General features: G+C 45.5%; 1 protein-coding gene across 1 annotated transcript; it reads left to right on the forward strand.

Moving 5' to 3' along the window:
- Window positions 1–5,013: 5,013 nt before the first annotated feature.
- Window positions 5,014–90,245, forward strand: PELI2 (pellino E3 ubiquitin protein ligase family member 2). Its single transcript, XM_065839743.2, has 6 exons — window positions 5,014–5,228; window positions 32,168–32,297; window positions 73,816–73,917; window positions 79,910–80,107; window positions 80,753–80,941; window positions 85,201–90,245. Exons 1-6 carry the CDS (start codon window positions 5,152–5,154, stop codon window positions 85,765–85,767), a joined length of 1,263 nt encoding a protein of 420 aa, XP_065695815.1. The 5' UTR covers window positions 5,014–5,151; the 3' UTR covers window positions 85,768–90,245.
- The last annotated feature ends 53,934 nt before the right edge of the window (window positions 90,246–144,179 follow it).

A 144,179-nucleotide genomic window follows, 5' to 3' on the forward strand; every position in this document is an offset into this window, starting at 1 on the left:
TAAGTCTAAGGTGTTACTGTGAATCCAGACCATTACATGGCATGGTGAAAAATTAAGACAACAGCAGGTCCAAAGCACATAGTTTCCCAAATGTGAGGAAAAGCAAATATATTTTAGCCTAATATGTTAGGCACTGAACCCCTTTGACACACAGGACTGAAAGGAGCCCCGAAATATCCTAAGCTGAGTATTGCATCAGTGTGAACTATCGCATAATATTTCTCCTGTAGTATATTTATCAAATCTAATTTTAAAACATCTGCAGCTCTTCCTTCTGCTGCTTCCCCTGGGTGGCTGCTCAAGAGCCTCTGTCACCCGTGAGCTGGAGATTTTCCAGCCTGAGACATCTGCACCCACCCATTCCATGCCTGGTTGATCTCAACCTTGGAGCTGAGGCAACTTTTCTCCTTTCTTGGGGTTTATTCCGCACTCTGAAGCACCAAAGCCGGGCTGCTCTGACCCCAGAGATCAACTTCCCCAGTTCTAAGAATCTGCACCAGTGGCTGAACATAAACCTGATCCCCCTCCTGGAAACATTTCTATGAACAGCAACAATATAGAGCTGGGAATGGAAAACTCTATCCCTATTGGGGAATGACCCATTAGAGAGCAGTGTAGGGGAAAGGGACCTGGGGGTCCTGGGGACAGCAGGGTGACCATGAGCCAGCACTGGGCCCTTGTGGCCAGGAAGGCCAATGGTACCTGGGGTGGGTTAGAAGGGGGTGGTCAGTAGGTCAGAGAGGTTCTCCTGCCCTTCTGCTCTGCCTTGGGGAGACCACACCTGGAATATTGTGTCCAGTTGTGGCCCCTCAGTTCCAGAAGGACAGGGAACTGCTGGAGAGAGTCCAGCGCAGGCACCAAGATGCTGGAGGGAGTGGAGCATCTCCCGTGTGAGGAAAGGCTGAGGGAGCTGGGGCTCTGGAGCTGGAGAAGAGGAGACTGAGGGGGCACTCATTCCTGGGGATCAATATGGAAAGGGGGAGTGTCAGGAGGATGGAGCCAGGCTCTTCTCGGTGACAACCAATGACAGGACAAGGGGTAATGGGTTCAAACTGGATCACGAGAGGTTCCACTTAAATTTGGGAAGAAACTTGTTCCTGGTGAGGGTGTCAGAGCCTGGCCCAGGCTGCCCAGGGAGGTTGTGGAGTCTCCTTCTGTGCAGCCATTCAAACCCGCCTGGACACCTTCCTGTGGAACCTCAGCTGGGTGTTCCTGCTCCATGGGGGGATTGCACTGGATGAGCTTTCCAGGTCCCTTCCAATCCCTGACATTCTGTGATTCTGCGATTCTATTTATGTGTTGATCCCACGTACTGCGATCTTCATGCGCAGCATAAGCCACAGGTATGACGTTAAGGTTATTTGCATCTTTCAATAGTTTCTTTATATTTGAAGCCCGGTCGCTAGACCTTGATTCATAAAAGTGCCAAAGTACTTACTTAGAGTGGAGCACATCTGTAAGTACTTTGCTGAATTAGAGGCTTATTAATCTTCCTGCATTTAAAATAACTTTTCATTACATTTTAAAAATAAATGGGCACGTACTATTTCTTTGTGTTTGGGATTTGTTTTTTTTTTTTTAACATTGATTTTAATGCTCTTCTGGCTTGGCTGGATATCTTTCCTTTCCTTTCCAGCCAAGCAGCTGCTTGTGCTAAACCTGGGAGTAAACTCCGATGTTGGGAAGGAACTCTGACATGTTATCTGCAATTCCCACTTCCAAGGGGAAAACAAGCAAACCTCTCTTCATCCCCCTGAAAAGCCATGCTGAGCCACCCCCGACACGAGACCGCAAGGCATTTTGAGCTGAAAAATAGCAGAATGCAGCTGTGGGTACTTTTCTCAATTATTTCAATGGATTTAGGGAAAAATGCCAGCAAAGTGTTGCTTGCACCAGTTGCAAAAGGAATTTTCGGAGCTGGAGGAAATAGCGGTGCTGGGATTCGGGGCTGCGATCTCTGCGGGATGGGGAGCCACGTGATGCACGGCAAAGCTGCTCCATGCTCTGCTTCATTAGTCAAAAATTAGGGATTTAAAAATGAAAAGCAGGTTTCCAGTGCTAGGAGCAACAGGTCCTTGGGAACTGCAACAAGAAAACCTCTGATTTGGGAAGAAAAGACCCAGCAGCCCTTAAAACACCCCGTGGGGCTGGGGTTGAGCCTCCTTCTTCACTTGTCAGCCTGAAATACCCCGCGGGGAGATGCAGGACGAAGAGACCGCACATGTACAGATGAAATACATCTCCAAGGAAAAACAATAATGCACGAACCCAAGTGGCAAGTGTTATCTGACCATCTCCCCCAAAGGTATGTAGTGGGGGTTCCTCCTCAACCCATTGCAGCTCATCCATGTGCTACTAATGCATCAGGTGCAAATATCCCCCTGTCAATCCCATTGAGCTCTTTTTTCCTGGCCTGCACTTTTATTTTTCACCAATGCAAACTGGTGCATTTTCTGCAGTTAATAATTTTTTTTCAGCCATGCAAACCAGTGCATTTTCTGCAGTTAACAATTCCTGCACTTCTGTATTTAAATACAGCAAACGAGCTGGTTCGCATGCTGAACAACAAAATGCGCCGGCCCGGCAAAAGGGTGCGGAACCTTGTGGTTCTGAGCCTCGTGCACAAGACTCTACACAACTTTTCCATGTTCTCCAAAAAACGTAGTGTTAGAAAATGAGAAATTGGGTAAATGGGGAAAAATCAGATCTTCAAGGTCTTTCCTTGTCCCCCGTGGGGGGCTGGGGGAGCAGCAGAAGATGCTGTAAATCCAGCTTCTTATGGGAAGCCTGGCTGAGCTGAGCTTTTTGGGAGCATTTTTGGAAGAGTATTACGATTTGTTTCTGCCGTGTGAAAGCCAAGCTGCCGCAAAGGTCTTGATTTCGGGGGGAGAAATGGGAGAAGTTGAAGAGGATGAAGCCAGGAGGTTTGTTTTTCACGCTGTTTTCGGGGGCCTATTTGTTTTCTTTGACAGTGACTTACAGCCCGGCTTTCTTTTCTATTTTGTTAAGGCAATAAAGAAGATAAATCTGTAATAATTCAGCTCTCTGTCTTTAATAAAATCTTGTCTTCTTCACACCGCCTCTGGGAAGATCTCCATTTTGCAGCCCTATGAGATTGACTGGGTTTTTCCATTTCACCTCTTTACCAGAAACGACAGAAAAATAACATTATTGGGAAAATTAATAGCTAAATACAATTTCAGACAGAGCGAAAGCTTTCGGTATAAGGAACAGGACTCAATCCTGAGTCTGGTTGTACCGGCCCAGGGGAGGCTTTTTGGTGAAGACCAGGAGCAGCGTGGCCGCTGCAATTTCCTTTCTCTTCGTTAACGGGCTCCCAGGTTGGAGACCTCAAATAGCAGCTAATGAGAATTTCCATCCCCAACGCGGATCGATGTCGAGCTAATCTTGTTGGTTTTGTGCTTGCGTTGGGTATCGAGAAGAATGGAAATGAATCTCCGAGTGCTGGGGGAGATGCTGAGGCAGCGATGGGCTGGGTGGGAAAGTCTTTGGGAGTCACTGTCAAAAGTTCAGGACTTTTTATGCACCCTGATGCCTTTTTAGCCCAGTTTTGCATAGCACAAGATCTTGGTCTGCCCACTGATATTTTGATTTAATGACTTATTTCGCGTAAATCTGTCAGCAATGGTGTGAAAATGCGTTTGCGCTCGAGCATCGCCGGCTGTGGGTTTTCAGGGAGGTGACACGGGCTTGGGAATAGTGTGGTCACCTGCTTTCATTCATGACTTTTTCCTTCTTTTTTATTGGAGAGTAAGTTTTTAGAAGGAATAAAGCAGCCCCAGCTCAGCTTTGGAGCAGACCTGTAATGCTCGAGGCAGCAGTTGTGCCTGGAGAGATGAGTCAGAGCATTGAAAAGCGTTGGCTTTGTAAAGCTCTTCCTGAAGACCAAATGTGGCGGGGTGGGGGGAAGACGGGACATTTTTGCAGCCTCAGAGGAAGACAATGGAGAGAAGAGTCCAGAAGATGGGCTCCACAGCTCCTTCCTCATCTAGGGATGAGAGATTGGAGAGAAGTCATTCGTCGGCCACAAGTGCAGAACCGTAGAATAGTTTGGGCTGAAGGGACCTTCCCAGCTCCCCCAGTGCCACCCCTGCCATGAGCAGGGACATCTTCACCAGCTCAGGTTGCTCAGAGCCCCGTCCAGCCTGGCCTGGGATGTCTCCAGGGATGGTTCATCCACCACCTCTCTGGCCAACCTGGGCCAGGCTCTCAACACCTTCATCATAAAAAATTTCTTCCTTATATCTAGTCTGAATCTACTTTTTTTCTAATTTAAAGTGATGGTGGCTACTCAAGACCACCACACTGGAAACCGCAGGGAAGGTGTAGGAGGCAGGTGGTGGCCTGGACCACCCCCCCTCTTCTGAGGCAGAAGGTGACACAGGAGCTCTCTGGAGGGAATGCAGAGCACTGCACTGATCTAGAACCACATGGAGGTGATCTAGAGCCCCACCCCATCCACAGGTAGCCCAGAACCACCCACCCAAACAGGAGGTGACCAAATCCTTGGAGATGATCCAGAACCCTGAGGTGATCTAGAACCCTGAGCTGATCCAGCACCTGCAGTCCAGACAGAAGGTAGCCCAGCCCCAGGTGATCTAGAACCAGGCCTCCAGGCAGGTGTGGGTCTAAAGACCCCCGCCCGGCATCCAGACACCCGCCAGGGGCAGGAGGTGATCTAGAACCCCACACTGTGAGCCAGTCCCCCCCACCCCACTCCTCCCGCTGGAGTGCGTCCCCTTTAAGAGCGGCCCCGTCCCCTTTACTCTATGTTTACATAACACAGCGAGGCCGTACCACTCGCGGGTGCTGAGAGGGGGGGGCAGGGTGCGAAGAAAGGGGCGGGGCGCCGCGGCGCGCCCCCTCCGCAGGCGGTGAATGGGAGCGGGGAGACGGGGGTGAGGGGCGGGGCCAATTTGCTCCTCCCACCCCCTGCCGCGGCGACTTGGTACGTCCCCCTCGGCGCTCCGCCCCTCGTCCCCCCCCCCGGGTGTAGTGGCCGTTGTCGGGCGGCCGGCGGCTCAGTGCGGGGTTCGGTGCGGGGCGCAGCGTGGAGCCCGCTCGGGACCGGCTCCCCGGCGGCGGATGGGACTGTAGCGGCGGCCCCGGGTGTACTTCGCGGCGGCCCCCATGTTTTCCCCCAGCCAGGAGGAGCACTGCGCGCCTAACAAGGAGCCCGTCAAGTACGGGGAGCTGGTGGTGCTGGGGTGAGCGCTGCGGACGGGCGCCGGGGCGGGTGGCGGGGACCGGCCGTGGGGCGGCGGGGAAGCGAGAAGCGAGACCCGCGGTGAGGGGAAGGTGGGTTGGGGGGGACGCGGCGCTTCCCGCCTTTCCCCGCCGGGAGATGGGGTGGGGGGGCGGCCGCGTGTCCCGTCCCCGCCGGCGGAGCTGCGGCTCCGGTGGTTCGGAGCGGGGAGGGAGGGATGTCGGGGCACCGGGGCCTGCGGCGGCGGGTTGGAGAGAAACTTTGCGCGGGGTTGAGACCCCGGTCCCGTCCTTCCCCCGGCCCCGTCCCTCCCCTTGGTGCGGAGCGGCCGCGCTCATCCCCGCACCCGGTTGCTGGGTTCCCCCTCTCGGCTTCTCCCCCGCTCCCAGAGACGGGCTGCAGGGGAGATGACTTTGGAATTGGGAGGAAAGCCGGGGAAGGGGGGGGTTGGGAGGGTGAAGCGCGTATATTCAGATTCGTAGCGCGAATGTTTATTTTCTCAGCTTGGTGCGGATCTTCAAGTAATCCTCTTGGTATTATGTTCTTGCCCTGCTGTTAAAGCTGGAAGCCTTTCTGCTGAACGCAGTAGAAGCAGATGAGGGAGATGCGTCTAAGCCGCGCTTGCTGAGAGCCCTTGTGAACCTTCTAAGAGATGCTTAATTTTGATAGTTTAATATGGAGAAACGTATGGTTAATTGAATAATTTTTAGTAATAAGTAGAATAGCGAGGTTTCAAGCCAACCGTGAAGCAGAACAGTTACAGCCTTGCTGTGTTCTTCAGCCTCCCCCAGAATCTGTTACATATTTGCTGCAAGGTCGTAGAAAACCTTATTCTCCTTTGTTAGGGTTTTTATTTGTTTTGTTTTGGTCGAGTCGTTTCATAAAGAGCCGTGTTCAACTCTTTGAATGGCTGGGAGCAGGTAAAAACAACAGTCAAACTGGGTACTCCTGTGTCCAATGGTGAACCTTTTTCCTTAGCGGATGCTAAATGTTTCATATCACGAGACTAGGTCAAGATACAGTTACCATGGAATAAAATGCAGCTATTACCATGAGCGTGGCACTTGAAAGACATGGGTTTGAGTCGAGTAACTTGATTCGGGAGAAATATCCATATCAAACTAAATTGAATAAAGGAACATTCGTGCTTTTTCAGTTGTGGAAATGGAGGGTAACCTCAGCTGTGCAGCACTGTCCATGACAATAAAGTCACAGTATAATGTTGAATCTTTAATAAAATTAGAGTGCATAAATTGATGTTTCGCTGCAGAGGCTTTTTGTGCACAGCTGGAAGCATTTTCCTTTCTGTTGTTTTACTATTTTTAGCAGCAGTTGAAAGTACAGAAGTATGAGATGTTTTGGCTCTGATCTTAACCTAGCAAAGTCTGGTGTGCTTTTCCTTTAATATGGAAATGCATTGATCGCAGCTTAGTGGTCCTGCCAAAGGCCTTGGTCTTCGCTGCTGTGTATTGAAACATGCCAATAAAATGTAAATAAACTTTGTAAGGCTGAGTTTAGTTTTATTTGAGTATCAGCTGCTCTCTAAAACTACTGAGGTTCTATCTTCTGAGTGTTACACGTACTAAAAAAGCAAACAAATCCTCTTGTCCTCGTAGTACAATTAGGAGCGAGAATTCTGCAAACTGGCAGCTGAATTGGACGTGTCTATAGGCTGCACTCAGACAATAGGGCAGTGGCTGACACAGCGTATTGACACCCTGTGGTGGATGGGATGTAGAAATAGGTAGACGTGACAGAAGCAGCCCAGGAAATACCATGACTTCAGTAACTACATTTTCCATTTTTGGACATTAGATTGGGGGTTTACGATGCATTTGACGCTTTAGGAGTTGATTACTGCATTTCCAATCAGAGATGTCTTCATGTAGTGCCATAAATAATACAAACATATCTCTCTTTTTCTTCGGTGACTCAACATTTGTGACTAGGAGCTCTTGGAACAGCTTAAGCATCTGTTCAGTATTCTAAAAACAAATATTCTTAATACCTGTTTTGTATTAGCGTCTTGTAATCTGGAGTTCCACTTAAACAAGACAATGTAAATCTGCTCTCCTCCCATAGCGACACTGAGACCTGTGGACCAGCAGAAGCGTCGCAGCTCTGGTTACAACTGCTTGATTCAAATGGATAGAGTGCCATCGCAGCCAGATATTGTTGTAAAGCTCTTTTCAGACATGTGTGGTTTTAGGGGGGAAAAAAAAAGCCTTGATTGTGATGTTGATGAATAACTCCTGTCTTGAGCTGTGAGACTTTTGAATTAGGTGGTGAAAAGGATGATGAACAAAGGAATTGGCGCACCTGGCAAAGTGCTGAGAGTCCTGCTTTTGAGATGACAAAACTTGCCCGTTCTTTTTTGCTCTTATTCTGTTTTAGCAGGATTAAAGTAGGGTCATTGTATACTTGGCCTTTAAATCAAGGGGAAGGCGTTCTTTTGGCAGTAGGAAGTTCTCCCACCAGAACGTGTTCCTGTATTGTCTCGCAATAGTTGTGATGGCTTGTCTGCGCGTTAATGTGATCAAAGGGTAAAGCCTGAGGCATCCTAAGTCAGTCATTGCAGCAAATACATTTCTAATAACGTCCCCCCTGTAGTCTGTTACATATTTTCTGTCAGCGATGTGGAAGCGCATGTCTGGTTAAGATTTTTGTCGAGGTTTACATAATCAGTGTTGTAGTGAATCAAAACAGTTTATGTAGATCAAGCCAGACAGGTCAAGATGGCTGGTAAAGAAGAGATCATCTGCTTGGTTGTGAATCTGCTCGTGCGCATCTGCTCGGAGCATCATCTGTTCACAGAACGCTGTGGATTTCTTGGTGAAGCAGAAACGTTCATATTCTAATATTTTTTTTCTGGAAAAAGGAAAAACAAACAAAAAAACCCTCCTGTATTTGAAGTCCCATCAAAGTAATGCCCCATTATATTTTTATTCGACACGAGGCTGGAAGGAGTTTAAGGTGATACTGCATAGAATGTCATGGTGTTAATGGGTTTTGCCAGTAACCTCCGTTGGACTTGTACCTGGTTAGTGTCTTGAGCCATATGTTCCATCCTCATCCTCCTACTACCCCCTTTTCCCCCCAACTTGAATCACATTTTGAAGAATTCGTTCTGTTTTTCACTGAAAGCTGTGGGCTATTCAGTCTCTTCCTTTGGGACTGCACGGTGCAGCTTTAACTTCTCAGAAACTTGATGAGAATTTTGTCAGTGGAAGGGCGAATACCAAAGCAACATGAGTTTTAGTCAATGGCTGAGATCTCTAGCGATGAAAAGATTTTATACCTGACATTACATACTTTCAAAGTGGTGCATTACAAACAATTCTAAGGAGTTTGGGAGGGGGTTTCTAATAGGTGTGTTGCATGTAAGTGTAGTATTTCTTACTAAGATTTGTTTTTTTTCTCATGATGCTGCTCTGGTGATAAATTAAGATAATTTTCCCAAGTCAAGCCTGCTTTGCCTGTGATGGTAATTGCTGGGTGATCTCGACCCATGAGCCTTTTGTTATATTTTCTCCACCGTGTTGAGCTGAGGAGGGGAGTGATTGAGCAGCTTTGGTGGGCAGAGTCAACCCACTGCATGTGTTTATAGTGGGAAATTCTCCAGTAACCTCTGAGAAGTTGTTCTGATTGATAGGCCACTTTATACTTGGAGCAAATTTAGATTTCAGACATGTCTTTTTCTGTTCCTCTGAAGTGACCTGCATTTTTAGACACCTGTGTCTAAAACAGTGTGCCCAGGTGGCCAAGAAGGCCAATGGTATCCTGTCCTGTATCAAAAACAGCGTGGTCAGCAGGAGAAGGGCAGTGATCCTTCCCCTGTGCTCTGCATTGGGGAGGCCACACCTGGAGTATTGTGTTCAGTTCTGGGCCCCTCAGGTCAGGAAAGAGATTGAAGTGCTGGAGCGGGTCCAGAGAAGAGCAACAAGAGTGGGGAAGGGACTTGAGCACAAGCCCTATGGGGAGAGGCTGAGGGAGCTGGGCTTGTTCAGTCTGGAGCAGAGGAGGCTTAGAGGTGAGCTCAGCACTCTCTAGAACGACCTGAAGGGCAGTTCTAGCCAGGGGAGATTGGGCTCTTCTCCCAGGCACTCAGCAATAGGACAAGGGGGCAACTCTGCCAGGGGAAATTGAGGCTGGAGATGAGAAAGCAATTCTGTGCAGAGAGAGTGGTCAGCATTGGAATGGCTGCCCAGGGAGGTGCTGGACTCACCGGCCCTGGAGGTTTTTAAACTGAGATTGGCCATGGCACTCAGTGCCGTGATCTGGTCAATGGACTGGAGTTGGACCAAGGGTTGGACTGGATGATCTCTGAGGTCTTTTCCAACCCAGTCCATTCTGTGATTCTGTTTCTTATTTTTGTGATGAATCAACATTGCTTCTTAATTCCTGCCTCCTTGATGGGCTAAATAAAGTTCCTGAAGTGTTTCCCCGTTTTAAGCACATTTCCAGTGTTTAACTTACCTGCCTGGCTCTTCATGGAACTCATTTGTTAATGTCTTGCTGTGCAGTTCAGGAAGAAGCCGATGCAGTTTCAGTAGTGTTGGCAAATGCAGATGCGATATGGTCTCTCTGCTTATCCTTGATAACTCTTTATGGACCAAATGCAGCAGGAGGGTCATCCTGATTAATGCATTAAACTGTCAACTTATGTTGCACTTAAATTGTTTGATATCAAGTTGAAGCTTTGTTTAATGATTCTGCGGTTTTTCTGCGCTATGTGGTGTAGATATATTGGTGAAACTGCTCAGATGACTTGAGCTCTGCTTTTGAGCCTTATTTAAAAATGGACTTCAGGCTTTATTTAAAGGAGTGTCTATAGCAAATAGTGGTACCACCCATTAAATACATTCAAGGTCATGATTCTCTCTGAGAATCATTTGCTTCAACAGCCATAGCTCGAAGGAGAAACTGATTTATTTTTTGATTTGATATTGACAGTGGCTTCTTGGAGACCTTTATGTCTTGTGCTTAGTTTATGATGGATCTCATACGCTGAGTGTTGAGAATATGTGATCAGTGCCAGTTCAGAGCTTGCAAGTATATTAATCAAACACCAAAAGTATTGTGGCTGAATAGAACATTAACTGCAGTGTAAGGAAAAAAATAGTAGAAAGGGTTATATTTGAGGAAAGATTTTTTTCAGTGAATGGCAGCACAGAGAAATGGTTTTGCTTCATTTAAGCCAAGAAAGAAAACATATCCGAGTTGGTTTTCTGCGCCTATGCTATTCCTTGGAGTACTTTTGACTGTCTCAGAGTACAGATTTGTATCCAGCTGTGGGCTTTATTCACACATCTCGATACCCATGTAAAATCAGAAAGCAGAAACTTCAAACTCTAGAAGCAAAAATCCGTATTTGTCGAAGCAAATCGGAGCGTCAAAGATCTGCGTGTTTAATGCTTGTTGTAGAAAGGAAACTGAGTGCATTCTGGAAGTTAAGCTGTAATCCCTTTGGCATGTGCAGGCAGTGAGTTGCACATGTCCAAGTGGAAGATGAATTTTTTGTCTTAAAATATGGGAAACGAACTGTATACTCTGAGTAAACAAGTCTGAGAAATGTAAGACGCCGTTGCCTTTGACTGATGCACTTCCCTTGTAGAACCAAATAGCTGCTCCTTTCCAATCTTGGCATAATTAGGGATGCATAGTTTTCCATTTTCAGTTGAAATTTATAAATGAGTAGATGCTGTGAGAGTCCACTTGACTCTCCTTAAAACTATGCATATAAAACTAGAAATTGCTTTCTAGGCTATTAAGATTGTGGTTGTTGTTGCTGCTGAAAGCAGCGTCTTGCTTAAGCCATTTGATGCTCTATCATAACAGCAGGCTGTTTTTGAACTGTGATTACAAGGTTGCTTGAGAACAGAGCTTTTCCTAACAGGTCAGGAACTTTTTATTATCCAGTTCAAACTAAATTATGTCTGGTTTTTACTCATTTTTTATGGAGTTAATACTGCTCTCTAACTTGCTCTGCTGTTATTCCTCAATAGCACGTATCGATGTGATACTTTAAGATGCAACCTTCTTTTCCTTTAAGCTAATGAGGAGGTGGCACTGTGCCCGAACCAACACACCTTGCTGAAGGTAGTTTATTAGTTCAGAGGACCAGCAGAGAAGTTTTACAACTGTTTGCAAACCACTACAGACATGCCTGTAGGCAACAGCTGTTTAGGTAGCCTGAACCTGCAGTTGCCTTGTGTTGTTTGGCTTCTTGCTGTTGTCTGCGCATGGTTTGGTTCTGAATTTGTCTTGGGTATCCGTGATGGATATGAGCATGAAACCTTCACAAGGAGACTCCTCTAGTGTGTTGTACAGTCTTTGTGTTTAGTAGAAGGGCTTCTCATGGTGTCACTAGAGTTGTTTGGTTGTTCTGCACCGTTTTACTTGTGGCTTGTTTTCCTCTAGTTGGCAAAGCAAGCAAAATAGAGGAGGATTCTGTCTGAGCTCCCAGCTTGAAGCAGAAACTCTAGTTGGTTTCCAGGTGTACTCTCTGCTTGTACTGATACTCTACATCTCATTTGTACCGAGGATGCTTTTCCTTTTAACAAGAAATATGTTTATTTGTACTCTGTCCCAAGATCACCACTGGAAAGCTTGCATGTGACTTGTCACAAGCTTAAACCTTGAGGGACAGGAATGGGGATGCTGGCATACAGAGCATGCCTGCTTCCAGAGACTTATAAGGCAAAGCTGCTCAGTTTGTTTCATAAATAGGTCACTAAATGTGTCCTTGCATGTTTCGCTTTTATCACCTGCACATGCTAATACTATGTTGGAGGGGTCCAGCTTTTCTTTTAGATGACTTGTTTCCCTCTTGGCAGGATGCACTTCAGAACGTTATGCCTTCCTTACCTTTGCCTCTTATTTTTTAGGCATCTGCTGGTTAGCACTGGGTCTTGAGGTTATAGCATCACTCACATACTTTGGGGGACTGATTTGTAACTTCTCAGGCAAACTGTAAGTAACATCTGGGATTAGACTGTTTTAATCCTATTACTCAGTGGTTTAGAATAGGTCTCGGTCCTCATATTAAGGGAATAGTACAGGCAAGAGCAGAAGGGGCTTCCACAGCAGCAGATGAATGTGCTGTGGGTGTGTGTGGGGAATAGCTTAGCAGGGCTGGCTTTGGGTTTGACTGACTCTTCAAAATAAACAGCTTTCTGCTGCCCTTCCCACAAACAGCACTAGAGTTATAGAGGTGAAGGTACAAGAGAATGATCTTTGCACGGCAAAGCTTCAACAGTTGCGATATAAACATTCAGTCTTGTTACTGAGGGACGCGGCATTTCAATACGCTTGGGTTACGCGTGATACGTGAAACCGGTGACGCTGGGCTTGCGTTGTCTAGATGTCGCTTTTACTCGTTCTGATTAGTAGAACTTGTGTTCCTAAATACAGGGAGCTTCTGAGCCGTAAAAGCTGAACTTTTCAGTTCTTCCAAGGCTAGACGATGAAGTCCTGTGAGGTCGGTCGGAATGGTCCATGCAGCTTCATAGAAGCAGCTCCTGCTGAAGAAAGTATGATTCAGCTAAAAGCTTTTCTCTGTTTCACAACAGAAATGTGTAGACAAAAGCGATTATAAACAGCAGTTGTGAAAATGGATACAGACAACATCTACAGCGCTGAAGAGTTTGTTGTATTAAAAGCAAAGTGGTTTTGAGCTGAGCTGAGCTGAATTTGCTTATGAAGGTGCTGACTGCTGAAGGACCTGTTTGCTGTGCTTCTATCAATAGCAATTTCTTTCTGCCATAGGGAGGGAAAGCAAACCAGCCCTGGTTGGTGCTTCTGGAAGTGATTTGCTTTAAGTGGTTTCGTTTGTTTGTTTTTTCCCATCTTTAATGTTGGACTTAGGCACACTGCGTATTATGGCCTCACTCTAGATAAAACTAGCAATGAGTCAAGGAGGATGAACTAGATGTGGGACTGTTCCGAATTTAATGTAGCAGGCGGCTTCCTGTGCTAGGGAGCGGTATGAAGACCACATGGGCCCTTATGAAGTATTTGGCAATAAAGACCTAATGTTCATCTGTCATATTTATTGCTTACGTTAACTATGATATAGCTACATTACTCTGTAGCGACTAATTTTATCAAACAGAACCAGAAGCACCCAGTTGCACAGCAAGACAAGTGCGAACTTAACTTAAACTCTCAGTTTGCTGTGCTGCCTCCCCAAAGGAATGGGGACAGGCAAAAAGAAGCACTTGACACATAGTATGTTAAAAAGAAGGCCAAGAAACATGATCCCCTTCTTGAGTATTGTAATGTTAAGTGATCCCCGTTGTTGCAAAATTCTCCTGTTTCCTCTTTACATTCAAGGAATTGAGGACTAGGGAGAAATCTTGGCGTGGTCTTTATAAACACTTTTGGAAGGCAACCTTTATTTTCTACTATAGAGATGCGTTTAGTAGGCTTTCATATTACTCTTTGCCCTCAAATATGGATGCTGTCTGAATTTTAGAATCCGGTAAGTTCATAAACTGTCATGAAATAATGTTATTCTCCAAACTTTAGGCTTTAATAACGCCTAAACAGGTAGGCTTCAAACTTAGGAGGTGCATCTTCTTAAGGCACGTGAATGTCATGGATAAAGACAAAGTGGTTCCGACTGTGAAGACGATTGGTCACTGTATGAAAGCAAACTAAACAAATTGGAGCATATAAAAGCTTAAATCTCCTCTTGTGTATTACAAATAAACCGGAGACCAAATGTGCAAACTCTGTAGCACGTGCCTTTAGGGAGAGTGAACGAACTGTTTAGTCTGGACACAGTGGTTAATGGGCTGAAACTCCGATATAAGCACAGCTGTATTTCTTCACGTGCAACAGCATGACTTTATTTTGATTGTGGATGTCTGATTTAGTAATGGTGGAGTCATGGCCTTTGAAACAGGAGGAACGTCCATATGTCATCCTTTTGTGGGAGAGACCAAGCTGTTGAAAGGTACTAAGAGCTGTACGATTCTGCTTCCCTGCATGTCCTGTGTTCAGCATCTCAAAGATAACTGTGTTTTTTTTGTGGAACGTTGAGTAATAAAGCAGAATGTTGCTGTACTTTCAGCTTGCCTTCCTCCTAGGCCATGCTTGCCCTCTGAGAGCTGTTTGCTCTCATTGAATTCAACTTAATCGTTGAATTCAAAAATCATTTTGGCATTGGAGAGAAAGATTTCAAACTAGATAGGATTCGTGACCTTGTAGCTGTCCTCACCTTTCTGCTAGCAGATGTCTAAGGCCCACTTTGAATCTTAACATTTGCTGGAATGTTTTCCCAGTGTATCAAGGAGTGAGTTTTGAGTTCAGGAGTTTAGTGTGTGGCCTTTAATCAGAACCTGTGGGCAGAAGTCCTGTTCCAGAACCATGTGTGTGGTGGGAGAGGTTCACAGAACCCCAGAATGTCAGGGGTTGGAAGGGACCTGGAAAGCTCATCCAGTGCAATCCCCCCATGGAGCAGGAACACCCAGCTGAGGTTCCACAGGAAGGTGTCCAGGCGGGTTTGAATGGCTGCACAGAAGGAGACTCCACAACCTCCCTGGGCAGCCTGGGCCAGGCTCTGACACCCTCACCAGGAAGAAGTTTCTTCTCAAATTTAAGCGGAACCTCCTGTGTTCCAGTTTGTACCCGTTGCCACTTGTCCTATCATTGGTTGTCACTGAGAAGAGCCTGGCTCCATCCTCCTGACACTCCCCCTTTCCATATTGATCCCCATGAATGAGTCCCCCCTCAGTCTCCTCTTCTCCAGCTCCAGAGCCCCAGCTCCCTCAGCCTTTCCTCACACGGGAGATGCTCCACTCCCTTCAGCATCTTGGTGGCTGCGCTGGACTCTCTCCAGCAGTTCCCTGTCCTTCTGGAACTGAGGGGCCACAACTGGACACAAGATTCCAGGTGGGGTCTCAAGGCTACACCTCGCTGCAGGTCTGTAGCCCCTCTGGCAGAACAGCAGGAGAGATGGAGGATTTCTCTGTGAAATCTTCCCTAATATGATTCTGCCCGAATATTTAATTAAATGAGCTGTCAGTACCTCGGTGGTTTTTGCTAAGAAACTACCACCAATTTAGGCAAATGGAACAAATTGGTGCTGGAGCAGATCTGCGAGGAGACAAGCTTTGGTTGATATGAATAACTGAGGAACTTCTTCCATCAGAGCTAAACCTGGAGAAGGCACTTTGGCAATAGCCAAACAGATCAGTCTTGTGTGTTTTACATGCCTTTTGTTTTTAGCTGGTCTTCACTGAGCTAATGAAAAGCCTGAAGCACAGGAGATGCCTTTAAACAGCCCTGGCCAGCCAGCTGCTCTTGGGACAGCACCGGCGTCCCTGGAGGCCGCAGGAGCTGGGTGGGCAGTGGCTGTGGAAGCTGCAATGCTCTTGGCTTCTTAACTGTGGTGAGACTTTTTTCCTTAGGTAGGATGTCTTGCTGAAGGTGCCGGGATAGAGACCGCAAACCTCTCATTTGTTTTTAGGGATGTGCACTGAAAGTTTTTTCCACGATTCCAAAAGCATTTCTTAAATAATTCTTTTTGCTAGAGAGCCTCTGCACCCATTTAAAGACTTTGACAGAGCTTTCCTAAAACCGCAGAATACGTACCTCCTTTTACCTTTGAGAGATAAATATGCCATTTTTTGCAGTACTTTCACAATATTCTTGCTGTCAGAGCAAAAAAAGCCTTAACTTTTGACTCCTGTTTTGTGCCTTACTTTCCATGTTCAAGCACAAAATACTTGGTTACATTGCTGGCTCAGCCCTGCCTTATCTCTTGGGTTGCACAATCGCACTCCCAGCTGCAACACTCGAGTGCTATATATCTAGTTTTATTGCAAGTTTTGAGTTTCCAGCATGCAGAGGCTGGTGTAATATAGCAAATACCTTTCCATGTAAGGATGCAGGAAGACTAGAAAATATCAAGTGCAGTTCCCTCTGTGAGCACTTAAGCTGGGGTTTAAGTGATTAGCAGGGTCTAAGTCAAGCTCAACGTACCCTCCTAGTTCATTACATTCAATGTGACTTTAAATTCAATTCAGGAATTGGCCTCTGATCGTATATTGCTACTTTGTACTTTAAACCTCTTGGAGGAGACTGGTTTATATTAAGGCTTTACCTACTGGAAATCCTTCAGCATAGAGAGAACAATTGTAAAATAATGCTTTGTTAAAGGGTAAGCGGATCTTTCTGTGGCAAAAGTGATTTGCTCTTTCTCCTCTGGGCATTTCGTAGCTGGTGCAGGCAGGAAGGAACTGGATTTGGGGTTGGCTGAATTCCAGTTGCAGACTCTATTCAGACCGAAGGCAGGAAGAATATGGGCTGGTTTGTAAGTTTTGGGCAGAGGTGGCAGTTGAGAAAAAACAGCTGTCACAGTTTTATGAACTGATGAAAATCGTTGTGAATATGTCAGGTGGTAAAAGTGCGATGCTTTGTGTGGTTAGAGAAAAGCATTAAAGATCAGTTTGTCGTGCATAAGGCAGGGCAGCAAAACCCTTAGTTGAGTAAACCATCTTATTGGTAGATAAGCATCTATGATGCTCTTTAGTGTCCGGAAAGTAAGTGTATTCATTTGTAAAAATAACAATTATTCATTAAAACCAAATGTGCAGCCGCCACCATTCTTGTGCATGAACTAATTAGAGCCTATGTAAGTGACTGTAAGCAGGCTTTTGTGTACTGAAATGATAATAACTTCTCATTTATATTCATTACTAAGTCTAAAGAGCGGTCTGGTTAGCGATAATCTTTCATTTCTTCTTCTGCTCCTAGGTTGTACATACGCTGTTGCCTGTTTTTGGAGAAAAGAGTCTTATTTGATGTACAGAGTTTGACAAGTGTTGTCAAAATTAAATGGTATAGTAAGCAGTATTTAACAGTACCTTTTAGCTTCCTATTATTTGTTGTTTGTTTTATCTTTCTTTGCTTTGGAAGGAAAAAAAGTCCAGGTAATGACTGTTGAGGTGTGCAGTTGTATTGGCAGAACTTCAGCCTAGTTGAAGTCTAGAGAAGTTCGGAACGGTTGCTTGTTTCAAACTGATTGTGATAACTGCTCGTGGCCTCTGGAACTGCTTTTATCTAAGTGTTGTGGGATAAACTGTGTAAGGATCTGATGCCTCTTGGAGACTGTAAGGCACAGACACTGGACAGAGGCAGAACAAGGCATTGGTTTTGGGGTGATGACCCAAACAGATGAAGTCAGATGTCTGAGGTTGTTCCTGCTCCCAGCTGTCCAGGCGGTCGTTTTGGGTGAGGACAGCCCATCCTCAACTGCTGGCACTAGGAGCTCCCTATTCCGGTCATTTTCCATCTGCCTCTAATGAACACACCGTGATTTACTGAGAGATGGAGCAACAGGTGAGGCTGCAGTCTGTAACTGGAAATGAAGTGTGGTCTGGAACTGATTGTATTCCAAAGCTTCCCCGTGCTGTTTGAGCTCTGCTGAGGAGCAGCTGTAAGATGAATGAGCCCCTCACCCCCCTGCCTTGTTGGACATCAGGGGATCAGTGAGCAGTGTAGGATAACAGGACCTGGGGGTCCTGGGGACAGCAGGGTGACCATGAGCCAGCACTGGGCCTTGTGGCCAGGAAGGCCAATGGTACCTGGGGTGGGTTAGAAGGGGGTGGTCAGTAGGTCAGAGAGGTTCTCCTGCCCCTCTGCTCTGCCCTGGGGAGACCACACCTGGAATCTTGTGTCCAGTTGTGGCCCCTCAGTTCCAGAAGGACAGGGAACTACTGCAGAGAGTCCAGCGCAGCCACCAAGATGCTGGAGGGAGTGGAGCATCTCCCGTGTGAGGAAAGGCTGAGGGAGCTGGGGCTCTGGAGCTGGAGGAGAGTACATATCTCATGGTGATGTGTACTTTTGCTTTGGATCTGTTCATCTCTCCTTTTTCACTAAAAAAACATGGCCCTGAAGAATTAGCTCAGTATCTGCTTATTTTGGAAATTCAGCTTTTTGAAAGCATTTTGAACCTGAAACTTTAATTTTGGGAATTGCAACCAGGTATCCCATGTAGTTTAGCAGCCTCATACTTTTGCCGCTCATGTATGAACACAGTTCAGAACGAAGACTCTTACTCTGTGTTACTCCACATAAACATTAAATTATCTGCATGTGAAAAGTCTCCCTTCCCAAGTGGTTGTAAAATAGCCTAGTTGAGGATTTTTGTCCTTGACTGAAACTCTGAAAGGAGAAGTTAGTTTGGGGTTTGCTCAGACATGAGTCCCTCTCTAGCAGACTTTGGGGTTGTTCCATTATTATGAGCAGTTCCAGAAGGTTTATTTTTGAGGTTTATGGATGAAGATATTAAGAGACTGGGGTGTGTTTCTGTACATAATTCTTATCTTGTGCTACTCTGAGGTGATAGAGCGATGGCATCTCTTGCCCGAGAGATTTCTATGTAATAGAAGCCAATACGGTAGCCCTTTCCTCTGCTTTTGATAGGGCTGTAGGAGGAAAGTAAAGCAGTTGTGCTAGACGTCTGCAGATATTCCTACAGGTATAATGCCACAGTATTGACAGGGAGGAAAGGCAATGTACTCTTACATTCTAAAATGCATGTGCAGTATCTTTAGCTGGGCAAGGGAGAAGAGGTAAGAATTTGGGCATCTGCAAAACCCACGTAAAAATGGGATTATTTGTACTTGATCATTGTCATGCATTGGCAGGGGCGTGGGATGCAAGATTTCTTAGTATCGCACTATTCCCCTATTTAGTTACAAACAGCATTCTTATAACCAAGGTGCCCTTATGGAGAGTGATGTCAGGTACAAAAACTCGAGGGCAAAAGGGAATCTCGTGAGCCCGCCATCTGTAATCGATCTCTTGATTTCTGTGTTTCTAAACCAGCCCTTCTCAGATGTGCTTTGCTGGGGAACCCACTTCCAATTTCAATCTTGGGTTCACAAGCTTTATTTCTACAGCTGACTTATCATTTGGCTTGCAAATGCTATTTCTAAACCCTGGAATTATAGCCTGTACTTTGGGAAACATTGCTTTAAACACATGCTCTGTTTTCTTGATCTAGTTTGCCCCATAGGGCATGCTTGCCTTTAAAAATGGAAATAGATAAATAGAGAGAAACATATGGGGTGGCTTGGTATTTTTTGAAAGCTGGTGAACAAAAATAGTAATAGTAATAGTTTGCTGACTGTCTTTGTGGGTTTTGGCGAAGAAAAAGAGATGGATTTCCAAAGGAAAGAAAATGAGGGAGAACCGTATGTGGTTTTAAGCTTGTTTTCTGTTCTACAAACCATTGTGCCACTTGTGCACATTACTTAATATCTGTTGGAATGTACAAATGCAGATTTGATGAAACTTCAGCTTGTAAGTAATCAGGAGTGGGCAGGCTGGATTAGCACTGCAAATAAGCTAAGTGAAAATGTTGATCCTCCTAGAAACTTGACTGCTATGGAGCCTTCAGCGTGGCTTTAGGGTTTCAGTGGTTCCATCTGTGTATAAACATTGTCTTGCATAGTTACTTTGCATTAAACCACGTTTTGCCTCATCACTGTTTTCCCATCTGGAGACAATGGTGGCGCAAAATCCGTTTGATTGAGATCAGAATCTCTGAGCATCTTGAAATTAAAAGCTTGAGGAATACATCACTTCTGTGGCTGACCATGAGCATGAGCCAGCACTGGGCCCTTATGGCCAGGAAGGCCAATGGTACCTGGGGTGGGTTAGAAGGGGGTGGTCAGTAGGTCAGAGAGGTTCTCCTGCCCCTCTGCTCTGCCCTGGGGAGACCACACCTGGAATATTGTGTCCAGTTGTGGCCCCTCAGTTCCAGAAGGACAGGGAACTGCTGGAGAGAGTCCAGCGCAGCCACCAAGATGCTGAAGGGAGTGGAGCATCTCCCGTGTGAGGAAAGGCTGAGGGAGCTGGGGCTCTGGAGCTGGACAAGAGGAGACTGAGGGGGGACTCATTCCTGGGGATCAATATGGAAAGGGGGAGTGTCAGGAAGATGGAGCCAGGCTCTTCTCGGTGATGACCAATGACAGGATAAGGGGCAGTGGGTTCAAACTGGAACACAGGAGGTTCCACTGAAATATGAGAAGAAGCTTCTTCATGGTGAGGGTGGCAGAGCCTGGCCCAGGCTGCCCAGGGAGGTTGTGGAGTCTCCTTCTGTGCAGCCATTCAAACCCGCCTGGACACCTTCCTGTGGAACCTCAGCTGGGTGTTCCTGCTCCATGGGGGGATTGCACTGGATGAGCTTTCCAGGTCCCTTCCAACCCCTGACATTCTGGGATTCTGTGATTCATCCTTAGTAAGTGCATGCACATACTTTGTAATTCTTAAATATTAATGATGGTGTTATGAGACCTGTAAGGAGTCAATGCTTATTTGATGTAATATTTTGGGAAGTCCTCTTACGGGAAGAAAAGTCTTAAAATGTTGTGGGTAGAAGTGTGAAACTGAAACACTTTACTGCCATAAAAGCTATAGAGATCAGAATTAGTTTTGCTGATCAGCACTAAACATTGAACAGCCTTGCCAAATGTTTTCCTGGCTAGAGGTGACTGATTAACTTTGTTATAGATTATGATAAAAGCAAACACCCAAGGTTGCTGTGAATTAGTAAGTTGTCAGGGTGTTTTAAGCCTGAAGAAGATATATTGAAGTCTGGTTTTCTGCATTGCCGCACTGTTAATTTCTGTCTTATTAAGACTTTTTTAAACAAACCCCACAGCTTTGGCTGTGCTGTGACGCCTGTGTGCTGATGGTACACACACTGATCAGGTTTCAGGTAGTTCTTTAAAACTGGGTATGACAAATAATTGATCCTGTATTTTTTTTAGGGCGCATAACATGTTTGTTAGCAAAGAACAGACCTCTGTGTGTTCTTTAGGTCTCGCTGGTTTTATTTCTACATCTACCTCACAGAATGCTCCTTTATTTCTTTATATTTATTTAGAGATGAAGGATTAAAAGCAGGAAACTCTGACAATAACTCGCAGTGAGTGCTGCATGCTAAATGCAACCACCGAGTGATTCTCAGCCAGGTTGGTACATCTGGTCCAACTAGGCTGTAGTGCAGCTGCCCTATATGATAATTGCCAGCTGGGAACTTTCAGTCTCTAGATTTTACTTGGTGCTACGAGGTAGAAAGGTGATTCACCTGGGGTCCTGGGGACAGCAGGGTGAGCATGAGCCAGCACTGGGCCCTTGTGGCCAGGAAGGCCAATGGTACCTGGGATGGGTTAGAAGGGGGTGGTCAGTAGGTCAGAGAGGTTCTCCTGCCCCTCTGCTCTGCCCTGGGGAGACCACACCTGGAATATTGTGTCCAGTTGTGGCCCCTCAGTTCCAGAAGGACAGGGAACTGCTGGAGAGAGTCCAGCGCAGCCACCAAGATGCTGAAGGGAGTGGAGCATCTCCCGTGTGAGGAAAGGCTGAGGGAGCTGGGGCTCTGGAGCTGGAGAAGAGGAGACTGAGGGGGGACTCACTCGTGGGGATCAATATGGAAAGGGGGAGTGTCAGGAGGATGGAGCCAGGCTCTTCTTGGTGACAACCAATGATAGGACAAGGGGCAATGGGTTCAAACTGAAACACAAAAGGTTCCGCTTAAATACGGGAAGAAACTTGTTCCTGGTGAGGGTGTCAGAGCCTGGCCCAGGCTGCCCAGGGAGGTTGTGGAGTCTCCTTCTGTGCAGCCATTCAAACCCGCCTGGACACCTTCCTGTGGAACCTCAGCTGGGTGTTCCTGCTCCATGGGGGGATTGCACTGGATGAGCTTTCCAGGTCCCTTCCAACCCCTGACATTCTGGGATTTTGTGTTTTTCTGTGAGTTTGGTGGTGCATGTGTTGTGTTTTTTTCCTACTCTGAAGTCTGCCTGCAGCACGCTATACAGTGGATTATCTTGCCTTCCACTGCTCATCCCAGTGTAACAATTGATGATAATGTAGTGCCAGTGATACTGCAGAAGAGGCAATAGTACTTGAGTGCTGCAAAGAAGGGAATGCAATTCTTTATTTTCTGTTTCTGAGGGAAACACTTGTGATTCCGTTAAGCAGTTGGGATGAACGGGGAGCTGTGCATTTGCCAGGCTCTTTTCCCTGGGAAACCAAAAGGGATGTTAAAATTGATAGGATTTGACACAGATGTTGCAGTTCAGGCTGCAGTACGGGAGTGTCTTACTTTCTATTCAGTGCACTGCCTGAGATCACCTATATTTGCAAAATAGATGCAAATTTTATCTCTTCCTCTATGTGAAATGATACTGGAAAGAACATAAGAAGATTCTTGTCATGCCTGAGTGTTTGAAAAAGCTGTGACTAATGGACATTCTGGAATTTTTTGTCTTTGGAAGCAGAAAAATGATATCACAACTGGTTGTATTTGGAGGATAACTGGAGATATAAGAAAGCTATCGCTTTTTGTTATGAAAATGTGAACTGTCAAATAGTCCCTGCTAATGTTTTAGGGAAAGCAATTGATTGCTTAGGAAAAGGATTATCCAAATGGCGCATTTTTTTTAAATGGCCCAAATCGTCCTTTGAATCAAATGTAGTTTATCCGTAATGTTGAATGCGGTGCTGTTTCAGATGTAACATTGTGTTATTGCTGTTCATTCCTGGCTTTTGCACCTTCAAGCACATATGGAGCAGAAACAGGTTGGGATCATGTTTGGCATGTCGTGTTTTGAGGTTTGTCTCTGCGTTATATGAAGTCTGATTTGTCTTAATTTTGAAACTTGCAGCCTTTTTTTTGGATCTGGTATTTAAGAGAAGTTCATAAGTTGTTTCCAAACAGAAGTGTGTGGATCCTAAACCTCTGTTTTGGATATACAGTCTTTTTCCTTGGCTTCTTTGCATCAAAACCCAGCTGTGCGTTAGCGCTTTGAATGGAATTTTGTGTTTATCTGACTTGTTTTGAGTGTAGTGAAAGCTACATCTTGCTTTCTATCACATATATCTGTATTTAGTTCAACAAAACGCTGTATCAAACAATTCAGTGGTGCTTGGCTAGATTATAGATCTCGGATGAATAGCATTTCCTCTATAGATTGAGGGTTGGAAGGAGGATTCTCTAAGCATAGTGCTTTGCCCACCTCTTCTGCTCTTTTAGCTGGAATAAAAAGCATGCTTTGAAATGACCTTGATTAGTTTCTACCCTGTATTTTGCTGTTGGTTTATGCAGTGGTGAATGGTTTTCGGTGACAGCTTTGGAGATGGGCTTAAAACGCCGAATAAAATTGCCGCCTTGTTAAATGAACACTGGGGGAGCAGTAAAATGTTGGAAATAAGGATTGTTAAGGAAGTCGTTATGTGAAAGAACAGATTCCCTTAGCCTTTGCTTCCTAAAAGGAAAACCCCTTGCATTCTAATGCTCTTCTGGCATATTATTTATATTGGAATTGTTATAATTGTATCTTAAATGTGGGGTTTTGGTGGGGGGCGGTTCCTATTAAATGTAGCTGCTCTTTTTCCCCTAGTAGTGTCATGGTTATGAATGGCTTCTAAGAAACCTATGTTGTAGGTGAGATTATAGTAATTCCTTTCTCTGGTTGTAACGCGCAACTGGGCTGTCTATGCAGGTTTTCAGCTATTAGGTTGTTTGGAGCTGTCAGGTTATTTGACTACGTCAATTGAAACTCATCCTGATGCTCCAGTAGTTTGCATCAGCACGTTCTGTAGGCTCTATTAAGGTATTAGCTTTTAATCAAACTCTTTGTGCTGCTTATGTAGTTGTCTTGAGGAAGCCTATGCAGTGAATACCTTCCATTACCACCTCTTCAAATACCCATTGCCATGTTGTCATTAACACATGCGGTTGACGATCTTGAATTTCTTTAATTATACTAATGCTACAATGCCAATTGAAACTTATAACTCTGAAAAGTGGCGGCAAGGGTCCGCTGTCTTGGATTTCACAAAAGCAGAGTAATTATTTCCCAGAAGAATAATCCGGGGCAAGTAAGAAACCACTTGCTAAGAAAAATACGCTCAAAGAGAATTATAAGAGTTTGCCATAGTAAATTCCTCTGGCCCCAAAAGAAATACCAGGTACTTTACACAGACATCAAAACTGTGCTCCTGGCTGCTACGAGTAGTTAAAGTATTTAAGTGTTTAAGCCACAGCTTAATGTTAATGTATAATAGATCAGGTCTTGAGTCGCCTATATTATGTAAGCTAAACATGCATGAGGATTAATCAGCTGTGTTTTCTATAAATATTCTCCCTAAACCAAACTGGATTGTTTTTTTTCCAACTATTATGTTGCTCTCATTGTAGCAGTGTGTAATTCTGCTGGCTGTGGAGTGGAATAGTCTGATAAGAAGCCTGATTTAATCTGAGCTGTAGCTCACCAGATCCTTTCATCGCTTGGGGGAGAACGAGAAGAGGCCGTAGCAGCCAGAAATGAGCTTTCTCCCATCAACCAGGAACTTGCGAACCAGAAGAGCAACGAGTTGTGTCCCAGAGCACCAAGGGAGAAGCAAGGTCACCCTGCGGAGCCCCAGCTACTTCACCTGTGATTTCACAGTGTTTTCGCTAGATAAGGTTCTATTTGATGTATGTACCTCCCAAAGGAGGGACGTAGGTTCTAGCTTATCTGTTGTACGTGCGTAACCTCCTAGCCATGTGTTCAGCTAATCCATACTTGTGATTCTGATCAGAAAGATCTGTATTTGAACAGAAAACCACCATAACTGTCGTATACAGCTTTTGGTCAAGCTGATTGCTAGCTTCCTAATGGTAGCAGGAGCAATTAGGAGCAACTTTTAATAATGACTAAAACTATGGCTCTAGGGGGTTCTAATGGCTCTAGGGGGTTCTAATGGCTCTAGGGGGTTCTAATGGCTCTAGGGGGTTCTAATGGCTCTACTGACTATATGCCTAATAACTCTAGGGGTTCTCGGGTCAGACTGCAGTTTACTGAAGGCTCTTTGGAGGCTCTAGGACTGCACAGGTAGCAGTAAACCAGGCAGACTGTGCTCAACTATGGTGCTGGGGAACAGGAGGTTCGTGGTGAGCACATGGGATGGATCGCTATGCTAACGAGTATTCCAAAAGTATTTAAGAAGGGAATGCTTTCTGCGGTGTTTGATGGGGTTGACGTGACTGCTCCGATGCAAGTTTTAAGAACAAACGCTTGCCTCTGAGGAAAAAAAGCTTGTTATAGCCACGATTAGCCACTCCAACATATGTTTCTCAGGCATAATCAAGTTCACAGATGCAAAACCATTGCTTTTAACAGGGGAAAGTGATGAGATTATTTGGGACTTTGGAACTTGCTGGTTTGGATTTTCTTGCTCTGCAGGAAGATTTGCTTTGCTAAACTGCACTCCTGTAGTGATGAGGAAGCGTTTATGCCTCCAGAGATGTCTTAGCAAGCAGAGTCTGAGGTGGGACAGTGTCTGTCGTTCAGGGCTTCCTCCAAGGTTGCATAAACCAAGGTTCTTGGGTCGGCGGCTCTTGTTACTCAAAGGATGGAAGCCCTTTGCTTACGCATGAGTTACTCATTGTCACAGCTACTATAATAACAAAAACTCAGTGTAAAGCTACTGTGGTTTGCTGCTATAACTTCTTTAAATGCTTTCCTTTGGAAAGAAAGAAAAATCAGATGGGAACCAAATCTTCTAGCACACCAACCTGCTGTGAACAGGTTTTTTTGGTTTCTTTGATGGCTTCGGTGGGAAGCACAGGGTACTTGCGTTGACCTGAATCTCCCTTGCTACGTGCCTGGGGAGAGTTTTAACTCTAAAGATGTTGAAACAAGGTGGGGAGGCCTGGATTTTCCAGACTAACTGAAACAGGAATGTTGTGGATGGACTGGATCGAGCCTTTGAGTTGAGGGTGCGCTTTGCCAAAGGTACCTGCAATGCAGAAAGTGCATCTTTGGAAGGCAGAAAGGAACGTTCTTGTTAAGCTACCTCTGAAGAAGGAGTGTTTGAGTGTCTTTAATACAGAGTACCAGAGAACAGAGTTCCAAGGAGAAAAGTAAACCAGTGCTATCCTGTTGGTACAGAAGTAAAATGCATCTTTGCTTTTCCTATTTGACAGCGCTTCCCGATGAGATTAAGCTTGAGAACAACTCACTGTCCTATTTCACTGAAATGATCAGATACTTGACAGGCAGCAACTGCTTGTTTTATGGAGGTCTGATACAGAATAATATATCTAGAATAAAAATATGATAATATATTATAATAAAAATATGAAAAGTTCACAGAATCCCAGAATGTCAGGGGTTGGAAGGGACCTGGAAAGCTCATCCAGTGCAATCCCCCATGGAGCAGGAACACCCAGCTGAGGTTCCACAGGAAGGTGTCCAGGCGGGTTTGAATGGCTGCACAGAAGGAGACTCCACAACCTCCCTGGGCAGCCTGGGCCAGGCTCTGCCACCCTCACCAGGAACAAGTTTCTTCTCAAATTTAAGTGGAACCTCCTGTGTTCCAGTTTGAACCCATTACCCCTTGTCCTATCACTGGTTGTCACCGAGAAGAGCCTGGCTCCATCCTCCTGACACTCCCCCTTTCCATATTGATCCCCATGAATGAGTCCCCCCTCAGTGTCCTCTTCTCCAGCTCCAGAGCCCCAGCTCCCTCAGCCTTTCCTCACACGGGAGATGCTCCACTCCCTTCAGCATCTTCATTGCCCTGTGCTGGACTCTCTCCAGCAGTTCCCTGTCCTTTTTGGCAGTGATATTATGTAAAACAAGACACAAGCTCACTCATTTTGTTTTCAACATTAAACATGTTGAAGCTTTGTTTGTTTTTAAGCTAGCATGTGGCTTTTTTTCCTTTTAATCTGTGTTCATGGGGTTGAACGTTGGATGCTGTGAACGTTGGATAATAGCAGAAGAGGTTTTCCCGTAAGTCAGGACTTCAGCACAGAGTCATGAAAAGCTCAGGGGGTGGATATTGCAAAGGTGAATAATGTATCTTTAGAATTATAATGTTGTGAATGTCATAACTGTAGACCTGCAATACTTCCAAAAGAATCTCTCCTGCTCTCCGTGCCATTTTTCCCTTGTTGCTGATATAAGTGCTTCTGTGGCTTTGCAGTGAACTGCAGAGCAAGGAATTGATGTGGTTTAAATTTAAAAGCATAAATCTGCTTTGGTTTCCCCTTCATGTGAACCAGGGAGAGAAGCAGCAGGAACAAACCAGCAAATTAAAGGTGAGACCGGTGCTTTTGGCACCCTGTGCTGGCCCACACTAGTTCAGTGATGGTAAAAATACGGCATAAACACGCACTGAGGTTTTGCCATATGCTGAGTATATACTACTATATGATACCAAACATGGAATCGGAATGTACTTGAAAAATTAGCTCAAGTCTGATGTCACAATGAAAGCTGTTGCTAATTCTTGGGCAGCTTTGTTATTTAGGGCAAAGATGTGCTTCTCTCGCCTATTAGAGCTGTGGTAATGTCATGTCTTGAAAGGTGAATCTGGAATGGGACGGTTCACATCTAAAAATGATAAGATGTGCAGTAAGACTATTAGGAGTGGGTGAGGAGAGTGAAGTTACTCCTTTTTGTCTAGTGGAAATATTACCTGTGGAAGTTTGACTTGGTCAGTGTTTGGTCTTTTAGGAGATAGGTGCCTAAATGTGGAGAAGCATTCAAGTTTTATGATAGTTTGTATTTTAAAAGCATTGTTAAATATATAACAACAGCTTCTGTGTCTGGTAGCTATAGATACTCCCCTTAATTTTGGGGATGACTTCCCTGAGTGTTGAAGTCAAGATTTTGAGAGCTCTTGTCCTAAATAACAAAGCTCTTATTTACTCTTTGCTGTTGGTTAAGCCTGATGCCTTTAAAAAGAAACCAGCTGGTGTAACTGGCTGTCCCACAAAAGACTCAAAACTCGTTGTTCCCTCAAGTAGTCAAGTAAGTTCCTCAAGACTTGTGGAAATTAGGAACTCACCACGGTGTTCGGACTGTGGGAGGGAGCGTGTGTGGTCTTGCTCTCCAGACAGCAATGAATCCACGCAGGGATGTTTTCATTGCATAGCCCGACCATGGGAAAAACTTAATTGGAGTTTGCATGTCATTGTATACCAAAGTCCTCGACTGTTTGATGTAAATATGTAGGAAACTGGCTTTGGTAATTATGATGCCCACAGCCTATGCCAGCACCACTCCCTTATTTGCAAGGGATAGCGCTATCAACAGAGATAATTATCCCACGAGGTTTCATAATGCTGCTTGTCCCGGTGTTGCTGTCACTGAGAAGCATTTGGAAAAAGTATAGGGCTGCTTTTAACACTTGTGTTGGTCTGTTTTGGAACATCTGGAGAAGTTCAGGAGCGCCCTGCAGATCTGCATGTGAGCAGGACAGTCTCAGAAATGCTCATTTTGTCTCTGAAATTTAATTTCTCCCTGTTTGTTTTATGTTTGCTCTGGGCTCTTTGGTGGGATGTGGAATCCCAGCTGTAGGTTGTCTGTGGTAGCATTGCTCATCTTGCAGAGGGAAAAGTCAATGTGCTGGTCCCTAAGGTGCATCAGGAGGTTTTTGAAGGGTGTAGGGAGATGAGAAACGATGCTCGTGGGGAGGCCCTGTGAGAAGAATCAACAGGGAGTTTGTTCTGTTTACGAAGCTCTTGTTGGCTGTGGGGAAACTTGGAGTCTCCTTGCGTTCCGACAAGATCCCACGGGGTTAATGTTGGCTCGTTTGGTATGCAGATTGTGGAGGTGGTGGCGAGGGAAGGTGTGGGCCCAGCGCCGTGGCTGGGCTGTGGTGAACAAGTCGAGAGTCCTGGTCTTGAAAAAATGAAGGTGTCTGCTGGCTGCGGAGAGGAAGGAGGCGAGTTCTGCCGCTCTTTTGCTTGCAGAACTGTCCTGGTTGTGTTAAAAAACAAGTTTCTCTTTTAGTGAATTTGCCTGTCAGCTAAAGCCTTCATATCAGCTGCATTTTCCTGGAGAACCAAATCCATGTTTTGGTGAACATAGCCATGGAATGTGAAGTTATTGATAAGCATGGATGGACATCTCGCCAGAGGGGCAACGAGAAACAGGTGACCAAGAAACTGACCAACTGTGTATAACATCCCATTCACGTGATACTTCATATAAAAGTGGGAGATCATGAGGATCTCGTCCCTTTTCCTTATGGTGACATTAGGAGAGGACCTTGCGAGTCTTCCCTGTGAACTGAGGCCAGTGACAGACTGAATCCAGCTCCGGTTGGCTGAGAGTCCAGTCCAGGACTTTGGGTGCCGGCTCTGCAGTTGCTGAGACTGTCAAGATTGGTTTTGTGTATTTTGTATTATTTTCTCTATTCCTATCAGTAGCATTAGTAAAACATTTTTAATATTTCCAGCTCTCTTCTCTCTGTCCTTCTTTCCCTCCCGATCGCCTGTGCTGAGTGGGAAGTGGGGAGAGGGAAGAGCTGAAAGGGGGGGAGGATGGAAGAGGGGGGTTAACAATACATCTGCCGGGGTTTTATTGTCACCCCTCAATCAAAACCCTCAACAAACACATACATAATTATCCTAGCTTTTTTTTTACCAGTGTCAAATAAAACCAAAACTTGCAGGTCTATAATTAAAGCATAACAAATAATAAAACTACCACTCAATTCCTCCTGCCCTTTGGTGAAAAGGAAACTTAGAAATTGGCACGAAGAAAACCTCCATGAAAGCTTGTTGGTGCTGATCAGGATGAATGAATTAAGCTTTCGCTTTGCTTGTGTTTTCTTCCTATTTGAAGTTTCCAAAAGGCCTTTTAACTTTGAGCAGCTTGCTTCTGTCTTTTTTTTATATAAAGATAATTAAATCCCAAGTAGATCTGAAATGAAATCAAGTAGCCTTTCCCAGTTACAGTTGTTTTGTGAAAAAGCAAACAGAATAACCCTGCTAGCCTGCTTTAACTTCCAGTTTAACTACTTAAATTCAGTCCTGCTTAACAGTTACACAAATAGAGATTATACTACTCACGTATTATTTCCGCAGGAGTTATTGCTTTCTCAGGTTTTCGGATCAAAATGCTTGTAGAAAGAATGTTGTCTTCGGGCAAGTTAAAACTTGCTGGTGTATTCATAGTGATACGGTGGCTTTGAAAGAAAGCACGGGGATGTATCTACAAAGATTCAAGCTGGAGAATCAAATGGTTCCTATTTTAAAGGCTGGTGCTTGAGTTGCTTGTGGGTTGTATTGATATCTCTTTCTAGGAATTGGTCTTTTATGATGAGGATCTGCTGTGTTAACCGAATGCTGCTCTTGTGTAGGGTTAATAACAAGTTTCCGGATACAAATACACCTGGAATGAAATAACAGTGATTTATTGTGTTGTTTTTCTGCTGTGGGGAATCTCGGTTAATAGTCGAGAAAAATACAGTAGAATTTCCTACAAAAATAAGAAGGAGAGAACAAGTTCAGTTGTAGCCCAGCTGAAAAGCTCTTATTCACAGAATCACATAATGTTAAGGATTGGAAGGGACCTCGAAAGCTCATCCAGTCCAATCCCCCTGCTGGAGCAGGAGCACCCAGATGAGGTTTTATTATGTGTCTCTAGCATCAAGTGTTGAATGTATATTTTAAGTCTGTTTTTATGTTGTAAAGCACTTAAATTTGTCACGGCCTTGGCAATGAGACCGGCTGCTTTCATCCACTGCTCATTGCCTGGTCATTGGCAAAAGGATACAAGGCTCCCCAAGTGCATTTGCGTGTAACACAAACTAGTTAGATACATATAGGGAGTGTAACGATAAGAAAAAACGAATTCTGGGTTACTGAATTGCTTTTCCTAGTCAGCAATTGCCATAGAACTGCTGTTACAGCCCTTCTCAGCACTACAAACAAATGGGTTTGGACTGCAGATGGTGTGGTGGATGGAGAGCTGAACAACTTCCAAGTGGATCTCTAAAGAGAAAATGAGTTCTCCTAACTTATTTTTTTACCTCTTTTGCTTTGCAGGGTGTTAGTTACCTTTAAATCTTCTTCTTTCTTCTTTTCCAACTCTTTTCCTGACCGCGATGTTTGCTTTTAATGGCAAAGACTGTAGGAGAGGGATATGTGTGATCAGGGTAGGATAGAGCTCGCCAGTAAAACAACTGAGATTTATAAGTGGGATAACATCTGTAGTTCTTCAGGCAAAAGTCTGAAATCTCTGAGGATCAGGAATGAAAGAGGCATCTCTGCAGGAAAGTAAAGCCCCGAGAGATCTTCATGGACCAGTTGAGAGTTATCAGGAACGTTACAGGTGACAGCGCTGCGATGAGAAGCATCTGCTTGTCCTAAATCTTTGGGTTAGGGTGATGATGAATTAAATGCTTATGCATTGCTGAACAATTTCCAGTGGGGGAATTTCCCTGGGGAAGGAGCCATGTCCCCTTGAGGCTTCAGACTTCTCTGAACGGTTAATCCTTTGGGTTTCTGCCCTCAGAGAGATGAAAGAGCTGTCAAAGGCTATTGTGTTACACCTGATAAAGGAAGTCATTAGCGAGGCTTAAGATATAGTCACATAAATTAAAAACACTTGCATCCTTTTCCCTTAATAATAGATGAAGCCTTTAGGATTAGAGTTTAAGAAAAAGAAAAACAAAAAAACAACTGCTAATTGAAAAAAAAAACCTCTTTGTGAATAGATTAAAATTCCCTTTCACTTAGTTTTACTTGCCCCTAAATTACTTGGTTTTTCCAGATCACCTCTTTCTTCCTCTTCTCCATTCCTGTGGGGATGGTAAAAAACTCCTCATGTTCTGAAATCACAGAGAAGACTTAGGATTTGTTCTTCCAAATCCCTTTAATTCTAGAGGTGAAGACGTATTTCTGTGGCTGAACATCTCAGTATTTTCTTTGCATTGATGACCTTATTAACGATGGCTAAAATTTCAACCATGGATCACTAAAAAATGTTTGCATTCTCATAATTTTGGCAACAAAACTTACTGGTTTTGTGTTACATTTTTCCCATGCATCAGGATATTGTGATCAAATTGCCGCTCTTCTTCTGTGTCACAAACTGGTGGTGTTTTATCCCAAACCTTTTGGTTTCTTTCTAGGTATAATGGCTCCCTCCCTAATGGTGACAGAGGACGCAGGAAAAGCAGATTTGCCCTTTATAAGCGACCGAAGGCAAATGGAGTTAAACCCAGCACTGTCCATGTGATTTCTACTCCCCAAGCATCCAAGGTATGTGGGACGAACCCTGTTTTTTAATGATTCTGGGTGGAGAACAACTTGCTTATTATTACTGCTCATTTCCCTTGCTGCTGGGTCATTCTGTGGTAGGCAGATACATTTGTTTCAATGAAAAGTCCACAGTGGATTTTCTTTCTAGGGATATATATATATCATTAATCCATTTACCTGTTTAAAATAGTCTCTGACTCCAGGTATGGGATAATTTGACCTTTCTGTGCTTGTTCAGACAGCTGATTTTGGCAATACTGATGGTTTTATCTGGCCCATAGAGCAGTTGTGTGATGCAAATACAAGAAGTATTTAAATGTCTTTCTCACCACAATATAAGATTGGTATGTCTCAGGGTGATAGCTGACATGGTGTAAAACCTTAGTGATCACCATGGGCTGTTCATTTTTATTGCTAATAATGATTTTGTATGTGTTTTCACTTGAAGTTTAGCGTGGGTGAAGGAGGAATAACAAATAGATTAGCATAGTAGTTTCTGGAGGAGAAGCAGTAAATATATTGACATAATAATACGTTAATGTATAGAACTGTCTGGGTTAGAGTTCTGGTAGTGGAGGATATTTCAGCGTGGAAAAAGTCATCCTATGTCTCATCTCAAACGCTTTTTCCTAGAGGCAAAAATTGAGCAGAATTGTGGCAAAACTGGACGGGGTTTTGTGTGGTGACGCTCAGGAAAGTGGGTGCTTTGTAAGAGGGGCTCATCGCTTCTACCAAAATGCATCTCAAGGGAGGGAGAGGACACAGAGCATTCTCAGAAATGTGTCGTCTAACTTAGGCTGATAAGAGCATTGTTTAATACATAGTATAGGATTGTTTTATACTATGTACAGAATCACAGAATGGACTGGGTTGGAAAAGCCCTCAGAGATCATCCAGTCCAACCCTTGGTCTAACTCCAGTCCATTGACCAGATCACGGCACTAAGTGCCATGGCCAATCTCAGTTTAAAACCCTCCAGGGCCGGTGAGTCCAGCACCTCCCTGGGCAGCCATTCCAATGCTGACCACTCTCTCTGCACAGAATTGCTTTCTCATCTCCAGCCTAAATTTCCCCTGGCAGAGTTGAAGCCCCTGCCCCCTTGTCCTATTGCTGAGTGCCTGGGAGAAGAGCCCAATCCCCCCTGGCTAGAACTGCCCTTCAGGTCGTTCTAGAGAGTGCTGAGCTCACCTCTAAGCCTCCTCTGCTCCAGACTGAACAACCCCAGTACACAGTATATAGTATATACAGTACACAGTATATAACTAAATTGATCAAAATACACAATATCAGGGCTTGTTTTTTTCAAGACTTATAGGGCTTGCCCAGCACAGCTAAATATGCAGTATTTTAATCCAAAAGTTTCTGTAAGTAACTTTTTAGTGTTTCTATTCTCAAAATGAAAGAATTTGCGAGCTCAGTCTTCCTGATGAAATCAACCTTCAAAATAAAAGGGCTGTGGTGTATATATATATATATATGTGTGTATATATATGTGTGTGTATATATATATGTTTGTATGTTGGTAACTCTGGTCTGTTACTTAAAATGTAATAAATGAAAAACATGTTTTACATAGCTCATGGAAATATCCACATGTTCTCACTGGATAATCTGAAGCATTTGGACTGCAGATAGTATTTCAGCGTTCGCCTTGTAAAATATTTAAACACCTGGCAGCCACGGCGAGGTATCTGGTTAATGTTCATCCGCTTTGTTATTGTAGTGCAGATAAAATATGTGTGCTGTACAAATTGGTGCCTTTACAAAGATAGCAGTGGGTCTGAGACATTAAAGCCCATCCTCTGAGGACTTGGCTTCAGGTAGATACGTCGGGTTCAATAGATTCTTTTGCACTTTGTCTGAACCCTTATAAAAGAGCTTTTGTGTATTTATCCTGTTGTCTGGGGCAGGGCTGGTGGCCGTGTGCCAGAACAGCGATGTGGTGGATTTCAATTTTCAATACACAGAAAGCACGTTTACATTTGAAGATGCTTTTGTAGGCTTTTCCGGCATCTTAAACACCAGAGCCTAAGTGTGTTTTACTAGGAATGGCTTCTGTATCCAGAAACATAGACTAATAGAGAAAAGAGTGAGCTGCTTTGTGCTAACATGCAACTTCACCTCACGAGTTTTGTTCTGCTTCTCAGCCTTTCAATTTAACTCTTACTTAAGGATGATGAAACAGTGGGAACTTGTGCTACACGGGATATTAACAAGTTGCCTCTCATTCCATCCTCCTAACTTTACAGGTGCCAGTTCTATTTTGTGTTGCTTGTCTGTCACTGTGTAAACCGGATCTTTGAGTAGAAAGAAACGTTATTTTCAGGGTACTGATGCGTTTTGGGTGGTGAATTCAGCAGAGGTGGGTAAAACACTGACTGGCTCTATTCGTGTTGTCTCCCCTGTGGCACGGATGCTGGAATAAGCTGGTTTTGTGCTAATTCCATTAATGCAGCAGCTCAAGAACTGTAACTACCACTGAATTTCAGTCAGTGTGTCAGCCTGAAAACTGCAATAGATCCTAAGAGGATGCTTGTCATGTTCCATTGTCCCTGCTATGCAGGTGTCAAGGGCAGCTGGAGTAGAACGGTTTCGGTAGTATATTTAGCTAAGCTAATTGCATAGGAATCAGTGCCTTTTGTTCTTTCCACTGGAGTGCTTGTTTTTTGCCATTCTGCCTTCCGGAGGTGACGAAGAACATGTAGAATTGCTTGTTGTTCTGAGGGTATATTTGTGGGGAAAGCACTGCCTAAGTCTCAAGCTTTGTTTTCAGAGTATTGTTAGACTATGTGTGCATCCCTTCAACATTATACACTTTAAAACCTGTTTTATTAACTCTTTGTGTATGCACTATTCCAGTTTTACAAAACTCAAACTATTGGTCTAAGACTTTTTCCAGCGTTTTCAAAATTGGTGTTACTGTGAGAAAGGAAGATGAAAGCTCTTCGGATATCTCTTCTATGTGTGTGTACATATCTGGGGTTGGGAGGGGGGAAGTGTGATACTTTTCCTTAACAACTTATGAGTCTTACTCCAGATTTTAATAATTTTGTTTGAAAGACTAGAGAGTTTGTTCCAAAACCACCACGTTCCAGGAGAGCCCATTCTTTGCATTGACTTGGGTCTCATAATGAGGAGGAAAACTGTTGTCATTCCTGCTCATAATATCTGAAAAACCTTCCTCTGCCTACCAAACCTTTAGGTCTAAGTTTGCTACTAGCTCATCATGACGTAATTAAGATTGCTAATTACAGAGTGTCAGGGGTTGGAAGAGCCCTGGAAAGCTCATCCAGTGCAATCCCCCCATGGAGCAGGAACACCCAGCTGAGGTTCCACAGGAAGGTGTCCAGGCGGGTTTGAATGGCTGCAGAGAAGGAGACTCCACAACCTCCCTGGGCAGCCTGGGCCAGGCTCTGACACCCTCACCAGGAACAAGTTTCTTCTCAAATTTAAGTGGAACCTCTTGTGTTCCAGTTTGTACCCATTACCCCTTGTCCTATCACTGGTTGTCACCGAGAAGAGCCTGGCTCCACCCTCCTGACACTCCCCCTTTCCATATTGATCCCCAGGAACGAGTGCCCCCTCAGTCTCCTCTTGTCCAGCTCCAGAGCCCCAGCTCCCTCAGCCTTTCCTCACACGGGAGATGCTCCACTCCCTTCAGCATCTTGGTGGCTGCGCTGGACTCTCTCCAGCAGTTCCCTGTCCTTCTGGAACTGAGGGGCCACAACTGGACACAAGATTCCAGGTGTGGTCTCCCCAGGGCAGAGCAGAGGGGCAGGAGAACCTCTCTGACCTACTGACCACCCCCTTCTAACCCACCCCAGGTGCCATGGACCTTCCTGGCCACAAGGGCCCAGTGCTGGCTCATGGTCACCCTGCTGTCCCCAGGACCCCCAGGTCCCTTTCCCCTATGCTGCTCTCTAATAGGTCATTCCCCAGCTTACACTGGAACATGGGGTTGTTCCTGCCCAGATTCAAGACTCTACACTTGCCCACACAGGTGGATCTTCATTCCTGTTCCTCCCTCTCCGTAGCCATCACTAACTCCTTGTTGGAGGTGGTTGTTAATAGTTGGAGCTCCCCAGTTCCAGATGAGGGGGTTGCTGGCAGCTGGCGTTACCCATGAGGTTACTGGTGGTACTGAGCACTCCTGTCATCTCATCTCCCACGACTCTGGGTTTGTATGCATTTAGTTTTCTTTGTTTTCTGATGCTTTAGAATTACTTCAGCTGGTGTGAAGCTTAGAAAAATGAAGGAGCTTCACATGCATTAGGAAGCAACAGTTCTTGATGTCGGTCCTTTAGGATTCTGTAAGGCTACTCTGGAAGCATGAATGAAATCTGTTGTGACAGCAAGTACAGTATTTGAGACCTCCCAAAATATTGGCTCAGCAGGTAAGAGAATATAAGTAGCAAGCAATGTGAGTATTCCTTTCTGGCAAGTGATACATAAACACTTCTATTCCTAATACTGAAGAGTCCAAATGTCTTTTGAATTACTGCGGAGTACAAACCACACCCCTCTTTGGTACCTTTTTATAGTGGTATGTCTTGGTATTTATGTCTGTCTGTCTGGGTATCAAAGTTTTCCTTTAGTAACCTGTGGTAGATAAAGACAATCTGTTTTCTCCCCTGTGATTCAAGCTGACTGGGGAAGATCTTTCCAGCTTCAAGTCCAGTTACCTGCCGCGTTGGCTTCTGCTTTGTGCTATCACAACAGCAGCCTGTGCAGTCATCGCCTGAGTTCCTGCAGCTCAAATCGGGTTTCATGCTGCTACTGGAGAAGAACAAAATGCAGCCATAGGAGTAATTATTAGGTCGGGGAGAGAGCTGCAATTTGTGCTCTGAGTGACGAGAGGAAATGAAAGTGTAGGATTCTTGTGATTAGTTGTCTGCTGTAGATGCTGCGTCTGCTTTGACATACTGTGTGAATTTTGAGTAAAAAAAACAGAGATCCTTTTGGAACTGGCGGGTTTTTGGTGCTCGTGGATGAAAGCTGGAGAGCTCAGGATGGTTCTGTGTCTGTCAGTGGCTTTTCTTTCCTACCGGGCTCACTTACAGCGTAATCAGTTCATGGAGGGCTAATTTGTTCTGAAGTAACTTAATCACACAGGTACCTTGAGAGTCCTGGGTTCTGCAGAGACAGCTTTTTCTTGGCTCATCAGACTGAATCTACTTGAATAATGGTTTCCTCGGTGCAGAGTGTCCTTTTCGTCTATTAAATGAGCATCATCTTAACATGCTAAGTCCCTATTGCCTTGCCCTCACAAACAGTAGGAAACGGTTAGACGGAAGAAAATTTAGACCAATTTCATGAGTGGGGCTTAATAAATGACAACTGTTACTGTGAAGCTCTCCTTCTACGCTTTAGGGATCTATTGAGCAAAATGCATGTCAAAGGTTTTGGAAAATCACTTTACAGTGTTTTCTAACAAAATCCAGATGTTTAGTGAAGGGAGGGAAATTAAAAATTGCTGAAGACGACAACAATTATTTTTTAATGACTTAACATTGTTTTTTGTTTTCATGCTCATGTTTAAACCACATCTGCTGTAAATTGATATTTAGAGCAGATTCTACTTGAATTTGGGTGCCCTTGGAAAGCAGAGGAAGGTGCAGGGATCACCAGGACTAACGTTAAGCAACTCAGGAGCACTTGGTGTGCAAATCTATCAGCTCTCAGCTTCCTTTACCCTGTCAGAAATAACCTGGAGGAGTTAAGTCTTTTGGAAATGGAGAGCCAGGTAACGTAGAGACTGTATCTCAGCTGAGCTTCAAATGCCGGAGTGTAAGGTCAGACACTGCACGCCTCTGCTGCCCATCAGGGAATGTCCTCAGTTGTTCTTACCACTGGAAAAGGTATTAATACGAGTAGGATTTGTGCTGCAGGCAGCAGAGCCACTTGTTTCACTGCAAGATAACAATTTCATTGCTTTAGCTTCAGGTAGCACAACTTGTTTAAAACTAACTCGTTCTAGTTTGTCTGGTTTCTACCTGTTTCCCCACCATTCCTCGGGATTTAGAGTGGAAATTCTAGACGACCTACTGTAGTGGTAAAGCTCTGTCCTCTTACACATTTACTCTAATTAGATTCTTAATTGGCTGGAATGGATCTGGTCTTAGAAGTGCATGTCTCCTGGAAGCTGGGCTGATCTGAGCTTCCTAGGAGCAAACCCCAAACTGGTTTCAGATGACAATGAGCCAGCACTGAGCCCTTGTGGCCAGGAAGGCCAATGGTACCTGGGGTGGGTTAGAAGGGGGTGGTCAGTAGGTCAGAGAGGTTCTCCTGCCCCTCTGCTCTGCCCTGGGGAGACCACCCCTGGAATCTTGTGTCCAGCTGTGGCCCCTCAGTTCCAGAAGGACAGGGAACTGCTGGAGAGAGTCCAGCGCAGCCACCAAGATGCTGGAGGGAGTGGAGCATCTCCCGTGTGAGGAAAGGCTGAGGGAGCTGGGGCTCTGGAGCTGGAGAAGAGGAGACTGAGGGGGGACTCATTCGTGGGGATCAATATGGAAAGGAGGAGTGTCAGGAGGATGGAGCCAGGCTCTTCTGGGTGACAACCAATGGTAGGACAAAGGGTAATGGGTTCAAACTGGAACACAAGAGGTTCCACTTAGATTTGAGAAGAAACTTCCTCATGGTCAGGATGGCAGAGCCTGGCCCAGGCTGCCCAGGGAGGTTGTGGAGTCTCCTTCTCTGCAGCCATTCAAACCCGCCTGGACACCTTCCTGTGGAACCTCAGCTGGGTGTTCCTGCTCCATGGGGGGATTGCACTGGATGGGCTTTCCAGGTCCCTTCCAATCCCTGACATTCTGGGATTCTGTGAAGCTGCAAAGGCTGGGCATGATATTTCTGCCCGGGTGGTGGTACTGCCTTTTGAACTTGAGGATAACGCATCATTGCAGGTTGGCATCACTGAGAAGAGCCTCCCTGGAATATTAAAAAGTGATGCCAATCTGCTTTTGTGCTCCAGGTTTTTGAGTGGCAACACAACTAGGAACCGCCTGATAACTACAGGGGCTCGGGTACAACTGCTAGAAGAGTCTGGGACTGTTTGCATTTATAAGACAGGAATTCCCAGCTGCCATTTTGGAACCATGCTTTGTCACCTCTGTCATGGAGGGGACTTTATGCAAGTCTAAAGTGGGACTTTGACGTTAGCTTTGAACTCTGAAGCCCCTATAGACAGAGACAGTTGGATTCTAGGCTGTATAGAATGTAGTTTTATAGCAGATGTGACACAGCCTGTCCTCGACTGAAGCTTGTACCACAGAACTAAAGACAGATGTTATGGCACTAATAAGAGATGTAAGGCAGCCTGCATCTTATTGAGTTACCCTCTTTCAATGAAATGGAATTTGTTGCTAATTACGTAGGTTATTTCATCCTCAAAAGTGTGTTGACAAGAGGAACAAGTAATTAATGAAGTATGTGCTTTTGCTGTTATCTCAAACTAATGTCCAAAAACCACTGTGTTAAGTGGATGGAATGCTGTGTTTTGGAAAAACCAGGTATCATATACTCGGAGCAGTATGGAACAGCTTTCCTGGAACAGAGGAGTTGGAACGGCATCAAAGAGTTGCTGAGACTCCTGTGCTCTCAGGCTTTGTTGCGAGGGGCAATTATTTTGCAGACATGGAAAGCGATTCAAGCTTCATAGGCCAACAGTAACTTTTCAAAGAAACAAAGAGCTGCTATTCCTGTTTTACAAATTGGAAAATACTTCTTTTCCAGGGTACTTTGAGATTTTGTTGATGGGGAAGAACAAAATCTAAATATTTCTCTTTTTTGGGAGGCTTTTATGACTACATCTGTAGAATGAGTAATTGTATCTGTTCGTTTAGTGAGGGAGTAGAGGGGTGCCTGACTTGTGAGACTGCAAGATTCCTCTTCCCACCGTTTGTAGGTCTCTTGTCTGAGATGTGTTTATCGTTTCTTTTAGATGCAGCGCTGCTTTGTTTTGGGATCCTGCTGGTTTGCTCCTACGCAACACCAAAAACCTCAAAGATTTTTAAAGAAAACAGGGAGCACTTTATCAAGATAATCTCTTTTGAAGGGATGTGTCCCCAGTAAAGTGCTTATGGTGATGCTACACTTGCTGAATCCTCCAAGCTCTTTAGTGTTATCTGTGCTTGGTGGTCATAAGAGCAATTTGGAATTCTGTAGCACTATGAATTAGTTTCTACAGGATTATTATCTTCTTTTTTTGATCGTCTCATGAGCTGTCCTTCCATGAAAACAAGCTTGTCTAGCCATTGGGTCTACATCAGAGCTTGTACTTAGGTGACCTCCATACAGGACTGTGTGTGTTGTGTACAGACTTGTCTTTAAATTCTAAATATGTCTCTTGTCCATAGCGATTCTGCCGGTATTTCAGGAAGTTCTGGACTCTGCAGATGCTGGGTGTGAGATAATGCATGTGATAATATATGCTTCGGCCCTCTGATTTCAGGAACAGTAGATGCGTATCGCTTTGACATGAGGAAGCTCACTAAAGGCCCAGCTCTGCCAGCTTGCTGGGCTGTACAGTACTCAGGTTTCTTTCAGCATCGTGTCGGTCTGAGCTCAGAGTCGTCTCTCCTACGCTGAGTTCACAGTCAGGGAATGATGGATGCTTTCTCCTCTGATATCAGCAGGCAAGGAGGGATATCAGTCCCTGTCAGGCTGAAAAACTGTGCATTTGACGCACTGAAGTCAGGTTTGCGTATTCCCCCTGGAGCACTCACTCCAGTGACCACTGGCCTGGCATTTGGTTGCTCATAGGAAAGGGACCAGTGTCTTAACAGTGATCTGTCTAGGGCTGGGATTATCTCAAGTGTTGCGCTCTCGGCCTTGGCTCTTCACAACTACCACTTTTGTGGTTCCAGAGATTTCTCTGGGAACCATTCCTGTTTTCTAAGTTTAAGATGCTGAGACACACTTTTCTTTTTCTTTTACCCTGAACCAGCGTAGGAGGAGTGGGTGACACTGGAAGCTGTGCTACCATCCAGAGACCTGGACAGGCTGGAGAGTTGGACAGGGGAAAATTTGATGAAATGTAACAAGGGCAAGTGTAGAGTCTTGAATCTGGGCAGGAGCAACCCCAGGTTCCAGTGTAAGTTGGGGAATGACCTATTAGAGGGCAGTGTAGGGGAAAGGGACCTAGGGGTCCTGGGGACAGCAGGGTGACCATGAGCCAGCACTGGGCCCTTGTGGCCAGGAAGGCCAATGGTACCTGGGGTGGGTTAGAAGGGGGTGGTCAGTAGGTCAGAGAGGTTCTCCTGCCCCTCTGCTCTGCCCTGGGGAGACCACCCCTGGAATATTGTGTCCAGTTGTGGCCCCTCAGCTCCAGAAGGACAGGGAACTGCTGGAGAGAGTCCAGCGCAGCCACCAAGATGCTGAAGGGAGTGGAGCATCTCCCGTGTGAGGAAAGGCTGAGGGAGCTGGGGCTCTGGAGCTGGAGAAGAGGAGACTGAGGGGGGACTCATTCATGGGGATCAATATGGAAAGGGTGAGTGTCAGGAGGATGGAGCCAGGCTCTTCTGGGTGACAACCAATGATAGGACAAGGGGTAATGGGTTCAAATTGGAACACAGGAGGTTCCACTTAAATGTGAGAAGAAACTTGTTCCTGGTGAGGGTGTCAGAGCCTGGCCCAGGCTGCCCAGGGAGGTTGTGGAGTCTCCTTCTCTGCAGCCATTCAAACCCGCCTGGACACCTTCCTGTGGAACCTCAGCTGGGTGTTCCTGCTCCATGGGGGGATTGCACTGGATGAGCTTTCCAGGGCCCTTCCAACTCCTGACATTCTGGGATTCTGTGAGAAGCAAACCTAGGTTTTGACCTATTTATTTATATTTCTTTTGTGGCTCCCTTGAGACAAATGAAACTTCACTTCCAGAGCCTGTTGTGTGTTCCCTGTAACTATGCAATTCTGTTTCTCTGTCTTAACTCACTGGAGACTTGGATGGCAAAGCAGTCCCAGTTTGTAGCTTGAGTAGCTCTTGTGTCTAAACCAGTTCTGCTCAGATTCGAGGAGGGGTCTTGTTCTTGAGCATTGGAATCTGAAAAGAGCCTGGAGCTTTCCTGGTGATATAAACCACATTCTCCGCTTGTTCTGCAGCTAGGCAAACTTCTGGTTTTGTTGTCAGTTAATCTCAAATGTCAGTTAAGTTCATCTGAAGAAGTGCTTTCTTTTGTAGGGTTTCTTCCAGGAATCGGGACTTTGTGGAACAAGAGCATAGATATTTATGTTGTGGATGATCAGATTGTTTCTGAACCTGTAGCAAATTGCTTGTTCTCTGGCTCTTTTGGGAATTCTGTAAAGAAACTGTTCTTTGGGTAGCGGTTACAGCCTCTGGGGATTAGAGCTGCTGTTCCCATCTTCAGATAGTGCTCCTTCTTAATTTCAGCTGGATGACATTATTCCACCTTTTCCCTCCTTAAGTTATGTGTGTTCTTGAATGAGTTGTGCTGGCTTCTCATATTGACAGGGTTAAATTCATAGGCCCAGCATCTCCCCATCTCTACCACAAATGACCAAAGGTTTGGTGATATTCTCCTGGCTGTGTGAAGACCTCTTGTCTGTCTCTTGTTTTAAGATGACCAAACCATTCCTAAGGAATGGTTCAACTCTTAAGACTTGCCTTTAGTTACATGTCACCAGCATAATACAGCACTATGGCCAAAATATGTAGATGCTGGATGGTGTACATAGCATGGAGGGGTTGATCTCTTCTCCCAAGTACCAAGTGATAGGACAAGAGGAAACGGCCTCAAGTTGCGCCAAGGGAGGTTTAGATTGGAAATTAGGAAAAAATTATTCACAGCAAGGACTATGGGGCATTGGAACAGGCTGCCCAGGGCAGTGCTGGAGTCACCATCCCTGAAGGGGCTTAAAAGGCCTTTAGATGAGGTTCTCAGGGACACGGGTTAGTGCCAGAGTTGGGTTATGGTTGGACTCAGTGATCCCAAGGGCCTTTTCCAGCTGAAATGATTCTATGAAAGGAGATGATGTGGTTGAGAGAAGGTGAGGGAGAGATGTGTTTTCTGTACTGGAGGTTTAGAGTGCTTGGGGAATGTTATTAAAGCAAAATTTATTTGTACTGCATGAATGCAAGAAAGTGTGTGAACGGTCAAAAAATCTTCAATATTCATGGATTGATTTCTCTAGTTTGTACATTTGATGCTACTGTACTTCGTATAACCAAACCTTACTATTTTTAAATTATCTATAATGCAATTTTGGAGGAAATATTGAATAGGACAGTGACTGCAAACCGCACAAAAACTGGAAGGAGATCTGACAGGAACTCTAGAGGGTCTATGTGGGTTACTGACTGCTGCCCATCATATAATGCCATTTGCTAGTGTAAATTTCAAATGATAGACCACTGTGTGAGACAGGCAGACATTTCTCCCTCCAGCTTGTTTTGTTATGCTACTGTTTGGTTTTCCACACCATCTTCTCTCTGCTTCAGCCCACCAGAGGATGTTGTGCTCCTGGAGGTCAGTGCTTTGGTGGGCCAGGTGGGAGGCAGGAACAGAACTGACCTCGCTTCAGCATGGGCACCTGCTCCCATTTTGCTCCAAATGCAGAAAACTGCCCTTGGAAAGCTGGATTGGGAAATTCTAATAGCTCTAAGTGTTCCTCCTGGCTCGTCCCTCCCCCTCAAAGCTTTCTCACATCTTACTGTTTGGTGTTTTGTCACAAAAATTGCCTCTGTTGCTGCTTGGGTCTAGGAAATCAACGCAAAACAAAAATGTTTGCAGTTTCGTTGAAGAGGCAGCCGGTGTTAAATAACTTAAAATATCACTCTTATGATCTTGACTGTTACTGGGAAGGTCTAACTCTAGTTTTCTTGGTTAAAAATATCTTGTTTATTTAGTGTTTTCTAATATCTTAGTATCTTTGTACTCTGGTAGCAGATATGGCTGGAGTTGAGGATATAACTGTGTCATTATGTGATGTGTATAAAACCAGGGCTCTTCCTGAGGAACTGTTCTGGAAGTAACAGAAAATTATTTCATAAAGGAAAGAAGTTGCATATCTGTTTGACTTCCTCTGTATGTGTGAATTTACCCAAGGTCTGAAGTAGGTTGTGAAAAGATTGGGCTGTGGTGTTAAGGGAGCTCCATTCATTAATTCATAGCTTTTTCAGAAGTGTTTTTGTCCAACGCACATGTTATGTACATGTTCCGATGATGAGATGTATGTTTTACAGATATTTTTCTGATTAGTTTTATGGCTTTTGCCATGCAAATATTTTAGGGATTGGGGAAACAAGTTTTCCAATCACTATTTAAAGGATACTGGATTTTTTGGAGAAAGAATTCATAGCTTTAGATGAGTGGATATAAAAGTTGTTGCAGTACAATTTGGGTACCGAGTTCATGCAATAAGTCTAAACAGGAGTATATGTTCTATACCTTGTACTTTGTTCCAATATTGGATGCTGGATAAGTACGTATTTACAGTCCATTATTAAAATCCTTTGGCAGAATGTTCTTCCTGTTTGCTGGGAGGTTTCATTCCAGACTAAGCTCAGGAGGCTTTTCCTGGAGAGTGGGCGTGAGGAACATCCACACATCCTGACAGATCAGGCTGCACCTCCCTTGCAAACCTCTGTCACATCCAAGCTTTATTTCTAATCCTTCGTTATCTAGGATTAAATCTCCCTCTATTCCAGGATCTACATACTCCTGCTCTCCTGTCTGCTATTGCTGTAGTTCCAGCTTTCCTCATTTTGTAAACTCTTGATGTGGAATACCGGATAACGCTTTGGAAAGTCGACATTTGTGCGATGGTGGCGAAGCAGTGGCATTGCATCCCTTGAGACCATCACTTTAGGGAGGGATTCCCCTCCCTGCAATCTCCTCTTCTCTCCAAATGAAGATGTACTTGCTAAGACAAAAAGTATGGCCCCAGTGTAGGGGAAAGGGACCTGGGGGTCCTGGGGACAGCAGGGTGAGCATGAGCCAGCACTGGGCCCTTGTGGCCAGGAAGGCCAATGGTACCTGGGGTGGATTAGAAGGGGGTGGTCAGTAGGTCAGAGAGGTTCTCCTGCCCCTCTGCTCTGCCCTGGGGAGACCACACCTGGAATATTGTGTCCAGTTGTGGCCCCTCAGTTCCAGAAGGACAGGGAACTGCTGGAGAGAGTCCAGCGCAGCCACCAAGATGCTGAAGGGAGTGGAGCATCTCCCGTGTGAGGAAAGGCTGAGGGAGCTGGGGCTCTGGAGCTGGAGAAGAGGAGACTGAGGGGGGACTCATTCATGGGGATCAATATGGAAAGGGGGAGTGTCAGGAGGATGGAGCCAGGCTCTTCTCGGTGACAACCAGTGACAGGACAAGGGGCAATGGGTTTAAGCTGGAACAGAAGAGGTTCCACTTAAATGTGAGAAGAAACTTGTTCCTGGTGAGGGTGGCAGAGCCTGGCCCAGGCTGCCCAGGGAGGTTGTGGAGTCTCCTTCTGTGCAGCCATTCAAACCCGCCTGGACACCTTCCTGTGGAACCTCAGCTGGGTGTTCCTGCTCCATGGGGGATTGCACTGGATGAGCTTTCCAGGGCCCTTCCAACCCCTGACATTCTGGGATTCTGTGATTTTTCTCTGTGAGTGTGTGAATAAATGCTCAGGAATTTTGTGTAGAAAATAATCTGATTAAATGTTAGCCCTAATGATAAATGAAAATACATATGTGAATACCAAATGCAGAAGACCTAGTGTGACAGTGTGAGTGTACTGAGGTGTGTTTTTTTTTTAAAGTGAAGTGATAATGTGTTTTTCTTGGTGGCAGCCTTAAAAACACTAAACCTCTTCAAAACAGGGTTATAGAGGGACTCTCCTAGGTCAAAAGGATTGGATAGCTTCGAACAGATCTCTGCAAAGGAGATGATTTTGCAGTGTAACAAACAGTACCTCTGCCTCAGGTGGGATTACGAGCTGTGCAAATGCTGCAAGATGATAATTATGCCTCAACAAGCAAAGGTACCAGGTTTGGAGAAGCAGTGATCCTTTCAGGTCTAGCGTTTGCCACAGAACGCTCAGATGTGCTGTTGATGGCAGAGCATTAATGTGAATTAGATGATCTCTGATATCCAAATAGTCTTGCTCCCAGCTGGTTTAGTCTAGATGTTAGCAGAGTCTAAAAGGCGGCTCAGCTGAGCAGCACGTGCCTGGTTTAGAGCCAACTGATTTGGTTGACGCTCTGACTTAGCATCAGCTTAGACATCTGATGGCTATGGTAGCTCATACTAATTTAGGTATCTTAATGACTGATGTAGATCAACTGAAGATGACTTCTGAAGGAACTCTAGCATGTTCTGGGTGCAGTGGATGTTCATCATTTTGGAAGCCTCCTCTAATCTGTTGACCTTCAATAAGTTTTCAGCCAAAAGCTGAAGGAGTGCCTGCTGAGTCATTTTTTCAGTACGCCTGCCAAGGTTTAGATGTTCTTTGTTTTGAAGTCAAGGAAGCCTTCTGCAAGGAAAAGTCATACCCAAAATAATCTGTTAATAGTGCGGAGCTCTGCTCATATTTAGGGCTGGCTTTATTAGCCCTGAATGCTGTCTTAAAGGCAGCACTTTCTTGGCTTTCACTTGCCAACTTGTGAACTGTGTTATTAGTACTGGTAAAAGTTTCTGAACCACAGATGCCTCGATTCTGTCTGATCAGCCCATTCAGTGTTTCAGGATTCCCTTCAGTCTCATGTTTCTCAGGCTTGATTAACAGGAAGGACAGAGCGCTTAAAACTTGTTACAGGTACATAATGTCTCTTCTGCATCGCTTGTATAACTTTAGCTGTTGCGTATCAACATGTATTGGAAGGCCAGTGAAGATAAAAAGTAAGTTTCTTTAAAATTGAAACCTCCTTATTAATATATAGAGGATTCACAGTCTCATCTGAATGACCAACCAAAGCCTTCACATTGATTTGACACAATGCTTTGCTACTTTCTCTATTTTGGAGGATTTTAATGTATTAGTGTAGATACCACATCCCTCTTGGTACTAAAATATATAGTGTTAAAAGAAACTTGCAGCCCTTCTTCAGGAAGCATCACAGATGCATTTAAATCTGTTTATTAGTGCCTGTGAACTGTAACCAGTGTGGTGTTTGAATGCTCTTTATACACAGACGAGTGGGATAAAATTCATTGTTGATGGAATCTGCTGATGTAACTTTGTCAACAGCAAATAATTGCAGGAGGGCCAAAAATGCACTAAATACCTTGGCATTGTCAGTGCTGCATTATTGCAATTTATGTTTGTGCCTCGCTGTAGTAATTCTATTAATAGTTTGTTACACTGAGTGTACGTTTCACTTCACGCTAGGGGAAAAGACCTTGCCTTTAAAATAGGGAGTGTGGTTATATTGAAGTGCTTTTGGCCGGAAGTAAAATTGCTACCTGTCTGGGGCAAGTTGTGTTCTTGGCATGTAGGCAGTTTGTTGGGTGGATGTGTAAACAGGGGGAAGATTTGCTCTCTGATGTGATATTTTGGGTGAATTGCTGCGAAGTTGCTGGGTTGGGAGTCAGTTCCTAATTTTGCCAAGATCTTAAAGCATATAAAATTGGGGAGGTGTTGCATTAAACTCTTAAATAATTGACCTGTAGGATCTGGCTGTGACATAGTTCTGGAAGAATGTGTTGTAATAACTTTTATATGATGGTGACATATAATGGGGAAATAAACTGAGAAAGAAGCTTTTGGTTTGTCTTTATTTTTACCTCATGCATAATATTCAGTGCATCTTAAGAAAATAGATAAAATGCATAGCTCAGAGAGGGCATTTGTTTTAATGAATTGGTTTGAAAGGATGGGTTGAAGCTCTTCTGCAGTTATTTTTGCTCCCAACACACCTCCCCGCTCCCATCCCCTGGTAATAACCTATATCGTGCTCCTTCTCTACTCTGCTCTTTTGTCACTGATGGGTAGCAGTGAGATGCCTTTTCTGGTCTTTTTAGAAAAAAACACTGCTGAACGTTTTCCTTTTAGAAAGAAAAGTGTTCCAACTGCACCCATGGTTTTCTTTTCCAAGAGAATTTTCCTCCTCAATTTGCATTTAATATATAAAACATACATGCGCTGTGCTTAACACTCGCTGCTGTTGTAGAGCCTTGTTCCTACTGGAATACATACAGTAAAAATCACAGGATCCCAGAATGTCAGGGATTGGAAGGGACCTGGAAAGCTCATCCAGTGCAATCCCCCCATGGAGCAGGAACACCCAGCTGAGGTTCCACAGGAAGGTGTCCAGGCGGGTTTGAATGGCTGCACAGAAGGAGACTCCACAACCTCCCTGGGCAGCCTGGGCCAGGCTCTGACACCCTCACCATGAACAAGTTTCTTCTCACGTTTGTGGAACCTTTTGTGTTCCAGTTTAAACCCATTACCCCTTGTCCTGTCACTGGTTGTCACTGAGAAGAGCCTGGCTCCATCCTCCTGACACTGCCCCTTTCCATATTGATCCCCAGGAATGAGTCCCCCCTCAGTCTCCTCTTCTCCAGCTCCAGAGCCCCAGCTCCCTCAGCCTTTCCTCACACGGGAGATGCTCCACTCCCTTCAGCATCTTGGTGGCTGCGCTGGACTCTCTCCAGCAGTTCCCTGTCCTTCTGGAACTGAGGGGCCACAACTGGACACAATATCCCAGCTGTGGTCTCCCCAGGGCAGAGCAGAGGGGCAGGAGAACCTCTCTGACCTACTGACCACCCCCTTCTAACCCACCCCAGGTACCATTGGCCTTCCTGGCCACAAGGGCCCAGTGCTGGCTCATGGTCACCCTGCTGTCCCCAGGACCCCCAGGTCCCTTTCCCCTACACTGCTCTCTAACAGATCATTCCCAAACTTATACTGGAACCTGGAAAATAGTCCAAGATGCTCAGGAGTTGTGAGATTTGACATGTCCCAGTTTTCGTTTTTCCCACTAACACTTGCACCATGTGGATCCATTGCTCCACGTCGGTAGCATTTGACTTTAATGTTTGTTCTCTTGAGTTGGCAAAATGAACAACTTGTTTTTGCCATAGCAAATTTCATTCCTTGTCTCTTAATGCAAATTGTGGCCATGTAGCAACAGAAAGGAAAGGGCTGTGTTGACAGAATGTTCATGTATAACATTTACATCTGGAAAAGATACTTAATAATCTAAAATGTAGAACTACAAATTGTTCTCTTCATTTGTTTTCAATGGCTGTGTTGATGAAAGGAGTTCGGAACACTGCTGGTTCTGGCTTAAAGCCTAAAATCTTCGTTGAATCCTAGTTTTGAATCTTAGTGGATAAATAGGTTTTAGCTTTGCGAAGCAAGAAATTGTAGGATTTTATTTCCTTGCTGTTTGTTCATGTTTCTGTGGAGGGAAATCTTGGAGTAATAAACATGCTTCTGTAATTAGTATATTAGTTACACTAGATTATATCTTCATTTTACCATTTCATGCTGAAAATCAGTACTTAGGTCTTGCTAAGTGAGATGTACGGAGGCAAGCATTAAAAATTACACGTTACAGTTGACTTCCAGCTCGTCTGCTGTTTTTATATTTGCCTTGGTACTGAGGCCTTTTGCTACTGAAGGGAAAAATGCAGGATACATGCTGTTCCTTCAGAGCTGTCATTTCCTCTAAACTATTATTTGGCTTGGAAACGAGTCTGAGCAGAAAGTGTCAGTCATCTCTCCAGTGGCAGAACACGGATTTGTGAGCTCCTGGTGTCACAAATGAAACGAATCTTTCCAAATCTGGACACAATTTCTACTCTTTTTCCCATAGCGTTTTGCACTGGAGAAGCTTCATAGGAACAACTCCGCTTTTGTTTTCCCTGCAACAGGAATGTCCATCTGTTGTTACAACTTAAGCGCGTTGTTCTGCGAATGGTTTTTTATCCATAACAAAAAAGAAAACGAAAGAAATCTTGCCTTAATTTGTGAAATTGTGTTTGAACTTCCCAACAGAAGTTGGTGGGGTGGTTGTGCGGGGATACAAAGCTGCAATTATCTCTATCTCTGTATTCCCATGGGGCTTCATTAAAGTGGCTCCTCTTTAGCTGCTGTTTCCCGGCACGGTGAAGTTCTGCATTCAGCAGGCACAACAAATATTGTGGTGTGTAGCGTTTCATACCTGCAGATGGAACATTTAACCACCTTTTTTGCTCTTCTTGTAGCAACAGGACCACCTGTGCGAGTTCTCACCGACTTTCTCGTATTTAAACCTACTTATTTGATAACAACATCCCAAAAATATCGACTGGTTTGCTGCACGAGTGCATCCGCTGCTATCAGCTGAAGATGGGGAATATCCCATCTCTGAAATGGCTTTAAACTGGTGGACTTCTGATATTGCTTCAGCCACTTAATATAATACTTTTAGCTCTTAAAAACCTTAGAACAACAATTTCATGATGGGATAGAGTGTATTTAAGCAGGCTTTCCTGAAGTTGTAGATTTAATAATCAACCCCGAGGGCAAGTGTGATACTTCAGACCTTCCAGGCTGATAGTTCTGTGTCGTAGGAAAATCATCCTGTTCAGGTGGTGTTTTGGCTTTTCCATAACCCTTAAAGCTTCTTTCATTTGAGAAATTTAGCCATCAACTCTGAAGTTGGAGTGTCAGCACGAGCCCATAGTAAAGATGCGTTGGATTATGGACATGAACTGAGTGATGCTTCTACTTTACACTGTGTAAGAATGTGTATGTTGGGCACTTGATATTTGAAGATGCTTTGAATCGTTAAACTCCATATAATTCATATTAGAATATTGTATTTTTTAACAATGAAATGCCCTTTTCTTGCTGTGTATTTTAGCGGGGCATGGTTCTTTTTCCATAGTGTATATGGTGATATCTTTGCCAGCATTTCAGGGTTGAGTGCAAGTCAAGGGAAAGGAATAGTTTGCACATACATTTGATGGGAAAGGAATCGTTTATACATACAGTTGTAGCTCCTTAAGGGAATGTCTATAGTTTTTTGAAAAGAATGTGCATAAGTAACTATCCCCAATTCACAGTACTCTGGCTATGCCTGGAAAATCAATGACTATTGTTACATATTTATTTTTAGATACAAGGTGATATGGGGAGGTCTGTCCAGATGGAAGACAGGACTATACGAAGGGTGACAATGATTTTTTTTAGCAAGTGGGATTGTCATCTGCTTTGAAGACGATTTAGAGCACCCAGAAGAACAGTCCGTGGTGTGTTAAGAGTAGATGTGAGAAACTCATTCAGCAGGTTCCAGTCCACAGACATTCCCTGCTTGCCTACATAACAATGAAAGGAATCTCTAAGTCATCATTTGAGGAGAAACATTCTCTGGCGCTTCTGTAACTTGCTGAGGATTCAATGAAATGCTGATAATAAAGGACACTTTCAGAAAGCGTATGGAAAGTAGGAAGGGGGAATGTGGTATTTCTCAATGACTTACCCATCGGGGACCCCTTATGGTATCTTTCCTCTTGTTAAGGTAATGAGATTAAGGGTTGGACTTGATAATCTCTGAGATCTTTTCCAACCCAGTTGATTCTGTGAGATGTTCTTGAAGTTCATTAGGAACACAAGACAGCCTGGCTGTTTCCTTCCCGAAGGTGTTTGGGCATGGTAAAGCTTGCACAGCGCCTCTTCATCCCTGTTCACGCACATTTGTTGCCTGTATTTGGGGAAAAAAGCAGAACAGCGTGTGGCTGTTCACTGGAGGGTTATAAAGTGAGTCCTGGTTTGAGTACGTACTGGGAAAAACCCAAAAAGCACTTTTCTATGGGTGTGTTTCCAAGAGCTCTAAGTAGCCAAAGAGGGAGAGAGTGAGAGCACACACTGCCTTGTTAATAATTGATGACTGGTATTAGAGCTTGCTAATTGATTACTGGTATTAGAGCGGTGGGGAATTGCTGAAGAGTATTAATGTTCTGCTGAGAACGTGAAAAGGTGAACTGGATGATTAGTGACATAACTGTGTGCAGGATGGGAATGTGGTACTGGAGAACACAGTGCTGTGGGTATCGTGCTTTTGTCAATAATCTAATGATTAATACGGGACCTCAGCATGCGAGCTGGTCTAATGAGCTCTATCCGTACCCTGTTACATAGAATTCGAAGCAAGTTATTGCGGTTTGGCTGCTGGGTGATATTTGTCCAACTGTGCTGTTACTATGGTGTGAGGCAGCTTATTGGTTTTAACTGGGAGGGATAAAACAACTGCTGGTGTCCCCCTGTATTGTGTGGTGCTGTGAAGGGAGAGTTGTGTACAAGGACGGTGTAATAAAACAGCCGATTGGTGATAATTTGGATATTATAGTTTCCTTTTTCTTTAAGTTTTTTTGAAGTTAATGATATTCTGATAAGTCAATAAGAGAGAAATTGGAAGGGGTGCTGTGTGGTGTTATCTTGACCATTATCAGCTGGCTATTAGTTCATTTAAACCCCAAGAAATTATTTGGGCAGTGCAGATTGAGCTGATTACTAATGGCGTTCCATAGGGGTGAACAATTCGCTGCATTAAATGCATCATAGTAAAGGGAGTTGTTGGATAAAAAAGCATCAACCCTTCCCTGCAAAAAAACCCCAAACTGAACAACAAAAAAAGCGCAAACAAAAGCAACCTTCCCAAAAAAAAGAAAGAAGCAAAAACCCAATGAACTTTAAAAATAAATTAAAAATAAAATATATTAAGTTAAAATTAAATGATAAATTAAAAATGAAATAGAATAAATTAAAAAATAAACTGGCACAATTCACAGCAGTTCCTCTGCTAGAAGGGTAAATAAAATGAAGATGGCTGCGTAGGGCTGTCTGAATGGCTTGGTGATATTGGCTTTTAACAAAGGCGTCTTATTTGTAATCCAACTAGAACCAAAATCCTAGCAAAGCTCCAGATTTCGAGGTTTGCATCAGGGTCCGTAGCTCTTGCAGCAGGGGCTGTATCTTGGAAACGAGAGTTTTTCTATAGTCGGTAATAGGAGGAATAGAATTCTTGGCTTGGATAAGTAGTAGGAGGAAGAGAAATGAAATCCCATGTGCAGTTCTGTTGGGTTTTCAGAAGCGTTTTGAAAAACCGGAGAGGATGCAAACAAGAGTTCCAAAAATGATGTGGAGGAGGAAATGAAGAGACTCTGACTCGTATAACATCAAATGAAAAGTGGCAGCCTAAACCAGTTATTCTCCAGGTTACTCGCTTGAGAAACTGCCATTTCCATGGCAGAAAGTGGCTCACAAATTTGCTTCTGAACTGCAGCAACTGCTCAGCAAATTGAATTTGCTGCTCCGTGAAAGCTGAAGCTCCTTGAAGGAACAGTGTGTCTTGTTTCTCAAAGGCTACCGAGCTGTTGGTGTGTGTCCCGCGGCCTTGAAGCTAAAAGGAGAATCAATAACGAGAGCCAGAAGCTGAAGCCAAACCAACTCAAATGGGAAGCTTTGCAAGAGAACAGTCAACAGTTCCAACAGGCTGTTAAGAAAGGGGGTTTTTAATATCTTGACAAAATTACGTTGTCGTGGAGCAGATTGAAATATCTTACCCAAACGTGGTGCGCTTTAGAACCAAATGAAATCGGAAGATGGCTGATACGGGGGGGAATTTGAAATGATAGATAAATGATCATTAAGATTTTAAAAACTCTGAATTAAAGTGCCCTGTTGGAGGATTTAATATGAAGTGCACAAGTGTATTTGGCTGTTCTGAAGCAGGGATTCACTGCTTTCTTTAAAGACAGGGCAAAGGGAGGAGGTAAATTGTGTCAATTGTGTCTCAGTAACTACAGCGTCTCGAACGATGGAAAACGTTCTTGTGCATTACGGCAGCCGCTGTTTGCAGCGCATGAACATGGATGCTGGTAATGGATGTTGTAAAAAACAAATTATGGCTGTTTGTGATTAAATTCCAAAACTGAGATTCTTTGTTTTCATTTTTTAGGTGTAGAAAATGATAGCGCTCCTTGAGAGAAAGCGGTATCCGAGTATATAATGTGGGTGGAAAACCTGGGACGCATTGGTGTTGGCAGATGAAGGGAAGGTGCTTTATTGGCCATCTGTGATTTGTAGCTCCAGCGCATCACCTTGTGCGTCTTCATGGGTGTGGAAAACCCTCCCAGCTGCCGAGGGTTTTGTTTCTGGTGCTTCATTAGATGGAGCAGATGCCGTCCAGCTTTGAGTAGAGATGGAAGAGATGATTTGTTACTGCTAGAGGGGCTCAGTGTCAAAATCCAGTACCAAAAAACTCCTCAAATTAAAGTTTCTATTCTGCAGTATTGTAAATTTTGGATGATAGTGTAGGTAGTGTGAGTAAGTGGTTTATAATCAATGTAAATTTTGGTTTAAAGCTTCTGCCATCACTTGGAATCCCTGTGTTATCCCTACTCATAACCAGCTTAACAGTCAGAGGGCAAATCTCTTGAGTGGAAATAATTTTATATCAGTTGCCATATACAAAAACTAAAGGACCAAAACGAGATATTTATATAAAAAATATTCTAAATTACTTATTATATATAATAGCTATGATGATACTACTACTACTAACAGTGGTTGATGTAGTAGGGTAGATTAATGTAGCAGAAGAAAACCCCTTTAGTTGTGCAGTGTTTTCTGCTTAACACCTCACGAGGGTTTTTGTTAATGAATGAACACCATTATCCCTGAGAATTAATAAAGCATGGGAGTGTCAATGCAAAAATGTTTTGATAGGACAAGACATGCTGAGACAGTAAATTGTTGGAAGTCACGTTGCAGATGGCGAGTACATTCAGTTATTGAGACAGATTCAAGCCCTTCCTTCCATTATAGAGCTGAATAGGAGTGCTGCTCCAGTTTTGGGAAGTAATTCTTTAAGCTGACTATTTGTGTACAGTCTGTACGTTAAAAGAATATGTGTGTTGGCATTGCGCTCTGTGTGGTCTGTGTTTCTCCAACAATAACGTGTTGTTTAGCTCTTGTTTCTAAGGATCAGTGAATCTGTACTAGCTTGTCGGGTGGGTGTTACAGAGACTGATAAGCGTTTTTCAGTTACAATTAAATTAAATGTGAGATTTGAATACATTCTTCAGTCACATTGACTTGGAAGAGATTGTATTCTTTTATTTGGCTTTTTATTGTTATCTAAGTTCTTAATTATTTATTTTCGATCTGGCGTTGTTGTGGTTTAACCCCAGTTGGCAACTGAACCCCACGCAGCCGCTCACTCACTCCCACTCTCCCAGTGGGATGGGGGAGAGAATCAGAAGGGGAAAAGTGGGGAAAAAACCCCCAAAACTCGTGGGTTGATATAAAGACAGCTTAATAAATAAAGCAATGCTCCAAACATCCCCCCCACCCCTTCCTCAGTCTTCCCCTGAATTAAATACTGAGCCTGGTGTCGTATGGTATGGTCTGTCCCTCTGGTCAGCTACTAACTACTGCCAAGAAAATGAACTCTATCCCAGCCAAAACCAGCACAGGCGTTTGATCTGGATTGTGGTTTTCATCTGTAGTCATTAATGAGGCTTCCCGCTGGTTTTTGTAGCTTTACATTTCATACCTTGTGAAAGAATTGGTTTCAGCGCAGATCCCCACATTCACTATTCTTAAATTGCTTTTTTACCTTGGCGGAGTGGTGGCTGATCAGTTTGTGCAAGTCGATCTTCACGGTCACTGCTCTTTATTTCATATTTTTAAAAAACCTAATAATGATTTTCCTCCTGCTGCCTGCATTAGATAACCTGATATCTGTAGATAGAATTGGCTCCAAGGAGTCCCTATAGCTGCTTTCTACTTATGTGCAGTTGACTTCACTTGCTGCTTGTACATTGTGTCCCCAGTATTCCTTTGGATACCATCCAGATATTCCAGAAGTGGAATTAGACATCTTTTATCAAAGTATCTTATTTTGGTCCCTTAATTTTTGTATATGGCGACTGATATAAAGTTATTTTCACTCAAGAGATTCGCCCTGTGACCATTCAGTGAGTAGGGATAACACAGGGATTTCGAGTGATGGCAGAAGCTATCAACCAAAATTTACATTGATTGTAAACCACGTGTTTACACTACATGCAGCATCATTCAAAAGTGGAATTTGACCAACATTTGACTCAAAGCCGTGTGATTTCAATGTTTTTAGTTATATATATATATATATATATAATGTGATATACACTCTTCAAATCATGCATGATATTAGATATTTGGTCTAGAGAACATAAAGGACAGGTAAGTCTGGAGATGAAAGTGGATGCAGAAGAACGGGAAGGTGCAAATGATTTAGATGCTTCTAGGGTGCTGTTATGCAGGAGCTCTCTGGAAAGTGGCAATGGGGGCTCTTTAATTTCCGATTTGATGGGTCTTGGCTGCCTCAGCCTATGGATCCAACCAGTTCCTTGGCAAGATCTGTGCTCATGGGCTGCAAAGAGCGAGTGAGTAACCAGTCCCCTCTTCAGCTGGCTGCTAAGTGTCTGTGCTAATGATCTTTAACTGGTGATTTCCAGCTGCCTGTGAGGGAAAACAAGGGATGGCTCACCAGCTGTCAAACCCATTCAACTTGGGACAAAGTTTCCTGGAAGTTCACAGAGCTGCAGCTTGAAGGTGATGTGGTGTTGTTCAGGGGCTGTGTTGTGTCAAAGAGGTTAAGAAGTGAAAATATTTGGGGAATTTGGGTTTGTTTGTTTTCCGTCTACTTCTCGGTAAACTTAGAGCCATGAAGATGCTGAAGGGAGTGGAGCATCTCCCGTACGAGGAAAGGCTGAGGGAGCTGGGGTTCTGGAGCTGGAGAAGAGGAGACTGAGGGGGGACTCATTCATGGGGATCAATATGGAAAGGGGGAGTGTCAGGAGGATGGAGCCAGGCTCTTCTCGGTGACAACCAATGGTAGGACAAGGGGCAATGGGTTCAAACTGGATCACTTAAATATGAGAAGAAACTTGTTCGTGGTGAGGGTGTCAGAGCCTGGCCCAGGCTGCCCAGGGAGGTTGTGGAGTCTCCTTCTCTGCAGCCATTCAAACCCGCCTGGACACCTTCCTGTGGAACCTCAGCTGGGTGTTCCTGCTCCGTGGGGGGATTGCACTGGATGAGCTTTCCAGGGCCCTTCCAACCCCTGACATTCTGGGATTCTGTGAAACACAATTGCAGAGGATGAGGTAGCTTGACTCTGAAACATATAAACTTGTTTCTATTAAAACTCTCAAACATATATGTAAGTTTATGAGTTCTTAAGTGTAAGCAATAATGTTGAACTCATTTGTCATCTTTATTATTAGCAACCTGATAGTACTGAGTGTGAAATACTCAACTGTCACAAGACAAAATGAGATTTCAAGCTCTAGTAGGAGAAGTTCAAAGCAAAGATTCTTCAACTTAGAATCATAGAATCATTTCAGTAGAAGAGACCCTCGAGATCATCGAGTCCAACCATAACCTAACTCTGGTACTAAACCGTGTCCCTAAGAACCTCGTCTAAACACCTTTTAAACCCTTCCAGGGATGGTGACTCCACTGCCCTGGGCAGTTTGTTCCAATGCCCAACAGCCCTTTCCATGAAGAATGTTTTCCTGATATCCAATCCAAACCGCCCCTGGCACAACTTGAGGCCACTTGTTAAAACCTGATTTAAACGTCTGGTTTAAGAAATCCAGTAGTTTAAGACACAGAGTTAAAAACATTATTTAAATCACTTAATACTGGGAAACATGATTCATTTTTATGTAAAGAACTTGTACCCGGGCATGCTGGGGGCGAGGGGGAAGGTACTTGAAGTGCATTTTCTGGTATATAATTTTATACGCCTTCTATATTCTCCACCTAAACGTAGACTCCTTTACCCTCAGAAGCACTTGATATGCTATAGCTCTAATTAAAATCATGTTTTATTTATGCTGTGGGGCTACTAATTGCATTGTGTCATTGTTGAATACTGTTCCTCGACGTTTGTTTCGTTCAATATAAAACCCCAAATCCCACATCCCATACATCACTGGCCACTAGTCTGTACTTCTCATAGAAATAGTGAAGTATCCTGTACTTACGCTACTGCAACTTTAGTCTTATTCTATATCTTTTTGACCATATATTTAGATTTGGGGCTTATTACTAAAGGTACATATGGGAAAAATAAGTGTTAATGCAGATTGGAGTTCTGCCTTGCTTATTTTTGAGCGAGCCTGTGTGTTTGAGAGAGAAACAGGTCATATCAGTGGTAAAATCATCTTGCATGAAGTGCATGGCGTTCTCCTATCTAAGATTACACATGAATATAAAGCAAGTTACCCGTAAAGCTTGCTTTAAATTTTAATAAACTGCAGAAGAGATAAGTGGTAGCTTCTGGATTTGAGTGCATCTAGCAATGCCTGCTAAACCCAAATTCCAGTATTGTATATTTTAAAACGAATCTTTGTAGCTTGAATTTTCAAACTGGCATTATAGATTTAAATTTTAGGGACATACATTTTCCTTCCTCCTCCCTGCCTGAATCAGCCTTACTGGGGAATGACAGAAGAGTTGGATTTGAGAACACGATGATAATACAGGAACTGAGACCAATAGAGGCGACTAATCCTCTAATTGCGTTCTGTGAACACTGGGAATTGTGCTGCACAATATCGAGAGGAAGCGAAATTTATTCCATTCCGAAGCTATAGAGGGAGGGATTTTGCTGCCATCTCGGAATAGTAATGGGCTGTGGTGGTCTTTATCTGCTCAAAGTGAAACACATGTGGCTACTCTGTCAAATGTCTTGCATTTTCCTGGGTGTGAATTGCCCTGTGCTCACCCTTTCATACCCTGGCTCTTAAAATTTAGCTAAATGATCAGGTAGATACAGCCCTGTGCTCTGGGGGCTGAGGATGCGCTGTATTTGCAGCACTGACTGTGCTGGACAGACCTACAGAAGTTCTCTTTGGCTCCACTCTGATATCAAACTATTTAGAGAGAAACATGACCCGTATTTCACAGAATCCAGAGTGTCAGGGGTTGGAAGGGACCTGTAAAGCTCATCCAGTGCAATCCCCCCATGGAGCAGGAACACCCAGCTGAGGTTCCACAGGAAGGTGTCCAGGCGGGTTTGAATGGCTGCACAGAAGGAGACTCCACAACCTCCCTGGGCAGCCTGGGCCAGGCTCTGACACCCTCACCAGGAACAAGTTTCTTCTCACATTTACGTGGAACCTCTTGTGATCCAGTTTGAACCCATTACCCCTTGTCCTATCATTGGTTGTCACCGAGAAGAGCCTGGCACCATCCTCCTGACATTGCCCCTTTCCATATTGATCCCCAGGAATGAGTCCCCCCTCAGTCTCCTCTTCTCCAGCTCCAGAGCCCCAGCTCCCTCAGCCTTTCCTCACACGGGAGATGCTCCACTCCCTTCAGCATCTTGGTGGCTGCGCTGGACTCTCTCCAGCAGTTCCCTGTCCTTCTGGAACTGAGGGGCCACAACTGGACACAAGATTCCAGGTGTGGTCTCCCCAGGGCAGAGCAGAGGGGCAGGAGAACCTCTCTGACCTACTGACCACCCCCTTCTAACCCACCCCAGGTACCATTGGCCTTCCTGGCCACAAGGGCCCAGTGCTGGCTCATGGTCACCCTGCTGTCCCCAGGACCCCCAGGTCCCTTGCCCCTACTCTGCTATTTTAGCTGAAGTGCTCTCAGACATTTCTTGTATATTGTGCTTTACTCTGTAATGTACCATTGATATTGAATTTTCCCCATCTGGTAATCCACACTGAAGTTACTGAATAGACAGATGCTGCAGTTAAATACATGGCTTTCAACTGGAACATCCCTGTGCTAGTATCAAATGTATTTTGTGAACCTGGCTGTGAACTTGTACTGTTAAAAACTCTGTAGCGACACCCGGGGACAAAACATTCTGATAAATGAATTCCGACTTTGGTTGTTAACACCTTGTTTTAGTTCCGATGGGTGCCTGAAAATGGGATATGTACTTGTTGCTTTCTCGCTGTCCTTCTCAGTTTGCAGGACGGGGAGGCAGAGCCGTGCCATCTCCTGCACAAAGACACGGCTTGCTTTTTTTTCCCTAGCTGTTTTTGGTAAAAATAACCCAAATTTTAGGAATCGGGGCCAGGCTTGTTTTGAGTTCTGTACGGATTCAGAAGCAGCACTGTGGGGGTTACAGTGAGTTGTGCTTCCAAACGAGCTTGGCAGAGGCACGTGTCGTGCAGAAAGCTCCTCGCTTCCCACTTGTTCACAAGTTGATTTTTCAGCAGCGTAAATCCAGATTGCGCTTTGACTGCTGCCTGTCTTGTTCACTTAAATCACTGCAGTAGCTCAGAGTTTAAGCGAAGTGTGTGTGTTTTTTAAATACACTGAGTTGTGTGTAAGGAACGTGAGGAAGCTCTGAACTTCCCACAGGAAGATGCTTGGTTATTTGTAGAAGTGATAAGTGGAAAAATTAGAAATACTTTTGTTAACTGTAGACTCACAGGACTTTAAAAAACCCAAAAGTGATCGTTTTCCACATGTGAGATGTGTGCTGTTAACTTGCATGCTGTTCCCTCTACTTGAGTATCAGCGTACAAAGAGCCTGCTGGTCGCTTACCACCTTTATCCATGGGGAACACGGATCCTATGGACTTACCCTGCTGTGCCTTCTGCCCCCAAAATGATGCTTATTCAAAAGCTGGGCTTAACTCGCTTTTCTTCCAAGACCTACTGTTAGTAATATTTGTCTAACTTGGTTCAAGAACCCAATGAGCTATTCTGCAGGAATTATTTTTGTTGGTAGTCTCCATGAAGGAAAACACCACCCAGTCCAGTTTGTTGTGGTGACTTGTTGGGATTTCTGTAGGAATCTCAGATCAATAGAAAAGAATCAGTTTGCTTTGGGTTTTGTTGGGTCAAAGAGTGTGTTGTGCAGTCTAGAAAGCAACTTCTACCCTTTGTTGGGCTTTATAAAAATGCAGCTGCTTCCTATAAGCACTAAACAGCTTTTTGGCAAGAGGAAGTTCACATCTTTTATTTCTTTGCTCTTCAGAGATTTTTGTGCAGCTTCTTAACAGGTCCATTAAGGTAACTGTCTGGAGAGGCTTTGACTGTCTTAATGTAAAATTGATTTGTGTCAGATTGAGTTTATGGCTTCTGGAAGCTACTGAATGATATGCAGCTTCTCATCTTGTTATTACGTGCTCTCCTTTGGCATGGATTGGTGCTCCCGGGTGCTTTGATTCACAGAAGCGTTCGCTGCTGGCGCGCAGAGTGTACAAATCTTTCAGTCCGTGTATTGATAGAAGCCCTTGAGGGGACTTTATCACTGTATTTTTTTGGTCTGGTTTTTAGTTAAGGATTCTGATTCATGGCTGTTTTGTGTGCTTGGCATGTCCAAGTACGCAAGCGTAGCCAGGCATCTGCTGCTTTTGTTCCTGATGTATATAAATGAGTCGTAGACTGTTGGCGCGACAACGTTCAGCTACAAACGCCGTTGCATCCTTCACTAATTACTGATATTTTTGTGGGTGTATCAAGAGTTTTCGGGGGTGTGCTCCAGCTGCAGTGGCAAAATGGTATTTATGCGTTTATGTTTAAATGTATGGGCTCGTCGTCTTCCAGAGAAATCCCTACCCGTAGGAAACTAATGCCTGGAGTTTTGGGGTCAGAAGTTTGTGCAAAGTCTCTTTTAGTAGCCTGCTAGTCTCTTCAGCTTCTCTTGCTTTTATCGAGGAGGTTTATTAGGCTTCCTTACTGCGGAGATGGGGAGAACCAGCTCTAGTATATGAAGGTAATAAGTCCTAGCAGCGTGACCAGGACCAGCGGCTCTCAGCAGAACTCAGTTGCTTATCTCTTATTTTCCTCCCTGCTTGTTGCAGGTAGAGAATCTTGAATGCTCAGTGGATTGCAAGAGGTCCTGTTCCTGGCAGGAATGCGTTCAACCTTTTGGTCCTCCTTTTTTCTGGGCTGTTTTGCGTCCTTTTCATATAGAAAATATAAAATACTCTGCAAAAGCACTCGGAGAATTCATGCCCATATGCGTTTTTCTGTTAGATGGTGATGTGAGTGCGTGGTGGGTTGATGCTGAAACAGGAGCAGATGTGTCTTCCAAAAAGTATCTTAATCATTTGGTTGTAATCGGTATTGACAGGTACATGGAAATCTAAGCTGTAATACCAGTGGGTGGATCTGTCTACACTCTGCAGTGATCATTTGAGGTAATGACAAGGGAAGACTGGTGGAGTAAATGAGAAGTTGTATATGACTTTTTTATGAAGTCCGAATAAATTATTGTTGGCTGCCAATATACGAACTGCAAAATTGAGAGGAATATGAATGTACTGGCAGTTTGAAACAATCATTCAAAACCCAGTTAATGTTATGGATCAAACAGATGAAACTCAGTGCAGGACAGTGATAAACGTAAATGTCTCCTGGGCTTCCAAAGCAGGTGAAATGTGTCCTCAGCACCGTTGCAATAGAAAGTGCAGCAGTGATGTGCAGGCAGTAATTTGCCCAAAGGAGCATTCATGGATTTTGGGGTAAGTGATTGATACTGTGGGTGGTTGATGGATCTGTCGCAGTTTTATGTGATGCGTCTGAGCTGTCTCTGGCTTTAGCAAGAAATTCAGTGAGCTGACTGTAAAAGGAAAGCTACAGACTTAAATTCAAAGATGGACCAAAGCATAACATTACTGAACGTGGATGGAAGAGAATGGAAAGGGAAAAGAAAGGTTTAAAGGGTTAGAAAAGCTAAAAGGTGACATTGGGAGGAAAATGAATTCACTGGTTAGGGAGGTAAAGTGTTCACAGAATGTGATTCACAACCACCAAAAGTTTGTGATTTACAAAACAATTCCCAAGCTACTGTATCATATTGTTGAGGGTTTAGATTGCGGGGTGACAATAAAACCCGGGCAGATGTATTGTTAACCTCCAGTCCCCCCCACTGCCCCCTTTAGCCCCTCTGTCTCCCCCCTTCCCACTCAGTACAGGCGATCAGGAGGGAAAGAAGGACAGAGGGAAGAGAACTGGAAACATTAATGATGTTTTACTAATGCTACTGATAAGAATAGAGAAAATAATACAAAATATACAAAACCAATCTTGGAAGTCTCAGCAACTGCAGAGCCGGCACCCAAAGTCCTGGACTGGACTCTCAGCCAACCGGAGCTGGATTCAGTCTGTCACTGGGCCTCAGTTCGCAGGGATGACTCACAAGGTCCTCTCCTAATGTCGACCGTAAGGAAAAGGGAAAAAGAAGGGACGAGATCCTCGTGATCTCCCACTTTTATATGAAGTATCACATGAATGGGATGTTATACACCGTTGGTCAGTTTTTGGTCACCTGTTTGTCGTTGCCCCTCTTGTGAGGTGTCCATCCATGCTTATCAATAACTTCGCATTCCATTGCTATGTTCACCAAAACATGGATCTGGTTCTCCAGGAAAATGCAGCTGATATGAAGCCTTTAGCTGACAGGCAAATTCACTAAAAGAGAAACTTGTTTTTTAACAAAACCGGGACACATATTAGCTGTCCATTAGTATAAACTGCCATGTATTTCAAGCTGCTTTTAATACCTTGAATTATGAAATGCAACAACATGGGTTTCTTTACCAGAGCTGCTCAGGAGTCCTGGGTGTAAGGTAGGACTTGGGTTTAGTGACTGTAACATTGCTGGTTTGGGCCCCCTAACTGGAATCTGTGCAATTCATTCAACACCCATTATGCATTTTGAAGATGTGTTTTGAATATTTGCTTTTGTAGGAGTAGCTCTATGTTATTCCCTGGAATAACAGCATGTAGTCAAGTGTCTGTCAGTCCTGACCCAGATTTACAGTAGCTTATCTAGCAATATTTTAAATTGTTGCCTCCTTACTTGTTGCGGTAACCAAAATAATGATGGGGATGGTGTGTTTGGCGTGCGCTGCATTGGCCGCCTGTCTAAAACTGCACAGCGTCACTAATCCGGCAAATGGAGAAAATCGTTTAACATCTGCCTATTGAGTTGATAAATGGCAAATTGCTGGAGTAGTAGCGCACGACCCCACATGTGCGCTTGGAGCAGATGGCTTTGGTGTACGCGAGAGACAAATGTGCTGTCCCTTCTGTCCCTTCCCCCTCAAATCTCCAAACCCGGCGTGAAAGGGAACATAAGAACGAACTCATGAATGCCTTGAAAGCCGTAAAAGCTTGAAGTATAAATAAATTAGGCTGTTTGCTGATGTTATTTTTCTGTATAGAGCCCAGGTACCATGAGTTTCAAGGGAGGCGATTCGCAGCTGGTGGATTGAAGAAAGGTGGACTGCAGGTTTCACACACAAACTCTTTTATTGGAACTGAGATCGCAGACAGTGCCACACATACAGTTTTAAACCGTTTCTCTAAATGCCAGGTATCTATTGTCCAAATACTGTGCGTTTTTAACTTCCCCCCAGTCTGTTAGCGCTCACGTCATTTAATGAATGAACAAAACCGCGTGAAGCCAGTAAGGAATTTGTGATGTTTTTGCGGTCAATTGGTGTTTTTCGGAAGGCTAGCATTGCTCTATTCTGTTTACCCTGCCCTGAAGAAGAAGAAATCATTTGCCTGTGGGCAGTTCAGTATATGCATCCAGATTTTTTGTTAGAAATACCAAGTGCTGTGTACAACATTTAACTTATTTACGGTGGTGTATTCTTTTACCCATGTATGCCGACTTTGACCTTTTTTGACCATTTCCTAACACTCGTTTAGTTGTTAAGAGTACATTGACAGCTGAAATATTAGAGGCGGACAAGGCCTTAGCATTGGTATTCAAAAGATGCGTGCAGAGATGGTGTTGCAGCTCTAATGTTCCACTTGTTTGTAAGGAAAGGAAGGAAGAACACTGGGCTCGTAGGGAGCGGGGCAGGAAGCAGATGCAGATGTTTCCAACAGCTGGGCCTGTGATTCTGGTGGGTACAGTTATTTCAGCCCCTCCTGCAGGCACGTGAAACCCATTGATAACGTCTCTTTATTTTCCTTGCGACAGGCTAGGGGAAAATTATATATAATAGCTGTATTAGTAGCCAGAGGTCAGTGTGAATGTTCAGTGTTATTGAAATCTAGTGTTACAGAAGCAGTAATTCTGGACAATTACTGTTGGGTTTAAGTGGAGGCAGAGTGAAATTGCAAACAGCATTTAGTTAATCTTATATGAATTGACATTTGTCATAATTTCATGGGGAAACTTGCTAAGTGGGCATATTTTTCTGATATGGGCAAAACATCAGTGTCACGATCATGAGATTTCCGTGTGTTTTGTCACAGTAACCTCATGTCTGCTGGCTCTGGCGGTCAGGCCAAAAATCCTGTGGAAATGTGATGTGTTCTTTGCTTCAAAAGTATTCCTTCCTTGCTGCTAAAGCTCCCTTTTTCTCTTAAATTGCGAGATCTTTTGTCTGACGTCCCTGAGTGTTGCTTGTGTTCTCTTTCTATAAAAGAAATGGAAGGCCGGCAGCCAAGTAAGCAAAGCATTTAACTCCTGAAGGCACTGCTGTCATTAATTTTGAACACGTCAGTGTGGTGTTGGTCAGCTTGGCTACCAACAAAACTAAAGTGTTCCCATAAATCATTTTATTGTCCTCATCCAACCTAATTAACTCAACTAAAACTCCCATTCTAGGAGCAGCCCTTCCTGCGAGACATCTGCCTCTTTTTCTTAATGGATTTTAGCCTTTGCTTCTGCTATAGGGTGGGAGAGTTGGTAACCATAATAAGGTTTAATCCATCTCATGATCTTTGGGGAGCTACCTAGGCACAAGTGAACTGTGAAGTTTAGATTTCCAAATGCAGAGCTTTTATTTCCTTGGAAACATTGCCCACCAGAAGAAAGCAGCTAAATCTCAGTTTCTAGAATTGGATTAAACCTGCAAGGCTTGGAAGCGGCAGCCTAAGGGCTGCGTGAATTTGGGGATCCGCTTCTCCGATTCATGGACACGCTCCTACATGGAAGGTTTGACCTCATAGTGTTGAGTTAATGTAGTCGTGCCCTGTTCTTGAACTCTTGGGCTGAAGATGACTTGGGGAAATGAGCAACTTGGTGTGGGAGAGAGCAAAGGATGCTCCCAGATAGGAAACATCCGGCTGAGGGTAGATGTGAATCTGTGCAGTAGATAAATGTAGAATCTCTTACTAAAACAATTACTAGAGTTTTTGGGAAGGGGAAAAAAAGACATGTGCTTTGCAAGCCTTTCTTTGGGTTTGATCCTTAAGCCAGAATGTTTGCTGTGCTGTTGTGTCTGTTGGTTGAAACAGTGGCATACCTATTACAGGAGACAAATTAGAAGAATATCCACTAGTTCATCAGTATGTCCAGGAGCTCATAGAGATCTCAAAGAACAGCCCATAAAAAAGTACTGCAAGGAAAATGTGGGTTTTCTTGTTGCGCTTGGAGGAATCCAGCACTGGTGTAGTTAACAGTCTTAGGTCGGGTTATTTTACAGACATTGTGTGTTCCTGCAGAAGGGGTGGTCTGCTGCTGTTTTGCCTCCTTGTGGTTTATCGGTTGATAAAGAGGCTTTTCTGGAGATATTTGACACTAATCTGTCGTTGTGTAAGAGGAAACTGTTCCCGTTTTTCAGCCGTACTGACCTTTCTGCTGGTTTCCAGGCCAGAGCTGCCCGTGCTGCCTGTGTCCAGTCTGCTGAAGACGTGGTATTTTTTAAGTTTTGTGTGCTATTCTTTTTCTGCATCTTTGCTAAAAAAGCAGAGTGCTAAGAAATATTGAATTATTATATTTGTTTTTTGAATGAAAGTTTTGTGTATTCTTATCCACCACCTCTCTGACCAACCTGGGCCAGGCTCTCACCACCCTCAGGGCCAACAATTGTACAAGATGTGCCCAGGCAGGGTGAGGCAGCCCTGGAGAGGAATCATATCAGACTCTTCTCAGAGGTGAAGAGACCGAGACCTTCCCAGGGGGTGACCCACAGCAGAAATGGTTGGAGGAGTGGGTGACACTGGAAGCTGTGCTGCCATCCAGAGACCTGGACAGGCTGGAGAGTTGGGTGGGGAAAATTTAATGAAATAGAACAAGGGCAAGTGTAGAGTCTTGAATCTGGGCAGGAACAACCCCAGGTTCCAGTATAGGTTGGGGAATGATCTATTAGAGAGCAGTGTAGGGAAAGGGACCTAGGGGTCCTGGGGACAGCAGGGTGACCATGAGCCAGCGCTGGGCCCTTGAGGCCAGGAAGGCCAATGGTACCTGGGGTGGGTTAGAAGGGGGTGGTCAGTAGGTCAGAGAGGTTCTCCTGCCCCTCTGCTCTGCCCTGGGGAGACCACACCTGGAATCTTGTGTCCAGTTGTGGCCCCTCAGTTCCAGAAGGACAGGGAACTGCTGGAGAGAGTCCAGCGCAGCCACCAAGATGCTGAAGGGAGTGGAGCATCTCCCGTGTGAGGAAAGGCTGAGGGAGCTGGGGCTCTGGAGCTGGAGAAGAGGAGACTGAGGGGGGACTCATTCCTGGGGATCAATATGGAAAGGGGCAGTGTCAGGAGGATGGAGCCAGGCTCTTCTCGGTGACAACCAGTGACAGGACAAGGGGCAATGGGTTCAAATTGGAACACAGGAGGTTCCACTTAAATGTGAGAAGAAACTTCTTCCTGGTGAGGGTGGCAGAGCCTGGCCCAGGCTGCCCAGGGAGGTTGTGGAGTCTCCTTCTGTGCAGCCATTCAAACCCGCCTGGACACCTTCCTGTGGAACCTCAGCTGGGTGTTCCTGCTCCATGGGGGGATTGCACTGGATGAGCTTTCCAGGGCCCTTCCAACCCCTGGCATTCTGGGATTCTGTGATCTCTCGCTAAACTCTGCGCCTCTCAGAAACCATCTAGTCTGACCACAGTATCATTTCAGTTGGAAGACACCCTCAAGATCAAATCCAGCCATAACCTCAACTCTAGCACTAAACCTCCTATAAGCCAAACTGATCACGTATCTACAAACGTATGGCAGAGAATTGCCTGAACCATAGGCAGCTTCTTGCAGGTGAATTAGCACATGGGCCAAATTTACGGCTTTTCTGGCATTTCCCCAGACACCTGAGAGCTGCTGGGGGTGGAAAGGAATGGTCGGTGCTTGTACAGCAGCACAAGAGATGTGCAGCCCAGCACCCTAGGTCTCTGTACTACCCAGTGCAGATTCCTCCTCTTTTGAGCATCACTGGATCTCTAAGGGGAGCAGGGGAAGATCTGCTCTTAGCTGGGGGTGCTAAGCTTAACCAGCTCATTCCTCACTGAGCCAAACCCCCTGCTTTAGATCCAGAGCATCTGTTGAGCGTCACCAGATCGCCTTGGTTTTTCCCCTGCCTTCTTACACACACTTTTCATTCTTATTCCCCTTACCTGCAAGGTGTGTTTATATGTGGAGTGAGAGAATTCTACTTTGTCACTTCCTGAAACGGTGGTAAAACTGATATCAGTTACCTTTCCAGAGCAAATACTTCAGGTGGCAGGGCTGTTCCAGGGGCTGCTGAGTTGCAGCGTTGCTGCTGGGAAGGCAGCTTCTGTTTGATCTTTGTTCCTCCGAGACCCGCCAGATTTATAAGCTGTAGCCTTCAGCTGCTGCTTTGATTGTGAGTGCAGAATGCTGGAAGGAGAGAGAAAGGAGCAAGAATGAGAAGTGTGTGTAAGAAGGCAGGGGAAAAACCAAGGCTGTGTGTAATTCCAGCCAGCAAGGAGTATGGAGCTGAAAATGAGCTATTAGCAAAGCTTTAAGAAAACCCAACACATTGCTTAGGCCTTGTTTGTGTGGGGGTGAGATAGTGGGGCTTCTCAGATGCAGCTCCTTTCAGTCCCTGAGAACACATGGCAGTTTTGGTGATCTTAAATCACTGGAAAACAAATTTCAAGGCTGGGACGGGGCGAGGGGGAAGCTGTAGCATTTACTTTGAGCGCTGGAGATGAAAGGACAGGAACCTTCCCGCTAAGGTCAACTGGTTCAACGTGTAGTGAGGCTTGGAGCGTGCACGCTGTCCTGTGACTTGAAAGTCACAGAATCCCAGAATGTCAGGGGTTGGAAGGGACCTGGAAAGCTCATCCAGTGCAATCCCCCCATGGAGCAGGAACACCCAGCTGAGGTTCCACAGGAAGGTGTCCAGGCGGGTTTGAATGGCTGCAGAGAAGGAGACTCCACAACCTCCCTGGGCAGCCTGGGCCAGGCTCTGACACCCTCACCAGGAACAAGTTTCTTCTCACATTTAAGTGGAACCTCCTGTGTTCCAACTTAAACCCATTGCCCCTTGTCCTATCACTGGTTGTCAGCCAGAAGAGCCTGGCTCCATCCTCCTGACACTCCCCCTTTCCATATTGATCCCCAGGAATGAGTCCCCCCTCAGTCTCCTCCAGCTCCAGAGCCCCAGCTCCCTCAGCCTTTCCTCACACAGGAGATGCTCCACTCCCTTCAGCATCTTGGTGGCTGCGCTGGACTCTCTCCAGCAGTTCCCTGTCCTTCTGGAACTGAGGGGCCATAACTGGACACAATATTCCAGGTGTGGTCTCCCCAGGGCAGAGCAGAGGGGCAGGAGAACCTCTCTGACCTACTGACCACCCCCTTCTAACCCACCCCAGGTACCATTGGCCTTCCTGGCCTCAAGGGCCCAGTGCTGGCTCATGGTCATCCTTTGGAGATGGATGGATTACTATGTAAACATGAGCTCTCTTGTGAAAAGATGCTGGGGAAATGTGTTCCTTCATGCCAAGAGGACTATTGTACCTCAGACTTCTCTTGTTGCTTTCATTTGGCATTGGGACTTCTAAAAATCCCTTAGCCCCAGTGCAGACATAGAGTAACTAGCAGTGGAGTTATTCTGGATATATCTCTTCCTGCTGTTGTTTGCTCTCTCTATTCCTCCACAGGGTTTTTCCTGGTCTCCACTTTGCTATCTGTTTCCTCCAAGGGGAATTACTTGGCTTCAGCAGCTTGATCCAGTTAACCATATAAAACCAACTGCTGGATGAATCCAGCCTGTATCTCCCACCAGCATTCCAACTGGCCAAGAGATGCCATATGCTATGGACGGGCTGGAGCCACATGTTTCCTATTTGTTTGGCAGGCTCAAGCTATATACATTAGAGAGGTTTTTCCAGCATTTGTTTCTGCTGGGAACTAATTTAGGCTTCCCCCCCCTGCCTCGCCTCCATGTTCAATTGCTGATTTTCATTAAACTTGTAAAAACCTAAAAGTCATGCAAAAACCACTCTCAAATTAAACTGATGTTGACCCACACACTCAAAATGTCAGTGGACTCTGAGCTCTGAAAATGCTCATTATTGCTCTGGTGGGTCTCGGCAGCCTTGGTGGGGAAATACAGGTGTGGTTTGGTGGCCAATTTTTGTTCTTTCGTGTTTTAATTCCTGCTTGGAAGGTGAAATGCTTGGTGTCCAGCCTGAAATCCTGAAGGCATCTGCTAGAACTTGTGGTGCTGCCGTACGTTGTGTGAGAGCCAGTCTGATATGTGACAGCATCAATGTATTCTCAGGGGGGGAAAAGCTTCCTGGCAGGAAACAAAGTCTAGAAATCTGAACGCTAAAAATAGTAAAAAGGCAACCTCATGATTTTAATTGCTACACACCAATGAGAATTAGAATGGGGTTGGGGCAATCAATCTCCAGACTTTTTTGGGATTTGTAGTAGTAAGGTTCTGTAGCACCTTAAGCAGTCAAGTCCTTCATGATTTTTGCCTGTGACTGCCTTCCACTTACAACACTATTTATTAAGATATATACCTTTCACTATCCCAGGTTCCAGTATAAGTTGGGGAATGATCCATTAGCAAGCAGTGTAGGGGAAAGGGACCTGGGAATCCTGGGGGACAGCAGGGTGACCATGAGCCAGCACTGGGCCCTTGTGGCCAGGAAGGCCAATGGTACCTGGGGTGGGTTAGAAGGGGGTGGTCAGTAGGTCAGAGAGGTTCTCCTGCCCCTCTGCTCTGCCCTGGGGAGACCACACCTGGAATCTTGTGTCCAGTTGTGGCCCCTCAGTTCCAGAAGGACAGGGAACTGCTGGAGAGAGTCCAGCGCAGGCACCAAGATGCTGAAGGGAGTGGAGCATCTCCCATGTGAGGAAAGGCTGAGGGAGCTGGGGCTCTGGAGCTGGAGAAGAGGAGACTGAGGGGGGGACTCATTCGTGGGGATCAATATGGAAAGGGGGAGTGTCAGGAGGATGGAGCCAGGCTCTTCTCGGTGACAACCAGTGATAGGACAAGGGGCAATGGGTTTAAGCTGGAACACAAAAGGTTCCACTTAAATGTGAGAAGAAACTTGTTCCTGGTGAGGGTGTCAGAGCCTGGCCCAGGCTGCCCAGGGAGGTTGTGGAGTCTCCTTCTGTGCAGCCATTCAAACCCGCCTGGACACCTTCCTGTGGAACCTCAGCTGGGTGTTCCTGCTCCATGGGGGGACTGCACTGGATGAGCTTTCCAGGTCCCTTCCAATCCCTAGCATTCTATGATTCGATGATTCATTGTGAGTAGTTCATAGTTCTTTTGTTTTGCATAGTTCCTGAAATACTTCTACTTCTTTTTTGACTTGAAAATGGCCAATTGCTTGGAGACCGGCAATTAAAATGCCTGTAAAATGTCTTTGAATCAGAGCAACTGTGTTGGTGATGAGTAGACTCTGAAACCACACAAGTTGAAACACTTCACATTGTTCTTAGCTTTTTAAAAAAATGATTTCACACTTCCAGGAAATTAAATGAGGCATTTCACACTGTAAATAACTGGGTTTGAATAGTGGAAAATAAAGAGGAAGGGGAGAGGGTGAGGAAGGGGAGAGGACTGTCCTACCCTAATATTTCAGAGGAGATGCTCACCTTGGTCAGCCATATAAGGCTTAGATACATTAATACAATAATTCCTAAGTTCTGTAGGTATAGGACATGACTTCACTGGGTAACTCTGGAAGGTCCTACATTTTCTCTCTTGTTTTTTCCATCGGGCCTTAAAGTTCTCATTTTTTGGTCTCCCCAAAGTTGCTATTTGCTCCAGTATCTTCTCTGACAAGAGCAGAGCTTAGGACATGTATCTGTGCTGGGGAGTTTTACCCAGTGTCTGGTTGTTGGTGCTGTCACATTAACGTATATATTCAAACTGGGAAATATAGAATCTGTGTACCGACGATTAACAACAACAGCTGAGAAGTGAGGTAAATGTATTTACAACTGTTGGAACAAAATCAGGGAAATGAGACTTAATAGCTTAAAGTTTTGTGAAAAGACCTAGGAAAGGTCATCTTGCCCAAGCCTTTGCCTCCAGGTATTATCACCTAAGCCTAAATCTTCAGCAGGTGTTGGGTCTTCTAAGAGCTTTTAGCAATAGTCTCTAATCTTTTGCTATAAATGCACGAGGTTTACAAAAAACAACTTTTCCATCATGTTATTATCAATAATTCTGTGTCGAATACTTTTGCAAACACTTAGTAGGCTTTTAGTATGTGTGTAGATGTTTTTAATACCTCCAACATTTAGTAAGACTTTTAGTGATTTGTTAAATAGTAGATCTGTAGCTTTGGGATCATTTAGACTTCTGTGAGAGAAGAGGGACGAATGAGTAGAATAGATTTAATTGCTTAGTTTAATCATCTCTATCTGTGAATTTTGTAGATGAAGGAATGGAGCTACTGAGAACCTTTTCTATGAAATTACCCGCTTTAGCAGAAAACTGGAGAAAGCTTTAATTAACTTATTAATTCAACACTTCAGTGTCTGCAAAGTGTTTTCTGAGCAACAACCGTCATTACCTTTCATAATTGTATGCGGCTACATGGATCTCATATTTACATCTGTTTCCCTGTTAGCCAATAGATTGGGTTTTTCAGCTTGTTCCCCTCTGTCCTGAAGCTTTTACAAGTGCATTTCCATTGTATAGATAACACAATTTCACTTTGACACCGCTTCATCATTCAAAGTGAGTGTTAAGTCTAAGCTTAAGAAGGCTCATCCGTGCCATGAAGAATTTGTGCGTTGAGGGTCGGGGGGTTCTGATGGGATTGCTGGGTCCTGCCCCTTTTACAGCTCTTTGCTGTGGCAACTGTTCTTTGTGTTTATTCAACAAGGAGAACGGTTTCCCACTGTTTCTTTCTGCGTTGGGACCGTTTAGTGCTATATCCATATCTACAGAGATCAGTTTCCTGGGACAGGTAGTACAAAGTACCCTGTAATGAGAAAAAAACGGGTGGAAAGTGTTGGTTTTTAATCATGATTTATGTCGAATTGCTGGGCTCTTTCTGATGAAATCTGCTTTAACGATACCCCTGAAATCCTGGCACTTTTAATTGCAATCCAGTTGTACCGCTCGCTTGCTTTAACAACAAGTAAATAAACCAAAGAACCCTAAACCCAAGTCTTTGCTGGCGTAGAAACCCCAATGAGGGTTAGGAATTTAATATCATTTCAAAGAGAAAACCATGTGTTTTAAGTCTAAAGCTATGAAAACGGTTGGTATTGGGTGCTTCTAAACTAGAAAGAGCGTGGGGTTTTCCATTGAAACCAAAAAATCCTATTGTATGTGTTTAGCCAGCCTTGTAATAAAATGTAAATGTAATAAAACGATACACTGCTTTTCCTGATCATAGTAAAGGTGTTTATAGTGCAAAATGAATTTGATTATAATGTTTTTGTATATAATAGACGTATTTTTGTATTCAACAGGCAATCAGCTGTAAAGGTCAGCACAGTATCTCTTACACGTTATCCAGGAATCAGACGGTTGTAGTGGAGTACACTCATGATAAAGATACAGACATGTTTCAGGTAAGGCTCTATGCAATACATGCTTTTATAAATGATTGTGTTTTTCAAGCAACATATGGAACCACAGTTCTGCCTTTTTCTTCTGGACATTTTCTGCGATGTGTGGAATTTTTGTGGTTGAACTCAGTTTCATTAATATGGGAATACATCGTTTTCTCTTTTCAAACCAGCATCTGTTAATACCCTTCCTACCTTATTGCTTTCACTGTACTCTGCTTTTTCTGCAAGGACAGTGTAGCAACTGTACTAATAGTACCAGAAAAAGATGTGTGCTCTGTTTGGATTCGTGAATAAGCACAAGAATATACCCCCATCCTCCAGTTAATCAAGTAGCTGGAGTCAAAAGGGAATGGATGGGAGTAGGACGTGGGATGGGGAAGGGAGCCATGCGCTAAAGGAGACAAACTGGTGACAATGATAAAACTGATCCTGAAGAGTGTGCAAATATATCAAACGGTGTAGGGGACTGTGCTGAGTTTCTTTAAGTTACTTCTATCCAATGTGTTTTCACTCTCCCATGTATACATTTGTGTTTTTCAGCATCATCAAGTGTTCTGGTAACTGAAGTTGTTTTTGTGCGTGATGGTTATTTTTATATATATGTAATAAGAGAGCAAAAATCCTGTACTGACTGAAACCTCAAGCTCAGAGCAAAACAAACGCACACAACCTTTTCCAGTCTAGACTAATTGGGTCTGTCTTGTCAGCGACCTCTGTAATTAGAGCATCTTATAATGAGTTGTTAGCCCTCCGTTCATATTTAGAAGGGTCAGCAGTTGAGTGGTGTTGACAGAAGAGGAAATGACTCTGTCAAAATGAAAATGTTGTGCCTCATGTCGATTTTGGGTTTTTTTGCTCTATATCCAGTTTTTCCTAGTGTGACTAGAGTGCAACAGTTTAGGTCCAAATAGGAATTGATTAAAAGCAGTCTGGTTCATGTGATGCTGCATGAATAGATAGTTAGAAAGGGATCATGCTGCCGGAGTGAATTGAAATAGGTTTTTCTATGTTAACTAGTAAAAGGAAAATATATATCCCATCCTTTTGAGTTACTGCGTGATACTTGTTTCTCTCTGCAAGCTGCTTTTGTGCCTTGAGTAGCTCCAGTGAAGCCGCTTCTGTATGTAAATTTGGGGGAAAAAAAGATATGAAAGCTGGAATTTTTCCACTTCTTGTATACACTGAAAAATGAATAAAGCAGAACAGCTGCTGCTTTGGTCGTATTGTATAGACAGCGCTTTTCTTGATTGCATAATGTGCTAGTGGTGGGTACAGCTTTTATTTCGGAGGGTGTTGATGAAGAATTAGGCACGCTGGAGTGCTTAGCTGTCACTCTAGTGAAATCCAGCAACCCGAGGTGAAGAGATCTAGCACAGGCAAAGCAGTTTTAAAGCAGTTTTACACAGACCAAGCTTCAAGTGACCATTGTCTAAGGCAGTAGGTTAAGGGAGCTAATTAAAGATGCCTTGGATCTAAAGCAGGGGGTTTGGCTCAGTGAGGAATGAGCTGGTTAAGCTTAGCACCCCCAGCTAAGAGCAGATCTTCCCCTGCTCCCCTTAGAGATCCAGTGATGCTCAAGAGAGGAGGAATTTGCACCGGGTAGTACAGAGACCTAGGGTGCTGGGCTGCACATCTCTTGTGCTGCTGTACAAGCACCAACCATTCCTTTCGACCTCCAGCAGCTCTCAGGCGTCTGGGGAAATGTCACAAAAGCCCTAATTTTGGCCCATGTGCTAATTCACCTGTGAGAGGCTGCCTATGGTTCAGGCAATTCTCTGCCATACGTTTGTAGATACGTGACTGGTTTGGCTTGTAACAGGTTTAGTGCTAGAGTTGAGGTTATGGCTGGACTTGATCTTGAGAGTGTCTTCCAACTGAAATGATACTGTGGCCAACTGGATGGTTTCTGAGAGGCGCAGAGTTTAGCGAGACCTCTGACCATTTCTGCTGTGGGTCACTCTCTGGGAAGGTCTCGGTCTCTTCACCTCTGAGAAGAGTCTGATATGATTCCTCTCCAGGGCTGCCTTGGCCCTGAGGGTGGTGAGAGCCTGGCCCAGGTTGGCCAGAGAGGTGGTGGCTGAACCATCCCTGGAGACATCCCAGGCCAGGCTGGACGGGGCTCTGAGCAACCTGAGCTGGTGAAGATGTCCCTGCTCATGGTGAGCACTGGATGAGCTGGGAAGGTCCCTTCCAACCTAAGTCATTCTGTAATTCTCTTCCAATACCAATAAAACGTTTTGAGCTGTATCGTGTTGTTGGTAGAGTGTCTCGGTCCTTCTGGTGCCCCCTGAAATGGCTGATGTGTCGAGGTTAAGGCTTTTGTGGTGTTAAAATTCCTGTCTTCGGTGCAGTCTGTTTCTTATGTGCAGGTGGTCATGCTGTGACTTGATCTCAGCATCACCTCAAGCTCTGTGTCCTGGTTTGTGTTTCCACTCTGTCTTTTGAGAACTGCACTGCAAGCATTGGCCTGGAGGGGCTGATAGCTGTGAGAATGGGTAAAGGAAAGAGGAGTCATAGTCTTGCAGGCTGTGACAATATTTTACTACTCAAGTCATGCTAGAAATTTCCATTATTAGATGAGCCATTAGGTTTTAATTATTCTCAATAATCTGATTGAACCATCAGAGAAGAGTTGCTTGAAGGCTGGTTTGTGCTAAGGTAACCGTAGTAAGGAATGTGAGTAGCTTAAGTAAGGTGAGAAGCTTAGAATGATGGTTGATAGTAACACCTTAATCAGTGGGACCTGAAATGAGAAAAAGGGCTGAAATAGGGAAAAGGGATGTCAGAGGTTTTTGTTTTCTTGGTCAGGGTACCATTTGTAACCTGTGAGGACTGAATCTGTGGGTTTAGAGCTGATTTCTTGTGGAAATGAAGGAGATCCACAGCTCACTGAGCAGCTGTCACCTTTTTCCTCCTCCTACTGTGCAAGTCTGGTGTTGGTCCTTATCTTCCATAGAAAATGGGAGAATTGTGGTGTTCATGACTTGTGTTCTGCAGTTTTCCAGAAACAAACAGGAAAGTTTTGAAGATTGCAGATCCAGAATAGCTTCATGGTTTATGCTTTCCAAGGTTATAACCCAAAAAGTGTCATCTCCTCCTGCTGCTGCTTGAACTGCACTGCCCACCCTCCTATGCAGACACACATCATTTGTTACCCACGCAGGTTTATATGCATGTTTGGTAGATGCAGGATGAAATTTCATATGGAAGTAGCTCTACCTCCTGTTCTTCTACCAGTTTTTTTCCTAAGACAACATTGAGTCTTATTTTAATTTATTCTGTGCTTATTGAACTATTGTTCTACTGCATTGTGTGCAGTTTGGGTTTTGAGTTTTTAAATGTAATTCTGTAGTGAAATTTGTACATTTGTCTTAGTGATACCCACATCAGTTTTCTTCATGCAGTAACAAAACCAATATACTAATGTGTTCTATAAGGCATCTTCCAAAATCTATATGCTGTTCAAAATTACTTTCTTCAGGGTATTGTAACTATTCTGTTGATGCTGCATCCATTGGAGTAGAACTGTTCCTTCATGGTTTGATTAGGTGGGAATGGGTTGGTTATACCTTTTTGTACTGCAACAAAGAACCCTAAATACCCTAAGTCAATACAAGTTTATACGAGAAGCAGGCGCATTTCTAAAGAAGAGCATGGTCCAATCCTCCCTACCATCAGAGTGAATTTGTGTTGAAGTTCAAGCATCTGCAGCTGTTAAATTATCTGTTGGCAGGTTGTCTGGTTCTTGCCTCATCTCAGGAGTGAGCGTTTTTAATAGCATTTCTTAGATCGACAGTAGACACCAGCAAACGGATGGACTGCCCGGCTTTTACACAGCTTTTAACAATAACCTCTAGTGTAGACAACAGGACCTGTCTTACTAATCAGTTGGAAGATTTATGGTTTGTTATCGGAAGCAACTTAGTGAAATAATATAGAATATGACACAGATATGATAGTAGAAAGTTCTTCATTTGTTCCTGAGGGACTTTTCTTTTCTGGTGATCGCAAACCCAACGTTTTAATTGCTACAGAGCATGAGGAAATTGCCATGTTTTCAAGACCACTTCTTTGAAGAGTTTCCACTGTTGAAATGTAGCACAATACATGAGTCTGATCCTCTAAAAGGCTTTTCAAGAGGCAGAGAAAAAGGAAAACCAAATACTTAAAAAATTTGACATTGTGTAGAAATACTTGTGACACAAATTACAAAATTATATGTAAAGTAATTACTTGGCTTAAAGTCTCTGAAATGATATAATATTTTTAAACCAAATAAAAGCTTAGTATATGGCTTTTCATGCTTATATCCAGACATATTTGTATTTCATGTTGACTGATTGCTATGATGTGAAGACTGTGAGCAAACACTCGTGTGTTTTGTCATCCGTTGAGCGAAAATACGGCAGGTTTATCTCTAATTGCATCTAAAAGCTTTCAGAATGATCTGTTTGAGAGACTGCAACAGGCAGAAACGGATTGTGAGCAAATTTCTTTCATGTTCATTATTGATTATCCTTTAAGAGACTTCACATGCGGATGGAGAATGGGCCAAAGTTACCGATCAGGTCCCTGGTGCTGGTTGGTGCTGTCAGCAGGACTTGCATTGGTTGGGAAATAGAAGCCTGTTAGAAATGAACTGTAAAAAGAAGAGGAATGTGGCTTTCTGAGCTTTAGCTTCAACTTGTCAAGTTATATAAATCAGAAATATCCCATGTTAAATAGTTTCTGAACTCAATGTCTTGGGTGTTCTAGTAGTCACTTTACTTTCTATGAAGAATTGAAGTGCTTTTTCAGTGTTTCCTTGATGCTGCTTCTGTGGCAAGTTCATCCTGTTCCGTCCAGGGGTTGAGAGCCATGAGATGGAGAAAATAACTGGATGTGTCCCTGAATACATGAATTTTGGTGTATGGTTGAGTTTAACGCTGCAAAGTAGAACTGAAAGCAGAAGTACGGCAGAAATCCCTTTACTGTTGCTATCACTTCAGTTGTGACAAGGGTTAAGTATTAAAAATATCACTTTCCAGCTCTTGAATAACGTTTCTTCACAGCAAATTCAGTTTGCAGAGATGTTTGTTCATGATGGAACCACACATGGTTGTGAAGAGCAAGAAGCAAAGCAGAGTGTAACTTCTTGGGGGACGACGAGATGAAGTTTAGCAAGGAGATTATTACTATAAGTGTAGATTCTTGATATTGAAGATAGTTGCATGTGAAGGATATTCTTAGTTTTCTTCTGTTTGATCACAGTGTGTCTATAAAACTTAAGTTTGCAATGAAGTTTTGTGTTCCAGATGCCTAAATGTTTCCAGTTTTCAGATTAAAATGTATAGATGTCCATATAGAAAAATATTCTTGTGTACTGTTCAGCTGTGTCTTATTGCTGCTGAAGAAAGTTTTAACATTTTTTTAGTTATGCATGTGCATAATTAGGAATAAATTTCACCACATTGTGGGTTTTACCTGAAAACTGTTCTATTCTGGAATGACAAATTCTGCAGGCAGGAAGGTGGGCAGCTTTTTGTTGCGATTTATCAAAATAACCCAGTTCTGGTTCTAAAAAAAGTCCTTTATGTTCACGGCAAAGTAACTTGGAACTAGAAACGTGAATAAAACTTGGCATTTCAAGCTAGGATCTTTTTAATTGACGGAATATAGTGATGAGTAATTTGCTGTGGTTAGATTATGAAATAACCAAGGTGATAGTATTGATAGTTTCATACCGTTGACAGTACTCCAGCAAACAATTCATTGCAGCATATACAACAGTTGTAGTAAGTGCAAATTTATCTTGCAGTGTCAGGGATGTGTTTCTGCCTTGGAAAAATGTGAAAATACAGCCTAATCTTTAGTTGCATCTTGCCATCCAAAAATTCAATAGGTAGTATTTTACCGATGCCATCAACATTACCTTGGTAAAATTGTTTTCTTAATGTTTGATATTTCTATGGCTTTCTCTAATTATACCATTATCTCTTTATTTTTTTCGCAGGTTGGGAGGTCGACAGAAAGCCCCATAGACTTTGTAGTAACAGATACAATTTCTGGAACTCAAAATAACGATGAAACCCAGATTACGCAAAGCACCATTTCCCGTTTTGCGTGCAGGATTGTTTGCGACAGGAGCCCACCATATACCGCAAGGATTTTTGCAGCTGGATTTGACTCATCTAAAAATATATTTCTTGGTGTAAGTACTACTAATAATTATGTTATGTCTGAGCAAATTCTTACTTTTACTCTCCACTATTTTCAAGCCCCAAAATTTCCTTGTACTAGTTGATACCTTATACTGTCATTAGACTTCTATTGCTCCAGCTGCGGTGTTAAGTAGTTTTATGTGCCTGATTTATTAGCAGCATGGATTCATGGTCATAATTGCCTTTAACAATGCAGCTCTGCTTTAGTAACTGTTAGTGGATCTTCTTTAGGTTCGTTTGGTGTGTTCATCACACTCATTGTGAATAAGATGCTCTTGCTGTTCTGCTGAAGACCACGGAGCAGCATTATGGAATGAAATGTGCCTGTTGTGATATTCCAGTGTGGTTTTTAGGAGTATGTGCCTCACTTATGAGCCCTTAACCTGCAGTCAAAGGCACTCAACTGAGTTTAAAACAATAATATTTAAGATAGAATAGTAATTCAAGATGCACGAGCAAAAGATGTTACCACCCTGGCACAAGGTATTCTTAAAAATGTTGGTTTTTTGTAAATCTCTGTCTAAGCAGTGACAAAATATGGTTTAGACAACACTACTAAACCTTGAGTGTGTAAAACCTTAACCTGTGTACTTCTAGACAAACTGTTTCTTTTCTGGGGTGGTTGTCACATGCAGGAAAAAGCAGCAAAATGGAAAAATCCTGATGGCCACATGGATGGTTTGACAACTAATGGGGTGCTGGTCATGCATCCGAAAGGAGGGTTCACCGAGGAGTCCAAACCTGGAGTCTGGCGGGAGATCTCGGTCTGTGGCGATGTGTACACGCTCCGGGAAACCAGATCTGCTCAACAAAGGGGGAAACTGGTGAGCTGGAAATAGCTGGTAATTAAAAGAAAACAAGGGATGGCAGGAGAGTTGGGCAGGGAAAAATTGAATGAAATATAACAAGGGTGAGTGTAGAGTCGAATCTGGGCAGGAACAACCCCAGGTTCCAGTGTAAGTTGGGGAACGACCTATTAGAGAGCAGTGTAGGGGAAAGGGACCTGGGGGTCCTGGAGACAGCAGGGTGACCATGAGCCAGCACTGGGCCCTTGTGGCCAGGAAGGCCAATGGTACCTGGGGTGGGTTAGAAGGGGGTGGTCAGTAGGTCAGAGAGGTTCTCCTGCCCCTCTGCTCTGCCCTGGGGAGACCACACCTGGAATATTGTGTCCAGTTGTGGCCCCTCAGTTCCAGAAGGACAGGGAACTGCTGGAGAGAGTCCAGCGCAGCCACCAAGATGCTGAAGGGAGTGGAGCATCTCCCGTGTGAGGAAAGGCTGAGGGAGCTGGGGCTCTGGAGCTGGACAAGAGGAGACTGAGGCGGGACTCATTCATGGGGATCAATATGGAAAGGGGGAGTGTCAGGAGGATGGAGCCAGGCTCTTCTCGGTGACAACCAGTGGTAGGACAAGGGGAAATGGGTACAAACTGGAACACAGAAGGTTCCACTTAAATGTGAGAAGAAACTTGTTCCTGGTGAGGGTGGCAGAGCCTGGCCCAGGCTGCCCAGGGAGGTTGTGGAGTCTCCTTCTCTGCAGCCATTCAAACCCGCCTGGACACCTTCCTGTGGAACCTCAGCTGGGTGTTCCTGCTCCATGGGGGGATTGCACTGGATGAGCTTTCCAGGGCCCTTCCAATCCCTGTCGTTCTGTGGTTCCTTGAAGGGGTGCTTGTATTCGTGGCCTGAAGGGATGCAGTTGTGGGGTGGCTGTGGGGTAATAGTGGGGTCCTTACATAGCAGGCACTGAAATAATCTAAATAGCTGTGTTCCAGTAAATTCTGTGCTGCTATTCTCTTTCTGCTTAGACAGGACAACACTTAAGTTTTCTGCTAATGTCACTTTTACAACTGAAACTGCATAGAATATAGGATCTTAATACACTCCATCTCTGGAATGTTCTCCTGGGACATGGGGACATGTTGGAGTTGGTGCGTAGGGAACTGGCTTTTGCAGTACTTTTGTAAGAGTCCACCAGTTTGGATGAAGCAGCTTCTGTCCCATTTACCGGCCACTAGGAAGAGAAGCCCTGCTAAGTATATTTCTGTTTTCTCTTGTGGAGCTGGATGGGCTTTGCCTTTACCAAAGGCCTCCTGTGGCAGGAGAGAGGTTCTCATGAGTGGATATATCCTCTTATCCATAGGAGGTGGAACAGAATTCTCATGGAGCTCTTGCTCTTTCCCCTTCCCAAGATCTGTGGTACCGAGGAAGGAGAAAACTATTGTTGCTCATCCTTTGTTTTCCTCTGCCTTCAAAGGAAAAATATCTAGCGCAAACATATAGAAATACCCCAGCGAAATACAGAGACAACCGTATTTCCAGTCGGAAGTCCTCCTTGCCCCTGGGTAGGTTAGAACGCTCTCCTGCCTGGAAAAACCTTCATGGTTCACCTCTTCTTTCTTTGTTAGGGTTCAGGAAGGTAGAGGATGTTCACAGGAGCTCAAGATGCCTCTTTTATAACTTTATCATCCATCTGCTAGAGTTTAAAGACTAAGAAAGTGTGCACGGCGAGGGGAACGTCCTGTCCGTGCCAAAACTGAGCGCCCATTAGCTTGGCTGGTTGTTAGAGGAATCCCACGCGCTCGCACTGAAGGGGCAGAAAACTGAGCATTTAAAGGAGTTGGGTAAATGGAGTTGGGTTGTTTTGTTTTGCTTTCAGTACAGAAATTGCTTTCTCGCTTTAATGGAGGCAGGCGAACATCGCCCCGGGGATGGGACAGATGATGTTGCAATCGCGCCCTTTGTACGTGGTTAGTAAAGCACCTTCGTAGTGCTGCTAAAGAAAGGCAACGCTAAAACAAATAAATTCCCTTCTCTGCCTCCAAAATGACTTGAACTCTCATTTAAATAAAATTACATGGCGCACTGGTGTGATGTGATCAGTATTCGTTGATTGGGTTCATAAAACCAAATGCACGCTGTATAATGAATTGAACACATTGCATACGAGACAGCTTTTGCTTTGCTGTTTTCGAAGGAATTATCTGAAAAGTGCATCAAATCACGGCTTTTCTCATCTGTTCTTCAACCGCTGGATTTTTCTGCTGGCAGCACTTGACACTGGTGACCTCTTATCTATGGTCTGTATTGTACCATCTAGGTGTTTTGAGCAAGGATGATCCACGATTAATCTGTGAATTTAAACTGGATTAAAATGTAGATGCCAAACTGGTTGTCATTCGTAGTATTCTTAAACACACATGATGATGATTTCATGTGACCTACTTAACGTGTAGGGTATTTGTTTTGCCTTAGTGGTATTCTTTACTCATTGTCTATGTATAAAGCCAGGCAGTAGATCTGTTTTCCTCTTCGATTTCATAAAGAACCTTTTCAATATGTATTCATCACTACCGAACTGGTAGCAGTAGCACAAGTTGCTTATATGTTCGTGACATTAAAATAAGAGTATTTCAGGAGAGTACTACATGTGTTTGTCATAATCCTTTGAAAATGTTTTTAGTCCAAAAGCATCATTTTTTAATCCAAAAGGGTCTTCTTTTTTAGTCCAGAAGGGTCTTTTGCTGCGTGAACAGCGTCTGCCAGTCAAAGAATTCCAGGAGGGCTAATATAGCCCTTAAGGAATGGCAAGTTTCCTCTTCAGTCTTGATAGAATATTTCAGCAAATATCACCTTAAACATGACAGAGCCACACAGAGAATTAATATTTGAGAGGAAAAAATAGGGCGCTCGGTGGTACAGGGTATTTGAGAAGTTAATTCTTTGGGAAAGATATTACATTAGTAATCATTACAGGGAGGAAAACTATATAATAATTAGTATTGTTGTAGCATGTAACAGTTGCAAATTTAGGGCATCCTGTACAAGCACAGGATAAAAGATATCCTATATTTAAGATTATGTTTATATACATATATATAAACATAAAAGAGACAAGAAATGGGTTCAAACAAATGGGGGGCCACAAGGAAACAATAAGAGGTGGACTGCAAGCTGGCTGAAGGGAAGAAGCCAGAGAGTCGTGGTCAATGGGGCAGAGTCCAGCTGAGGCCTGGATCTAGTGGAGTCCCTCGAGGATCGGTACTGGGGCCGGTATTATTCAATATATTCATTAATGACTTGGATTAGGGAATAGAGTGACTGTCAGCAAGTTTGCTGGTGACACCAGGCTGGGAGGAGTGGTGACACTGGAAGCTGTGCTGCCATCAGAGACCTGGACAGGCTGGAGAGCTGGGCGGGGAGAAATTTAATGAAATATAACAAGGGCAAGTGTGGAGTCTTGAATCTGGGCAGGAACAACCCCAGGTTCCAGTGTAAGTTGGGGAATGACCCATTAGAGAGCAGTGTAGGGGAAAGGGACCTGGGGGTCCTGGGGACAGCAGGGTGAGCATGAGCCAGCACTGGGCCCTTGTGGCCAGGAAGGCCAATGGTACCTGGGGTGGGTTAGAAGGGGGTGGTCAGTAGGTCAGAGAGGTTCTCCTGCCCCTCTGCTCTGCCCTGGGGAGACCACACCTGGAATCTTGTGTCCAGTTGTGGCCCCTCAGTTCCAGAAGGACAGGGAACTGCTGGAGAGAGTCCAGCGCAGGCACCAAGATGCTGAAGGGAGTGGAGCATCTCCCGTGTGAGGAAAGGCTGAGGGAGCTGGGGCTCTGGAGCTGGAGAAGAGGAGACTGAGGGGGGACTCATTCCTGGGGATCAATATGGAAAGGGGCAGTCTCAGGAGGATGGAGCCAGGCTCTTCGTGGTGACAACCAATGACAGGACAAGGGGTAATGGGTTCAAACTGGAACACAAGGGGTTCCACTTAAATTTGAGAAGGAACTTCTTCTCGGTAAGGGTAACAGAACACTGGCCCAGGCTGCCCAGGGAGGTTGTGGAGTCTCCTTCTGTGCAGCCATTCAAACCCGCCTGGACCCCTTCCTGTGGAACCTCAGCTGGGTGTTCCTGCTCCATGGGGGGATTGCACTGGATGAGCCTTCCAATCCCTGACATTCTGGGATTCTGTGAAAATTTGGTAGTGTGCTAAGGAGGGTAACGTTCTGGTGAGGCAGGTGACAGGTTCACAGAACTAACTCAGTTGTTTGTAAAAGCTCTCAGGCTTAACTCCTTCTGTGTTCCACCACCAGGTAGAAAATGAGACCAACGTCCTCCAGGATGGTTCTCTCATCGACCTGTGCGGAGCCACCCTCCTGTGGAGAACGGCGGACGGACTGTTCCACGCCCCGACTCAGAAACACATCGAAGCCCTGCGACAGGAGATAAACGCCGCCCGGCCGCAGTGTCCCGTCGGCTTAAACACTTTAGCTTTTCCCAGCATCAACCGTAAAGATGTGGTGGAAGAGAAGCAGCCTTGGGCGTATCTCAGCTGCGGCCACGTCCACGGCTACCACAACTGGGGACACCGCAGCGACACGGAAGCCAACGAGCGGGAATGTCCCATGTGCAGAACCGTTGGCCCCTACGTGCCTCTGTGGCTGGGTTGTGAAGCGGGTTTTTACGTGGATGCTGGGCCTCCCACTCACGCTTTCACCCCCTGCGGACACGTGTGCTCGGAGAAGTCTGCGAAGTACTGGTCTCAGATCCCGCTGCCCCACGGTACTCACGCGTTTCACGCCGCCTGCCCTTTTTGTGCGACGCAACTGTCCGGGGAACACAACTGCATCAAGCTGATTTTTCAGGGGCCGATTGACTGATGATCACCGTAACGTTTTCTTTCCTGATTTACTGTGAAGATTCTGCCACTAACTCTAGGTTTTACCTTTTTCGTAATGGTTATTGGTAGGGTGGTAGGGTGGGGATGGGGGACACATCTCACGAGGAAATGGTGACAGACTGTGGTGGAATTGGGATACATTGATACCTGGAACTTGACAGATATCAGTGTTGCATGCTCAAAAGCAGCATATTCATGAAGTCTTCTTGGTCAAATTGTAGTATATTTGTAATCTTTTTATTAGTACCCTGGATCAGAAAAAAAAAAGGTGTCTTAATGCTTTTTTTAAGCTAAGATTTTTTAATGGAAAGGTTTTTTCTTCTAAACTTTGACAGGCCTTTAAAACCTATTTTTCAAATCTAGAAGGAACATACAGAATGTAACTGTCTTTAATTTGCAATATAATTGAACTTGAATAGTTTTTCAAGGAGCTAATATAGAATACGTGGAGAACTATAGGTGAATGTTCACTAGAGATAATTGGATATGTAAGAGAAAAATTAGCTGCCTAAATTGTAGAGTATGAAAGCTATTAAAATACCTATTATAGTATAACACAGCTGGCCAAAAAGGCATCAAGGATTACTTGAAACTGAGGAAATCCTGTTTGCATTGATTTCCTGTCAATGTAACAGATATCCACTGTTCATTATGTATGGTATATGGCTGATTTCTCTTTTCTTTCTTTATGTTTTTCCCCCATTTTACCTGCATCTGTTCAAACTGCTTTACTTTTTCACATCCTTGCTTCTGGTTTTTAAGCCAGTGTTCTGTATATGTGTAGTCTGGCCTTTTAATTTCTGCCTAACTTAGCTTGCCATAACTGCTCCTTGCACACCCAGGACCATTGGGTTAATTGAGATGTAACGAGCCTTTAAAAACCTCATTAATGAAGGGGTGGTCCCGCAGCAAGAGAGAAGGTTTAGGTACAACTTATACAGAACTTATTAACATAGACCTGAATTCAGGCAAGCACTTAGGTCGGGTTTAAATATAAGCCGATGGATGGGACTGTTTAGATTCTCAAGTACTTCAGTGGCTTGTGGTTATACGCTGTTATATTTTGAAATAAAAAAGCATTTAAAATAAGTTATTAAGCTCACTTAGTAGCCAAAATGCTGTAAGGAGAGCATCGTTTCTAGTTCAGCCGAGTATTTTGGTTCAGTTCTCAACTTGCTGCCATCTGTCACCTTTGGTTTTTTTTGCAGATTGAGATGTGTTTGTATCCATTTATTTTTTCCTAAATGTTTGCAAATCAAACCACATTCAAATGTAATCAAATACAGGCGCCAGGGTGGTACATCTGAAGCGGATCGCTTGAAATTCCCGACTTTCGAAGAGAGCTGATCCATGTTTACGATGGAAATAATTAAATCAGAATTTCATATGAGATGTGCCCTGCCCACTCTTAGTTTCATTTCATACGAAATAACTCTTTGATTTATGGGTTGTGTGTTTGGTTATTTTGCTCCCTGTGCTCTTGTGTCTGAGGTATCCATCTGTCCAGGTTTAAAAAGAAGGAATTTGGGAGAAACTCGTAACACCTCTAGATGAATTTGATCATTCAAGCTCAGTTCTGTTGAATCAACTATAGCTTTTTGCTATATTTGTGCCCTTTGTATAAATATATAATTTATATGATTTTAATATATTCTGTATATATATATACTTGAATTGGCCTGTTCATATTTTGGTTGTAAAATTGTTTTATAGTTAACCTTATAAACATTTTACATGTCCCTTGCCAATGGTGATGGGATGTACTTTTGTCTGCTGCTGTTTTTAATATAATTCTGCTGTATGGATGTTCAGCATTTTAATAATTTGAAAATAGCTTTATTTTGCTGCTTGAAAGAAAACCGCAGCATTTGCTCAGAAAATCCCAACCTTTGCAGTTTTTTCTCCCACTCGGTGATCGGAAATAGGATGAATCTCGTTAACCTAAACCTATATGCTTCTTCCTAGTGCCTTTGCAATGAGATCCTCTTGTGATTCCATATTCCGAGTCCTCCCACAAGGTGACTTTGTGGTTCATCTTCACCAAGCACAGCGGCCCAACCGGACCGGGAAGAAACGCCCTTGGCCTTGGCTTCCTTGTCCTGGTTTTTGTGGTGAACGTGAAGGTGCCTCTTCCTTGTTGATGTTCAGTACGAGCTCCTCAGGTCCCGTATATTATACATACCACAGCGTTCTTTCTATTTAGCATATACCTCATCAGCGAGAGGCATTCTCGCCTCCACCTCGCCCTCATTGGACTCGGTGAGATACTCCGCGTCGTTTCTCACAAGAGGTGCCGTGAAAACGCTCTTCCAGGAAACCTTCCTTAGTGAATTCAGGCTGAATTATTTGAAAATACCGGGCTTTAAGCGAGATTTTTGTTGTCGTTGTTTCACTGTTGGCGATTCTGTATAACACAAGAAATACCGCAGGGAGGAAAACTCTTACCTGGGAACCAAACTTCCGCAGGTTCTTTGCATGAATCCAGGTGCTTTGGCATTGACCGCTGTTCAAATCTAGGGTGAGTCCCTCAGAGCCGGATTTACCGGGAAGGCTGAAGAGTTTCTAGCATGATTTTTCTCAAATGTTACTGCCACATATGCTGCTTTTTATGAAATAATGGACCATTTGGCTGCTTAGCCCTTTTTTCCTCCCCTCATCATAAACACACGTCTGGTAACTCAGTAGGAGAAAGTACTTCCTGGATAAATAAGATTGGTTCTGTTTGGAGCGAGTAAGCTTGAGAACCACCCTCAAACTTTGCTTTGAAAGCTTCTCTCCTTATTTCAGTGCTGTAACATTTTTTTGCACACCGTTTCAAATGCCGGCACTGCGTTCTGCAAGGATTCTTGTTTTCACCGGTTGCTGTTGATTCTATTGGAATGCTTCAAAACCAGCTTAGAGCTACAAGCATTTTTGAGTCTGATCGTATCCACGCACACGGGAGCTGTAACGCTTTTCTAGCAGCTTCTATGACAGTGCTGAGGTCTCAATAGATGAGTGAGTGTTGCTCTTCTTTTGAATGGTGGTCCAAGTTGTATAAAAGAGTTGGCACAATGCTGCGTTTTAATCCCACATCTCAGAAATGTGATTTATTTGTCCACTCCATGCACCACCCAAAAGAAACTGCATTTCAACTGTGATGACTCTGCCTTCAAGGCTGTTGCAGTAGCTGGTTTTGCTCACTATTTTATGTTTTATTCTTCTGCAAGTGGAGGAAGCTTCTCCAAGACGGTTGTGTTTCTGTTCATCCAGCTCATAGTCTTCACTTTTCTGGCGTCAGAGAACTGGTGGTGATTTGGCTGTTGTAAGAACTGATAGAGGCACTTAAATATGGTTTTTAGTGCGGAAGGAAAACTCACCTGGCTTTGCCGTTGCTTAAAGTCGAGCCACAAATACACCATAGAAACGAGCCGTGCTTGGCTCTTCTCTGTAAAGGAACGTTCTGCCACGGGTGGTTAAGTCTTGTTTTTCCCCAAGGTTGTTGTTAATGCACTGCCTTTTGGATGCGAAGTGGAATGCACAGGTAGAGCTGTTGATGGGAACGGGCAGGAACAGGAATCAGTTCAGCTCTTGAGCTGGATCGGTGTGGACAGCCCAGCGGTTCCGCAGCATCTGGCCAAGGATTCCTCCTCCTCCTCCACTCAGTTTTCAGCCTCTTGTGAGTTCTTATTTTCTATTGATCCACATAGCTGCAGGTAAACAAGTAAGCATAACTCAGAAAGAAAGCAAGGAAGAGAATTAAACCTTCAGGCTTGCTTATCTCTTCAAGGAAAATATAAATCAGAGTTGCAAATGTCTTCTCCAGGTGTTTCTCATTCTGTTTATTTCCTAATGAGTGCTCCTCATGACTCTTTGCACTTGGTGTTGTGAATTAAAAGGAAAAGCTTAAGCTAAGGCTGATTTTTTTGGGGGGTGAAGGGTGGAGAGGGGGTTATTTCTAGGCTGAAATCACAGCAGTTCTGTGCAAACCCTGTCCCAGCGCCCGCAGCACGACCGCAACAGGTGGCAACCATCGAACTTTACCTTCTGTCTTGAGTTTCCATTTACTGGCAGCAGAACAAAACCACAAGTTGCCGGGAACAACCGAACTACAGCTCAAACCGGTGGCTGTCGACATTCCCGTGGGATGAGGCGGTTTTATTTCCTGGTGGGCAAACGAGTCTTCGAGTCACCTCAAGTCCCTTGTGTTTGTGTCGCGTTCCTCTGGGGTTCAATACGGGACGCAGAGCACCGGGGAAGCTGCTGATTGTGACACAACCGTAGGTACAGCGAGCCCTGTGTGACAAAGTGATGTTTACCTTCAAACAGTGTTAGCAGCTGTTGTTATAAAACTTCTGGCTATATTCACCGTGTGAAATGGACTGAAATAGTTTCTTTGCTGTTGTACCTGTGGAAGTACAAGCCATTTTACAGGAAAAAAAAAAAACCTTAAAAAAATTAAAATATTATCTCAGTATTGTCACTGACTCCTTCAGTTCTTTTCCCCCGCTGGTTGGTTGTCAGGATTTAACTTTGATTTGCAACAACATAAAAATAACTTCAAAAATAAGCGGTTTCTCCTATACATTTATCCCCTTTCTTTCACTCGGCAAGCAAAACCCCAAGTCTTTGAGGATTCAAGGTGGTGGAGTGTATTCAGGTGTATTCAGCTCCAGTTAATTCACTTCCCTGGTTTTAAACGCAACTGTTTGGTTTTGGTGCCAGCTGCCTTCTTGCGGTGTTAACATAATTGCTAAATAAAAGCAATTTCTAGGAATAATGCGCTTTGTGACTCTTACAATTAATTTCCATAATGGTAATTCAGTGTTTTGTTTGCATCTGTGTATTCAGCCCTTCTTGTATGCAGCTCCTGGGAGTACATAAGCTTGGTTTTTTTTAAGAAAAAGCTAAAATGAATTGTCTAAATGAACGTTAAGTAGGAAAAAACATGTTTGCGTGAGCATAGGGAAGGGAAATAAGGATATCTGCAACTTCTTCTAGATGTGATTGTTATCGGGTGTCCTTCTAATTGAAGAGTGTTTAACACCTTCCAGGGAAGATGCTCCGCAAGTGGTTATTTGGTGGTGGTGGTTTGGGGTTATTTGGTGGTGGTGGTGGTTTGGGGTTATTTGGTGGTGGGTGGTTGTTTGGGGTATTTTTGGTGTGGGTTTCTGCGTGTGTAGTTTTTTGGTCCGTGTGTTCCTGCCTCTCTTACCCAGCTGCAAAACTTCACTTCTTAGTTACTGCAGCTTGTTGTGCTGGAAAATGATCTTTGCGAGAGGTTTCCAGGTTGTTTCTCTTCCCTTTTCAAGGTGCGGATGTGTATTTTTAGGAGGAACTTAAGAAATCTCTTTCATGTAAAACTAAGGCAGACACAAGTTTGACACAGGAGTGTCTGAGCCTGATATTTCTTTTAACTCACTGAAAGCCCTTGTCTGGAGACAGATTTGAGATGAGGAAATGCTTAACAGCAGAAAGGAATTCAGTAGATCCCCAGTTGCTTAAAATTATGTATGTATAGAAATACATTTTGTGGAGTATTTGCCTTAGATGCTGTATTCGTAAAGCTCTACCTAAAGCAGATTGCAGGGCCCTGGCTTTTGAACTGAGGAGGAGATTTGCTGCTTCTGCTATAAATTGTCTCCTGCAAGGGCAGTAGTGGGAGGCAGAGAGGGGAAGAATCCTGTGCTTTGGTCTCAGACTGAACCTGGAATCCAGTGAAGCCCTGGAGACTGGTGCTGCCCCTTCCAGAGGAGCGACCCCGACTCCTCGGTTGAACGGCAGAGGGTGGATGGGGCTGTGCTGGTGTGGGGCAGGTGGAGCCCACCGACCAGAGAAGGGCTGGTGCTGCCTGGTGTGCAATCCTGGAATTGGTTGGAAACGATCTTTAACAGTGGGACTCTGTGATCTTAACCCAGCGCTGCCAAGTCCAAGTGACCCATGTCCTAAGAACCTCATCTGTCCAACCCCTCCAGGGATGGTGACTCCAGCACTGCCCTGGGCAGCCTGTTCCAATGCCCCACAGCCCTTTGGGGAAGAAATTGTTCCCCACATCCAACCTCAACCTCCCCTGGTGCAACTTGAGGCAACGAAGATGCTGAAGGGAGTGGAGCATCTCCCGTGTGAGGAAAGGCTGAGGGAGCTGGGGCTCTGGAGCTGGAGAAGAGGAGACTGAGGGGGGACTCATTCCTGGGGATCAATATGGAAAGGGGGAGTGTCAGGAGGATGGAGCCAGGCTCTTCTCAGTGACAACCAGTGATAGGACAAGGGACAATGGGTTTAAACTGGAACACAAGAGGTTCCACTTAAATTTGAGAAGAAACTTGTTCCTGATGAGGGTGGCAGAGCCTGGCCCAGGCTGCCCAGGGAGGTTGTGGAGTCTCCTTCTCTGCAGCCATTCAAACCCGCCTGGACACCTTCCTGTGGAACCTCAGCTGGGTGTTCCTGCTCCATGGGGGGATTGCACTGGATGAGCTTTCCAGGTCCCTTCCAACCCCTGACATTCTGGGATTCTGTGTGATTCTGTTTCCTTTCATCCTGTCACTTGTTCCTTGGGAGCAGAGCCTGACCCCCCTGGCTCCAACCTCCTTTCAGGCAGTTGTAGAGAGAAAGAAGGTCTATGCTGGTGGGTTTCATCACAGATGGTTTGTCTGTGGTCCTTGTGTGCATGTTCCTGCTCCGGCGGGAGGATTGGGCTGGATGATCTTTCAAGCTCCCTTCCAATCCCTAACGTTCTGGGATTCTGTGATCACCTTGTGAAGGTGGGGGAGCTGTGCCCCGGGCAGCTGGAATCCAGCTGTGGCTCTGCAGAACAGCTGCACAGCCAGGTGTGTCAGCAAGGCGAGGAGCAGGGGCTTGGCCTTATCTTCTGGGGGTGAGGTGGGATTTGGGCCAAATTGCCTGTCGGGGAAAGACCACATATCCAGCTCAGCAATGAGGAACATCTGGCTAATCTCAGGTCTGTGGCACATCCCCTCTCTTTATTTCTGTCTGTTTAATCAAAGTGAGCAGCCTGGGGGAAGGCAGCAGGTCAACAGGTCTGACCTGAGGCTTTCCCCTGCTCTACCCTTGGGTTGGACATATTTCATTTCCCCTTTCCTACCTAAAGAATAGGAATTACAGGGCTACCTACCCCTCCGTGAGGGGGTTGAAACAAAGATTTGAGGGTTTTCTGGCAAAAATTTGGCTTTTGACTGAAGGGTTTTATCCCCTTTCCCTGCAAGCAGAAATAAATGCTCCCCTTTTTATTTTATTTTTAATGGGAATGTTCCTTGCAGAAAACAGACTCTTCCTTCTGTCTCTCTTATTCCTTCACCCTTGGTGAGCTCCCAGGAGTCCCATCCCCCAGTAAGATTTGTTTTACCCCTCCGTTCCCATTAGGATACACCACCAGAGTCCTCTGGCCAGACCCTACATGTCCGGATCATCCAGCCTTTCTCCCTTCTTGGGGCACCACTTGTGAGCTCGGCCCAGGAGGGTCAGGGCTTAGGGGACACCTTCTGTCCATGGGTCGGAGACACAAGGGATCAAAACCCAGGATGCCAGCCTGCTTTGAGTTTGTGTCTCACCAATGTATCTCCCCCCAGATCACACCTTATCTTTGCTTTTGAGCCCTGATTAGATCCTTATGAGCCTTTCTACATGGTATTTTTCTCTGGCCTTAAAACTATTTTTGTGCTTTTCTGTGCTTTTTCAAGTTTCACTACTGGATCTGTGTCCCCAGCCTTTCCCTTGGCTGGGGACAGTCACCCCCTATTTGGGAAAAGAGCCAGGAGGGCAACTTCAAGCCAGATCAGGAGCAGCTGGGGATTTGAGTGCATGTAATCGAACATGTCTAGACAGCCAGGAGCCTCCAGTGAGGAAAATGGTGAGTTTTACAGGCTGTCCCCAACGTACAAGGAGAAATCTGTCCTCCCCAACACACGTGTTGGCCAGATGTCCTTTGCTGCGGTGATCTGCAGGCTCCCGAGCTGCATGGGCAGCATCAGCAAAGGCAGGCGCCTGTTCTCCTACCCCAGGTGAGGTTCCCCAGGCAGGGACCAGCATGTGTGCAGCAAATGCAGAAAGGACTTACTGGAATCAGAGAATAGTTTGGGTTGAAGGGACCTTCCCAGCTCCCCCAGTGCCCCCCCTGCCATGAGCAGGGACATCTTCACCAGCTCAGGTTGCTCAGAGCCCCGTCCAGCCTGGCCTGGGATGTCTCCAGGGATGGTTCAGCCACCACCTCTCTGCCCAACCTGGGCCAGGATTTCTTCCTCATGTCCAGCCTGACTTGGAGGTGTCAGGACAGACAAGGAACATTCAGGGAAGCTGAGAAACTTCAGGTTTGGTCTGTCTGTGTGTGGTGCAGCTCAGCAGCACTAGGTCTGGTGTGTCCCACATAGGTTGAACTTGCTGCAAGCCATGAGGCCACAAAGAGCACACCAAGCAGCTCTCTGCAGGGACTTCCAATGTATGGAAGAACATAAATATCTAAGCCCTTTTGCTTTTTCACATGGATAGAATTTGCAGGCAGAGGAAGAGAAGATTTTTTATTAAAATTTAAATACTTCATAGCCCTACAGTCAAGAGGCAGCATCTATAGTCTCAGTAGAGGTGTATTGTGTTTAAGATAAACAACTTTCTTGTCTTCATCCTAAGCGTAATTTTGTGTTGGTCTTTGCTCACAAATGCAAGGTTCTGCTGCTGTAGTTACTTTAAATAGAAATACACCTGGTCTGGATGAAGTTTGCCCCACTCAGGAAACTTCAACCAGTTTGATCAGAGTAAACTGCAATGTGCACCATTGCCCTTCCATCAACTTCCAAACAGAAGCCATGGGGGCGATTTGTTCTGCAAAAACTCTGCATTTCAAACTTTATCTCAAACAGATACTGAAAACATCTTTAAGGCGATATTTCCAGAAAGATTCAGAGGTTCAGGTCACTGACTCCATTCTGGTGCTTACTGGAAACATCACCTGTGCCAGCAAATACAACACAAATTTCCTCGAAGGCCTGAAGACTTTTTTGAAGCGATTCACGATGCCAGGTTGGCTGGGAAGAGAACCCAGACACTGTTTGCAGATTGGAAAGACTTGGCATATTTTGTATTCAAGGTCTGCAATTAATAAACACAGAGCCTGCGAGGAAATAGGGCCCTGGTTCCTCATCTCAGCAAATGTAGATCAAAGTCCCTCTGCAGAGACCAATAAGAATGCTGTGCTACGCATCTCTGGATCTGCTTTTTGGGGCGTTTTTGTTCAGTTTTTGTTTTTTAAGGGCAGCTTTTGCAAACAGGTATGTGGGGCTTTGGCAGGAGTTCCCTGAAGCGTGGCTGGGAGGATAAAGCACCGTTAATGTCACTTTGTGTACGGCAGCCCCATTCCTCTGGATCTCCTGTGCTCTACAAGCAAGGATGAAAGCAGCCGGGTCCTGCCCTTCTGAACTGAAGACATGCTCATATTGATGGATTTCTCCAGTGCTGTGAGGCAAAGAATAAATTCACAGTGGGAAACACAAACTGCTGATGGATGCTGTAGCCCAGGATTTGCTCCAGCAGCCTCGTCCAATGCACAATTTTCCTTTGAGACCCCAATCTGCAGAGCATCGAGCAGCACTAACCAGGGTTTTCCAGCCCCAGGGCTTGTAAAACCTCTTCTTCTTTCAAGAGGGAGGTGATGAGGGTTGAACTCTCACGTCCACCTGAAGCTGTACTGGGGTATCATAGGGGTGGCTCATGTGTCTCAGTGGTTGAGGTTTAAGGTGATGTTTTTTGCTTGTTGGGGTTTTTTGGGTTTGTTTTTGTTGGGTGGTTTGGTTTTGTTTTTGCATTAGAATCAACAGTTTCCACTGGGTTTCTGTTCTTTTTGACAGGATTATGCGCCAATGCTGAGCTGCCTCTTATCCTGAGCCCCTGCATGGTAAAAAACCCAAAGCATCACCACCCTCAAGCAATTGCTCTGTTGATTTCTGGTAACCTAAAGGTTTCCCAAAAAAACACAGTGTGCGGGTTGTGTTGAAGGGCGGTGTGTGAAGAAAAGGGCACTAAGTGTGGCAGCAATGGGGGCCGGGCACCGTGGGATGCTGCGGGTGGAGGGAGTGAGGGGAGCTGGACACACAGGTGGGAAACCAGGTGGGATGAGCCACTTCCATCAGGTTTCTGGTGGCTCTAGAGGCTTGAAGGGCTGAGCACACTTAGACAATGCTTTGCTCTTTTGTCCCAAAGGAGATGGAGGAGGAGATGGGGGCTGAGAGCCTGTGCTACCTACAATGCTGCCCACTCCTGCTGCAGTGGTGATCCCCAAATCTCTCTTCTTTGGGCACCACTTGTGAGCTCGGCCCAGGAGGGCTCAGGGCTTAGGGGACACCTTCTGTCCATGGGTCTGAGACACAAGGGATCAAAACCCAGGATGCCAACCTGCTTTGAGCTTGTCTCTCACCAACGCATCTCCCCCAGGATCACACCATGTCTTTGTTTTTGAGCCCTGATTAGATCCTTATGAGCCTTTCTACACGGTATTTTTCTCTGGCCTTAAAACGATTTTTGTGCTTTTCTGCGCTGTTTCAAGTTTCACTACTGGATCTGTGTATGCTGAGCTCCTCGGTGGGATACAGAGATGCAAGATCACAACCCTGCAACCACCCTGTTCCTACCCGCAAGGCTCCAGGCAGCTGGTAAGTAATGGGGATTACTGGTTTTGCTGACCTGAACTCAACCATAGAATCATAGAATGTCCTGGGTTGGAAAGGACCCACCAGGATCACAGAATCCCAGAATGTGAGGGATTGGAAGGGACCTGGAAAGCTCATCCAGTGCAATCCCCCCATGGAGCAGGAACACCCAGCTGAGGTTCCACAGGAAGGTGTCCAGGCGGGTTTGAATGGCTGCACAGAAGGAGACTCCACAGCCTCCCTGGGCAGCCTGGGCCAGGCTCTGCCACCCTCATCATGAAGAAGTTTCTCCTCATATTTAAGTGGAACCTCCTGTGTTCCAGTTTGTACCCATTACCCCTTGTCCTACCACTGGTTGTCACCCAGAAGAGCCTGGCTCCATCCTCCTGACACTCCCCCTTTCCATATTGATCCCCATGAATGAGTCCCCCCTCAGTCTCCTCTTCTCCAGCTCCAGAGCCCCAGCTCCCTCAGCCTTTCCTCACACGGGAGATGCTCCACTCCCTTCAGCATCTTGGTGGCTGCGCTGGACTCTCTCCAGCAGTTCCCTGTCCTTCTGGAACTGAGGGGCCACAACTGGACACAATATTCCAGATCATGGAGTCCAACTCCTGTCCCTGCACATGACAACCGCACAGTTCACCCCGTGTGTCTGAGGACTTGTCCACTCTCTTCTTGAACACTGTCAGGTTGGGGCCGTGACACCTCCCTGGGGAACCTGTGTCAGTGTCCAGCACCCTCTGGGTGAGGAACCTTTTCCTCATCTCCAAGCTAAACCTCCCCTGGCACATCTCTCTGTCATTTCCTCAGGTGGGGTTGGCTGCAGATCCCCACTCCAAATTCCCCCCTTGCCATCAGCCACATGCCCAGGACTGTGCTCAGCCTGACGAACAAACCCATTTGCTCTAATAATCCTTCTGCTTTCCTCATTAGGTGACACAGGCGCACGCAGCAGAGATGCTCTGATGGATTCCAGCTCGTTACCAGCAGGTCCCCAGGCAGCGGTTCCACGCTGAGCCCTGGGGAGCTCCCCCAATCCCAAGTCTGGTATTGACGGCTCCGCAAGCCACTCTGCCTGTGTTTATCGATATTTTGAGGTTCCTGCTTTCAAATGTCAGGGTGTTCGAAGTCAAAAGCCTCCTGGAAGTCTCTCTGCATTCCCTACAGTGTGCTGAGCTGTTAGTAAACCCGAGCATTATCTCATTAAGAATGACAATGCCTTTTTTTGTTGCTTATTTCCTACACAATCTCTCAGCAGAACCACTTGTTTTTGCGTCTCTTTATTCTTTGTGTAGAATCCTACACAAACGCATGTGGTTTTCTACCTGGGACAGGCATCTGATGGTTACTCACCTTGCCTTATTTGAGCCTGGATCTACACTAAACCATCTTTCTATTTGTCTGGAATTTCCTTGCTATCCGCAATTAATTAGGCATTATTAGCAGCACCGTGTCGGCTGCCACTTGACTCCAGGAGGTTTTTCACTTGCAGTTTTTATTTGAATGAAGCTATGATATGCAGGGATGCCTGATTGCTCCTTCAACTGGTATCAGTAAAAAATGTCATTTTTCACCTAGTCTGTTAACGCACAAGCGCTCTGCACCCAGCTATTTGCCCTTCCCTTCCCTTCCCTTCCCTTCCCTTCCCTTCCCTTCCCTTCCCTTCCCTTCCCTTCCCTTCCCTTCCCTTCCCTTCCCTTCCCTTCCCTTCCCTCTCTTTCTTCCCTTCCCTTCCCTCTCTTTCTTCCCTTCCCTTCCCTCTCTTTCTTCCCTTCCCTTCCCTCTCTTTCTTCCCTTCCCTCTTTCCCTCCTCCCCAGCGATAACATCAAACCTATGTACTCCAGGATTTACAAGGTAAAGCTGCTCCTTGGAGAATATTACAGCAGCGATCAAAGTCCCGGTAGCTCTTGTTCCCGGGTGATTATCTGGGTGCTCCCACCGGCCCCGCGCAGAGCAACGCATCCATTTTATTTAACCGGATTATGCAAAGCGTTTTGCTATGCAATGGCAGGATGAGGCAGACACCTGGCACAGGGGCTGGGATTCTCTTCATCGTTGCTCCAATTTGGGGAGCGCTGCAAAGGTTTGTGGCCATCTCCTGCTTTTCTAACAAATCCAGATGCAAATCCAGCAGAGCAATAAGATACCTGACGCACATGACATCTTTGTCCCTGCCACCAATCCTGGGCGTAGGGTGGGGATTTCCAAGATGGTCCAGGTACCAGAACAGGATTTTGGGTGCAGAGGATTCCTGGAGCTTCTCACCAGCTATTGTGGCTTCACCCTGATGTTTCTTTTTGTTTTTCCACTCTCTCTATCTGCTTTGTTTGAAGGATTAACATCTGGAGCTGTGTGAATGCATCTGAATTGCTGCTATCTTTTGTTTTTTAAGCCCACATGGTTGCAGGGAGAAACACAAACCCAAAGAGAAGATACATCAAAAGAAAGACAAATATAGGACAATTTCAAATAATAGCAACATATGAGTGAGTTTCTAAAAAATCTGCCGACTTCTTTGAAGCCAGTCTCATGACTTATGAATATTTAGATCTGACAATCCTGGATACAGGCTTTTCCTTGAGCTTATTTGGAAAAGTGGAGCTAAACTCTAGTGCAAAGCTGTGAGTGTGATGAGCTCAAAGAAACCCAGCCTGGCGGGATATGTTGGAGTTAAGTGAGCACAGTTTCTTTGATTTTGTGGGTTTGGCAGGAGGGTGATGCTTTCCTGAGATGCACTGAAGTTTTGGGAAGCAGCCCACTCTATTCAACCTGCTCCATCCATCCTTTGAGAATCTCTGGGTGACAGTCCTGAGCGTGGAAAGGGGGCGTTGAGGCTGTTTTAGCCCTGGTTGCATTCTTACCTGCCCCAGGAGACCCCTGTGGTCTTCCTAAAATGCTGTGAGATGTGAGAAAAGAGCAATCTTGGGGGTCATTTCCCCTTTGGAGCATGGGGAAATGATGCTGCTGCTTCCAAAGGCTTTGGTGCTTTGGAGACCCAAGACTGGAGGCAGGTCTTAATAAAAAGGAAGGGCAGGAGGAGATTCCTGATGAACAGGTTGGATTTCACCATTTCCTTGTGTATCTCCAGCCTTTGGGTCCGGCACGTGTCCTGGGGCTGGTGTGAGATGTAGTTCTGGCTGTTATTGATGTGAATGATGTTTGTCATGTAAACTCCACCAGAATTCAGCTGCTGGTAGGAATACAGTTAAAAGCACTGCTGGTGAACGTTTAGAGTTATTTTTCATTTCTAAGCCTGAACATGTAGTGTGTGTAGAGGCCAGATGGGCCCACAGGTGGCTGTAAGTGTGTGAGAGAGCTTGTGGCTGTTTGAGTCCATGGGGACTGGTAGGTTTGTGCACGGGATACCCAGTGATTTTGTGTTTCTCCCCTCTCGGTGTGCTGTGCTGGTTTGCAAAGCTCCTAGTGGGGCATGTTTGAGTGTCTCTGTGAGGTATAGGGACGCAGCATGATCGAGTCACCATGAGGGACCAGCCCTTAGGTTGTGTGACTGATGCACCTGCTGTTAGCCCATGTTAGTGGGTGCCCTTCAATGCACTCCATCATAATGCTGTTACCAAATATCACTGCACCCACCTAGAGAGAACCCAGCCTCAGAGGCAACCCCAGACCCCGTGTCGAGGAATATGAGAAGCTACGAGACCATCAAGGTTCTAGAGGACAAGTGTGATGGGAACGGCTGAGGGACCTGGGGGTTTCAGCTGGAGAACAGGAGCTGAGGGAAGACCTTCTGATCTCTGAACTGCCTGAAAGGAGCTTGGAGCATGGAGGGGTGTTGATCTCTTTTCCCAAGTAACAAGCAATAGGACAAGAGGAAACGGCCTCAAGTTGCACCAGGGGAGGTTGAGGTTGGATGTGGGGAACAATTTCTTCCCCAAAGGGCTGTGGGGCATTGGAACAGGCTGCCCAGGGCAGTGCTGGAGTCACCATCCCTGGAGGGGTTGGACAGACGGACATGAGGTTCTCAGGGACATGGGGCAGGGACAGGGGTGGGTTATGGTTGGACTCCAGGATCTTAAGGGTCTCTTCCAACCACAGCAATCCTATGGTCAAGCAGCGTTGCTCAGCCAGAGCCACTGCAATGCTCAAAAGCAGAACTCAGACTCAGCATCTGAGCAAACCCAGCTCTGCAGGTCCCTGGGGCAGAAGATATTTTCACTGGAGATTTATTGCTTTCCTCCCCCTGGCAAAGCCACTTTGCTTTTACAGCGAGGGCTGATCGGGCTTTGCCGCGGCCGCACTGTAACTCACAGGAGAGCAGCAGCACCATGGAGATGGTGCCCAAAACCACGAGCCTTCAGCAGATGCTCAGCTCCTGCAATATACAGCCCTGTGTGAACACCGGCTGTTTTCTCGCTGTCTAGCGCCAGCCAATGCCCTGAAAAATAGGCTTCCCCCCAAAAAAAAGCACAATGAAATCCAGAGGGTTTTTCCCAGTGCCTTTGGTAGGAGGAAAAGTGGAGCTCAATGAAACAAAAATGAACCAAAGGTGCAGCTCAAGGTCTTGCTGGAGGCTGTTGTGATAAAGGCCCCGGGGTGCTGTGAGGGGGATGGATTTCCAAAGAAATATTTGCAGTAATAAATAAAGTGATTACACGTTTTTCCAGATGTATTTAGTGCTAGGAGGCTAAGAGGAAATTCCTAGCTGAATTCCTGTCTGTGGGATAATGCTGTTTCCATGGTCTTCCCTGCCAAGAATCACTTAATTATGAGTAATTAAAAATAAAACAACCCCAAAACAGGGTTTTGATTTGGCTTAAAAATCCTGAGGGGTTTGGGGACAGGAAAATGGAATAAGGGAATAAACTAAAAAGTCCTGTATGGGCAGGACTCGGCAGGGGCTCAGATACTGGAGGGAAAGGGGATGATGCTGGTCGGGGTAGGGATTTTGGCCACTCGATCCTGCACCCATGCTGGATCCAAGGATGTTTTCAGTTCCTCCTTCTCAACAGAAGAGTTGGTTGTCTTGTTTCTCTCTATATTCTCCTAGATAGAACTAAAGTTCTGCTTTCTGCAGGGATCTGGGGTTGCTGTGAAGGACCAGGAGGTGCTGGTAGGTGGAAAGATGCAGCTTTCCCAGGAAAACCTGATGTGTTTGGATGGGAACTGGTTCTCAAATGAGAAGGACTTTAACAGCTGACTATTTCTAATTCACTATCAAACCCCCAAATTTTGCCTCTAGTCCATGATTAAGTCCAGCTTGAATCACCTATTTGCTACTTCTTCCAAGTCTTGGGATTTTTTTTCCTCCTTTATTGCCCCACGCTCCTCAGATGATTTTGCAAATGTCTTTTTAATAGCCATATAATTTAGTGGGAAAGGAAAGCTGTCTAGTCGTTGATTGTAGGGTAGTTGGGGTTTGTTTGAACACTTTTAGCCTACAGAGATGTTACCCCATCAGGACAGGGAAGGTTTGAACATGTACAGTGAACCCTGCCCTGAACCCTGGACGTGGATTTGCGTTCACAGGGGTTGCAATGAGATATTTATCAATACCCTGCACATCAAAACCCATCAGGGGCAACCTCTTGGGCTGATGCTTTGGAAATGCTCCAGGTTTTGTGGGAGAAGGGGAGAGAGCTGGAAGCGATGGAGGGAAAATGTGATGTTGAGGGAAATGGGTGGGAGAGCATGGAAAAGGAGGGGCAGGCTGATCCTGTGGTATGTTTAGGTTACGATAGCCACGAGGGCAATAAAACAAACCTGAGGTTGGGATGGAGCCCATGTCTGTAATCTCTTTCCCCAAAGGCTGGTCCATCCGTTTGGGTGTGTGGTCCCGTCCAGCCAAGGGGAAAGGTGGGGAGGGGGCACCGAAAAGTGCATGCACGGATCACATCTCTCCAAACGCAGAGTCACGGCTGCATAAATGATCCCCAGCTCCCAGAATAATGTCGCAAGTTTGCTTTGGCTGTCAAGGGCAAAAAAATCCAAAAAGCTCCACTAGGAAGGGCCCAGGGATGCTGAGCAAAGTTGTCCCTGTGCCTCTGCATCCCTGTCCTCGCCCAACATGTGACTTCACCGGCCAGAGGTGACAAAGGTGGTGGGTGTCACCCACTGTCCAGATGGATGTTTGGGAGGCTTTTACATGTGATAACCTAACATTTGTGAAATGGGAAGCTGCAGCACAATGCTGCCCTGGGTTCCTCGGTAACTGCTCAGATGCAGCTGGAGAGGAGCCAGTGACGGTGGGAGCCGATGGTGAGGGCTGGCTGCTGCTCAAAAAGCAAGTTTTGTAGCAAATACTGAGCTTTGCCTTATCTGCTTGTGCTAAAGCAGCAATATTTTTTCCAAAAGAGACCGAAACCACACATCACCAGGATTTTTCTGGTTGATGCAAAGTACTTAGTGTTTATATTTAATTAAAGTCTGGGCAGACGTGGGATGGCAAGCAGCTGGGCTGGGGTATGCCGGGTGGAGGCAGATGTGTCCATCTGCCATGTGTCGGGGACATGGGACACCCACATACCCACAAAATTCCTCCTCAGCAAATGCACTGGGGGGGATTTGTGTAGGATGCCCAAATCCTGGAGCCTCGGGATGGACATTCAAATGCCTCCTCTCTGTTCAAACCACATGTCACGACAGAGAAATTTAGGGAAAACTAAATGTTTGGTGACCTGATGGGAGGCGCTGGTTGAAGTTTGCACTCTGCTTTTGTTCAAACAGCCATGAGCATCATCTTGGAGACTGACTCAGTATCTGCCCATCGTCTCTTTAGGATGACAGGGAATAGCGGTTTATATCTGCGCTCCCTGGCTGTAAAATTCTTTTAAACCTTTTGCGAAAAGCCCGTAGGTTTTGACAACATACACCTTGTGAAAAAAGTCACAGTGACCGTCTGGAGCAGCCGTGGCTGTGATCTTTAGCTGCCTGGGAGAGAGCCACCGGCATGGATGCAGCCTGAATAATAAGGACTCTCATGCTTGCAGAGGACAGGACAATATATTTTTCGCAGGGCAGTAAAACCCATTCGATGCCAGCATCTGGCAGGAGCTGGGGCTCTGATCTGCTCCTTCCTCACCTCTAGGTATGGCAGTCTGTGGTTCCAATCGGCTCGACACGGCATATTCCCGATATTCCATCCTTGCAGTGGTTTTCAAGGTGATGCAGAGCAGGGGCTTGCCTGGACCCTGCAGTTTTTGGGCAGCTGTTAAAATAGACTCTATCACAGAGCACTCCATTTCTGTTTAATCTCCCCCCTCACACAATCTAAATCATGAGGGAAGGTTTTATATACGGCTCTGACAGCGCTGAACAGCTCTACCGGAGAGGGAAACGGGGAATTTATAGCGCAGCGACTGCTGCAGGTTAATATGCAGGCGATGCTCGGAGCAGTGACGGATTTCTGGGTTTATGGGAAGGGGAGGACAAGTGGGGATCTGCCCAGCTGAGGTGGTTTAACCTGGGGGTGCCAGGGGTTGACAGGTTGGACATGACCCAGCAATGTGTGCTTGCAGCCCAGAAGCCAATTGTATCTTGGGCTGCATCCCCAGCCCCATGGGCAGGAGGTGGAGGGAGGTGATTCTGCCCCTCTGCCCTGCTCTGGTGAGACCCCCCTGCAGTGCTGGTCCAGCTCTGGGTCCTCAGCACAGGACACACATGGAGCTGCTGGAGAGGGGCCAGAGGAGCCCCAGAAATGATCCGAGGCTGGAACAGCTCTGCTGGGAGGACAGGCTGAGAGAGCTGGGGTGTTCAGCTGCAGAAGAGAAGCTCCAGGGAGACCTTATTGCAGCCTTTCTGTGCTTAAAAGGGGCTGATAAGAAAGATGGGGACAGACTTTTCAGCGAGGCCTTTTGTGATAGGACGAGGGGTGATGGTTTTAAACTAAAGGAGGGAGATTCAGGCTGGACATGAGGAAGAAATTGTTGGCCCTGAGGGTGGTGAGAGCCTGGCCCAGGTTGGCCAGAGAGGTGGTGGATGAACCATCCCTGGAGACATCCCAGGCCAGGCTGGACGGGGCTCTGAGCAACCTGAGCTGGTGAAGATGTCCCTGCTCATGGCAGGGGGGGCACTGGGGGAGCTGGGAAGGTCCCTTCAACACAAACTATTCTGCGATTCTTTGACTGGAGGCTCTCAAGGCTGATGCGAAGGTACAGGGGTTGCTGAGGGATGGCCAGGCACCCTGTCCTCTCCTGGGGACTAGGGGGGCAACGTTCGAGGTGGGGGGATGAACAATTTTATGGTGCCAGACAGCTACATCAGGAAGGATGTGAGAGATGAGTTGGGTTTTGGAAGGTGAAATTTGATGCTCAGCACCCCAAGAGCTGCATCCGAACCCTGGGCAAGTTTGGATGAGGGTGCAGGATGCGGGGCAGAGGGCACCTACACTTCCCTCTTTCCCTCCCAGGGTCTTCCACAGTATTTGTGGTGATCTGTGGTCCATCAGCTTAAACCAAAAACCAGCCCATTCTTGAGCCCAGCTGGGCTTTTGCAGGTGGAAGGAAAGGTATCTTTGAGTCTTTACTGACTTGGAGAAGTCTAATATTTTTTTTTCTTTCTCTCCCTCTCTTATCCTTCACGCTACCGTCAGCTTTCTGACACAGGAGTTTTTATTGGAATAAAAGTAGATTTTTATCTCCCAAGGCTGTTTATTAAACTCTCTTCCCTTCTTTCACAGCAAGCTGCCACCCACCCTCCTGGACGTTTGTCGATTCAAATCAGGTTTAATCAACTCACAATATTGGACGCAGTAAAATTGGATTTCTGAAAGCCCAATAAAGTTGTGCCACCGCACTGTACCGTAGCTCGAGGAGCTCAGATTTCATCACATCATGTCGGCAGCCGCAAGAAACAGCCCATAAGAAACTCATCTACTGTGCTCCAGCAAGCTGCTAAAAATGGATGAAGCCTCTCCCGAAGAAATATTGACTATTAGTATTCTTATTAACATTCTGCTGTCAGAAATGACCAGTGGTAATAAATACGGCTGTATATTTTCATTGTCTTGCCCATTCATCACTGTCTGGCTGAGCTTCCCTTGGTGCTGGGCGCTCTCCCCATCACCACACATGACCCCTCTCTTTGCCCTGTCTCCTTGCCCAAAAGGAGCTGTTTGCCCTCACATTGTGACCTTGATTTATTATTATTATTATTATTATTATTTTATTATTATTATTATTATTATTATTATTATTATTATTATTATTATTATTATATTTTATTTTTTGACGGAGCACACAGCAGAGCAAGAAGGAGCCCCTGAGAACAGCTCTCTCTGCATCTCCCTTGGCAGAAGGTCCAAGGCTGTGGTCCAGGTGCCTGTGATGCTCCTGCTCACCTGTAATTAGATTTCCATAGTTATAATGAGAAATATTGGTACACTTGGATTATCCTCACATCTTATTTGTTCCTGAGTCTTTAGTGAGCTTTAGTGCTAGGGTAAATCAAGCTGTATTTTTGCAATTGCTTTGAACTAAGCCTGGCAGCGCTGGCTTTGTCCTGTGCCGCTGCCCGACATCCACCTCCCCGTGCCAGTGCGAAACTTCCCGAGGCTGCACTGTAAACATGACCTGGGAACTGATCTGAATTAGATTAACCTTTTTCTCTTTTATTTGCAGACTGGTTATAATCCTGACAAGCTCCTTGGTCTGGCTGCGTGTATCTGGAGGATGGCATTGGTCCTGTGCAGGAGGGGAATAAGCAGTGGTGGAAGCAAATGGAGGAAAGCTGCTTTTTTAGGTATTAAAAGGGACCAAAGTTGTGCAACAGCAGGTCTAGGCTTGACTCTTTGCCCAGAAGCATTACCTGGATGAGAGCAAATGGCAGCAAATATCCCTGTTTACAAACTCATTTCAAGGCGGGCAAGGGCCCCACGTCTCGTTTAATTCTGGCAAGGATGCGACTTCACTTGCTTGCTGCAAAACCAACAGCCGAGACAACACGCAGTGAGTGACGGTGTAATTAATGCTGAGGGGGAGCCAAATCACGTATTAACAAATGTTGTTTCCTGACAGGGGCAAAGGGAGGGTGAATCTACCACTGCAGACCTGGCCATGTCCTTCCTCCTAAATTCTTCCCAGTGCTTGGTTTCACCACATGTTTTTGTAGGGACCATGGTGGTGAGCTTTGGCCAAGCTGGTGGGATTGCAGGAGCCAGAACCACTCCTGCCTGCACGAGAGGGAGAATCACGAGGAATTATGTATACGTTTAACACCAATCGATCATGAAGCGGCTGCTGTTCCAGCCTGTTGCCTATGGAGGGACAACCCTTGAAGGTGAGCAGCTCCGCGCAGGCTCTGCTTTTAGAATCATAGAATAGTTTGGGTTGGAAAGGACCTTCCAAGCCCATCCAGTGCCACCCCTGCCATGAGCCGGGACATCTTCACCAGCTCAGGTTGCTCAGAGCCCCGTCCAGCCTGGCCTGGGATGTCTCCAGGGATGGTTCATCCACCACCTCTCTGGCCAACCTGGGCCAGGCTCTCACCACCCTCAGGGCCAACAATTTCTTCCTCATGTCCAGCCTAAATTTCCCTCCTTTATTTTAAACCCATCACCCCTTGTCCTATCGCAACAGGCCCTGCTAAAAAGTCTGTCCCCATTTTTCTTACCAGCCCCTTTCAAGCACTGAAAGGCCATAATAAGGTCTCCCCAGAGCCTTCTCTTCTCTGGGCTGGACGGATTTTGGTGCACTTGATGGCGTCAGCCGTGGATGCCTTTTGTCGCAGTTGGTTTCATGAGGATGAAGGCTGCTTTGAGGGTGAGAGATGGTCCCTGGCTGTGGCATGGCTGTACTTTGTCCCATGGGGTCAGTGTGTGGTCCCTTGGCCGTGTCCTTGCCCAGGGTCTCTACTCACTGCAGTGATGCTTCATAGATTCATCTGAAGGCAGAAATCCCACCCAAAGTAGGGTTCAGCCTCCACCTGTGGTCACCATGGCCTTGTCCCCTTGAGCGTGGGGAGGAGCAGGAGCACAGCTGTGCCCTGATGACAATGCAAGCGAGCAACTGGGAGATGATTCAGCCTTCACCAGTTGTCTAAATAGCCCTTTCCCAGCTTAATAAATTATTGGCATCACCCCTGCAGCCTGGCATGTTCCTGCATCCCTGCAGCAGCACAGCAGGTCCCAAGGGAGGAGACATGAGGGCTTTGTCCCATGTGTGCTCCAAGGAGGGGGCAGCACCTCACAGCACCATGCCCTCCACCTTCTGCTGGGCTGGGAACGGAGCCCATGGGACCAAATATTTGCATGTGGATAGAAAGATAAGTGCTTTTGGAGGTCTCTGCACCACTCGTGCATTTAGGTGTTGGGTGGTGGCAACCCTGCCCTGACATACTGATGTAGCTGTGGCTGATGGACCAGCTCAGATGGTGTTTTGCTGTTCTGGAGGAACTAAATATTCACTGAGCAGCAAGCAGGCTTTCTGTGCTGCTAAAAAGCAGCTTTTTGATTGCTGGAAACCAATGCTTGCCAGCCAGCTTGGGGAAAAAATGTTGTAAAGACCAAGCAGGTTGTTTTGGTGGTCGGCTTAAAGCCAAGTAGGGAGTTTAGAAAAGGTTTTTCCCCCAAGGCATCGTGGCTGCTAATTATCCAGAAGCAAAAGCATGGGGACATGGTCGGGGTTCCAATTTCCCTCTCATGGTCCGTCTCAGTGAGGCCTGTGGAGATATTCCTGCTGGGCATCTCCAGTAAACTCCTGCCCTAGCTCCCCTTTCTTGTCTAGAAATTAAATTCGAGCCAATTTGCAGGTGTTCTGACCCACCTGGTGCAGAAACCGGCTGCTCCGAAATAAATCAGCGGAGGCAAGGTGATAGGAGTGGGGAGATTGGATTAAGGAGCGAAGGTGGACAAGACAGATGGTGGGCTGGGAAGGGATGAAATGGGCTGGTGGAAATCGAAAGGGAAAAGATGACAAGGACGCCGGGTGCACTAAAAAAGACAAAGTGCTGGGATTTTCCTGCTGGGAGAAAAACGAAGCGCTGAGGAACGTGTTATGTTGTCGCTGCTATTGTTTGCTTTGAGGGTGCGATGGGCTTTGCTGTGCAGAGCAGTGCAGGACCTGGCCCCACCATGGTTCCAGCCCAGCGGGAATAGTATTACTTTCCAATTAAGAAGTACTATAGCTCATTAATTAAATATGTTTCGAATGGCTCCATTGTACACTAGGGTCAAAACAATACAATTTCTAAATTCTCGAGCTATAACATAGGATCAGCTTTATTGATCTTCTGCATTATTATTTTGACAGTTTTATCATACAGTAATAGACTTCTTTTTAGATAATTAGTTACTACCCCCAATTTTCCTCTTCTGTAGGACTTTTCCTTAGATAATCAAACCTAGATCCTGTTTATTTCTTTAGTTGTACATACGCAATGAACTTTGGATAACAGCACTAATTCTTGTAACACTATAATTTTAAGGCTTACCAAAACAAGTTCAAGGGTTATTATACAAGACAACTTTCATCTTCAACATCTGCTGCAATGCTCATTTTATAAGTAACAAACATCTGCTTTAGGGAAACAAAAAACAGAATAAGTGATGGTAACAGATAACAGAAGCTATTTAAAGTGAAGTTGTACGAGTTTCATTTCAATTTATCCCTGTTTCTCATCCCAGTGCATCCTCGGTGGTTCACGGAGGAGTCCCCAAGGGCTACTCGGGAAAGTGCTGCCGCCTCCTTCACCTGACCAAGCACGTTGGCATTTGAGGCCATTAATTAGGCTTTGCCATCAGTAACGAAGACACATTCCCCTGATAGCCGATGCTCCAGCCAACCCTGGGGTCAGAAGTACCGTTGCATCTCCCAAATCGAAGCGATCTCTCCCTCCAGCCCCAGGTCATTAAAAGGAAATGAATTTCACCGGGCACTGAAGTAAGTAAACTCTCTGATTTCTGATCTGTTATGACTGTTAACCAGCTAGATCTCACTTTAATAGCTTATTTAAAGCATTGGGCCTCTGACAGCCCAGGTGATGGATGGAGCTGTCAGCGTCTGCTTCGTTTGGAGAGGAGAGGAACATCTCTTCAACTAGAAGCTCTATAAATCAAAAGGATGAAAATCAGCGACTGCATTTTTCTGGACAGGGGCATCCTTCTCCCTGCAGAGTGTAACAGGCACTAAATTGAGGTTGGATTTATCGGGTCTGAAACCCCTTTCGACAGGCGCTGCCTCAGCTGGGATGGAAGAGAGCGGGCAGGGAGCGGCGAAGCCGAACCAAACGCCACCTCCTCTGCAAACCCCAACCTCAGAGACCCCAATTGCACCCACCAGCAGCCCATCGATGGCAATTTCAGAGCAATTGCTTGTGGATACAGGGCACTACTGCTTTTCCCCGTGGACATTACCTCCAAAATCCCATGGGCTGCCTGCAGACACGGGGGTTCATCCTGCCTGCGATGCCTGGAGGTTTGGCATAGCCAGACCCATTGCACTGGTGTTAATGAATCATAGAATCATAGAAAGGTTTGGGTTGAAGGGACCTTCCCAGCTCCCCCAGTGCCACCACTGCCATGAGCAGGGACATCTTCACCAGCTCAGGTTGCTCAGAGCCCCATCCAACCTGGCCTGTTGTTCAACCCGTGAAGCTCATGCACAAAACAAACTCTTGGGTTTTTTCAGCATCGACACAAAGCCACCATCATAGGGCATGAGGTTGAGTAATAGATCAAATATTTTCAGGGCAGATCATAATTGCTTTGGGTTCTGCCAGATTTGAGACCCAGGTAGCATTAGAACCTTTTATCTGTGTTTTTTCAAGGGTGTCTTTCCCACAAAGCTGATGGACAGCAGCATGATCCGCACCCCCCCCCCCCCCCAAATGTGTTATTTGTGACGCCTTAGTTTTGTTTAATATTGAATGGCGTGTAAAGCGCAGCTCTGACCTAGATTGGGAGCTCTTCAGGGAAGCTGTCGCTGGCACAGGCGGGCTGGGGAGCGGGCAGGGCCCGTGACTCACCGAGATGCTTCGGTGATAAAATAATCATTTAGGGGTGGGAATTAACCCACTTAATCAGTGGTGCTCTGGGTTTGCTCCTCCGTGAGTGCTCAGCAGTGACTTGAGGTGCTGTGCTGCTCCTGCTCAGGCCCTCAGTCCCTTCACTGCTCCTGTCCTTGCTTTGTTTCTAGGATTGCAAAATGTTTGAACCTCTCCCCTCTCCCCTCTCTTTCCCTCTCCCCTCTCTTTCCCTCTCCCCTTCCTTTCCCTCTCCCCTTCCTTTCCCTCTCCCCTTCCTTTCCCTCTCCCCTTCCTTTCCCTCTCCCCTTCCTTTCCCTCTCCCCTTCCTTTCCCTCTCCCCTTCCTTTCCCTCTCCCCTTCCTTTCCCTCTCCCCTTCCTTTCCCTCTCCCCTTCCTTTCCCTCTCCCCTTCCTTTCCCTCTCCCCTTCCTTTCCCTTTCCCCTTCCTTTCCCCTTTTTTCTGCCTGTTTTTCCCTTTCCCCTTCCTTTCCCCTTTTTTCTGCCTGTTTTTCCCTTTCCCTTTCCCTTTCCCTTCCCCTTTCCCTTCCCCTTTTTTCTGCCTGTTTTTCCCTTTCCCTTTCCCTTTCCCTTTCCCTTTCCCTTTCCCTTTCCCTTTCCCTTTCCCTTTCCCTTTCCCTTTCCCTTTCCCTTTCCCTTTCCCTTTCCCTTTCCCTTTCCCTGCCTGTTTTTCCCTTCCCTTCCCTTCCCTTCCCTTCCCTTCCCTTCCCTTCCCTTCCCTTCCCTTCCCTTCCCTTCCCTTCCCTTCCCTTCCCTTCCCTTCCCTTCCCTTCCCTTCCCTTCCCTTCCCTTCCCTTCCCTTCCCTTCCCTTCCCTTCCCTTCCCTTCCCTTCCCTTCCCTTCCCTTCCCTTCCCTTCCCTTCCCTTCCCTTCCCTTCCCCCTTTCTCCCCCTCTTTCTCCCCTTTCCCAATGCTTTGCTGGGGCTCAATTCCAGCAGCCCCTGCTCCGCCATAAGCACCCTGTCCTGCCACACCAGCCAAGCAGAGGGGTCTTTTGGACACAAAGGATCGACGTATTTTGAAAGCACATCCAAAGTGCTCTTTTTAGGTCAAAATTTGTGTTTTTAAACACTTCCCAAAGTGAAAGTGCATCCACATTGCCCAGGCAGGTGTGTGACCTTTAAAACCCCATGAATTTTACTTATTCTCCTCCAAAAATGCATGTAGGCCCCTTTTAAGCCTTCAAAGTCTTAAATCACCTTGACCTTTCCTTTTTGGAAGGAGGAGGCATTTTTGTGCCATCGCGATGCCACAGCGCATCTCCCTGCCCATCAGATCCGGGGATTTCACGGCGGAGCCGTCAAAGGGAAAGGGAAAACTAGTGAACCACATAATTAGTTTTTGCTTCAGTGATTAATATCACTTGCAAACAGGTAATCTCGGTCCGAGCAGGCTCATTCGTGACGCTTTTTTGTAATGAATGAATGTAGCTGGCTGAATCCTTTACCTTTTGGTATGAATACAAACAGCGGTAGCTGCCATTGGAATAAATGGAGCGTCTCACAGCCAGAGCAGACCTCTTCATCCAGGGTCAGAAACTCCCTAATATCCCCCAGCACCTCTTTGCCATTGCCACATCTTAAACCACCCCCTTGCAAACCCCAAGCCCAGCATCCTTCCTCTGTCCAATGGCGATATTGGCCCTTCCAGCCTTTCCTGCAAATTGATAATTCCCGTTTGCTTTCAGCCCGCAGCAATCAGGCTGGAGAATCGTTATTTGCTGGTAGGAGCAAGGGTTGCAATTCAGCATGCGGGAGAGGCATTTGTACAGAAGTAATTGGATAGCGGCGGCGCAGGAAATCGTAATGGCTCTGGAGTCTTGTCATACAATAATCCACGTGTGGCTGCAGAGCCCCGACCCCAGACAGAGCGTTGCCCTCATTTAAATGTGATTTAATGGGGCTGGAAATACAAGCTCTGATTGCTCCAGGTTTAATGGGCAGGTGGTGTGGCCCCCGCTGCGGAATAATAATAATTTTTGGGAAAACCGCTCTGTCTCCTTGGCCCCAGGGCTCAGCGGAGGAGGTCAGTGTCAGGATGAGACCTGAGGTCAGCCCCAATGTGTCCCCAAATGGGATGTTTTAGTCCATTTAGCCTGGAGAAAAGGAGGCAGAGGGGAGTCCTTATTGCTCTCTACAACTATCTGAAAGGAGGTTGTAACATGGAGAGTGCTGGTCTCACTAATAGCAAGTGTAAGATGAGAAGAAATAGCCTCAAGTTGCACCAGGAGAGGATTGGATTGGATATTAGGAAAAATTTCTTGCCAGATAGGGCTGTTGGGCATTGGAACAGGCTGCCCAGGGCAGTGGTGGAGTCACCACGGGGGTTTAAAAGACACATAGATGAGGTTCTTAGGGACACAGATTAGTACCAGTGTTGGGTTAATGGTAGGACTTGGTGACTTGGAGAGTCTCTTCCAAACAAAATGATTCTGTGATGGAGGATGATGCAACACGGTGGTCCATGCCATAGTCCCTATTGCCAGAAGCCTGGGGCTTATATTTTTCTCTTATCCCCTTTTTATCTTTTAACAGCCTGGGTGGGTGTCCGGGCCAGTTTCCCTCATGGGCTGATAAACTGCCTCTTCCCACTGATAATCTGGGTGCCAAATTTCCACGTACAGGCTGTGCCTCTCTTCACACACCTTGATCATTGAGAACCAGGGTCATGACTCTGAAGCTGGGGACACAGATGACCCTATTGCTGTAATATCCAGGCACTTCTCGTCTCTTTAAAAATAGAAACACCAGTAACGATCTGTCTCTCTATCAAGCCTGGAGGGGAAGCATCTTGATTAGCTTATAGATCTCCTCATTTATGCGTGAGTGACCGTGGTGTCCAGGAAAGGGGATGGAAGAGATGGGGATGCACAGGGAAAAGCTGGGGAGTCAATTGGAGAGGAGACCTCCTGGTCACATCTGTGGGTGTCTGGATGGTGTTGACATCTCCAGGTTTGTGTCCCCAAAACACCATAAGAGGCTGGTTTTCAGTGGGGCGGCCAGCATGGAGCTGATGGATGAGCAGGAGGCTTTGAGGCTCTGCACAGGGCTGTGTCACCGTGATCGATAGCGAAGGGATGGAGATATATGAACAGGGAGAAGGATGAAAAATGCAGGAGTCTGTGAGCTGTGGCTGTTTGGTGTCAGCTCGCGATGTGTGATACGTGACGTGGGTCCACCTGCAAGGACACCCCTGTATCCCTGCACCCAAACCTGAGGTCCCCAGGGACACCATGTGGATTGATCACAGATGCGCTGAATGGTTGGGGTTGAAGGGACCTCTGTAGATCCTCCAGTCCAACCCCCCTGCTCACGCAGGGTCCCAGAGCAGATCACACAGGTGGGTCCAGGCGGGTTTGAATGTCTCAGAGAAGGAGACTCCACACCCGCTCTGGGCAGCCTGGGCCAGGCACTGGCACCTCCCAGCAAAGAAGTTGCTCCTCATGTTCACATGGAGCCTCCTATGTTTCAGTCTGTGCCTGTTGCCCCTCACCCTGTTGTTGGGCACCACTGAACAGCCTGGTCCATCCTCTGACACCCACCCTGAGATACCAATTAGCAGAAATAAGATCCCTCTCAGCTTCTCTTCTCCAACTGAACAGCCCCAGCTCTCTCAGTGTCTCCTCATCACAAAGATGCTCCAGACCCCTCAGCATCTTTGTGTCCCTCCCATGGACTCTCTCCAGTAATTCCTTGTCCTTCTTAAACTGGGGAGCCCAGACCTGGACACAGATACTCCAGATACTGGGGTTGTTCCCTGTTCTCCACATTTTTATGTGACCAAGGAAAAGCCTCTCCATCTCCCTTCCCAAAATCCATGTAGATCAAATGGAGCGGATGATTTTGCAGCCTGCGGTCACTGTTCTCTTCAATCCAAATCAAACCCTAAATCAGTGCAAGTGGGCAAAGAAGAGGGAAAGGCACTTGGTTCCCATCCAATTGACAAGTGGGTCTGTGTAGGAGGTTGCAGTCATTCGCTGGTGTGGGTTTAACATATGGATTAGCTTGGTGCATTCAGCTGGTGGGATTCAGCCCTATAGAAACCGGGAGCAGAACGTAGCAGCGGTGTTGCCCGCAGCTGCCGGGAACACGTGGGATACAGCAAATATGTCTCCCGATGGTCGGGGAGGGACCAGCTATGCTTTAAAAAACGTGATTTATGCTCTAATCGGTCTTGAAGCTTCATTATTCCAAGCATTAGTGTGTCTGAGCCAGTGGCCTTATTTGTTAATGCACTGAAAGCGGCAGCAGATGTGCTATTTTTCATCTGTGACCCGATCAGCTCGCTGATTCATTTACTTCCATTTTCATTTCCCTGTCATTGATTTATTAATGATGTCTTACTTATCTGGGGCTCTTTCGGAGGGTTCCTATGGCTCAGAGAGATGCTGGGGGAGGCCCCTCCAAATATCCCGTTTTTCAAACCGTATTCATCCTCATTGCTCCAGAGCTTAGACGCTTTAATCATTTAGTAACTGAAACCTTTGTGGCTTGTACAACTTGTGGATAATTTGTGGGCTGAGAGAGCAATGTCCCTCTTCACCACCGCGTCCTTCAGAGATGTATTTGGGGGGACACGGGGGTCCATCCAGGAGCTCCATGGGATGCAGAGGAGGGGTGTCCAGGCTGAGAAAACGGACCAGTAATTCTTGCTTTTCTATCATCTCTGGGTTGCTTCAGCCTGAAATAATTTCAGGGGCAGAATTTGCGCAAGAAGCGAAGTTTCCCCCTTCGAAAAACTGGTGAGAAGTTTGATCCAACTTATACAGATTTTCTTGGACAAGTAAGTCCTTTCTACCTTGACTATTCGACCCGGGTTGTGCTAGATCCACAAAAAAATTACTTATTTTCTGCCTCTTATTTTGAAAAATGTCTTTATTCCCACATCTCTCTGAAGAGCAAGCCGTGGAGTTATTGGTTTGCCTTTGCCATGGAAGGGGATTTTCTCCTGCCTCCATCCCATTGATGAATCTCCTCTGGACAAGGCACCAAGCAGAAGCGGCAGTGACCTGGGAAAAAGCTGTGACCAGCCTGTCCCATGTTGTCCCCAGGGGTGTCCACCCAGGCTCTTGGTATCCAGCATCTTTCAACCTTTTTCCTCCTGAAACCCTTTTTCACTTGGCACCACGCTTAACCTGAGTTAAACCAGTGCCCAAAAAAGCTCTTCTTACTGATAAGTATCTTCTGCTGAGCAACTCTGACCTAAAACCTTCAGGGCTTTTCAGAAACCAAATTCTGCCATGAAACAAACACATCAAATCCCTGGATTTGGGGAATGTCGTTCCAAGTTTATTCCCAGGTCCTCCATGCTTTTTACTCAGCCAGCCCTAAAGCATCATCCCTCGCCCCTATAAACTGCTCCTTGCTCCCACTGTTCCTGCTGGGAATGTCTGGGAAATACTCTCTATTTTCAGCTGCTCGGGTGAGTCCCTGGGGAAACTCTCTTTGGCTTCTGGGGCTATTTGAGGGATTTATGGAGTTGTTCAAGTAACTGATCCCTGAGCCACAGGTGTGCCTGTGATCTCGCTGCTCCATCCCATCGCTGCTTTGATTCCCAAACTCGTTGACTCCTTGGCTCTCTGTGGGATCATCGGCTCATTATACAGCATCTCCTCTTTTTATTTACATATCTTTTTTAAGGAAAAGTAAAGTTTCCTGTGTTTTTTTCTTGCTGTTTTTTGGTTTTGCCTTTTCTTTTCCCTTTTGTGTCCCTATCGCACGATGAATTTTACGCACTGATAAAAGGCTCAGAGGCTTCGAGACAGCAGGTCTGTTACATTATTGACGCTATAGACGAGCCCTTGCTGCTTTTATAAGTGTAAGTACCTTTCCAAATCAATAAATCAACATTAACATTGCTTCCAATTGGTACAACACATCGAGGGAATTTGCTGGGTAATTTTTTTTATCTTCCTGATTAATTAATTTTCCCTGGGTTAAATTCAGACACTTCAGGGGCAGATCCTCATCTTGATGTCCTGGATTTTCCCCAATGCCATCTCTGAATTCTCTCTTGGATGTAACCCAGCTTTAGCTGGGCACTGTGAGAGGGGAAAAAACAAGTGTTCTTGTGGTTTTGTTCTCTTTCAGAAAGGAAAATACCCAGCGCCACAACCAGGGATAAAACCCTTCCCCAAACCCTTGGGGAGCAATAGCTTGGGAGGTGTTATTCTCTCCCCCTGAGCCAAACGTGTTTGCTTTCTAAGGCTGTCCAAATCTGCATTGAAATGGGAAAAAAAGAGGCTCAGTGTTTCTGTCGAAGCTGGGAATAATGCACATTTTGAATGCACCCCACCTGCTTCTCCCCCACAATTAGGGCCGCTGAGCTAAAGCCACTTGCTTGGAAATGCCCCGGAGACATGTTTGCACATCGACACAGTCCATTACCCCATCTCCGCGGGTTTTATTGTTGCTATTTATTAAAGACTCAGGAAATGTGCAAAACTGACTCATTCTGCAAGAAAAAGACCTTTATGGGCTCTGGCGGGGAAGTAGGGGGAGAGCAAAACCAGAGCCACTAGCATGAGAAATCACTGCCCCCCACTCCCAGGGTGAGCCCTACTGCCATGGGCACATGAGCTGATTTACACCCTGGGCGGGAAACTTTCTCAGCTGCTTCTTTTTGTTTTCCTAAAACATTTGGAAAATAAAGCAGCTGAGCACCTCAGCCCCTGGGCCCTCGGTTCATTTTCCCTTGCACAGGGTGAAACGTGGCCATTGCACTGGGGCACCTCGCTTCAGCACATGTTCCCCCCACAGCCCCTTATTATCAGGGTAGACATTAACCTCACATCCTTTAAAATTGTCTTGCCCACAAGCAGTTTGCAAACTCGTGGCTTCAGCTTCTCCATCCCTTCAAAGTTGGGAATCTCCTGTATTTCCTCTCCCAGTGGTTTTGCATCTGGGATTTGGGCTAGAAACCCCTTTTTAAAATTTTTCCTCCATTTTTTATTGTATATTTTATTTTGGTTTTATTTTATTTTATTTTATTTTATTTTATTTTATTTTATTTTATTTTATGTTATTTTATTTTATGTTATTTTATTTTATGTTATTTTATTTTATGTTATTTTATTTAATTTTATATTTCGTTTTATTATTTTATTTTATAATTTTATTATTTATTTTATTTTATATTTTATATTTTATTTTATTATATATTTTATTTTGGTTTATTTTATGTTATGTTATTTTATTTTATATTTCACTTTATTATTTTATTTTTTATTTTTTTTATTTTATATTTTATTTTGGTTTATTTTATTTTAATTTAATTTAATTTTATTTTGTTTTATATTTTATTTTATTTTATATTTTATATTTTATTTTACTTTCCTTTCTTTTTATTTTATTTTATTTTATTTTATTTTATTTTATTTTATTTTATTTTTAATTTAATTTTATTTCATTTTATTTTTAATTTAATTATTTTATTTTATTTTATTTTATTTTATTTTATTTTATTTATTTTATTTTATTTTATTTTAATTTAATTTTATTTTATAATTTTATTTATTATTTTATTTTTTCCTGCTTGCTCCCACCATCGCAGTAGCTCAGCGCGCAGATTTGGGAAGAGCCAGGCAGCGATGTGGCGGCTGGGGCTGCCCTCTCTTGGCACTGCTCCGTGTTGCACACAGCAAAACCACCAGCCCGAAAAACTGCCACAGCATCTTCCCCAGCACATCTTACCTCCCTCGCAATGCTCCGTGAGAAGGGCTGATTTCAACGTCTTCTTCCACCCTCCGCTTTCATTACACGGTGCTCAGGTTCCCAACTCCCTGTTGAAGGTCAGGGACCATATTGTGATTCGGGCACATCTGTCTGCCAACTTCCTTAATGAACGTTTTGAATCTCGCTTTTGGCCCTACGGTAGCTCCAAAACAGCCCTTGAGGGAGTAATTAAGGATTTTTTTTCACAACATTTGTGAATGTGACCTCCTGCTTCCCCCTCCCGCCCCCGCCGGTTGGAAATCACTGCAGTGCACATGTGATAAGGCACAAAATCCCCCTGAGTCATGAGGGCAAGGCTGCTCGATAGCGCTTGGCAAGTCCTGTGACTCCTTCTTGGCAGGAAAGCTGCTGCATTCTCATCAGCGAGACCAGGAAAGGTTACAGCCCAAGGTTATAGGCAATCTGGGTTTTTTTTGCTGTTGTTGGGTTTTTTTTTGTTTGTTTTTTAAAATATAAATTTGGATAATATTGATCTGTTTAACTTGCTTATCTGCAGCTTGCTGGTTTCTTGCTCTGCAAGGCACCGCGTGGCTCTGGCTGGAATATTTGGGCGGGGGGGCACATGATGCCAGACCCCCAAGGTGGACCAGAAAAATGCTGTTTCCCAGGTTTGGAGACTGTGGTCAGCTTGTCTGTGCCTTTTTCTATAATATCTCCGATTTTTTTTAAAAAATTTGTCTTTATTTTTTTCTATAAGGGCTTTGCATTTGCAGAGAAGAGATCTGGGGGGATGCTGCTTGCAGGGGGCATCTACATCACCCTATGTGCTGCTGTGCTGTTTATCATAGAATCATTCTGGTTGGAAAAGACCTTTAAGATCACGGAGTCCAACCATTATATGGTAGGCAGTTGGGGATCAGCATCTTTCCTTGGGTTCTAGAGCAAAACCAGCTGAGGGGTTCAGCCAAAACCTGCTGCTTCCCATAGGGTGTGTGTTTGGGCATTTGAAGAAAAGAATCCTAAAGCCACATCATCTTTCTGACCTGTTTTGTGGAACAACCCTTTGGTTTCCAGGCACTCCTGTCTCGGAAGGGCCAAAGGACACGCTGCTTTCTGCCCCTGTATTTGTCACACAGACCTGATAAAATTGCTCTTGATTGCTAATTTCTCTGCTGGGTTTTTCCCTGGAGCCGTTATCAGGATGGAAGATAAGACCATGTGAGACAGTGCGAGTGGATGCGTCAGATAAAAAACCGAATACTGTGCCTTAGAAGTCGCTTTGTGCATCCGTGGATTTGCTGCAGCAACAGCAAAGAAATCTATTTTCCTTCTCCATTTTTTTTTTATACACAATAATGATCTGTTCCTGATGAGAACAAAACTAGCAAGCTAGGGCTGAAAATATAATTGTCTATGAAAATACCCATTAAAGGGCTGCTCTCTGACTCCTGCCCAGTGGGTCGGGCATGGGGCTGAGGGTGTTTGTTAGCATAGGACCCCATTGCAGCTTCCAGCAGCTTCCAGTATCTCCCAGCAGCTTCCAGTATCTCCCAGCAGCTTCCAGTATCTCCCAGCAGCTTCCAGTAGCTTCCAGCAGCTCCAGTGCTCTGGATGGAGCTACGGCTGCACATGGTCCCAGTGCCACCTCGGGCTGGTGGCCACATCCCCTCTGCCGCAGGCTGCGCAAGTGGCCCTGGGGCAAAAGGAACCCCCAGCATCTCCTGAACAGCACCCGTGACACCAAAAAACCATGAGAAGTTCTTAACTCACACCGTGGATTTAATCGAGCATCCCTCTTTGGCCACTTTGATTCAGGGAATTACATGTTTTGCTGCCACTGGGGATGAGGGTACTTGTGATGTGTCAGTCCCTGTGACACCACGGCCCTGTGGGACACAGACTGGTTGGCCCAAAATCATGGCTGGAGGTTGAAACATCACTTTTCCTCCTGCAAATTGCTTCCAAAAGTCAGGCAGGGTATCTCAATGACCCACCTTGAGCCCCACCGCCCCAAATTTCAAGTTGGCCCTAATTTGTGCTACCAAAAGCAATGTTTTTCGTGTATTTTTTTCCCAGCAGATAACTTCTCTGGGTGGAGCAAGGAGGTGACCTTGCATCTCTTTATGGATCGGCAGAGACAATCTGTGGGAACCATCCCCAGTCTGTTGCCCCCACCACTGTGTGCTCAGCACCATCACCCACCCTGCTACTCCCAGAGTAGCCCCTTCTCATCAAACTTCAGCCCGGGATGCGGGTAGAGCTGCTTTGGGATCAACTCCAAAGATGCTCTGAAGGCCACGGTCAGCAACACACCCGGAATGACGCTGACAACCCCATGCTGCTTCCCGAAACGCCTTCGTATTCACTGCCAATGCCCAATATTTGCTGCTGTCCTGTAATGCACAATACGAGCGGAACCCTCTGGTCTCCAGAAATTACCACAACCCGGTAATTAGGTCCTTGGTTGGTGCAGGGAAAGGGGGGAAATGCGGGGTGGGGGGGGATGCTGAGCTGCGGCTCCATCCCTGGGTGCTGCTGCCATCTAATGCCCAAGCCCGGAGGGCGCAGGGATGCTCAGACACCATCCAGCCAGACCCTCCTGTCCAGGAGAGACAACATCACCTGGGGATGAAAAAGATAACACCTTTTGGAAGCTGAAACAGAAAAACAACAGCCCTCTTTCTTTAAATAATATTGTTTCTGCAAGTAAATGATGCTCCTTTCCGAAGCACCCTTACGGACAACACAGGAGCATCCGAGCAGGACCGTGGGGTAGCCCAGGATGCTTTGTAGTTACAGGCTGGTCCTTTTGGCTGAGCACACCCAAAACTTGCAGAGAAACCACCCTCCAGCTCACCAAGACCAGGACTTTGGTCCTGCTGAAACTGCTCCTGTTTCTGCCACAGAGGCAAAGGAGTCGATGTTTTGGGTACTTGGGATGATGGGCTGGCCGGGAGGTCTGCAAAAGGACACGGGAGTTATTTTAATCAAACATTATGGGTTCATTTATCTCTGTATTTTAGTGGTGTTGCCACCTGTAATGACTTTTCATTTATTTAGTCATCTTCCAAGTTACTCAGCAGCAGGTTTCTTACTCTGCATCGCTCTGCAAAAGGTTATTTTTTCCGTATAGCTTTATATTCAAAATTATCATTCATTCAAATGTGTATGTGAAATGGATTGAAAGAATAGAAGCTCTTGTCCTACCCAAAGAGTAAACTCCAGTTTGGGGAATGGGAGAAAAGACAAGACCCTCAAAGTGGTGCCTGTTTGATCTCCTGAGGGTCTTCCAAGGGCTTTTGATGATTTTGCCAGTGGTGACTTTGACTTTGTTTCCTTCCAGTGTTGGTGAGGGATGCAGAGGGCAGGAGACAAGGAAAGGCAGAGTTTGGAGGTCACAACATTTGGGGTTGCCTCTGTCTTTTGGAAAGATTCATCTCATATTAATATTTCTATTCTCTATATTGTCAAAAAAAGTGTATTTGGTTCAATTATGCCAGAAAAACTGCTTTCATAGGCACTTCTATTCTTGTGTTTAACTAGATTTAATTGTAAAAATATTAACAACTGATCACCCATTTTTCATAAAATATAAGGTGTCTATTTCAAATCAGTACTTTACAAACTAGCTTCTCTAATTCTTTTAGTTATATCTATTACAATGCTACTGAAACATTGTGTATAGTTTTCACACTAATCAGCATTTTTTATTTACAGCATAAAATGTTTTTCAGTAATTTTTGTACATGAATGGGACTTTCCGTTACCCAAGATATATTCTAGCAGTGCTAGCTACTGATGAATGATAAAAACCTTAATACTTTGCAGAGTGTAACTTGCAACTTGATGTCTTAAGCAAAACATATTTATTGATTTGATTTGATTTAGGTACCACAAAGAAGTCACATTTGCACAGGTCATGATGCTCCTGATGGGAGCCCCTGGTCCTCACACCAGATGAAGCGATCGGACACGGGAACCGTGTGTGGCCTCCAGGCTTTGTGTCAGGTACTGGAAAAGCCTATTTTCCTTTATTTTTCCTTTACTGGAAATTCTCCATGTGCACACACATGTTTGGTGGTCACAGGGCATCCAACCACTGTCTCTGGCACTTCTTTTGTAGCAGTTACCTACTGCAAGGAAACCATTTCTTGCTGGTTTTAGCCTTGCCTTTCGCTTTGGATCAGCCCAATGCTAGAGGTTTTCTCCCAAGTTTGAAGAGCAGATGCTGATGATTTGGAGGATAAAGGCTCATTGCAAAGGCATGGTGAGCTGGAGACCCCTGTCATAGAATTGTTGGACAGTTTGGGTGGGAAGGGACCTTCCCAGCTCCCCTAGTGCCAGCCCTGCCATGAGCAGGGACATCTTCACCAGCTCAGGTTGCTCAGAGCCCCGTCCAGCCTGGCCTGGGATGTCTCCAGGGATGGTTCATCCCCCACCTCTCTGCCCAACCTGGGCCAGGCTCTCACCACCCTCAGGGCCAACAATTTCTTCCTCATGTCCAGCCTGAATCTCCCTCCTTCAGTTTAAAACCATCACCCCTTGTCCTATCACAACATGGAAAGACAATGTGGAATTTGCCATCAGGTACCACAGGGCAGCACAAACCAGCCTTCAAGCAACTCTTCTCTGACGGCTCAATCAGATTATTGAGAATAATCAAAACCTAATGGCTTATCTAAATAATGGAAATTTCTAGCATGACTTGAGCAGTAAAATATTGTCACAGCCTGCAAGACTATGACTCCTCTTTCCTTTACCCATTCTCACAGCTATCAGCCCCTCCAGGCCAATGCTTGCAGTGCAGTTCTCAAAAGACAGAGTGGAAACACAAACCAGGACACAGAGCTTGAGGTGATGCTGAGATCAAGTCACAGCATGACCACCTGCACATAAGAAACAGACTGCACCGAAGACAGGAATTTTAACAACACAAAAGCCTTAACCTCGACACATCAGCCGTTTCAGGGGGCACCAGAAGGACCGAGACACTCTACCAACAACACGATACAGCTCAAAACGTTTTATTGGTATTAGAAGAGAATTACAGAACGACTTGGGTTGGAAGGGACCTTCCCAGCTCATCCAGTGCTCACCATGAGCAGGGACATCTTCACCAGCTCAGGTTGCTCAGAGCCCCGTCCAGCCTGGCCTGGGATGTCCCCAGGGACGGGGGTGACCTCTGCAAGGACACGGTCACACTGTGGCCTCCAGGGAAGGGACCTTTGAGAAGGGGCAACTGTGTTTGCAAAAAGCAGCAAGGCTCACATTGGGAAACTTTCCACCCTACTGCTCAATAGGGTTTGGCCAAGGCTCCCTCGTACCTTGTCCTGCCGCATGGTGCCAGCGGGCACCTGGCCGAAGCCATTTCTGTGTGCAAAGAGACGAGGTAATCCCGGCTCTGTGTTTGGGGTCTGAGTGCTGCTTTCAATTTAGCTTAACTCGGTGAGGAATTGACTTAAACTAGATTGGTATAAGCCACTCTTAAAAGATTTAAGCCCCATCGTAAGAGGATGTGCTCATGGTTTTACACTGTATTAACCTAACCATTTGAATAACAGCTCCAGGCTAGGTCTATACTTGGTTTTTATATTGAATTATTGCAGTTCAGGCCTGTCTGGTTTTTTTTGGTTGGTTGATTTTTTTAAATTAAATTAGTGAAAAATGTTAATATGGATTCACTTACACTGATGGGAAATTATAGTGAGTTAACTTTGGGAGTCTTCTGGCTTTTCCAAGAGTGCGAATGAGAAGGGTTGCATGCTTGACGGGAAGAACGTTTATAATCCAGGTAGCACTTAATTTATCTTACTCAGTGGGGAGAAGGCAGAATGCAAAATTTCAGTTAAAACAAATAAATTAAACCCCTTAACTTCTTCCTATGGCCATCAGCCTCTGAAAAGGAGGGAGGGCAGCGATGGACCCGTTTTACTGGGCAGAGCCAGGACATTTGGCTGGGCTGGAGCAGCAAATCCTGTGGCGGTGGTTTCCCCATGGATACCCACTTCAATCCCAGTGATTTTGACTGACATATTGGGCTTCACGATGTGCCCATCACTGTGCCAGCACCTTGTCCTGCTTACAGCTCCAGCTGATGAGAGATGTCAGTCCCACATCGGGCTGGACACCCGTGGAAGCAAAGCTCAGCTGCAAAACAGCAAGTTTTGGCTAATCCCTCTCCTCGCACAGTATATCCATTGCACGTATACGCTGCTTCTCTCTAATAGTATTAATAATTCTCCCTTTATTTCTCACTCAAACACTCTTGGAAGGATCATCCAATTTAAATCACAGCTTCTCTAGTTAGCGTGTGTCACCACGAGAGGGCAATAAATCATCTAATTACAATGACGGAGCCGGTGTCTTTCCACAAAGCCACCCATGATGAACTTAAATGGATTTTAAACATTAATATAATAGGCATTTAGTAAAGAATGGGAAGGGAAAAGAACATTTTAAACAAGCCAGCAGGTTCCCCTGAATGAATTTGGGATGCGGGGCTTGGATTGGCCACCAAAACCATCCTGATGTGCAGCGACATGCGGGAATTAAAACTGGAGAAGGGACTTCTGCCTCTTTGAGATGCTAATTCAGGTAAAAGCTCATTTTGAGGAGCACAGACGTACTGACCCTAATGATTCAAAGCTATTTGTAGAGCTAATGGAGGGTTACTAATTTCAAAGCATATCAGTCTCATAAAAAGTGAAAGATGGTTCCTTACACATCTACTCTGAGGGATGTCTGGGGGCTAAACAGTCCCTTCCCAACTGGCCGATGGCTGCATGTGTCAAAATGCTCTGCCACTTCCATCACTGGGGCTTGGCCTTATGAAAGCCAAGGGAAAGCTGCATTGTCCCCCAGGATGATGCCCTCAGGAATGGGGATGGAAAGTCTCATGTCCTAACCCATAGGCATAGGTGGATGTTTTTGCTGTAAAACGATCTACTGCTTTGCTTTTTCCCCCAGGGTGATGTTGGAGGGTCCTGGTGGGCATTTTGTGGCTCTTCTTGGCCAGTCCCCAAATGGGGCCACTGGTGGTGGCATGAGCAGGTGGTCCCCACCTCTTGTGCGATGGGTGCTTGGGGTGACCATGGCTGGTCATGAGGTGCTTGAGGAGGGAGGGTGGAAGATGTCCTCGAGTCCCTGGCAAAATCTCATCAAAACTGCCTGACTTTTGCACCCACATCCTCAATACCTTCATGTCCTCAGTCTTCTCAGCTCCTGAAAAGGGTCTGCTTAGTGACACAGAGTCTGGTGACAACTTATGACTTAGCTGGGAACCCAGCACCAAGGCAAGTCCCCCTTTTATCCACTCTCATGGGGAAGTCCCAGATTCTGTCTTGGCCTCATCTCAGGTGCCCTGGGGCAACAGGGCATCTACCCATGGAGCAGGATCATCTCTTCAAGGTTTAGGGGTTTTTAAGGGCTGCAATACAAGATGTTCCTGGCATATTCAGGTTGTTTAATCTCTTCCATTTGCTATATTGTCCTTGGTTGAATGAGACACTGAGCTGGTAGAAGCTGGAGCTTGGAGAGGGGGAGAGACTAGAGCTTGTGTATAGGAAACCAAAATGCCCCTGGTGAAATGAGGTCAGAAATGAACAGATGTGACTCCTCAAGGACCAGGGCTTCTGGGTACAGTTAGAAAGGAAAAAATCAGACACACAAGTGTAAAACCTAGAGGGGATGGGGAACTAGCATCATTGGGGGCAGAAAAAATCACAGCCTAAGGCTGATGTGGCACTAAAGGCAAACTTCATTTGGGGATTTATTATGAGGGGAGTCACGTGTGAGCCCTGGTAAGGAGATGTCTCACCTCATGGGCTTCTGCCAGGTATAAGGGGGAGGACTGTGTCCAGACTGGAGCTTCAAAATGTTGTAAGCAACTTGGAGAGAGTCCAGAGGGGAGAAACAAAGGTGATCCTGGGCCATGGATGGTCAGGGGAGATGGATTCTTGGCATTCCAAAGCAGGATTTGACCCTCCTGTTCCTTGGGGAAAGGTCAAAGCAGCAGCCACTGCACTCAAGGCAAAACTGATCTGAGCTGGAAGAGCAATGACATGACGAAGGGACCATTGCGGAGCCTCCGTCTTGGAGCTTTCCAGGACGTGGAGCTCTTGGGGAGGGACCTGGTCATTCAGGTCTGTTCCAGCACTGCCTACGTGGCCACCAGGAGCAAAGCAAGGCTTATGGGAGCATTGAGAATAATTAAAACCTAATGGCTTATCTAAATAATGGAAATTTCTAGCATGACTTGACTTGAGGAGTAAAATATTGTCACCATCCTGGTACTGAAACTGGGGAGGACTTGGAAATGCTGCTTGCCATCATCTCTGGAGGTCCCCTGCAGGCCTGCATGTGACTGAGCCCTGTTGCTTTGTGCCCTCTGGAGAACAAGGTGATTAACCTTAAACCACAAGAAAAAGCAAGGAAATGGATGTTAATGTGCCCATGATATGTACAGCACAGCCAGAGCTTCAGTGCTGCAGAAGAAGAAAGATGCTGCAGGCAGGAGAAGGCTTTGGGACAGGACATAACTGCAAACGAAGCCCGTGCTACAGGTTCTTTCGCAAAATAAGGGGTTGTCAAGAGCTGAGGTCACATCAACAAGTCCTAATGAAGGGTTTAATGAGATGGAGGTTATGTGTCCATGTATAGATTTATCCCCTGTGCAGCACTGTGTGTGTCTGGGTCATCAAGGAGGGCACCTGGGTCCTGCTGGCAGCAGCTCTCGGTCTCTTCCACTGACATGGGCGAGGGGATGGAGGAGGACAGTGCAGTGCTGTGGGTGCTGGACACACTGACAATTTGTTTGCAGCAGTCCTGGGCGAGTATTTCCCAGGCTTTCCCGCAGATAAGCACTGGGAAGGCTGTGAGTTAAGTCCCAAATGGAGCAAGAACCCTTTTAGCAGGGCCTGTTGTGATAGGACAAGGGGTGATGATTTTAAACTAAAGGAGGGAGATTCAGGCTGGACATGAGGAAGAAATTGTTGGCCCTGAGGGTGGTGAGAGCCTGGCCCAGGTTGGCCAGAGAGGTGGTGGCTGAACCATCCCTGGAGACATCCCAGGCCAGGCTGGACGGGGCTCTGAGCAACCTGAGCTGGTGAAGATGTCCCTGCTCATGGCAGGGGGGGCACTGGGGGAGCTTTCAATGTCCCTTCCCACCCAAACTATATCGTGATTCTATGAGGAGGACATGGAGACACAGAGCGCAACCAAGTTCTGCACTGATTTTCATAACTAATAAAGATCCAGTATGAATATAAGATTGAAAGACCTCAAAGCTGATTAAATCTGTTTGATATTTGAGGGGGGATTCCTCCCCCTCCTTCCCCTTTGTTAAAGGACAGTCTCCATCAAAGTGTGAGATGGTCTAAAGTTGTAATGCTGATTATTGCTGAGATTCTCCCACCAATGTGGTGGGGGGGAGAGAAAAAAATCCCTGTAGGGTAGTTTAAAGTCGGCGTGAGTAGTGTGTAATCTACCCAACAGGATTGATCCAGGTCAGGCATTAAAGGCTAAAATGGATTAAACAAAAGACATTCCCCTTGTAACAAGAAGGAAAAAACTTCAAAGGTGGGATTTGTTCTTGTTATGACAAAGGAAGTGGATTTACCAAGTGCCTGGGGGCACACCCCTCCGCGGCTTTCAATTTGCTCGAGTTGCTATGAAGAAACAGGACAAAATGCGTGGGGGTTTTCGCCGTGCGCTTCGGCGCTGCCGGAGCCCTCCCCAGGGTAAGAATGTTGGGTTAAGAGGATAGGCTTGGCACTGCTTTTTCTTGTTTTGTTTTGTTCGCTCTTTAAGGGAAAAAAAGGAAAAAAGAAAGGGGGGGTGGATGCAAAAAAAGGAGGGGAGAAAGGGAGAGTTGGTGGCATGTCAAGAGGGAAATGTGATGGTTGAGGGTGGTAGGAATGGGAGGGACAAGTGTGAGCAGAGATGAGATGGGATGGGGAATGAGGCCTTCAAAGCAAAGAAAGGCCAGATTGTCCCAGCCAGTGTGAACGGTGGTTTGAGGGCTGAGAAAGGGGCTGATTTTACCTTAAATACCAGCCACCGCCTGCATGGAGATGCCTTTTTCCTCTTGCTCCTCACTGGTCACACCACGACCAACACTGGCGCAGATCATCCCAGTCAGTGGAAATGCAGCTATGGGCTGGCATGTCCCCAGTTCTGCGTTTTGGGGAGGAAAGGGGACCTTCAGACAAAGAAAGCCGCCCAGGTCTCCAGGTGAACGTTCCAGCCTCTCGCTTTTCTTATGAGACTTGCATCCTGCTGTGGGGGGATTAGTGGTTTCTTCTTGTTCTTGAACCCGCTCCAGAGCAAAGCTAATTCTCCTCTCTGGCTGCGTAAAAGGCGCAGTGGCAGCTGGCGTGGTGGCAACAAGTCACAGTGGCAACAAGTCCTGCTGCTTGTGACACCCACTCCCTTCATCTTCTCTAGGTCTTGCCACCACAGGGGACCGTGCTGTGACTGTGGCACCAAGCACCTGTGTGACTCACCAAAGAAGCCTGTAACACCCCAAACTTTTCTCAGCACAGTGCTCCCGTAAAGCCTAAATTGCAGCTTTGTGGCTGGTGCATCAAGGTCTGGAGCATCTCGGGCTGTCCTGAAGTGAGCTCCTGGGCCACCCTGCAAAGGTGCTGCACGGTGGCTCCCATAGACTCTGATACCTCCAGTTGCAAGGATCCAAATCACAGCAAAAAGAAGGCTCTTTGGAACAATATGCGTATCATTTTTAACTATTTATTTAAAGGAACAATCCCTTGGGTCTAATCTGTGTAATTACAGCTGGTTTAACCTCTATGTCTCTGTGTGCCCGCGTGTGTGTACAACTTTTCCACATTAAAGCCAGGCTAATTCTGTTAGGAAGTGGATCCTCACTATCGTGCAGCACAAGGCTACTATATTTCTATCTAATTACCCAGGTAATGCAATTAGGCAATCAGGTCTAAGCTGACATCAAGAGGAGAGGTCCCTAGGTTTGCACAGTGACAGGCCTATGGCAATTAAATGTGACATACTCAATTATTGAGATGTGAAAGCGTCTTTGGGAAACTCCATCTCCATTCCTGCACGTTCTCTATATTAATGTACAGATCTGAGCTACAACTCATTTATTTGTGGTTGGAGAAGAAGGACTTCTTATCTTTCAGTGCCTGATGCCCATAATTAGGCTCATTATGATACACAGGCCTTGAAAGCACATTGCAAAAGGCTGTTTCTGAACATGAGTCCCAAGACAAGGAGCTGGGAGCAAGGTGACTTGTGTCTCCAGGGCCTTCTGCCTGGGATCAGCATCATCCTGATGAGACCTTGCCGAGCAGACAGTGGCAGGGATCATCTCACCTCTAGCTGGGAAGGACATTGGAGGACTAATTAAGACTAATAAATGACAAATAAGGATGCTCACTTCTTCTGTCTCCAGCAGCAGCAACTGGTAGTGCTGGAGAAGGGCCACGGGGTGAGGTTGGGATTTGGGGCAGGATGGTGCAGCTGATCCTGTCCTCCTACAACACCACTGCCTGGGCAGCTTTGGCTTATTGCACCCATGATTAATAATGTCTGTGCAAAGCTTTAAAGACAGTCTAATTTAATGGCAAAGCATTTATTTCTATTTGAATGAGTTGTTGAGTGATTCCTGCTGTGGTTTGTCCAGCTCTGTTACTCTCATCTCTTTTTATCGCTTCCTGAGAGTACTTTCACATGTCCAGGGTGCCAGCTTGGGCATCCTCTCATGGCCGGCTCGATAGAGAGGGACATGGGGTGAGTCCCTCTGGCAGGGGCTGTGACTACAAGATCCTTGACACAAAGACCCAGCCTGACACCCAGTGATGGGCTGTTCCATGTCACTGCATGTCTCAGTTTCCCCTCTCTAAAGCAGGGATGCTGCCACACAGCCCTTCTGTGTGTTCTCCAAGCAAAGGGGCAAGGACTGACACCCTGTGGCCCATTAACATCCTCCCATTACCTCTCTCTGCAACACTTTATATTTTCGAGTCTTTTTAGGGGTCTCGTTTTTATGCTAAGGCCCTGGATGTGTTTTGCATCTTTGGAGAACAGAAGGCTGCGGGGAGACCTTATTGCGGCCTTCCCGTAGTTAAAAGGAGCTGGTAGGAAAAATGGGGATTGACTTTTCAGCAGGGCCTGTTGTGATAGGACAAGGGGTGATGGTTTTAAACTAAAGGAGGGAGATTCAGGCTGGACATGAGGAAGAAATTGTTGCCCTGAGGGTGGTGAGAGCCTGGCCCAGGTTGGCCAGAGAGGTGGTGGCTGAACCATCCCTGGAGACATCCCAGGCCAGGCTGGACGGGGCTCTGAGCAACCTGAGCTGGTGAAGATGTCCCTGCTCATGGCAGGGGGGGCATTGGATGAGTTTTGAAGGTCTCTTCAACCCAAACTAGTCTGTGATTCTAGAACTTTATGGCAGGGCAGTGACCATGTGGTCAACCATATCATCCCCAAACATGTCCTAAGTGGTCCCTCCTCGTTCTTAGCCTGCTTGGTGCATCGAAAATCCCCTCCACGTAGACCACACATTGCACAACCTCTTTATTTGCCTTATCTCAGCACCCATTGACACACAGTGGCCACAGCACATCATCCCAATGGGTGTCCCTCAGTGCTGGCAACTCCTCCATCCTCCCTGGCTCTCCCACCTCCAGTTCGTCCTCAGGTTGCATCAAGATCCTGCTGGGTTTTGTTTGGGTTTTAGCAAACACCCTCTCACCTTGTTTTGCTCCTATTTCACCTTCCTATTTTCTCCTCCCTTGAAATGGGCTTACGCGCCCCGTGAAATGGGCACGCTTTGAAAAAGCAAGTGTGAGTTTGCTGGCTTCCGCAGGTGAGCTTTCTGCGCTGTGTTCTGCAAGGAGCCCTTGCACACAGGGAGAACATTTGTCTGTCACCACCAGAGCCCTTGTTTGCACCAGGTATTCCGTGCAGTCAACTTTTAGAAGTGGGGGGGAAATAAAAACTGAGCAAAGCAAAGCATACATGGAGTTCATATGGCATGGGGCAGAGGGGGAAGCACAGTGGGGTTGGTGCTAAAAGAGCAGTGAGACAGGGATGTGGGTACCACAGAGCAGAGGATGGGGAGATAATTCCCCATGACAGGAATGCACCATCTGTAGAAAACCATTTGGGCTGTTTTTATAGGAACCGAGGTGGTATAACTACATTTGCTAGCAAATAATTTAAATATTGCCAGTCACGTCACATTGTGGTTGTTTGGAAATAATTATATCCATATCACAGACAGTAAATAATAGATGTGCTTTCACTAACATTTTATTCATGTTCTGTTTTAATATGGCAAACTTAGAAGTAATTTAATCTCCCAGTAAATTGAACTGGTAGGGGGTTCTTCACACAGAAGATTGCAAGTTATTAATTCCAGGCAGTCTTCATCTTGTACAATTAGTCACTGTTTGCAGCTGGAAATGTTTTATTAATTTTCCATAGCAGTTGATTTTCCACAGTTTTCTCAGTTTAAATTAAGCAGTAAGAGCCGCTGTTTCTTCTTAAATAAATTTCCTTTCCACAAAAATACATGCCTCTGGCTATGTCAATTTTCCCGTTTGATTAAAGTGCCAGCAGGCAATTAATAACTTAATGCATTTTAAAGTACTTTTGGAAAAGTAATTTGAATAGCCAAACTTGTATATTTGAATTGATTGTTGCAGAAGATTTAACACACGTTCTTAAATCACGGAACCTTGTAAAGGACAAATGAAGAGTTGCAGAAGGAGTAGACACCATCCGACACCGTCTCCTAAATACAGAGGGATCCTCTAAGGCTTGTCCACTTCTGGGATTGTCACCCTGGTCCTGGAGAAGTCTTCAGACTCGGTTCATCTGGAGTCCAGGTGCAAGGTTTTGGGGAGAGATGGGACTTGCTGTGTTGGCTGAACTCTCTGGAGTCCTTGGGAAGGCCTGAGGGAGGGAATTGCTCCAGTCACTTCTTCACTGAATGGGTTGGGACATTCCATGCATGGGTGGCTCCCACCACCATCACGCATCTGTTATCAGGTGGGTCCCAGAGGGGCCTTATGGTGATTCAAACCTAACTTTATTGCTCATGTCCGTGCTCATCCTCATCCCCATCCCCACGTCCATCCCCATGCCCACGTCTATCCATGGTCAGTGCAGCAGAGAGGCAAGGCTCTGTGAGTCCTGTGAGTCCAGCCCTTTCCCTTGCATAGAAACCAAAACTAAGGCTAACAGGGGCCTTTAAAGGCCACTTAATTCATGCCTGGCCTCCAGGTGGGATCAGTGACCTCTAAACCAGACAGATGTTTGTTTAATTGGCTCATATAGAGAAGAAGTCTGATGGGGAGCGGCTGAGAGAACTAGGGGGTTCATCCTGGAGAACAGGAGCTGAGGGGAGACCTTCTGATCTCTGAACTGCCTGAAAGGAGCCTGGAGCATGGAGGCGGTTGGTCTCTTCTCTCAAGTAGCAGGTGATAGGATGAGAGTAAACAGCCTCAAGTTGCACCAGGGGAGGTTTAGATCAGATATTAAGAAAAATTTCTTCCCAGAAAGGGTTGTCAGGCATTGATAGGCTGTCCAGGGCAATGGTGGAGTCACCATCCCTAGATGGGTTGAACAGATGCGTAGACAGGATTCTTATGGACGTGCGTTAGTGCCAGCATTGGGTTAATGGTTGGACTTGGTGATCTTGAGGGTCTCTTTCAACCACAATTATTTTATGATTCTATGATAAAGACCTCCTGTAAGACCTCACCACCTCCTCCATACACCTGTTCAGGTTTTGCCGTCCTCTTAATTAACTCTGCCACAGCTGTACCTTCCTTTGGGTGGGTCTCCTTGTGAAGCTTGTGAGCAGCTCACACCAGCGTGGTTGTGTGTGCTGAGGTCACCACAGGCAGGCGAGCTGGGTGTTTCACCTCTTGGACCTGACACCGTGATCCAGCAAAGCACTTAAGCGCCCTAATAAATATAACCAGATAAACAAACCCTTCGAGTTGATGGCATTATTCCTATGCTTGCCTTAGAGCATGCGCTTAAGGACTTTGTTGGATTGGATTTGAAATGCTTTAGCCCTCATCTTTATCTGCCTTAAAATCAGTCTTGAAATAGGACTGTCTGATATTTGTTATTTCTTTTAAGACATCAGCAATTCTATAGTATTTATTCCTTTTGCGGAAGTTAATGAATATCCTCCTGTTGCCCAGCTGTGAGGAACCATGGGCACCACAAAAGATAACCACAAATTTCATCTGATGCATCCACGGCCTGGAAAGGGATTATTTTTCTTGATGCTGAGCTGACTTTTTCTGACCATCACAATGTAGACTCGGATTCAAGAGTGGGGTCCCAGAAGGGAAAAGAAGCGATGATTCACGCTATGGCTATCAGCGTTTCACACATCTTAGAGCGTGGCGCGCCCCAGCTGAGAACTTCAATTCACTTAGTGCAAGATGAAATGGCAACTGCATTGGATTGATAAAAAAGACTAATAATTGTGATGAAATAATAGGATTAACGCCAGCTATTGCTGTTTAACCAAAAGGTCATTTTGATTGATGTAACTTTATCAGGAAGCATCAAAATATCAGATTTGTTTTTTGATTTTTTGAGGAGAGGGCATTAAGAAGACAAAGTGGGGATGTTGAACATGCCAGGATTTTTCTGGGCTCTGGCATTTGGCTGGAAGCAGCTCCCGGTCTCAAACCAGCAGGTCCTCATCTCCAGGGACATTGGGCTACAGCTCTGCTGGCACCAGCACCAGGTTCTACCCTTTGGTTGAACTCTCAGGCTTTTTATTTTGCACTTATTCCCTTAAGACCTGGGCAGGTTTCTGTTTTCTGCACCAGAAAACACCTTCCTACCTTGTCTTGAAAACCCAATGCACCATTGCTTGGGTTCCCACCTGCCCTCACTGGCCTGTCTGGTCACTGAGTGCAGCCTCAGCTCTCCAGGGACAGTACAAGTTCTTCCAACACCGGCTATTCTTCCCTTCCTCCTTGGACTGGATTAGTGTCCATCCTAAGGATGATGGGGCTGAACTATATTTATGTGAATAAATGGTCATACAGCTCTGCTCCTTCACAGGGCTGTGTCAGAAAGAGAAAAGTTGATTGGGAAGACTGAGTCTTTGTGTGTTTCCCTTCTGCTGGAGGCTTTGCTGGATCTCCACCTCCCTGCCTTCCCACCATAGCTTGTCCTTGCCCTCTACTGCAACCTTTGGATCAGCCCAGTGGGTCCCACATCCCTCCTGGAGAAGGGACCCTGCTTCATCTTCCTGTCTGGGGACTCTGTCTGGGCTCCCCATCCTTCCTCACTGCCCCATGGACTGTGGTTTTTTCCTCCTCCAAAGGTCAGAGTGGTAGCCTTTAACCTGCCGTGCATGTGCATCCTCACCACCATGGGGACTGTGTCCAGGGACATCACCTTCAGCTTCCTGACACCATGACAGCTGGCACGCAGACATGCTCCTTCAGCCTTCAGCTCCACATTTCAGAAGCTCCCAGGGTCCCTGAGCATGCCAGGGCTGGAGATGGGGGTTTCCTGCTCCTGTCCACTCAAGCTGCTGCCTCCCTGCTGCTGCAGGTTGTTTCTAGCTTGCTGGCCATGCACCTGCAAGTAGAGCCCAGTTAAAACCAGTACATCCCAGTTCAGTAAGGGGAGCGGCGGAATTGCTTTATCGTAGAACTGTAGAATACTTTGGGTTGAAGGGACCTTCCAAGCTCATCCAGTGCCACCCCTGCCATGAGCAGGGACATCTTCACCAGCTCAGGTTGCTCAGAGCCCCGTCCAGCCTGGCCTGGGATGTCTCCAGGGATGGTTCAGCCACCACCTCTCTGGCCAACCTGGGCCAGGCTCTCACCACCCTCAGGGCCAACAATTTCTTCCTCATGTCCAGCCTGAATCTTCCTCCTTTAGTTTAAACCCATCACCCCTTGTCCTATCACAACAGGCCCTGCTCAAAAGTCTGTCCTCATCTTTCTTATGGGCCACTTTTAAGTCCGGAAAGACTGCAATAAGGTCTCCCTGGAGCTTCTCTTCTCCAGCTGAACACCCCAGCTCTTTCAGCCTGTCCTCCCAGCAGAGCTGTTCCAGCCTTGGATCACTTCTGTGGCTGCTCTGGACCTTCTCCTGTGTTTCACAAGCGAGAGGTGCTTTCCAGCGACAGCCAAGAGCGGGTCTCCCCTCGGCTTTGGTGCCTGAAGTGCGGGACTGCGCTGTTTGCAGCCCAGGAGCTGCTCTCCACCGCTTCCAGATCAAACGCAAACAGGAGCTGTGGGAGGCCCGCCCGTCTCTAACCACACCAATCCATCCCAGGGAAAGAGACAAAAATCCCCAAATCTCAAAATAATGAAAACAAAGATATCCAAGTAATAAAATCTGTGAGAAGCACAAAGACAACACAACTCAGATCTCAGCTGGCTCAAAGAAAGTGTCCATTAACAGGGGATTAGCAGGAGGGAAGTACACAACCAGTCAATAGGAATCGAAAACACACCACGCAGTCACCTAATATTACAGCCCAATGCAGGGTTAGGGTGAAGGCAAGTTAGAAAAAGTGCTACTCCAAAAATACATCAAATAATACAACCCAAGCACTGCAAAGCCTGCCTTTGCTGTGGTGCCTGGTTTTTAAGAAACCCTGAAGACTTGAAGCTCTCGGTCAGAGAAAAAAGCATCTTGTTCTTTCACTCTGCACACTCATGTGCATCCCTCGTGTTCTGAACTTCACTGTTACATCTCAGACATAGACATTCTTTTCTTGTCTTTGGTTGTATATCTCCTCATGTAGCTGGGTCTGATCTGAACTTGGACCTTTGCGATGCCCTGGTAACACAAACAGGAGTAAAAAAGGAGATTGATTATGTTCTCCCCACTGCTATTTCCCAGCTAGTCTGAATGGGTCCAAATCTGTTCTTTCCCTAAATTCCATTGAAATCAGTTTTTCTTTGAAAGGCACTGATGGGTTGTGGAGTATTTCTTCAAAAGCAGGGTGGGAGAAAGCGCTGTGTAATTAAATATGCAGAGAGCGTAGCGTGTGTGGGTGATACATTCATTTGGAGTCACACACACACTTGCACTTCCATCGTTATTTAGAGATTAAACCAGCACAGCTCCTTGGTGCTCACGTCTGCCCGAAGCCCCCATGGAGTCCGGCAGGCGTTGGGGTCCCACCCAAAGCCATGAGGCATTAAACCCCAACCCAAAAGCCACATGTGGCCCTGCTGTTAAATGAGTTTTCACAAGCCAAGCCTTATTTTAGCAACCTAATGTTTTAACTGATCTGTGGTAGGAGGATGGGGGGAGAGGCTGGGTGGTGATTCAGAGCCCCTTCTTGGGGGGGTTAGCTCGGCTGCATCGGAAACATGGCCAGGTTCTAAATAGGACCTTAATCTGAGTTAAAATTAAATGGGCTTAATCTGGGCTTAATCTGCAATAATACCTCCGGTGTTTTGGATGTATGTAAGGGTCGGTAGTACCATTCACCATCCTTCACAAGCCCTGGGCAAGCCGGTGGTGCAAGCAGCATCCCACCACCTCCTGAGAACATCTCTGGGTCTCTGTGGCCACCAGCAGTAGTAGGTGATCTTGTTCTCAACCTGGCCATGAGCTGTAGACTCGAGACCTCTGAGTGCAATAGATAGAAATCTGTGAATTCAAAAGTTTGTGAACGCCCTCCCTGGCCTGTCCACATCCCTGTTATTTCCAAGTGGAGTCACTGAATGTCCTAGACCAGCACAGACACAGCTGTAGGTAGCACACATACGGTTGTGGGTCCAACACGTGCTGTTGGGGTCCCCCAGGGCAGCCGTCCCTGTTGCTGTCACAGGCAAATGCAGCCTTGGGGCAAAGAATCACAGAATCATAGAACAGTTTGGGTTGGAAGGGACTTTCAAAGCTCATCCAGTGCCACCCCTGTCACTGTGTGTCAATGGGTGCTGAAATAAAGCAAATGAAGAGGTTGTGCAATGTGTGGTCTAGGTGGAGATTTTCGATGCACCAAGCAGCCTAAGAACAAGGAGGCACTGCTTGGGACATGTTTGGGGATGATGTGGTTGACCACACTGCCCTGCCATAAAATTATAGAATCACAGACTAGTTTGGGTTGAAGTGACCTTCAGAGCTCGTCCAGTGCCACCCCTGCCATGAGCAGGGACATCTTCACCAGCTCAGGTTGCTCAGAGCCCCGTCCAGCCTGGCCTGGGATGTCTCCAGGGATGGTTCATCCACCACCTCTCAGGCCAACCACCAGCTGCCTTTGCCAGAGGCATCAGCAGGTCCTGCAGGACCTTTTCCACCTCTCCAAACACCCACCAGCGAGGGCAGGTCCTGTACCCAACCTCGTGTATCAGGACACCTCCAGCTCTGGGTTATGCTTTGTTTCTGCTCACTGGGTTTGCAAATTGGTAACAAAGGTGGTTCCTGGGACGTGTGTCCTAAATCCTGCTCTGACCTGACAGATTTAGGTAAGCGTTGGCCCAAGCAACATCAAGCTTCTCTGACAACAACTGGTGTGTTCAGAGAGATGTTATAGGGCTTTGCTTTCCTTTTTGCCTGGTGTTTGGTGTGCAAACGCCCACTCCCTGGAAAATAATGTATATTGTCTCGAGGATTTACATAGTGCCAGCTGCAATTTATGAGATTCTGCAAGCTCTGCTGGTAGCTTTGTATACCGGAGGTTTCATTTTAGTGTCATCAGCCACAGATTATGACTGCAAGGGGTGCCTGTCTTTAATCTCATTTTTGAAGGAATTAATGTTATTAGTTTTGATGAATTAATGGTATTTAGGTGTGCAAGGTTAGCATGAATTAATGTCCACCTATTTCTCTTGTGTGGCTGACTACTGTAAAAGGACTCTGGTAAGCAATCTTTACATAGTCTCTTTTTTCTTCCTCTTCATTCTTTTGTAATGCTCTCTTAGGAGCTTAAAAATAATGTTTGAGATTTTTTTTTTCTTTCTTTTTAAGTAAAAAGAAATATTGAAGATCTTCCCCTGGGTAGAGCTGACATTAACTTAGCCACTGCTGAGTCACAGAAGACTAACAAGCGTTTGGGAGCCCAACCAAAAGGCTCTACTTTATGGATGGTGCAGGTGTAGGAATAATTCATGGCCCAGCTCAGCTTTCTGAGGTCTCACATTGCTGATAATTCTGACTTTAATGGCTGATGGAAAAACATCAAGAGAGGAGCTGCAAGGTCCCCATCACCTCCAAAGTGGGTTGCAAGGCTGTGTGGTCATGTGGCACCTACTGCCACACGGAGCCAGGGACCGTAATCCCCTTTATTAGCTGCTCAACTTCTGCTTAAACCACCTCATTTTCCCCCCACTGTTCTGATCAGAATCATCCAGCTCCAACAATTAGAAAAACTCCTTTTTCCAGGATGATTCACAATCAGTTGAATCTGGTGTGTTTGGGGTGCATCAGATCAATGACACCTCATGTTTATCTGGGTTTAGATGCAATCGTAGACCCCTGATGTCATTTTACCTCGTCTGTGTAAGTCCATCTCCTTTCATCTCCTCTCACAAAGTCTCCAAATCTGATATTGCTCCCTGTGTCTTGTGCTCTTGGAGTGGGTTGTGTACACACTGGATGTCCCTCACAAGGAAAAGGGTGTTCCAGGATGATGTGCTCAGACTACAAGGGAAGATCATACACCCCATAGTGCCACCACCACTGTTTACTTCAGCACACATCCCTGTACCCAGTGAAGGGCAACCAAAAGATGTTTTCTGAGGAGAACACCAAGGATGTTGTGTTTGCTGTAGGACAAGGATGAGCATGAAAGATGGTCCTGTTGAAGCATGGGTTGGATTCACCTTGGTCAGCTCAAGCTGACCTGGCTTCCCCATGATGCTGGTGAGGAATGATGGGTCCTTTGAGGAGGTGACACATCTCAGATACCTTAAGCCCCTCTCAGAACGGCAGGAGTTGCTCTCCAGAGGTGATGTTATTTTTCCAGGAGAGGACATCTGTACCTTTTTAACAAAAACTGGACCATTACTTTTCAGACAGCTCAAATTAAGTGACATCCTTTGTGTCTGGATGGACACAGCAGAGATCCTGGCAAAGGCTGATACCAGCAATTTATTTGATGCTCAGGAACGGCGCCCTTGATAGCTACTGTGCTTCTTCCAATTGTTTGAGATGATCCTCTAGATTAACATCACAACACAAATATTGCGTCCTTCACATCCAAATGGTTGTGATGTTTTGAATTTCTGTGGGGGGGGGGCTGAGAAGGCTCAACTTTGAAATGGGTGGACCATCTGCTGAAGGTCTTCTTTATCGCTCCAGCCTCAGCATCCCTCAAAAGCCAAGGCAGATGGATATGTCTGCCTCTTTATCCTGCAGAGAGCTTGGCATGGGCATTTTACAAGGTTACTGGGGAAAGATTAGACTGGGCTAATAAGTCCAACCTCTTAGAAGGTGGCTCAGCATAGGGTTTTCTGGTACCGACTTTGTGCTTGTGACTGCAAACACCCGTTTCTGAAAGCAGGCAACAATATTCACTTCCAACTCTCAATAAATAATTCTACCAGAAAAACCATTTTCTAACATGAAACAAGCACAAAATTGAGTTCTGAATAAATGTGCCATGAACACCAAGACCAGATATTAAACTTAATTTTAAACTTGACAACAGTATATACAAAAATATTCCTGAGTGCTCTGGCCGTGCATTTGTTCTAAATTCAGCACCTTACACAAGGCAAGGCAGGTGTCTGCTGTAGTTCCCATTGAAAGTTTGTTGAGTAACTGATTTAGCCCTTTTGGCCACCAGCAGTGTTCCTGTGGCAGAACTAAGTGCAGCTGTGACACACCCCAACACCCTGTGCTTCCATTAATGATAATATATTAATTAAGAATATGCTGTAAGTATTGACACCCCATGGGAGGTGAAGATGCTGCACAGAGCCAAGGAAGGGGGAAGCAGGTGGGATGGACGATAGACGGGAACAGCAGTAGGTCAGGTTTCATGGAGGTGCGCTTGGTGAGCTCTAAGACCATCAGGTTTTATTTGTAGTGTTTCCAACCCTCCAAGTTAAAAAACATATATATATATAGAGAGAGAGAGAGCTAGATTCCACCACTTTCCAAACCTTCAAACATGATTAGCTTCAGTCACATGCTTTTATTTTTATCTTGTCTTAGTTTTTAGACTACATTTACATCAAGCTTTTGAACTACTGTCAATAAACCTGAGGATCAAGAACTCTGATGGTTGAAAACCCTCATCCCTTGGTCCCAGCAACCAGGGACTTGCTCTGTCACAAGATGCTTGATAAGATCTCATGAGCTGGCAGTGTTATCTTGGTAGATGGAGCTTTTTATTGAGGGTTTTGTTTCTTTCCTAATGAGGAGTCTCCAGGAATAGGCAGGGAATGTCTGTACTGCTGGAGGAATCCAGGTTTCATTGTGCTTAGAAATGGCATCTTCTCTGGCGACAACTTACCCAAAATTGGGTCTGCTACAGTGTGCTGGCTGAAAAAAAACTAAAGAAAGAACATAAAATACTAGGAAACACCTGTATTATGTGATAGGTTTCTTTCTCCCATATAGGTGTATTTAGGAATAACTAAAAGTCTGTGTAAAACTGCCTTGAGCTGTTCTTTAAGTTAATTATCACTTCTTTTGGTACTATGAATGGCTGTTCAATGACACTGTCAGCGAGTGGAATGAACCAAATTACTTTAATTATGGAGTAATTGCACAGAGTGATGGTAATTAAATCTTGATCAGTTTAAGTGAGTGAATTAATTGCTCCAACTTGGAATGCACACCGCAGCAAGAGGAGTTGTTTTGTAGTTTAATTAACACCAACCACTAAATTCTTATCATATCTAAAATGCTGACAATTAATGAGTTTGATTCTGCTCTCACCTTAATAGGAACTAGGACAGAATGCATGCTGAGAAAGGTAGCTGTGGTAGCAAAACGACAGAAAACTTAATATTCCTGTCAGTTGTGGAGATATGTTAGTTATACTCTCCGCTTTGCCTTCCAGTGAAATGTGCAAATAGAAATATTTCCATATAATTAGCTTCTGGCCCCATTTTGTTTCAGTACTCACTGATGTGCCATACAGGAGACATTGCCGAATTTGTTAATGTGTTAAACTTCGGCTGCGTTGCTATAATGTAGTTGTGTGATGGTCGCACAGGCTGCTCCTTAATGCCACGTCTGTTGTCTGCCCTTGTCCTGCTCTCCTTAGGGAAATCTTCACTCTGTTTGGGCTGTGTGGGAATGGGAGAGATCTTGCTGAAGGATCGGGGGACATGGAGGTTGTGATGTTGTTTCTGGTGTGCAGAATCCCAAAAGGGAAGCAAGCTGAAAATAAAACCCACAGTGTCTTGACGCACTGGTGACGCTGCTTAAGAAGCACTTCAATGTAAAGAAGGGAGTTTCCAGCAGATGATGTGACTATAGGTTCAGAGCAGTAAATTTTAGCTTATGTTATGAAGGAGGTAAGAGGAGAGGGGAAAGTCCCTGGAATGAATACAAAATGAGGCACTTGGCTTACAGGTGCTTTTAAATGGTAAATCACAGAATCACAGAACGTTAGGGATTGGAATGTTAGGTATGAAAAATTCTTACAGAATCCCAGAATGTCAGGGGTTGGAAGGGACCTGGAAAGCTCATCCAGTGCAATCCCCCCATGGAGCAGGAACACCCAGCTGAGGTTCCACAGGAAGGTGTCCAGGCGGGTTTGAATGGCTGCACAGAAGGAGACTCCACAACCTCCCTGGGCAGCCTGGGCCAGGCTCTGACACCCTCACCAGGAAGAAGTTTCTCCTCATATTTAAGTGGAACCTCCCGTGTTCCAATTTGCACCCATTGCCCCTTGTCCTGTCATTGGTTGTCACCCAGAAGAGCCTGGCTCCATCCTCCTGACACTCACCCTTTCCATATTGATCCCCAGGAATGAGTCCCCCCTCAGTCTCCTCTTCTCCAGCTCCAGAGCCCCAGCTCCCTCAGCCTTTCCTCACACAGGAGATGCTCCACTCCCTTCAGCATCTTTGTTGCCCTAAAATACCTGTTATGAACACCTGGCTGAGCCACATACACACCCACAGACAGCTACATCTTTCACTACCAGCATGATGAGGTGCTAATTTATTCCACGGGGAAGCTGGTGCAGGTGTGATCCCAAGCTGGAGCTGTCATCTGTGAGTTCATACCCATCACTGTCTCACCACAGAACTGATGACGGTCACTGACCAATGTCTCGGAGGGCAGCAGCCACTGTGGGAACACTATGGCTTCAGTGGTGCCAAGGTTCAAGAGGGTTCCAAGTATCTGAAGGTATTTGAGAGAGTTGGGATTGCTCAGCCTGGAGAAGAGAAGGTTCTGGGGAAACGTTACTGTGGCATTTCCATGCTTAAAAGAGGCCAGCAAGAAAGATGGGGACAGACTTTTTAGCAGGGCCTGTTGTGATAGGACAAGGGGTGATGGTTTTAAACTGAAGGAGGGAGATTCAGGCTGGACATGAGGAAGAAATTGTTGGCCCTGAGGGTGGTGAGAGCCTGGCCCAGGTTGGCCAGAGAGGTGGTGGCTGAACCATCCCTGGAGACATCCCAGGCCAGGCTGGACAGGGCTCTGAGCAACCTGAGCTGGTGAAGATGTCCCTGCTCATGGCAGGGGTGGCACTGGGTGACTTTTAAAGACCCATTCCAACCCAAACTATTCTGTGATTCTATGATTTAACTTGAAATTGCACTCATGAAGTCTGTGAACTTGGCCAAACATGGTGAATTTTCATATACAGAAAAGGACACACTGGTGTGACCGGTGGCACTGGCCAGCTGGCAATACCAGACCAGCCACTGTCCCTTCATGAGCTCTGGTATCTGTTTTCTCTTTAACTGGTGCTAAGAGCCAGCGCTGTCACTCATCTGCTGTTGCTGAAATTGCTCAAATTTTCCACATCTCGTTCTAATCTCAGTCATTTTCCTCCACTCCTTCCACATCCCTACTCAACTGCATGACTTGGACACAGGCACAGCTACAAGAGCTAAACCCCTCTGAGTGATATCTCCTCTGATTTGAATTGCCATTAGCTCGTGGCACAACACCATCTTCTTGGAAAAGAAAGAAAGACTCTGCCGAATTAGAGGTATTTCTCCATCCATTTGCAAGATTTCATGGAGTTAATTCAAATTCACAGCTCCTGTGGCTGCCATGACAAAATCATAGCCTTAGAGATGGCCAAGGAATTCCCATTTGTAGGGATTTTCGATCCCCCCAGGCGTACTCAGCTTCTGTGAAGGACACAAGCCACATAAGGGGTTTAGAGAGCAGCTTTCTCCTGCTCTGTACAACCATCACACTCACCAACCAATTTTCATTTGTTCCAAAGTGTTGTCTTACTGTTTTACTGATATAACACGGGCAGGTGATGGCTGGGATGTCACTATGTAGCATCCTAGATTTTTATCTTACTTTATCTTCCTTTAGTAACTTCACTCACAAGCCGGTGCATGATGTTTCACAGGGTTAAGTGTGGTAGGAAACAATCATGTCCTGAGGATATTTGAAGGTAACAGCTTCTTTTCTGTAAAATGAGCCCCTTGAGTGGAAGGTCCCGCTGTCTGACTTGGTGGTACAAGATTAGTTGGTTGAGGACTTGTAGCAACCCAAGGTTGCTGGGTTGAAAGCAGCATCAGCAACTTACTTTCATACTAGCAAATGTTGCCTAAATTGTATAGCAGAGTGGGAAATGCCAAATCACTTTGCTCCACATTTCCCTGGAACCGGATAAAAGCCAAAATTTGACTCCTATCTTTTTTTCCTTCCTCCAATACCCTGCACCGCTGTTTCTTCTCTAGGCTCTATGCGCCACATTTAAGCCCTGAATGGAGCAAGCTGTGCCAGGACCCTTTTACCGCAACCATACATCTCCTGCCTGGCTCTTGAAGGATGTCAGACCTTTCCAATGCCACTGAGATAAGTATGACCCTAAGTGACTTGTAGAAACAGTGCAAAAGTTCAAACAGACACCCTCACCACCATCTCAGCAATGCAGCTCCCCTCCAGAACCCTTGCAATAAGGAACAACGTAATTCTGCTAATCCCATGCAGCCGTAGAGAGCTTTTCTTTCATTTGCTGAATGTATGAAATCCATATGTCATCAATCTCTTCCTGGTGGCTGGAGCCT

The sequence above is a fragment of the Patagioenas fasciata genome, chromosome 5 (genome assembly GCF_037038585.1).
Source record: "Patagioenas fasciata isolate bPatFas1 chromosome 5, bPatFas1.hap1, whole genome shotgun sequence".
In the NCBI taxonomy this organism is placed as follows: Eukaryota; Metazoa; Chordata; class Aves; order Columbiformes; family Columbidae; genus Patagioenas; species Patagioenas fasciata.

Coding starts and splice junctions, on each gene's coding strand:
- PELI2 (XM_065839743.2), top strand. CDS start 5,152: ATGTTTTCCCCCAGCCAGGAGGAGCACTGCGCGCCTAACAAGGAGCCC. Junction 73,918..79,909: donor AAGATACAGACATGTTTCAG/GTAAGGCTCTAT, acceptor TTTTTTTCGCAG/GTTGGGAGGTCGACAGAAAG. Junction 80,942..85,200: donor CTCAACAAAGGGGGAAACTG/GTGAGCTGGAAA, acceptor TTCCACCACCAG/GTAGAAAATGAGACCAACGT.